General features: G+C 46.5%; 2 protein-coding genes across 6 annotated transcripts in view; one reads left to right on the top strand and one right to left on the bottom strand.

Moving 5' to 3' along the window:
- The window catches only part of POP1 (POP1 homolog, ribonuclease P/MRP subunit), a 26,368-nt gene extending 23,053 nt beyond the window's left edge, over positions 1-3,315 (top strand). The window contains exons 15-17 of one of the 3 annotated variants that reach the window (XM_059672141.1): positions 705-1,043; positions 2,153-2,792; positions 3,145-3,315. In XM_059672141.1, the coding sequence (XP_059528124.1) occupies positions 705-1,043; positions 2,153-2,792; positions 3,145-3,159 (994 nt within the window). In that variant the 3' untranslated portion in view covers positions 3,160-3,315. Of the gene's footprint in view, positions 1-704; positions 1,044-2,152; positions 2,853-3,144 lie in introns of those variants that run through there. The other 2 variants (XM_059672140.1, XM_059672139.1) reach the window with 2 other exon arrangements.
- A 23,192-nt stretch (positions 3,316-26,507) lies between these two features.
- On the bottom strand, positions 26,508-90,626 carry NIPAL2 (NIPA like domain containing 2). 3 transcript variants are annotated; one of them, XM_059672136.1, is made up of 13 exons: positions 90,374-90,398; positions 74,961-75,029; positions 73,943-74,262; positions 72,045-72,216; positions 57,203-57,262; positions 49,821-49,994; positions 46,525-46,646; positions 40,357-40,453; positions 37,600-37,735; positions 35,371-35,459; positions 34,019-34,082; positions 31,052-31,146; positions 26,508-29,267 (listed from the first exon to the last, which is right to left on the bottom strand). In XM_059672136.1, exons 3-13 carry the CDS (start codon positions 73,988-73,990, stop codon positions 29,155-29,157), a joined length of 1,170 nt encoding a protein of 389 aa, XP_059528119.1. In that variant the 5' UTR covers positions 73,991-74,262; positions 74,961-75,029; positions 90,374-90,398; the 3' UTR covers positions 26,508-29,154. The 3 variants fall into 3 exon arrangements, with proteins under 3 accessions (XP_059528119.1, XP_059528121.1, XP_059528120.1); XM_059672138.1 differs by lacking the exon at positions 90,374-90,398 and adding an exon at positions 61,991-62,191; XM_059672137.1 differs by lacking the exons at positions 49,821-49,994; positions 73,943-74,262 and having other exon boundaries at positions 90,374-90,626.
- Between the last annotated feature and the right edge of the window lie 53,553 nt (positions 90,627-144,179).

Below are 144,179 nucleotides of genomic sequence, written 5' to 3'. Positions count from 1 at the left end.
TGCTGTCTCCAGAGGGCAGCTGGTCACTGGGGGTCAAGCGTGAGAGAAAAACCTCACCGCCACCCCTGTGCCCTGAGAGCTGAGAGCCCGTCCATGTGCACGGGCATCATTGCACGGCTCCGGGACGCGCCCTTGTGGTCTCTGGGAACGGCACTCCCTGGGGCTGTGCAGTGGCCACAGGGGCTACTTGGTGGACTCATCTATTAAAATAAAAACCAGAGGAAACAGAAAAGCATGGCTAGTGCAGTTGGTTATTAATCTTTACTAGAGGCCCGGTGCACAAATTCATGCACGGGTGGGGTCCCTCGGCCTGGCCGGAAATCAAGGCCTATTGGGGGGCCGGCTGGCTGGGGGGGAGGAACCCCGGGGAGGTTGGCTGGCTGGGGGTAGGGGCCATGGGAGGCTGCCAGCTGGCAGGGGGGAGGGACGCAGGAGGTTGGCTGTGGGAGCACACTGACCACCAGGGGGCAGCTCTTGCTTTGAGCGTCTGCCCCCGCTGGTCAGTGCACATCATAGCGAATGGTCAACCGGTTGTTCGGTTGTAATGGTTGCTTAGGTTTTTATATATATAGATTATATTTCTTAGAAAACTTTCTTTTCTATGTTTGTTTTCTTAAATAGAGATATAGTACAGTGGCTATAGTTATTTTAATCGCCCCATCCTAAATTATTCAGAATTGGCTCTCCTCTTTGGTTTTCATTAGACGCCCTCCTGCAAAACGGCCCAACTACGTTAAGCTGGGCACTCTGGCGCCATTCTGCCTGCCCTGGGAGCAGTTAACGCGAGACTGGGAATCGAGAGTCCGGGCCCAAGAGGAACTGTCTGGAGCTTCCTCCCCGAGTGGTGGGGAGAGCGACTCGAGAGACCAGGCGCCCTGTGCTCCCACGCCTGGAGAAGCTGCTCAGGGGTTTGGTGGAGGGGGCACAGCCCTGCACGACTCCAGTGAGCCCGAGGGAGCGATGGACACAGAGTGTCCAGCTCAGGCCGGGACTGAGCAGGTACCAGGGCAGGATGCCCGTGGCCAGCTCTTCTGCGTTCTCAGGTGAGTGCACACGACTTCCAGATATGTTCTAGGTCATCTCTTTTAATACCAACCAGGCTACAGGTGTAAACGTAACCACTGTTCCTTGATGCAAGGCCCAAGTCAAGTTTGGACTCAGAGAGACCCCATGGAAACGGCCACATCACATTAGACGCTAACTTACGAACTGATTTGAAAAATTATCATCCATAGACCCAAACCAAGAGTTTTTTTTTACCGACATGTTTCAGTTAGTCTGCTCACAAAGCAGTACTTTCACGAGTGTATGTGAGGTGACGACCGCTGCAAACTCCGAGTGAGCACTGTTTGCTTTGAATCACTGAATTTGATTTCTTGTCATTCCTTTTGGATGACCTGAATTTGTGGCCGATTAGGTACCAATTCATTGTGATATTGTCATATCATAGACGATAAAATGTGTTCTACTCAGTCCTGCTGCAGGCATTAGATTTTGCTTATCAGTTACCCTTTATTCGGATATTTATTTATTTATTTCTCTGATTTTTTATAAGAAGCACTCACCCCTCTTGCCTTATACTTTTTTTCCCATGTAACTTCCTTAGAATTTCTTTTTTCTTTTTTTTTAATATTTTTAATTGATTTCAGAGTGGAAGGGAGATGGAGAGAGGGATAGAAACATCAATGGTGAGAGAGAATCACTGATTGGCTGCCTCCTGCACGCCCCCTACTGGGGATTGAGCCTGCAACCCAGGCATGTGCCCTGACTGGAATCGAAGGCAGGACCCTTCAGTCCGCAGGCTGACACTCTATCCACAGCCAAATCGGCTAGGGCCCTTAGAGTTTCTTTTTAATCAAAATATCAGTTCCTCCTTACTCCTCTCACTGTGATTACAGCCTTAGATTCTACCCCACTGTCTTATTTTTCTCTGCCTTCAACTTCTTAAACCTTTAGTCTTTCTCAGAACAGTAGACACATAAAAAGTAAAATATGAATACAAAAATGCATTCATGTTAATTTTTAATTTCTTAAAAACATTAATGGAGTTTTGATCCTTTCCCACAGAGTATAAAAATTAAATTAACTCTCGCTATGCCTAATCTTCTAATTGCATATTTTCTCCTTGAACAAAATACCCTCAAACGTGTAGGAGTAGAGCATCGCTGAAGCAGCTGTCAGCCTGGTGCCGGCCCAGTTCTGGGGACAGTCGGGCGGCCCGGCGAGCTCCCGGCCGGGGGCAGCAAGAACTGACCGCAGAGGCCCGCCGGTCCCTCCTGGCCCGCTTCCCCAGGGCCCTGGTGTGGGTCAGCCTGTCCCTGCCCGGGAAGGGCAGCCCCGAGCCGCACGCCATGATCTGTGTCCCAGCCCAGGAGGACCTCCTCCGGCTCCGCCGGGACCGGCTGTACCGCGGGCCCCAGGAACCCAAGCACAGCGACCCGTTCAAGAGCCAGACCCGGAAGCAGAAGGAGAGGCAGACCCGCGAGAAGAGGCGGCACCTCGGGCGTGCTGCCTCGGAGGGCCTGGCAGAGGCGGGCCCTGCGGCGGGGCCCCCGGCTCCGACCCTGGGCCTGTGGCCAGGCCCCCTCCCCGACGTGACGGCCCACTGCTCCAGAGTCCTCCTGGGCTTCGTCACCCGGGGAGACTTCTCCATGGCCGTCGGCGGTGGGGACGCCCTGGGCTTCGTTAGCTTGACGGGCCTGCTGGACATGCTGGCCGGCCAGGCCGCCGCCGAGAGGGGCCTGGTGCTGCTGCGGCCCCCCGCCTCCCCGCAGTACCGGCTCGCGAGGATCGTGGTGGAGGTGTGAAGGCGGGCGTGCGTCCTTGCAGGGGACAGACCGTGGAGGTGTGAAGGCGGGCGTGCGTCCTTGCAGGGGACAGACCGTGGAGGTGTGAAGGCGGGCGTGCGTCCTTGCAGGGGACAGACCGTGGAGGTGTGAAGGCGGGCGTGCGTCCTTGCAGGGGACAGACGGTGGAGGTGTGAAGGCGGGCGGGCGTCCTTGCAGGGGACAGACCGTGGAGGTGTGAAGGCGGGCGTGCGTCCTTGCAGGGGACAGACCGTGGAGGTGTGAAGGCGGGCGTGCGTCCTTGCAGGGGACAGACGGTGGAGGTGTGAAGGCGGGCGGGCGTCCTTGCAGGGGACAGACCGTGGAGGTGTGAAGGCGGGCGTGCGTCCTGGCAGGGGACAGACGGTCCCGTCTGCCTGGTCCCACAGCTGGAAAGTTTGGTTTGAGCCATCTTCTGTTTTGAAATGTCATGTGAAACTGCTTGGAAGCGAGAATAAAAAAAAAAGATGCATCATGCACGTGGATGAGATGGATGAGATGTTTACGTCATTCCAGTCACCTCACTGATTTCCATCCTCTGTCCCCGCTGTAGGGCCTTGGAATACGCAGCACATATTTCTATTACGATTTCTTGGTCTGTGTCGTTCTTGCTGGAAACCATTAGCAGCTTTATGTTTCCTCGCCCCCTTTGTCATGGGAAACCACGGGTCTGTTTGGAAACCTTGTCGCCGTGTGGTAGGCAGGGTGGTAGAAGAGCATTTTAAAAATATGTTCTATGAAATGTGTCAAACCCCTGCCTCCCCCCCTCCCCCCGCAAATAGAGTGAGAGATTCCAAGGTCAGATTGATTGGGGAAACGGGTGAACACAGTTAAGCATTTCTTTTTAAAGGACTCCTGGAACCTCCCATGTGATAACGGACATTGTGAATCTCCAGGGTATTGTCCATCGTGTTTTCTAAATCTTTTTGATCCCAAACTCCTTTTGCAAGGAGTAGCACAGGGTAGGACCCGTGTCCTCGGGAACGGGCTTTGTAACCATGGCCTACGGCTCGACGCTCACCTCCAGGGGGCGGCGACCACAGCGATCCGCTGCTGGTACACAGTCGGGCAGCCGCCCGGCCGCCTGACACTGAGCAGGGCAGCGAGGAGGCCTCGTCCTGGCCCACGGGGAGAGGGGGCGTCGCCGCTTGTTTCCACTTGCGAGAAACGAGGTGCTCGTGACCTTCCAGTCGCCACATGTGTCTCTCACCCCCAGTCCCTTACTGCCCTGCCCTGGATTCCCAGGAGAGCTTGAGGGCGATAGTCTTTAAAATCTAAATTGTCCAGTCGGGCGCTATTTCCTGCAAACGGGTTCTTGCTGTAGCATCTGGCACCGGCTCCTGCGGGGTGATGGGCTGGGGAGGGACACAGAAGGGCTGTAGTAGCCGATAGACGCCTGGGTTTCCCCTCTCACCAGGCCTCTCCAGGTATCTGTGTCCAACCCCAATGAGACCGGAAAACAGAGTCTCACTTGGTGTCTGTAAGCAATACATTAAGATGTCACCCGATGTCCAGTTGTGAATATTTACTGGATCGTCCCCCATTTGTCCTCTAGGCTCTCAGCCACGTGGTCTGTGCCTGGCGCCCGTGCCAGCCAGTCTGCTTGTGCTGAGTCATGCAGCCCGCCGCCGGCCCTCCTCACAGGCGGTCAGACTGCGCCGAAAGGCAGACGCGCCCTTCCCAAAGCCTATCCCTGGGAAAAAGGGTTTCACGGCTACATAAATGGGGGAGCTCTCCGCCGCGTCTCCTGTTGCCGATTCACTGACTGTTCGTCTCTGAGGCTCCGCAGGTCCCTGCAGGAAGGAAATGTCTTTCCCAGACACCCCTTCCCGCTTGCTTGCTTTTTTTCTTTCTACCTTTTTGCATCGCTGTTGTCCAGAGGACACTAGTGTCATGGAATGTGTTTCTTTTGATCCCGCGAGATGCCCGCTGAGCGACCGATAAGTACAGCACGGCCCGCCCTCTTGTCGAGGGCGCGATGGCCAAGTTCACGAAGCCAGGAAGCGTCCTGAGGAGCAGGCTAGTGAGCCGAGCTCCCGGAGACCCGCTCCACCCCGAGTTCCCGCCACCTTCCCAACAGTAACAACTTGCGTCACCCGGTAACCGCTGTACCTTTCTGATCCACACCCTTCCAGGCTTGGAGACGCGTGGTTTGTCGTTTCCTTTTAAGAAAAACAGCATCAGCAATCGCCCATATAAACACCTACGCGCACACGTGCAGCCCGAGTGCCTGTGGCCAGTTCCTCACGGAGCTTGATTGGCGGGAGGGACCCTAATGTGCATGCTCCCTCTGTCGGAAACAGGATGTCAGCAGGCGCGTCTGGCACTCCACGTAGCGCTGCTGTCTTGCCTGCTGCGCGCCCAAGGTGAGTGCCTTCTCCCTGGCCAGTGGGAGGCGAGGTGAGGTGGGCAGTGGTGGCCGGATGGACTCCATAGAGCCTTAACGGATACACTGTGGCCAGCCGGTCGGAGGCCCGGGGAGCCCAGAAGCCGGCCCTGCTGGGGGCTGCCCCGCAGATGGTAGAAGGCGACAGACTAGCAGCCTAGCAGCTGCGGTCACTCGGAGCAGCGGTCCTGGTTACGCACTCCCGATCCCGGTCACCCCGGGACCCGGAGGCCCACAGGTGCAGTCTTTCCTTACACAGCCGTGGCTTCCATTCCTGGCTGCACATGGGAATCACCCGATAGCCAAGCTGCCCCTGAGTCTCGGGCTGGGCCAAGCATCAGTATTAGAAGCTCCCAGGCTGTTCTGACGTCTGGGGCCTGCGGCTTGGAGAGGCCCCTGCACTTGGGAAAGCCTGACTGAGGAACGAGGCCAGGGGAACACTGCAACTCTCGTGCGGTTGGGCCGGGCTCACGGGGCCTTTTGTGAAGCAGCCAGGTGGGAACTGCATGAGAGCACGCGGCCGGGGCCGCTGGTCAGAGCAGGGACTTGCACTGGGAAGAGGCCTGGCGTTGCACACGCCCACGGCCTGGCTCAGTACTTGCAGGACCCTGACTGCTGGGGAATATAAAGTGAGGCCTGTCTGTTTGCTCTGGGGGAATGTCCTTCCAGATCGGCTACTGCTAACCTTGGCTGATCACCTGGCCCTTTCCCAGCCTGGAGCCCAGGTGTGGCCCAGACACTGGGATTCCTGAGAGCTCCCAGGTGCTTGCAGCCCGAGCTGAGATCCTCGGCTCTCAGTGTTTAGTCTGAGGTTCCAGTGTCATGAGCCAAGGACAGAGAAACGTGTCGGTCACGGGGAGCCCCGCAGGGCGGAGCAGATGTAGGCTCCTCGAGTGGGCACGTCGCTGTCACTGATGAAAGGGTAGGGTCCTGCGGGTCTGAAAAAACAGCCAAGTTCACGTACCGGCGTCTCCCTTCTCTGTCTTGTTAAAAATTAAAATGTAACCAGGTCCTGTTCTGGAAGAACCCACCCCTGTGCTTTCACGAAAGGAGATGTTTGCAGACGTGGACCCTTCCCATCCCATTGCAACCCTCAGCCTCACCCACCGCTGGGACACGCTGGCCCGGCTTTGGGGCCCCCACCACCTGGCACAGCCTTGCTCTGCCTTCATGGAATGTTCTCGCCCCGCCCCCTGCTTCCTGCACACCTGTCCCCTCCCACCCCTTCCTTCCCAGCTTAACTTTGTTTCCCAGAGAGGCTCCTGCCTACCTTATTTTCTATCACCAGGGGTCTATTTCCTGATGACATCGCAACAGATCACAACGCTTTGGTTGTTATTTGTTTATTGTCCATTCTATTAGGCTGTGAGCTTCTGAAGGGGACACTGTGTCTTATTTGATCACTGTTGTTCCTCAGGTTCTAGCACAGTGCCTGCCCCATAACTGGTGTTTAATGTATGCTTGTTGGTGCATGAATCAAGTTTGTTGGTGTTTGTATGAAAAAACGGTGCAATACGATTTTAAGCACAGGCATATGGTGTAATGCACAAGTTAGCCACTAGGTGGTGCCAAGACCCCATGAGAAAACAGCCTGCTCTGGAAAAATATCAGAACTGAAATACAGTTCATTTGCGTGGGGGGTTTACAGGGTTACCGATCAATTAATATTCCCTCTTTTGAGGCAGACCCATCCTACCAAAACCCTAGTTTGAAAAGGCTCTGTGATTTTTAAAGAGGGGACTAGCGAAGGAACAACCTTTAAAACTCCTACAATGAGTGGTTCCCACCCACATTATCCCCAATAAGTTGGCCCACCCACCATGGGCAGAATGAGGAAGCTCATCGCTTCGCCCGGGGTTGCCGTCTCCCCCGTGGCAGCATCCGATGGGCAAACCGCCGCTGGGTGCCTCCTTCCTTGTATCAGCAAACACGCAGAAGCAGCCTCTGATCCTTAGGAAGCCAGTTACGAGGCCTTTGCTTCCCTCTTCTCCAGGCCAAACAAGCCTCGTTTCTGTAGCTTTTCTTCTCTTGTCCGACATCTCCCCGAGGACAAGTCATACTTTGTTCTCAGAACAGCGTGCACGGCTGCGTGAGCCTGAGCAGGGGCTGCCGGCACAGGGAGGGCCTGGAACGTTCTGGGCCACCGTGGCCCTCTGAGGTCTCCAGCCGCCGGCTCCTTGCTCTGCGGGATACAGCTGCTCCTGCCTGAGGCAGGCGTGAGCGTGGTGTTCCTCAGCAGCAGCGCCTGGGACGGCTGTGTGCAGGTGGCTTATTTTAGGAAGTGGTCTAGGGCAGTGGTTCTCAACCTTGGCTGCACATTAGAGTCACCTGGGAATCTTTTTAAAATCCTGATTTCTGGGCCTCATCCTCCGGAAATTCTGTCTCTTTGTTACTAATGTTGTGGCCCCACCCCATAACAAAGAAACAGAATTTCCGGAGGATGAGGCCCAGAAATCAGGATTTTAAAAAGATTCCCAGGTGACTCTAATGTGCAGCCAAGGTTGAGAACCACTGCTCTAAGGGGACGGGAAAGGGGGTCTGGGCAGAGCGACCTGGGGACAAGCGAAAGCCAAGGCAAGCGTGCGGCATTCGCCTGGTCACCGTGGGGCAAGTGCACCTCCCCACTGCCCAGCGAGGCCCAGAGGAGGGAACCCTGCCTGCACTGGGGTGCACTCCCCTGGCCGGGGGGCGGGGTGCCCCAGGAGCATTTCTTGCCTGGCACCTCCAGGTGTGCACAGGTGCTAGGATGGCCGAGTGCTCTGTGGGGACCCCGCGGGGGGCCAGCTGGGAAGCCCCACGGGTGGAAACGAGGTGCAGCTAAGGCAACGTGCTGCTGGGCTACACCTGTTCCCAGCGGGTTGCTGTGGTTAGGGCTGAACAAAAGTGCGCGGAGGGAATGTGAGGCGGGAGGAAAGACGTCTAGCACAGAGCCCTGGGGACAGGAGAGAGTGAGTGTGTGTGTGTGTGTGTGTGTGTGTGAGTGTGTGTGTGTGTGATGTCAGGGCTGCTTGATGACCTCTGGAGTAAGTGCCAGCAGTTGGCATGTGCACTGTAAAGTCGATCTTGCCGAAGTGGGGAGCAGCTATGTCCCAGCACCCAGCAAGCTCTCAGGCCCGGGCATCCGTCCCTCCCTTTTGTGGGTGCTGCCTGGTGCAGTTGAGAATACTGCCCATTGGGTGCTGCCATCGTCACGCGGAAACGGGTCCCAAGACTGTCGTCTGGTCAGAAAATAACCCCATGGAAATGTTCTGCGGGCTCCCGGCTGGCTTTCCCATCGTTCCTGCCCACCCCGCTCCCGGCTTCCTCCCCGCTCACCCCACCCCATCCTCTCCGCGCCTGCAGCTCAGTCACCTGCTTCCTCAGTGAAGTGGGACAGTCTTTTTAAAAAAATATATATTTTTATTGATTTCAGAGAGAAAGGAGAGAGAGAAACATCAATGATGAGAGAGAATCATTGATCGGCTGCCTCCTGCATGTCCCCTACTGGGGATCGAGCCTGCAACCCGGGCATGTGCCCTTGACCAGAATTGAACCCGGACCCTTCCGTTCGCAGGCCGATGCTCTATCCCCTGAGCCAAACTGGCCAGGGCAGGTGGGGCCATCTCGCCGCTCACAGTGTGGTCCTGGACCAGCAGCATCCGCATGAGAAAAGCGGGGTCCTGGCTGCACCCCAGGCTTCCTGAGAGGGGCGTGCGTTTGAACAAGGTCACGGGGGATTCGTGACCGAGGGCAGCTGCAAGGGCAAGGGGCTGTCGGTGGTTTCTGAGCCTGTTATCAGCGGAAGAGCTTGCGAACGACACGTTTCTGAGCATCTGCGACCCTGAGATCTGTGATTTCTGTCACGCTCCCTCCGTGATTTCAACCCAGGCCATTCATAGGATCACTGAGCATCACCAGGATATGTATCTTTGGTGTTGTTTTTTTTCTACTTCTAAAATTCTGATGTTTTCACCTCTGACTTTTTACAAATTTGGGTGCCACTCTTTTTGGTATTTAGATGTGGGGCCTAAGGTTTTTCTTCTTTTATAAAACGGAGCTAGTTTCTGGTGCTGAGTATTCCAGTCAGGAACTTGAGTCTGAGCTCAGGACACACGCCGTGCTGTTCTTCCCGCCCTTCGTCCAGCCGGGCCACGAGAGGCATGTGGGTTGTTCTGTGGCCGGCCCGGAGGGTCAGAAACAGACTCGAATCGGGCATGCCCTTGTCCTTGAGCAGTTCAAGGTCAACAGCTCGCTGCGTTGGTGCCACGTGAAGAGCGAAGAGGACACGGCCTGTGGCCCGGTGCAGGGCTCCTCCTCCTGCTGCTTTCCCAGGAAACGCGGCCCTGAGCCCCAATAAGATTGATTCCGTTTGCTGTCTTGTCTCAGCGTTGCCCTGATATGCCGCTGTTGTTTACCATTCGAGCACCACCCAAAACCATCTTGCCATCACTGGGCGTTTAGGAAAGCCACGATTACGTCTCCCACTTGGCCCTCTAACGTTTAAGACATCAGCCAAAACCAAAACAATAAGACACACAGACGCCCCTCCACCCAGACGGGAGCGGGCACCCGGCACAGCATCCCCCCTGCACCCTGGCGGCCGACTCGGGGCGTCTTCCAAGCCCCCGCTCATCTCATGCTTTTAATCTTGCCCATAAATCAGCGGCCTGGCTCCCCAGCCTGCGCCACGCTGAGCTCTGGGCACGGGCCTCCCTTCCCGTTGAGGATTAGTGTTAATCTCCTGCTCATGCAATGGAGTCAAGTTATTCTTTCCATCTGCCACCCCTCGGGCAGAGCTCTGGCCTCTCCTCCTACCCAGAGGCCTCTGGGGGCCGGTGGTGACACCCCCTCGCAGGGACGTGTGCAGGGTGACCGCGGGCAGCTCTCCCACCCAGCGTCTGAAAGGTGCAGCCAGGTGAGTGACAGGCTGGGGGCTGGAAGGCCTGAGCCCTCCTCCCTTTGCGGCGGAGGAGGCTGGGCCCCAGAGAAGGGCCTGCGTCCAGCCAGTCCAGCCACGCAGTCACACAGCTGCTTCCTAACAGCGTGGGGCCAGAACCGGGTGCCCTGATGGCCAGGCAGCTCAGGACCAGCTTTCAAAAACGATAACAACAAACAGACAAACACACACACTTTTTCAGAAGAGTCTCAACCCACCAGGAAGAGAGCAGGCTGCCGTGCTGCGAGTTCTGCAGGCAGCTCCCTTCTTCCTCCTTATGTCCCGTCTGTTCTCCGGCGACTCTGCCCTCCGAGTGCTGGCCGAACAGAAGGGCAACTTCGAGCCCTGCCCCTCCCCAGCCGAGCAGCCCTGGGCAGGCCACTGACGCGACCTGACCCATCCAATGGAAATAACTGTGACGTCCACTCAGTATCTTTTTTTTTAAAAAAAATACATTTAAAAAAATATTTACTTTTATTGATTTCAGAGAGGACGGGTGGGAGAGAGAGCTAGGAACATCAATGATGAGAGAGAACCATTGATTGGCTGCGTCCTGCACGCCCCACACCGGGGGGCCGAGCCCACAACCCGGGCATGTGCCCTGACCGGGAATCTAACGGTGAGCTCCTGGTTCAGGGGTTGACGCTCAACCGCGGAGCCACGCGAGCCGGGCAGTCCACTCAGTAGCTTGCAGCAAGACGCAGTGGACTATAGGAGCAAACATGCTTTGCGTTTATACTTGCTGAGCTCTTGCTCTGTGCCCCTAACCGAGCCTTAGCTTATTTTATGTGGATTATGTCTTTTAATCCTCACAACAGCTCTATGAGTTTTATCGTCTGCATTTTAAAGAGAGGGACGCTGAGCCCAGTGAGGTGAGGGCACTGCCCCTGGTCACATAGCTGGCCGGGCCAAGCCCGTAGCTGTCGGCATCCTTAATAACAACCTCCTGGGCGCTCACAGCGCAGATCATAATAACAGGCTCTTGGAAGACAGGGGTCCAACAGCCGTGGGCTAAGCACTCTCAGAGACATCCTAGGGGGAGGAGGAGGGGCTGAGGCTCACCAGCCGGGACCCCTGCTTTGCTTAAAACCCTGGGAAGGAGAGGGAGGCCCGGATGGCCGCAGAGAAGGCATCGGTGCCGCCCGCGACGGTGCCGTTCTCAGACACGCCACGGGGTGGCGCTGTGGACCGACAGGCGCGCCCAGAGGTCTCGGGAAGGAGTCTCCCTTGGGTCCAGCCGGGTGGATGTAGGACTCTCCGGAGACCCAGCAGGAGGCCTCAGGCTGGGGCTCTCGGTTCGTTCGTTCGTTTGCTCAGTGCGGAAGCCGGGGATCCCGATGAGGTTCCCGTCCACAGGTGTGCGTGTGGAGCTCTCGCCGCAGACCAGGCGCTGGGCTTGGGGCAGCCAGGGGCACAGATGGCAGGTCTGTCCCTGAACCCGGGGAGCCCACGGCCCACGTGGGTGGTGTGTTGGAGGTGCCGAGGGGACGCCATTGCTCCCTTTCAAATGAACACAGAAAGCAGGACAGCTTTTCGTGGCCGTAGAAAAGTAACACTTGTGCCCTGGCCTGGTGGCTCAGTGGCTTGGCGTGTCGTCTGGTGCACAGAATGACTGTGGGTTCGAGTCCCAGTCAGGGCACATTAACTAGGTTTCGGGTTGCATCCCGGTAGGGGCACGGGTGGGAGGCAACCAATCAGCGTTTCTCTCTCACATGGATGTTTCTCTCTCTCTCAAATCAATAAAAAGCAACAACATATCCTCAGAAAAGGATTAAAAAAAAAAAAGAGTAAACTTTGTATTTCCTTTCCCAAAAGCAACTTCATGCTTCCTCAGACCCCCACCCATCCCAGGCTGCTCCCTGGCGAACCCATGCCCAGCAGGAAGCAGAGTCTGGGAGTCCTGGGGCTCAGACGAATGCTCTAGATAGAGCCCAGTAAAGGGCCCTCCTTACTAAGCACACCCACCATTCACAACCAGCCCCCCCCCCCGTCCCCTGCTGGGGGAGGCCCCTGCCTCATTCAACCCCGAAAGCTCCAGTTCTTCCTTGTTCCACCCGCTGTGCCTCACTTTTCCTGAACTCTCCAGAATGACCCACACCCTCTCCCATGTTGTGTTCCTCCGATAACTGGACATTTCCCACGATGGGAGGAACCTGTTTACGCGGCTGCCCGGCTGGATGAGGTAGGTCCCTGTGGGCAGTGCCCCGCGGCTTGCACCCAGCACAGTGCCAGGCAGGTGGAAGGGCTCTGGAGGCACGTGTTTAATTTAAATGGGTTACTCACGGGGTTTGTAACGTATTCCCCAGCTTAATCCTAACAACACCCTGTTCACGTGGCATCACCTGCATTATTTTATAGCTGAGGTGATGCGTTGCTCCAAGAGAGAAACCCTGGCATCTCAGAAGCTCTGTCTCACCTCCCTGCAGTCTGCGGGGTGAGGCACAGCCTCTTCCACCAAGAATCGACTTCATCTAGACCCGTGGTTCTCAACCTTCTGGCCCCAATATAACGGCAAGGGGAACTGAGAGGTGTGAGGAGCACACGCATATTTGGGGAGCACTTTCAAGTCTGCCACAGACCACAGCACACCCACACACATGCACATGCATTCACATACATGGGTGTATGGCGCATGTGCCAACACACGTACTAAATCAGGAAAGACCTACATGGACACTGAACCTGCAGAACATCACGTGTCCAAACAGAGAGGACGAGTGTACACCAATCTGTGTGCTGAGGACGGTAAAAAGCTGCATTTCTTAAAGAAGACTCCCCCCTCCCCCCCGCCCCCCCCCCCGCCCCCCGCCATTATATAAAATTATGATGCTCAGGATGGAAAATAATGGTGAGCGGGCAAGGATGACACGGATGAGAGTGCGCTCTCTGTTTCGGAGGATGACAGTGCTGGAGGCGTGCCCCGCCTGGGTGGTTTACAGAGGGAGCAGCGAGACACAATGTTGGCAAGGCTTAGTTTGAGCACAGAGAGAATTGTTTTATTTCTTGTGCCTACTTTGCATATAGAAGGAGACAGGAGAGGAATGGAGGAGGTGGTTACGCCCACTGCCTCTGCTCTGGGCTGTGCCTGCCGCGGGGTGGTGACGGCTGACGGAAGTTAAACGTGACTTTAGGGAGGTCACCCGATGACATTTTGACATTGAGGAGGCTGGAGGCGACACATCTCTGTGGGAATTGAAATATTTGGGCCAATTCTAACAATAAACAGGCCTTAAAAGGAAAAGAAAGGAGAGCAAAGATTGCAAGCCCTCGGTGTTGATGGGTCTCCCCGTTCCCCTCTTGGGGGAGGAGGGGTGAGTGTTTGGGACACAAAGGCCTTCTTTCACGGAGTGCTTGGGGGCTGCTGGGAGAATGCGAGGCCCTGAGTGTGGGTGTCACTGCTTAGAGCCAGAGGTCCCCTGCGCACCCACTGTGAGCCATGCCTTCGCGTCAGGAAAGACAGGGTGGTAGTTGGCTTCTGAGGGAGAGAGCTCCCAGGGAACCTCAGCTCTGGTGCGCACACCTGGGAGCCCTCTGCACGCGGACTCAGGGCTGGCCTGGATGCATGGACCACGGTGGCGGTGATGGTGGGTGACTTCACGGGTGGGTTGATGGCGTTGGTCCCGGTCCCGTGCTCTGGGGGAAACCCCTGCCATGCCGGGAGCAGACAGGGGCAGGGCTGTGGAGGGCCCAGGCCACAGCCAGCACCCGTTTTCCAGTTGGTGTGCGAGCGACTTTGGAAATGGACCCTCCAGCCCCAGCCCCGCCTTCAGAGGATGCGGCCTCACCGGGCACTCGGCCGGCACTTCCCGGGGGGCTCTGTGCCAGAGCTGCCCGCCAAACCACTCCTGCGTCCCTGGCCCTCGGAAATGAGGCGAGGTCATCAGTGATCACCTATGTGTAAGTCTCTTAAATGTTAGAGTGACTTGTTTGGTGGCATTCGCTACCGAATACAGACAGGACTCAAATGGTGGGATGTCAGACATCCAGACCCTTCCTGGAAGAGAGCTGCCCACTTCTGGAGAAAGGCTGGGGCTGGGCGGCCCGGGGGCATTTGAAGATCATCTTGCTGCCACACGTGCTCCATGCTGTGGCTGGCGGTCAGCCCCTGCCCTTCATCAGCCTTGGAGTTGCTCCACATCCCACACCCAGAGTGGCTGGCATTCCTCAGGCCCTGCCCGTCTCTCAGCACCGCCAGGGGTCAGCATCCTGCCTGGGCCCCCGGGCCAGCTGGTGGGGTAAGGACCGCAAAGCAACTGTTGATTCTCCCAGGTCCTTTAGAGCAGTGGTTCTCAACCTTCTGGCCCTTTAAATACAGTTCCTCATGGTGTGACCCAACCATAAAATCATTTTCGTTGCTACTTCATAACTGTCATGTTGCTACTGTTATGAATCGTCATGTAAATATCTGATATGCAGGATGGTCTTAGGCGACCCCTGTGAAAGGGTCCTTCGACCGCCAAAGGGGTTGCGACCCACAGGTTGAGAACCGCTGCTCTAGAGTCTCGGTCGGTCCTGGCCATGCTGTTTTGGAATGAAGGACAGAGGTAGATGTGATTTCCTGTTTAGGAGCGGAGGGCAGGGCTGCAAATGCTGCGACATTTGAAAACATCTTGGAAATGAGCTGTGTTGCTCCTAAGTTCTGAGATGGCAGGGAGCTGAACGCAAGGACAGCGTGGCTTCTCCCTTCTTCCTGCTCGTTCGTTCCTTCCTTCCTTCATGCATCCGCTCCACAATCCGCGTGTAAGAACTAGCTCCCAGGCCTGGTGGCGGAGACAAAGCAGGGGCCAAACAAACAGCAAATCCCTGCCCCCCGAGAGCTCGCTTTCTCGTTGGGCACGTGGACAAGAACCTCAATAAGTAAAATACACTCAATTGCGTGTTTGATAGCAAGACGTACTGTGAGGAGAAAGAAAGACGAGGGAGGGTGGGTGCCAGGCCGTGCTGCAGTTCTCCTGTGAGCAGGTGGCACCTGGGTGAGGCCTGGAGGCAGAGGCGGAGTTCTGCTGTTACAGGATTCCAGGGCAGGAGGAATAGGGGAAACCGAGGCAGGGAAATTAGGACGAGGCCGAACAGCGTGAGTCATTTGCAGCTGGCCTGCACATAACGAACTGCTATCTTCCCCAGCCAAGGACACTCCTGGAGCAAATAAAGACCTCCCTAATGAGCACATGCAGAAGGGAGGGGGAGGGGGAGGAGAAAGCACATTTTACTCCCCAAGCCAGTGGTTCTCAACCTTGGCTGCACATTAGAATCACCTGGGAATCTTGTTAAAATCCTGATTTCTGGGCCTCATCCTCCGGAAATTCTGTTACTTTGTTACTATCGTTGTGGCCCCGCCCCAGAACAAAGACACAGAATATCCGGAGGATGAGGCCCAGAAATCAGGATTTTAACAAGATTCCCAGGTGATTCCAATGTGCAGCCAAGGTTGAGAACCCCTGCCCTAAGCAGAGAAGCCAGCAGCCTCGGGACTCAGCAAGACCGTTGCCAGGATTCGGGGAAGACCACAGCAAGAAAACCTTGAGACTTGATCTGCACCCAGATACTCAGCAAAAGGATCTGTTGAGTATCTGGGGAGTAAGATCTGTATCAGACTCCCCAACTTGCTCCAGACGCTCGCTCTTCCGGACCAGCCGGAAAAGCCCACCTGTGCTCCAGGCCAGGTGGAAGGGATTGCGTTAATGGCGTTAATAAATGGGCTTTCCACAACGAGGAGCGCGGTTGGGCACAGCCCTCTCCCACCGACTGGGGAGAGGTGTCCGGTCGCAGCTCTCCGGTGTTGGGGCGCGTGCCCCGAGCACTGATTCCTGGGGAAGGAAGGCGAGGCAGGGCCCTGAGGCAGGAGCACCCAGGAGTTTTCACCGGTCCCAGCCTGTGTGTGTGGAGCAGTGTGAGCAGCAAAGGGTAGGGGGGGGGGACCAAGGCCCCAGGCAGCGGGTAGGAGGGTGGGGACTGAGGCCCGGGGTGGGGGTGGGTGGAGGGGGACCGAGGTGCTGGGTCAGGTGGAGCAGGAAGCGCTCTGGCTTCTGCTCTGAGTGAGCTGAGGAGCCCTGGCAGGTCTCAGCCTGGAGCCTTTTGTTGCAGCGGACCCCCTGCCGGTGTCTCCGGGCCCCTGATGTCCCCTGGTAGGTGGGGACAGGAACCTAACGTTCCAGCCGCATCTGCTCCTGCAGGGTCTCAGCCCTCCTTCCCCAGGGGGCCTCCGGTGGTGGATTTTTCATTTTTGTTGGCCCTCACCTGCGGATATTTTTTCCACTGATTTTTAGAGAGTGGGAGGGAGGAAGGAAGGGGGAGGGAGGGAAGGAGGGAGAAAGAGAGTGAGAAACATGGGTGTGAAAGAGACACATCGATTGGTTACCTCCTGCATGTGCCCCGACCGGAACTGGGGATTGAACCTGCAACCCAGGTATGTGCCCTTGATCGGGAATCGAGCCCATGCCCCATCGGTGTGCAGGCCACCGCTCTAACCACTGAGCCGCCAGCCGGGGCTCCGGTGGTGCGTTTCTAGGCCCTGCCCTCGGGAAGGGCTGCAGCCAGGCAGGTCTCTGCTGCTCCAGCCCCAGAGACATGCACCCCTGCCTCCGAGAGGAGCCCCTGGGAGCCTCACACGGCTTCGTTGCTGAGCGCCACGCCACGCGGGAGCCCCAGGTGAGTCTCCGCGGCTTTGGGAGCTGGGCAAGGGCAGGTTCTGGGCAGGCGCAGGGACGAGGCCTCGTCCCCCGGCCTTCGAAAACCTGCACAAGCCACAGGGCTGTGGGACCCAGGTCACCGGGACTCTCCACCCAGCAGCCTCCGGGCTTGGCTCTTCCTGTCTGAGCGACCCTCCCCTGCTCAGCTTGTCCTCCTGCCCGACTTGAACAGGTGGGGGTGGGAGGTGATGGAGGGGTGTCGACACCAGTCGTGTTTGCGGGCTGGGCCACCCGGCACGATGCCCTGGGGAGGCTGGCCCTGGCCCTGGCATCACTGCCTCCTGAGAGCCGTCCCTCATTTCTCCTCTGGTCACACTCGTGTCCTGGTGGCAGCTCGGGGACAGTGGCACTGGGTCCTAGTGTCCCCTGTAAGCTTGTCTAGTTTCTTCAGCTCCTAGCGGAGCTTTTGCCCGGGGTGGGCCTGCTGAGTTCTGTGTCTGAGTCAGAGCGGGTGCTTGCTCCCCCCTGAGGTAGCCCGAGATGGTTCTGCCTGGTGCGCTCAGGTGCTCCCGTGTGCCTGTGGGGCGCACGTACACATGCCGTGTGCACGCCCATGGCCAGTGTCTGCGGCCCTGTCCCGAGCAGTTCTCCAGCTGGGCTGTGGTCCTTGCGGCTCTGACATGTCTCCTTGGCATTTCTTTATTCCTGGGACCTCCCCTGACACAGGTCCAGCCTCCCCCCGCGCCCCCACCCCCGAGCTGGTCTGTGACCCTCAGCCCTGCTCCCCGCACCAACAGGCGGCCCTCTCTCCCGCCTCCGCCCTCCGTGACCCGCGCTCTCCCGTGATGCGGACCACAGGCTGGGGATTAGTCCTGGGCTGGCGATGTTATTAAAAACAGGTGTAGGAATTGCTCCGTGCAGGGAGCCCACTGCCCAGTAAGGCAGTGGTTCTCACCTTCCGACCCTTTAAATACAGTTCCTTATGTTGTGACCCAACCATAAAATCATTTTCGTTGCTACTTCATAGCTGTAATGTTGCTACTGTGATGAATCATCATGTAAATATCTGAGATGCAGGATGGTCTTAGGCGACTCCTGTGAAGGGGTCATTCGACTGCCAAAGGGGTCGCGACCCACAGGTTGAGAACCACTGCAGTAGCCGGGCCCTCAGGGGTCAGCTCACCCTGCTGCTAGCCATGGCCACACCCGACGTCATTCCAGAGAGACGGGATTATCTTTTATTTGTTGTCACGTTTTAAAGACCTCCAGCGAGAGCTCAGCCTCCTCGGGAAAGCGCTCTGGTGACGCAGTGTCCCCTAGGCCGCCCCGAGCTGCTGTGTGTGTGACAGGTGCATGTTGCAGGGCCCCTGCGACAATTTCTGCCCCCACCCCCCTCCTCGGACACAGGGACACAGGCCTGAGACCAGGCCGTGGAGAGTGCAGGGGTTGGGGGTGGGGGTCAGGGCGCTGTGGGGGAGGCTGCACGCTCTGATGCCTGGACTCGAACGCACTGACCCAGGCGAAGCCAAGGCTGATCAGTGGTCCCGAGCTCAGCCCCTCGCTGTGACGGGGGTAACCATGGTTACTTTGCGTGTTGTGGGGCTTGGAGATCATCATGTGCAACGTGCCGCCTCCGTCGTACGTGCTGCATAGATGCTATTCTTGGGGACGGGGGGGGGGGGGGGAAACGATGCCTGGGGAGGCAGAGGGGACACGTGGAATCGAGAAGCTCCTGAGAACAGACGTGTCTGCGTGGGCACACGTCAGTCAGGGCAGATCCCCCTGGGAGTCCCCCACTCACAGCAGGAGGCTCCCGGGGAAATCCCACGGCTGCCTGGGTGGGGAGCATGCTGGTCCCAGGGCCACGGCAACCTGGGTACTCTCAGCTGCCTGGCCACGGTGTCGGTCCCCAGGTTGTGGAGGGCGTGGGCACACGCCCCTGTGTTCTGTGGGGGGCGACCCGCGTTGCCTGGCTAGATGAAAGGCCACCTGTCCCTGGGTTGTTGGTTTCCATAGCAACACAGGGACGAGCAGCTAAGCAACCAGGCAGTTAGGTTAAAAAAAAAAAAAAGTAGCATGGCTTGGGAACCTAGTGGTTGTCATAGCTCTGTGTATGCAGAATACAGAAATTCATTTGTGTAGCACGGACTCGCCGATTATCAACCATGCACCAGGCACATGGACTACGTTAGTGAGCGTCAGAGACCCCTGTTCTTGAGGGGCTCAGGTTGTGGCAGGTGGGGGGCGAACAGACAGACAATGAACAGTCACCACCCTAAATACATAAATGATACAGAACGTTAGGAGCCACGGTATGGAGAGAAAGAGGTGATGGGACTAAGAGTGGTGGGCTACAGCATTATATAAAGTGGTCAGTAGGCCTCCCGAGAAGGTAGAATTTGAGCAAAGACGTAGAGACGTTTCAGGAATTAGCCTGGCGGAGAGAACAGCACGTGCCAAGGCCCTGAGGCAGGAGTGTGCCTACAGAACAGGGAGGAGGCCGTGAGGCTGGAGGGGAGGGAGAGAAGGAGGGAGGAGGGGCCTTCAGGGCAGAGAGGTGGTGGAGATCAGACCACGCCGGGTCATTTGACTTGGGCTTTTCTGCTGCATGACCAGCTGGAAGGCCACCGCGATATTCCAGCGAGAGATGATGCTGGTGGCAGCGGAGGTGGAGATGAGACCAGGGAAAATTCTGCCCCACAATGAGTTGCAAGTGGGTCCGTAGCAGGAATCAGATGCATATGCCGATGACTGACTCATTGTACAAGAGTCTAAGAGCTGCGCTGAAAACGAAGTAGAGATTCTGAGGAAGCAGCACATCTCGCTGAGAAATCGCTTAATTGTCAAACGTTAGAGATGGGCTTCGAGGGATGGAGAGTCCACCTGGAGCAGGAGTGGGGAGGGCGGGAGGGCAGGGCTTGCAGCCTGGGTGAAGCAGGATGGTGGGAAAGGTAGGGACGGAGCCAGGCCTTTCTCCATCCTGACTCTCCAACCCCAGCCCACGGTGCACAGGGGACCCTGAGGGGGCAGAGACCCTGGGGCAAAGCAGTGGGAAGCCGGGCAGCATTTCAGGGGGGAGGTTAGGACCTGAAACAAGGCTGTGGCTCTGGGTCTGGGAGGAAGGGAGAGGGCGAGTGGATGCTGGGGAGACCGGTTACAGGTGACTGTTGAGTGGCTGGCTGTCAGCCACGGGAGGAGGTGGAGACGTCCTGAGGCCCAGCCTGGGCCCGGGGAGCACGAGGTGCCGCTAACAGAAGAAGTTTGGTGGCAGGAGGTGAGGGAGGTGGGGGAGGAAAGGGAGAAGAGGGAGGCGAAGGGGCCTCTGAACACACTGAGAGGGCCAGGTCTCAGGGGCGGGGGTCAGGCAGGGTGGGGATGCTGGCCAAGGTGCAGTGGCCATGCTCAGCTTTCTGTTGATCTGCACCCATTAGTTTGTTGGGGCGGGGGGTGGGGGGGAGCTCACAGAACCAGCGGGAAGAGGAGGATTAGGCTTGGAGAGGGGACAGGAACCAAGTGAAACCAAATGGCTGGCCCTGTGGCCACGGGCAGGCCCTGGCACGGGCTGGGAGGAGTCACTGGAGCCGTCAGACTGGATGTGGCATGTGCCACCACTGCTCCTGGCAAAGGATACCCTTGGAACTGCTCCGTGCTCCAGACTTGCGGGGGGGGGGGGGCGGGGGACTGGGAACGGAGGCAGGGGGGTAAGGTCTCGCCTTTCAGCTTTCACGGCAGACGCGTGGAGGCGGGGGGTGGGGGGGGGCTCTGCTGCACGGGGAAGGGTCCCCAGCAGAGCAGGGCCACCTGCTGGGAGCCTGAGACAGAGTCCCTGTTAGGGTGCCAGGGGGGCCGCAGCGAAGTCCCACACACCAGGGGCCATGCCACCGGAAACGCACTGTCTCAGGTTCTGGCGTCAGGAGTCTGAGGTCCAGGTGTGGGCAGGGCTGCCGCGTCCCTCCCCTCCGAGGCTGGGCGGGCCCAGCTACTCGCTGCCCCCCGGCTTCTGGGAGCCGCGGGCGTCCCCTGGCATGTAGCCGGCTGGCTGCTCCCCCATCTCCACATCGTCTCCCCTTTGTGTGTGTCTCTCTACACCCGAATTTCCCATTCGTATGAGGACACCTGTCCTATTGGCTCAGGGCTCACGCTAGCGACCTAGTTTGTCTCTGATTACCTCTGCGAAGCCCGTTTCCAACGAGAGTTCCACTCGGAGGTCGTGGGGGGTCAGGGCCCCCACGTGTATTTGGGGGACACGATTCAGCCCCTCCGTCCCTACGGCCGCACATGCGTCGCTTTGGCTTGAACTTCGTGTGTGTCTTCCTTTCCAGCACAAAATGGTTTTCAAACGGCGTTTATCGAATGGTCAATTTAAAAAAAATATATATTTTATTGATTTTTTACAGAGAGGAAGGGAGAGAGATAGAGAGCTAGAAACATCGATGAGAGAGAAACATCGATCAGCTGCCTCCTGCACATCTCCCACCGGGGATGTGCCCGCAACCCAGGTACATGCCCTTGACCAGAATCGAACCCGGGACCTTTCAGTCCGCAGGCCGACGCTCTATCCCCTGAGCCAAACCGGTCAGGGCAAATGGTCAATTTTTAGATATGGGAATGAAATAAATCGGCGTTGCTGCTTCAGTCACGCATATAGACCAGCTCACGGGCTTCAGCGGCTCCCCGCCCGCCCTGTGGATGGGTGGTGGGTCCGCGGCTCTGCCTGTGCCTGTCCCCGGCCGTGGCATCCGCGCTCGTCTCATTAACTTTATTACGTGGTGCAGCGACCCATCAGGACAGGGAGGCTGTTCTCGCTGCTGCTGGACAGAGAGCACGTGCCCAGCACGTGGGCCGGGTGAGGGGCCAAATACCCATTTGCAGCAAAGACCCATCCCCGGCCCCCCAGGAAGGAGTTCCCTAGTCAGACCTTTGCTCCAAACACACTGCCCCGCGGTTTGCAAAGGGACGTGATGGCACGTGCGTGGCTGGCCTGCTGCCTGGCCCTGCCGCTCAGCCCGCTCGGAGCTGTTTCTGTCTTGCCACCTGTGCCTGTGCCACGACTTTGTGCATGTTGCTCGGAAGGAGCCATGAAGGGGAGGAGGCCGCGGGCCCCTCTTCCCACAGTCAGTTTATGTTCTGTCACCTGCTCTTCCCCGGCACCTTCCTCCGAGGCCAGCGGGCCAGGAAGCAAGCGCCCGCCATCTGTCGCCTCTACCCAGGGCTGGAAGACGGAGGTTTGGAAAGGAACCCAGCAGACGCCCCGATCCAACAAACCTCCACTCAGCAGAAGGGAGGGCAAGAGGAACCCGGGGGAGAAAGTCCCCCTCCAGGGTCCCTGGGAGGCGGCCCCTGTCCAGATGTCAGGGCAGCCCCGCCCGCCTGCGGGGAGCCGCGGGGCTGAGCTGCAGGAGCCGCCAGGAATCTATTTTTATTTGGTGCTGTCTTGACTCTCCCTGCTTTGGGTGGAGAAGGAGTCTGGATTCCGCAGACTCCTCCGTGAACACAAACAGGAGCGGGCGGTGCCAGGGCTGTCACTCCTCCTCCGTGGTTTGGACGGGGCTTCCTGGTGGAGCCTGGCCGGCCAGGAGCAGGTGGTTTGCTTTACAGAGCGGCCCACGGGTGGCCAGGGAGGGGAGCGCCGTGCCCGGGGACAGATGCCTGCCCCCTGCCAACGCTGGCTGTCCCAGCCCCAGCTGAGGACTTGGTGTGTGTGTGTGTGTGTGTGTGTGTGTGTGTGTGTGTGTCCCTACTTGTGTCCTGAAGACCTCCAGGCCAAAGCGAGAAGGTGGCCATGGCACACCCGGACTGGAAGGATGCCCGAACCTTCCTGAGGGCAGAGCCAACTAGCCCTGGGATTCCTGGTTGGGCCTGGGCGTGTGGCAGGAGCCTGGGGGGGCACTGCTAGGAGACGCCGCCCTCAAGTGCCACCAGGTCATTCCTCTGGCGACACCTTCGGCCGCCTGCTCAGGGCTGCCCTCCCTGGAGGGCGCGGCACGGAGCTCGGGGTGCGGAAGGGGCTCTCTTGCTGCTGAGCTCTCTGGTTCCCTGTGGCTCGGTGACTGACCTCTCTCCACATGATGTCTCCTGTCCCCGTCGGCACCTCTTTCTTCCTCCCCCCTGTCCCTCAGCAGCGTCTCGGCCTCCCGATATGACCACATGTCAGCATTCCTGCGCTTCTGAGGATGAACGGGCTGGGGTGCTCATGCGATGAGTCTTGGGATCCACAGGGCCTCCTGGTCCTCTCCGTGGGCCCACCTTCTTCTGTCCCTTGTCGCCAGACTGCCCCGTCGGTGCGAACAGTTCTGCACTGTGATCTGACTTCTCCATAGCGCGTCCCTCCCTTTCTCAAACGGGCTCTGTCTTCCCCTTCGGGGCTCGCAGCCCCACCCAACGTCCTTTGGAAACCCAGTGAGCGCCGTGAAAACGAGGCCCCTTTGGGGGCCGGGCACGGACAGTCTCCCCAGCGCTGGACAAGGGAGGGGTTAGCTACGATTCTCAGCCTGGCCGTGGCCCAGGGGGCTGAGCCTGGCCTGGGCGCCCAGTCGCAGCAGCTCTCCTGGTCGGGGCCGCCCTGAGTCTTTGCTTCTTGTGCCATCTGCCCTCTTCCCCGTCCTCTGCCCAAGGCTCGTAGCTCTTTGCTGCCACGATTCCTTCTTCCTTCTCACTTCAGGTCACTGCTGACGTGGTTGCACCCCTTAGCTGTCCCCTCCCACCCGCAGTTCACTCCCGACTGCGTGCCGCTCTCCACGTGTCCCGGAGAGCGGGGCCCTGGGCGGCCAGCACGTCCTTCTCTGGGCAGAGCTCTCTGCCTGGGCCGTCTCAGCGGTCACTGCCCAGCCTGTGGCCCAGGGGGGATGCTTCTGGTAGGAAGTGATGGGCCAGAAACGCAGAACTCGAACTCAGCCATGATGTGCTGAACGTTTATTACGTATCTAATATCGATAGTGAATGACTCAGAAAGATAGAAGGCAAATGCCATTAGATTCTGACGGGTGAGTTTTGGAAAAGACACGGATTGTGTCCTCAGCCCCGACCCCGAAGTGAAGTCATGCCACCATTTGCCTCCCCAATCCAGCCCAGACTCCGGAGTCTGGATCAGAGCTGGCCACTCAGGGCCTTGCAGCCGCCCTCCTCGTCCCAGCAGCATCTCTCTCTTGCGACACGGACTCAGACTCTCCCTGGGTTTATTGGGGGCTGCCAAGTTCCTCTTTCTCTCCTGGGCTCCCTCCCACATCCAAGTTCTACCTGGGCTTCCGAGACCAGCTCAACCTGTACTCCTGCTGCGGCGAAGCGCTACAAACCTGCTGCCTTAAACCCGCAGAAACCTTCCTCAGTTCTAGGCAACAGAGTGGAAATTAGGGGTCGGCGGGGTCGGCCCCTCCAAAGGCTCTAAGGGAGGCTCGTCCCTCCCCCTCCAGTTCTGATGGCTCCAGGCATCCCGCGGCTTGTGCCTTCATGACTCGGTCTCATGTGGCTTTCTCCTCTGTTTCCTCTTCTGTCTCTTATAAGGACACTCGTCGAGTTTAGGAGTCACTCCGATAACCCAGGATACTAGCTATCTCAAGACCCCTAACTCAGTTACACCTGGAAAGCCCCCTTTTCCAAATAAAGTCATATTTATAGGTTCTGGGGATTCAGCGGTGGACATATCTTGGGGGGGGGGGCGCAAAATTTAATTCACTATAATCCCCAATTCCCTTGAAGGCGCCCCCACAGCCAGAAGTGACCTCTCCCCCCTGTGGGCTTCCGTGCCCTTACTCCGGTCACGTAAGCATCCTTGTGCTTCTACTGTGCAGTGTTGATCTGTTGGGCCTCGTAGTAAGAGTGTGGGTTACAGAGTTAGCAGTTCTGGGTTCAGATCCCAGCTCTGCCACTTGCCAGCTGGATGGCACTGACCAAGTCCCCGAACTCCCCTGCCAGGGCCAGGAGGCAGCGAGGGGCCACTCTCCGGGGCCTGCGACCGCAGGGCCAGCCCCCTCGCCACCCATGCTGAGCTTTCTTACATGTTGTGCCCGAGGTGCCCTTCTTGCCTTTGCCCTGGTTTTTAAATCTGCAAGGAAAGGACCCTTCTCCCGATAAACTGGATTAAGTGAGCGGCACAGCGAAACGAATCGGCACGCCGCCTGGCACGTAGCGAGGTCTCCGTAAGCGAAGCCGCCGTTTCTCTGGCCAGACAGTGAGCTCCCGAAGAGCTGGTCTTCGATTCTCATTCCCTTTTAGGTTCCTAATAACTCCACGCGATCGAGGACGCTGAGCGAATGAATGGACGCGTGCTCAGCGGGAGGCACGCGGTAACCGGGCTAGCGGTTTATAACCAGGCAGATCACTCCAGCGGCGCGTCCCTGGACCAAGAGTCCTTGAGCTGATTCATTGCCTTGTTCGTGTCTGGTGCTCGGAGGGTTTAGGTGAGGTGCTTTGGATGGAAGGAGGGGAGCCCAGACCTCAGCACATTTCTGAGGTTGGTTTTCAAATTAGAACCATGAAGGAAAAGGCTCCCAAAGCGGGGTGCGCGGGCGCTGGAGGATTAGCGCGCGTCTGGAGAGCAGCAGCTCAAATGTGCAAAGCGGCTTCGGTCCACGCAGGCCGGTCCCCCGGGAACAGCCGGTCTCCCTCTCGGTTCCGCGCTTGCCAGCGCCTGGGGAGGAGCTGCTTTCCTAGAGCTCGAAGGAGGCGACCTCGCCTCTGCCTGGAGCGCCATGAAACTCCCGCAGCAGCTGGCCACGGCGGGTGGGCCCCGAAGCATGGGTATTGGAACTGATGTTCCTCTTCGACATGGTGGTTGGGGCTCATTAACTCGCAGTGAGGACCAGCCCGGGGGGAGGAGTTCCCTCCTTTCCAGCAACAAGGAATGCTTCCTTGGACAGGCCACTCGCCCTGTAACTGATTTTCTCTGCTGGCACAGGACAGCCTGCTGTGTGGGACCCCGAGGCTGGTGAGAAAGGGGATGGATTCAGGAATTCCTGGATGGGAAGGCTCTTCCCTTCGTTTACCACGATTGCTAAAACACGAGGTTTAATAGCCCGAGAAGGTCTATAGTTGCGTGGAGACTGTTGATGTGTGGAATTTTACTTTATTTTTGCTTCAAGCTGACCACCAGAGCCAGGCGATTGACTGTAACAATTCTAAATTCCCCACACCGTCCTGTTAGGTTCAGATCTGAGATCACGGCCCTCAAAGCTCAAAGAAGTGTGTGTTTATCTAGCAACCTCACTAAAGCACTCGTTTCCGCCGGTGCCCGACACATGGATCAGGTTTGCAGTCGGTTGCCCAGTTCAAGGGCTGCCTCTCAAACCAGCCACAGGGCTTAAGGGAACCGATCTGGAAGGCTGTTGGGAAAGTTGGTTTTAGTAACGGCCGCGCTGATGTGCCTAAGATCACTATGGAACTGGCAAGCACCGAGCCGCTTTCGGTGGGGCTGAGCGTGCAGTCACCGCTCCTGGATGAGCTGTGCGCTTGGAAGCGGGAAGCACAGAGCGGGGCTCGCGGCTTCAGGCATTTGGCTCACTGTTTCCATCCACTGAGTCATGTCCGCTCTTGCACCTGTTTCTTTTGGAGCAAAACGTGCACATTATCACCATGACTCTTCAATAGCACTAAATTGTACTAATCTAGGAGATCTGTTTCTTTCCTTTTCTTTCTCGGCCATGAAATAGGATCTCCAGGAGTATGTGTGTGTGTGTGGGGGGCGGGGGGGGGGAGGGGAGGATGGGGGTTGAAAAACACCTTCTGAGTCATTGCCTGAGAAGTTTTTTATTGTGTTGTGTTTTTTTTTCCAAACGATTCAAGGTAGCAAAAGCAGTATAGGGCAAGCAGACACTTAAACTGAAAACAACCAGGTGGTAAAGACTTCTGCTTTACTCTGCCACAGGCCAGGTAACTACCAGTCATTTCTGACGCTGTTATCAAGTTGGAGGGTGGGGTTGGGGAGACTTTTCCAGCACAGGTGGTGGTACACACACACACAAGAACCACGGTCTGTAAGAGAGGAACTTCAGCACCAGTAATGGCCTCACAGCTACCATTTGGATCTTGTATAGATAAGCAAGAACATCCTGATGGGAATATCGAGACATGGTTCTACACTCCCCGAGTATTAGCTTGTCATGAACCGTGAAACAGTGCTCTTTTGAGCTCCCGGGTGCCCACGGAACGAGAAAAAGCTGCAGAGCGGTGGCAGAGGAGTCTAGGCCAGGGGTTGGCTAACTCCAGCCCGAGGACCGGCCATCTGCTTGTGGAAATGAGGTTTTACAGGCACACAGCCACGCTCATTCGTTTCCGTATTGTCTGTGGCTGCGTTCATGCTACCACCGCCGAGTGGAGTAGTTGCGACACTTGTATGGCCAGCGCACCCAAAACATCATCTCTCTGGGTCTCTAAAGGAAAAGTGAGCAGACCCCTGGTCTAGACAAATAGTCAGATGAGTCAAGTGTTGGCTAAAAGTCCCTGACTCATGATGCCAGAAGAAGCCTGGGTTGGCTTTGGTTGTTGTCAGGCACTGTGTGATTTTAAAACATCTTTGTAAGCCGGCACAGATGAAATTCTCATTCGCCTTATTTTGGGGCAGCAATATGGAAAGTAAAATTAGATCTGAATATAGTTTATATGTTACCTGGACTTCTAGAGCATTGCTCCATTGCTTATATATATATATACACGCAAGTCAATGTCATTTCTCAAAACTTTAAAAAAGATGCAAATGTTGGTGATCTTTAAAGTACTGGTATTATGCTCGTGTCTCTGTGCAAAATTCTACAATGCTCAAAATCAAGTGCTGAAGCTATAATTTCAGTCCTTCAGGTAAAACTCTTTAGTCTAATGGTTTTCCCCATCTTTGAACCAGTTTTAAGAGTCACCAGAAGTCTGTCGGTTAAGACACCAGACACATTTCCGAGCCGAGCCTTCCAGTGCCAACATGCTGGACCAATTCAGTAAAACATGCCATAAAATTACGACTGTTTTATTCGAGTTAACGGGGCACTTTCCACAACGGCAGGAGTTCAACAGCCAGGCACAGGCTCCAGGTTATTATGCACACGCTGGTGATAGATTTGAATCTTGCCTTGGTGGCCAGGTTTGGTTGGTCTGGTCAGGAGTGCAGGGTCTGACCAAGAACACGATCAAAGACCTGCAGCCATGAAAGCCGGTCTCCATAGGGCTGCGTTAACCAAGCTGCACAAAGGCAAGACAAGTGGCTGGAACCTCGCTGTCCTGACGTGTCAGAGGTGACCTGAAGGTTTAGAAATGTCCTGAAGGATAGGGCTTCTTATTCGATGCTGGTTACAACGAAGGCTAACTCTTTTCTCCTCGTTTAAATGTTAGGTAGATTCATAAGTAACTGATGATGACGGACGCTGCCTGTGTATGTGATCTTAGTTGATTTGTGATTAGTTGCAACAGAAAAGCCCTCCAGGGGACAGGAGCCCTGGCCTTCCTCTCTAGACTCAGATGGACCCCCTGGCTGTGTGCCTTGTCTAGGATTTAAATGGCTGGGATCCTGTTCTGTAACTGTTTCTTTTACCTGGGCGAATTTATAAAGCTTGAAATAATGACGTAGGGGAGAAACGCTGTGTTAGTGCAAACATCACCAGGAATTTAAATATGATTTTTTTGAGACGTGTTAAGAGTTACAACATACAAACCCACATGATAAATTATAACAGCTAAGCAAATGAAGGCATAGAATATGAAGTTTTTTCTTCCATTTCAATTCAAGTGTAATAGGATCTTAATAGCTGAAGGAAACGTCACCGTTCTGTATTGTTATTTAAAAAACTGGTTCTAGTTCTTAGGTTTTTTTCCCTTGCTTAAGAAGCCAGCAAGGTCTTTAGTTTTGGTCTGTCCCATCTCAGAATGCCACTTGTAAATTCGAACTTAAAGGCACCCTTCACGTTTAAAGGAGGCGCACAGTAGGGCTGGTTTTCAGAAAAGATGACTCCTCGTTCTTATTTAGGAACAGAAAGGTGAGACCTTTATGGGGCTTCTAAGAAAAGATTTTAAAAAGTGATTGCTCTCAAACCTGGGTTCCAGGAGTCAGGCTGCGGGGGAAAGTGACTCTTTAAAGCAAAGCAGCCGGCACTCCCAGACGCTGGGAGCAGCGGCCAGAGCACGGGCACGGTTCTGCGTGGCGGTTCTGCTCGGGCAGCCAGGCTCTCATCAAGGTCCGGGCGGTCAGAGGCTCGCTAGGGAGAGGCCCCGGGGGTGGGGGGCACTTCAAGTTACATTCCATGCGAACATTAGGCTGTCAGGGCGCAGGGAGGCCCGAGTGTCCACAGGAGGGAGGTGGGCAGAGACCTGGAACGCACGCGAGCACATGTCAGCGATAACTAGCTGCTGACACAGATGGAACATGTGCAGCTTTTTAAGAAGGTGGGATCGAGTAACAGGCCCACGGCCATTGCTCTCGGCACTTCAGACCGCTTTCTTCTCTCCACTTTGGCTCTTTGTTGAGTCACTTCCATCAGGCAACGTTCCACAGGATAAACCGTTTGAATCTGGTTGTATTTTATCCAACGTCTGTTTCCCTGCGGAGATAGTAATCACACAGAAATCGTTCGAGCTCTTAGAGAAGTCTAAGTCTTAGTAATTTCTCCTCTATCTGGGCCACATTTTATTCCCCATTTTATACTAGGTGGTCACCCTCTAAACCAGTGGTTCTCAACCTTGGCTGCACATTAGAATCACCTGGGAATCTTGTTAAAATCCTGACTTCTGGGCCCCATCCTCCAGAAATTCTGTCTCTTTGTTCTGGGGTGGGGCCACAACATTAGTAACAAAGAGACAGAAATTCCGGAGGGTGAGTCCCAGAAATCAGGATTTTAACAAGATTCCCAGGTGATTCTAATGTGCAGCCAAGGTTGAGAACCCCTGCTCTAAACAGAAGAGGAAAACGCCAGCGGAGGCAAGGCCCTGGGCACTGCATGCCCCTCGCTATGTGGTCAGCGCTGCCCAGGGGAGAGGGCAGTCTCCCTGCCCGCAGGGGCTGCCACGCTGGGCATGGAGACCAGCCCGGGTCGGCCGGGAGGTTGACACATTGCATTCCCTCATCTCCAGAGCTTTCTCTCCGGAGCCCTGTCTCCTTTTATGTTGAGCCTAACGCACATGACTACACAGAAAGGCAGCCTTTCAGAGTGGCTTCTAAAGGCCACCGATCCTATGCACGGGGCTTTGTGAAATGAAAAAGAGTTGAAAATAAGTGAGCTTCATTTCCTACCAAACCTCTAACCATCCAGGTCACCGCCCTAATGCACACCTTGCCACGAACACTAGTTCTTAATTCTTGCACTGAACTCTCTTAGCCGATCAGATGGCTCACGTGGGAAACAGAGCACAGAATTCACGGGGCCGCGTTTTCTCAGTCGTGGGGACGAGGCGTTAATGGTTTGTGCTTCAAAGGGTCGGTCCTAACAGAATGGTGGAGGAACCTGTGAGGACACCACGACTCCTGCCTAGGAACCTATAGGTCACCCTAAACCAGTGATGGCGAACCTCTGACACGCGAACTCATTTTTTTGGTTGATTTTTCTTTGTTAAATGGCATTTAAATATACAAAATAAATATCAAAAATATAAATCTTTGCTTTACTATGGTTGCAAAGATCAAAAAATTTCTATATGTGACACGGCACCAGAGTTAATGCTGACACGCCGAGCTCAAAAGGTTCGCCATCACTGCCCTAAATCTTGTAAAGCTGGAGACTGTTGAGGATGGAGGGGAGGACACAGTGGAGTGTTTCCTTTGTTCTGGACATTGCTTCTGTGGTCTGCATGACTAAAGCGGGTGATTCTCAGTGGAAGTAGGGAACTGCCTGGAAAGATGAGGCATGTTAAAGGGACCAGGATGAATGAGGGAAGGAGGGGAAGAAGCTACTCGTGTTCAGGTGTCTGGGGAGAGCATTATTCTTGGCCTCACAGTGCACAGGCCGCCTTCCCCAGGGACGATGTTCCTCAGCAGCCTGGCCTCTGCCTTTCACTGTCCCTCAAAGGCCCTCTGAGCACCGGGGTGGCTGCTAGGAGCCCTTCCCTGTTCCTCTCCTCCCCTTTTCCAATTTAAGGAAACTCACAGAGGAAATCTGCCATATCACTCAAATCAAGAGAACAGGGTCAGTTCTCTTGTAGCCCGTGTTCTGTGCAAACCTGACATTCAAATAGATGAGTATTAGCACAGTTAAAACATCACCTCTGGGATTATCATTAAGTGCTTATGTTTGAAAATGTTTTCTATGAATTTAACAGCCAAAATAATACCCGCAGCTATTAATTTATGAGGATAACATTTTCTCTTATAAATGAAAGAATATAGTTTTACCGGGAATATTCCCCAAATCAATGTAAGACTGTGGCAGATGTTCCTTCTCTCGGTTTCTTGTGACCAACAACACACCCAGGAATGACAGAAAACACCTGTAAGAGTAACATGAATACAGAATGCTGAGACAACGCATGGTATTAAATAACAGCCCCGTATTCCACATGGTGGCATAAATTCCACTGGTTTTGCTCTTCCTGTTTCCCATGGTAAGCTGCCTAAAACTTAATTGCTGCAGCCAATAATATTTGTCCTCAGAACCAAGCCTTGGAGAGCTTCCAAGACATCTCCGCCCCAGCTTTTTACCATCTGGAGGCTAATTCAGGCTCTAAACCCTTTGGGTAGACATTAAGTCTCATTTTCTATCCATGCATGCCCAGACCCATTACTGGCATGCAAAACGAGCACAAAAAAATAATTTATTCTTTAATTTTCTAAGAAATTTAGTTGTCCTTGGCCATAAGAATAGTCACAGTTTCCAGATCTCAGAAGTTTAGCCTTGCCCAAATATCTTATGAAATTGGATTTTCAAGATAGATGGTTTTCTATGCTGAGAGTAGTCTGGGCTCCAGTTTGCATTACAACGGCCATGCAGAATACCAGATAAAATGTCCATACTACCCAAAGCAACCTATAGATTCAATGCACTCCCCATTAAAATACCAACGGCATATTTCACAGACCTAGAACGAACTCTCCAAAAATTCATCTGGAATAATAAAAAAAAAAAGACCCCAAATAGCTGCAGCAATCCTGAGAAAGAACAACAAAGTACGAGGGATCTCAATACTAGCTATCAAGCTGTATTACAAAGGTACTGGCACAAGAACAGACATATAGACCAATGGAATAGAATAGAGAACCCAGAAATCGACCCAAACCACTATGCTCAATTAATATTTGACAAAGGAGGCAAGAGCATACAATGGAGTCAAGACAATCCCTTCAACAAATGGTGTTGGGAAAATTGGACAGATACAAATGAAACTAGACCACCAACTTACACCATACTCAAAAATGGATAAAGGGCCCTGACTGGTTTGGCTCAGTGGATAGAGCGTCAGCCTGTGGACTGAAGGGTCCTAGGTTCGATTCCGGTCAAGGGCATGTACCTTGGTTGCGGGCACATCCACAGTAGGGAGTGTGCAGGAGGCAGCTGATCAATGTTTCTCCCTCATTGATGTTTCTAACTCTCTATCCCTCTCCCTTCCTCTGTAAAAAATCAATAAAATATATTTAAAAAAATAGATAAAGGACTTAAACGTAAGACGGGAAACATAAAAATCTTAGAGGAATCCACAGGCAGCAAAATCTCAGACGTATGCCGAAGCAATATCTTCACCAATACAGCTCCTAAGGCAATGGAAACTAAAGAGAAAATAAACAAATGGACTACATCAAAACAAAAAGCTTCTGTACAGCAAAGAAACCAACAAAACAACAAGGAAGCTGACTGCATGGGAGAACATATTTGCCAAAGTTATCTCTGATAAGGGTTTAATCTCCAACATTTACAGGGAACTCATACAACTTAACAAAAGGAAGATAACCCAAACCAAAAATGGGCAACGGACCTAAATAGATACTTTTCGAAAGACAACATACAGAAGGCCAAGAGACATACGAAAACATGCTCAAAGTCACTAATCATCTGAGAGATGCAAATCAAAACGACAATGAGGTACCATCTCACACCTGTAAGAATGGCTATCATCAACAAATGACAAATGCTGGTGAGGATGTGGAGAAAACGGGACCCTTTGGCATTGCTGGTGAGCTTGCAGACTGGTGCAGCCACTGTGGAGAACAGTATGGAGTTTCCTCAAAACTAAAAATGGAACTCCCATTTGATCCAGTAATCCCACTTCTAGGAATATATCCCAAGAAACGAGAAGCACCAATCAGAAAGGATATATGCACCCCTATGTTCATAGCAGTACAATTTACAATAGCTAAGATTTAGAAACAGCCTAAGTGCCCATCAGCAGATGAATGGATTAAAAAACTGGTACATCTATGCAATGGAATACTATGCTGCTATAAAAAGGAAGGAACTCCTACCATTTGCAACAGCATGGATGGACCTAGAGAGCATTATGCTAAGCGAAATAAATCAGTCAGAGAAAGATAAATATCACATGATCTCACTCATTCGTGGAATATAATAACATAAACTGATGATCAAAAATAGATCCAGAGACAGAGAAGCATCAATCAGACTGTCAAACCTCAGAGGGAAGGTAGGGGTGAGGGGAAGAGATCACCCAAAGGACTGGTATGCATGCATATAAGCGTAACCAATGGACACAGACACCAGGGGGGTGAGGGCATTAGTGGGGAGGGGGGGGCAAGGACACATATGTAATACCTTAATAAAGAAAAAAAAGAATCATTAGGCATCATTGGATTGCCATTTGGAACCAACGGATGATCCTGTACGTCGGTGATCCTCCGTCAAAGTCCTGTTCTCTGCGAGGATGTTGGCAATGATGCCCAGCAATGAAGGGTTAGAGCTGGGCGCCCAGACCCAGGAAAGGGATGTCACCAATCTGATGGCATTAGGTCCAAAGCTAGATCTGCCCGTCATGGTCTTTTATTCTAGGTGATCCTAGAGGTGTCCACAATTCCCTGATTGAGATCTAACCTAGGCGTCCCCAAGGGTGAGACAGGTCTGCTATAGTATGAAAAGGCATGGAGTAGCTACAAGGAGCCAGCGGATTTAACTTGACTTTAGCTGGAACTGAAAGTCCCCCATGTTTCAGAACCCTCGGACAGATACCTAAATCACAAAGTCAAAAGTCACGGAGCCTTGTGTAGGGTGTTCAATTGAAAAATGTTTCCTTTAGGAGCTCAGGAAACAGTTGTCTCTTCTATAATTTTCCAGTTTTCGATGCCTCACGTACAATGCCAACAATCCTACATACAAGTAATAGCATTTCATATACCTTACCTCAGACATTTACTCACCCAAAAAAATATATAAACATGGCGAGAAAAGCTGCACCAAGGAATTCCTTATAAAATATGATGCCTATAACAGGAATAGAAGACAACATTTTAGGATAAGAATATTTACAATAGCCACACATTGTTTTTCAAATTATGTCAATAGAGGAGGCCCCCTTTAGCCTCGGTTTCGCTTTTGTGGTTTCTGTTACCCAGGGTCAAAAATATTAAGTGAAAAATTCCAGAAGTAAACAATTCCTAAGTTTTAAGTTGCAGGCTGTCCTGAGTTGCATGACGAAATCCCACACCCCCGGGACATGAGGCCTCCCTCTGTCCAGCATATCCGTGCTGTACATACTGAGTCAGCAGCCGTCTTGGTTGTCAGGTTGACTATGTGCCAGTGTAGAGCCTGGGTTCAAGTCACCCTTAATAATGGCTCCAAAGCACAAGAGTAAGTGATGCTGGCAATCTGAACATGCCAAAGAGAACCCAGAAAATGTATTAATTACTTTTTAAAATTACCCACTGGCAGTCACATTGCTTGCCATGAAGTAAAAAAGATGAGCCAATTAGGAAACAGATAATCCCCTACCTACCTCCAAAATACAGACATTTTGCAATAGGAAATGAAATCTCAATATGACACGGTGGTGAATTTATCCAATAAGCCAAAGAACAAGGGGAAATCAGTACCAAACGTAGGAGTGATATACCTGGATCTACTGTATTTGCGTCAGAACCAAGTTTAAATGTCATATTTTTAAAAAACACTATTGTGTCTGACACATTAAAAAACTGTCCATAAAAATAAAAGAATGCAATAGTAGAAAAACAGAGGCCAGAACAACAAAAGCAGTAGTTTCTGTTCTCATCTGTCTGGCCTTCCTGGAACACTGGGTTCTGTTTTGGGCCCCACTCGCTGATCCAGGTGGTGAAGGCCAGAGACGGATGAGTGAATGGACCTGCGGTGTTTGGCCCAAAGACAAGACACAAGAGGACCCTTCCACTGCTCTGATCACCAGCAGAGCTGGCAAGGAGAAGACTCCAGAAAGCAGAATTAAGGTGAGCGTCTAGAATTCACAGGGCGGCTAGTTTCTGTCCAATATAAGGGAACACTTTCTAATAATTAGAGCTCTCGAAATAATTAGAGTAATTTAAAACGGGACTGAGCTGCCTCGGGAGGCGGACGGCCCTGGGGAGCACTCGCACGCAGTAGAAGAGCATGTCCTAGAGGGGTCAAGGAGGAAACTCAGACACTGTGTGAGGCTGGGAGGACATGGGTTGTGCAGATCCTAATAACAGAAGGATTCCTTGCTTTTCTCATATGCGTGTTGTGGGGGTAGAACACCTAAGTACAGAAAGCCAAAACTCACCTGCAATAATGGCACTGGTTGTAAAGAAAATATGGTTAATGGGCACCACCGTCGCCGTACTGTAGAGATTCGTGGCTTGATTCAGGAACCTAGAGCAGAAGGCACTTCCTGAAGCTCTGGCCTTAAGAGATGCTCAGCAATAAGTTAACAATAACATCAAGAAATGCATGTTCTTCAGCTACAACTACAAAGGGAAAGGAAGTGCAGTAGAAGGGCATTTCCAATCAGCAGTCATAGCTTATATGCATCTGATGTATGAGATCAGATGTCAGGTTTTATGGTCTGTTTAAACCAACAACAGTAACAATGAAAAGCAATTAATCATATTCTGAGGCCACAGAAGTTTGAGTTGGAAGCAATTCAAGCTGCTGGACCGGTATCACACTGCGGCTGATTCATTACGATAGACCCCAGAATCTGTTAAATATCATATCGAGGGAATAGTAGAGCTATGCATTGACATGCCACGTGCCAAGAAAGAAGATGGAGAAGTAAAAGGAATGTTTAATGTTTCAAAAACAATGCTTGGGGCTCCAGCTGCAGAGCACATGTGGGAACTCAGCTTCTCACGTTGGCAACCAACCGAATTCAGGTTCCTGCACTGTGCTATGCTGCCCCGTCCGGGACTAGAACAGTGATGGCGAACCTTTTGAGCTCAGCATGTCAGCATTTTGAAAAACCCTAACTTAACTCTGGTGCTATGTCACATATAGAAATTTTTTGATCTTTGCAACCATAGTAAAACAAAGACTTATATTTTTGATATTTATTTTATATATTTAAATGCCATTTAACAAAGAAAAATCAACCAAAAAAATGAGTTTGCGTGTCACCTCTGACACGCGTGTCATAGGTTCGCCATCACTGGACTAGAACCTTCTCTAGAGCAGTGCATTGCACTGACATCACCTGGGTGCTTTCAAAAAGCATGAATGCTTAGGTCCTATTCTTGAGCAATTGGAAAAAAAATTTTTTTTGTGGGCAAAGCCCAGGTGTGCCTGTGCCTGTATATACATGCGTGCATGTACGTATACATATACACACATATATATGTGTAATTAAGTCTCCTCGGGTAATTTTAATGGGCAGCCAGGGCTGAAAGCCACAGTTCTACAGTTCTAGCGTGTTCACCCAGCTCCAGTGTGAAAGATGTAGAGACGGAAACAAGGGTGATAAGAATGCAGTTAACCTTTGACTGTATCTACCTTTTACATTCATAAAGCATAGTTCAAAGATGATGCTAATCGTTACATTCTAAAAGGTAGTAGAGCAGCCCTGATTAATTCAGAAGAAGGGAAGAGACAAAACAGCAAGACTCAAGTATTAGAAACACACTCAGTCTTATAAGGAAATGACTAATGAAACAGTGACAAAACATTGGTTTCTCCGGTAATTGTCCACACTCCTAGTTACAGGGCCTATAGCCAACCCATGACAATGAGACTGGACTTCTAGGACTAAGAAAGGAACCAATCTCTTCCTGAGTTTGGGCTCTGACTTCCTCGCTGGCACTGGGATGGTGGCTTTGCATAGCACTCAGGGGGTAAACAGAAAACTTTCTGGTTGACTCGAGAGTCTCGCAGGCAAAGGCATCCTCCCCATGTGACATGGAGGGGAAGCCGTTGGAGCAGAGGGGTTGGGGGGAGGCGGGGAGAGCAGAAATTAAAAATGTTCCATGTCACCACTATTAGGCCCCAGGAGAAACATAAAACAATCATTCCACAGTCCCTTGGGTACGAAGCAAATTCTGGCCAAAGATACAAAGTTCTGAGGAAAGGATTTCCCTCCCGGCCAAACGTCTGGTTTTGTCCATCTCTGGGCAATTAATGAGCATGAGCTAAGAAGTGAAGGTGAAAGGTTCATGTATTTCCTATACTTAGAAAAGAAATCTGGATGTGGACCTGCCCCTTTGATTTATTGCTAATGACAACCTGTGTACGATGGATATTAATTACAAGCAGAAGAGCATCAGGAAAGTATCAGAGTGCACTTAGCTGGATTATGGCTGCACTTTAGAGCTCACAAGATGTGAAGGCAATGCTCAGTTAAAACTCCTTATTGGATGTGAAGGCTATTGCAAGGCCTGTTAGCTGAGGATAAGCTGTAGACCCTTCACCCTTCTAAGTCAGTTGCATCTAATTGTAACGATCATCTGAAGCCAAGAAAGACGGATGCTCAGAGAAGCGCAGGAATGCTGAAAGACTGGTGAGGACAGGGACGCTAACTTACTTGACTTGGAAAACACAAGATGCTATCATGATGATCAACATTATATAGAAGATGGGATACGTTAGCTGCATTTTATCCGTCACAGAACACGCGATCATGCCTGAGACAGCTTTCACTGAAATAACAGTCAATGAGGCTGAAAAACAAAACAAAGAACACAAATAAAGCACAGACCTGAGACAGAAGGACAAATATCGTCAGTGTACAGGGCGCGGTGGTAAATGCCCCCATGATGCTTTAAGCATGAAGAGTCTAGCGAAGCAGCAGCCCTGGTGTTGACGCTGGGCTGGACTTCAGATTGGCTTCCGTCCGCTAAAGGTCTGCTGTGTGACTGTGCCTTTTATCTTTGGAGCAAGATGCTTATTTTCCAGCCGTAACTGTTGAAAGGACGCTATAGAGGTTATAATTACTGAGAGATGGGAAAGGAGAAAACAACGAAGGGAGGAGATGAGAAAAGTCGGATTGTCCACGTGACGTTAATGGGAAAATAACTATGAAGCTATACTGAAAAAAATGTAAAGCCAAATAGATGAGAAGACTGAAAACTGAAAAGCAACTCACTCTGTGAGTTTACTAAGAGTTGTACTTGGTCTATGCGTGAACCCTTTGTTAATAAATGCCTACAAGTTTCATTAAAATATTTTTTGAAGATGACACTAACAGGAAGCAGGACCTGAGTATTCATTTTTCAGAGTCAGCCATAAGTCTAAGATTTACACAAGCATGTCTACACACTTTCTACGCTAAAGAGGAACCTGTCCCTTATGGGAACACGTCTTTCTTAGTTTCCAAATAGCAATGAAGAAAAAGTGACTTGACAAGGTTCTATCAACGTGAAAGCAACGACGCATTTTCTGGAAACATCATGTTTCTGTAGGAAGAAGACAGGGCTTCCCTTTTGCCCAGGTCTCTTGAAATTATGTTACCTATGATTCCATAAATTAGCTGAAACCTACAGAAAAATAAAAAAGTTTTACATGAAATCAAATATAATTATAAGTCAAAGGCAATGGGAAGGAGAAATACTGTTTTTGTTGCTGTTGATATCTGGTCATAATATATCTGAACTTTACTCCTTTCAGCTTCTAAAAAGAATATATATATATATATGATGTGTTTAAATAGCAGGTGAAGTGTTCCAACTAGGAAAAACCTTCCAGAATCTCCTTTTCCAAAAACTGAAAGTATACTTTAACTTGAAGGGTACTAGGGCACACTTCCAAATTAGGCATTTTCTTTCTGTTATAAGTCACACTTAACAGAGGAGACCGGTAATAAATTCTAAAAGCAAACCCCCAATCCGAACAAAGAGGCCCTTACAACTGAGCATCTCTTCGTTTTAAAATGTCTTTTGACCTGACCTTCTACATATTTTCTACAGAGTACGACAACAGTCATATCTCAGCGAACCTAGGGAATGTCAAGTATCTCTCGAGATGTGTGTTACTCGATGGTTTAAGTTTGTAAAGTTTGCTCTTGAGGGACCTTGATTTCTCCTAAACACGTTGCTTGTAATCAGAGCACAATGTGATTATGGTCCTGTAGTCGAAACAGCTTGGATTCCCAAAGGGATCACTGATGGAGAAACAGCTGAACACACTGTTCCATGAGCCGCAGAACCTCGGACTGCCAACACCCTTAAAGGTCACCCACTTTTAAAAAATCATCGAATTCAACCACCACCTGTTAAATTATACTTAAACACAAGATACAAACAAAACTGAAATTCTTTACTAAGCAGCTAAACCAACTATTAGTTGCTCGAGTTGATCATTGCATTTTCAAAGCATGCACAATCACCAACTGATTAATCACTATTTATTATAACTCTGAAAGTTATTTCTGGACTGGTATCAAGTTCTTCTAAGATTTTTTTTTTTTTGGTGGAGGGAGGGTGGTTGATGAGGACAGATGGAAATACAAAATTGTAATGCATTCTCATTCTAATATCGTATATATAAAAATAGAGAGTACTTTGTATACACAGAAAAAAAGATTAGAAGAACCTACATACTCTAAGTAGTGGGATTATAAATAAATTTTAAACTAATTTTTAAAAACTATACAAATATACATGTTCATTAAAGAAAATTTGGAAGATGCAGAAAAGCTTGAAAAGAAAAATGAAAATCACTTGTAACCTCAACACTCAACTCCAAGTCATTCTTAACATGTGGGAAATATTTTTGTAGTTATTTTTCTATCTTTACATTTTAAAATTATTTCTAAGAAAAAAAAATCCTAAAGTTATTAGAGAGCAAATAAAATGACCAAATAGTAAAAATTGCTATATATATATATATACACATACACACACATATATATAAATATACATATATGTATCTTTTTAAAATATATTTTATTGATTTTTTTACAGAGGAAGGGAGAGGGCTAGAGAGTTAGAAACATCAATCAGCTGCCTCCTGCACACCTCCTACTGGGGATGTGCCCGCAACCAAGGTACATGCCCTTGACCAGAATCGAACCTGGGACCTTTCAGTCCCCAGGCCGACGTTCTATCCACTGAGCCAAACCGGTTAGGGCTAAATATATTTTTTAAAGAATTAAATATATATCAATTTTTGTAATAGACATACAAAGTCTAGTTTGCATAATTGAGACACAGTTTCTTTCTACAAATCAAAGTTGAAAAGTAGAAACAATGAGAAAGGAATAGAATGCTCAAATACTTTCCTTGAAATCTTTTTGACTTAGCATGGCTAGATTAGAAAATTAGGAAACAAAATATATCCTTACCTAGAAGTGCCACCAGGGTTAGCAGAATCACAATGTGCTTCATTCCTTTTCTTTTATAGAAATATAGGAGAATGCAGAAAATCAATATTTCTAAAATCTAGAAATAAAACAAAAAGAATAAAGTATAAATTATTCTATACAAAGTCTTCAGAATGTCGCAATTCTTTGACTTTGCAATTAATGAGAGTTGGTGAGGTGACTAGAGTCCCTAAGGACAATTATAAATATTGGAGAACAATACTTAAAACCTCAGCTGTCCAGGCCCAGAGCTCTAGCATCACCTACATGCCAGTGGTGCCCAGATCTAGATCTCCAGTCCCGACCTCCCTACAACTCCAGTCTCATTTATCCAGCTCTACTAGACATCTCCACATGCACGTTTAATAGCCATATCCCACGAGTATGGGCAACACTTAACCCTGGATTGCCTGCCTTCCCTACCTGTTCTTCCTGGGGTCTTCACCCCCTCAGCAGGTGACAACACCACACTGCTCCCTCCGCCTCACTCCCTTTCACCCTCTGACCTCTGCAACGGCTTCTCATTCACCTCTGATTTTACTCTTGCCCCTCTACAATCCAGCCATTCAGCAGCCAGAGGAATTATTTAAAATCACAATCTGGATAATATTTTATTCCTAGAGCATACATGTGATATACATATAAGATATTTATGGTGATATGACAAGCATTTGTGTGGCCCTAAACTAAGGAACAGAACTGACCAATACTTTGAAGTCTGTTGTATGCCACTCCCCACTTGCACTCCTCTCTCCTATGACCTCCCCAGGAACCACTGTACTGAACTTTGTGTTTACCACTCACTTTCTTGATAGTTTATCACATTTCTATGTATCCCTAAATGACACCCTGCTTATTTTTGCATCTGTTTGGACTTTATACAAGGGGGGTCATACTGCTTTCATTTGCTTTTTTTCACTGTGCATTATGTTTATGAGATTCATCCAGAATGATACATGTAGTAAAAATATGTTAGATCCAGTAATTCCTATGGTTTCCTATCACATTAAGAATAGAATCCAGCCTGGCTGGCATGGCTCAGTGGCTGCGCGTTGATCTAACCAGGAGGTCGCGGTTCAATTCCCAGCCAGGGCACATGTCCAGGTTATGGGCTTGATCCCCAGTGGGGGTCGTGAAGGAGGCAGCCAATTGATGATACTCTCTCATAATTGATGTTTCTCTCTCTCTCTCCCCCTTCCTCTCTGACTTTCTGAAACACACACACACACACACACACACACACACACACACACACACACACACACCTCCTTCTTGGATATAAAAGCCCCAGCCAACTTCTCTCACCTCATCTTGTACAACTCACTCTGGGGATGGTCCAACCTGCGCCAGCCACAAATGGCCTTTTTTCCTCCGTAGTGTTGGCAGTCCTCAGATTGCTCCTGCCTTTGGGCCTCTGCACTAACTGTGCTGCCTGGAGGGGTCTTTCCCTGATCTTTGCACAATGGCCCCTTCTAGTCACTCAGCTCTCAGCTTAACTGTCACCTCCTCTGAGAGGTCTTCCCTGACCACTTTGATCCAACAGAGCCCCCCGGTCATCCTATCATACCCCCGACTTCAGGTGGCCACTGTGAGCATTTTATCATCATCGGTCATACTTCCTGTTCATGCACTTAGGTGTCTCCTGTCTGTCTCCCCACTGGACATCAGCTCTATGAGGACAGGGTCCTTATCCGTATCGGCTGTTTGCCACCCTGTCCCCAGTATTTAGGGAATTAATAAGAAAATTACACCTCAAATTTATGATGAACAACATGCCAAAAAACAGACCTAACTCTAATAAACTGAAGGTTCAATAAATATTGACTAAATGTCTAAATTTTCCTATCCCCAAGAAAACTCTAATGTAAGTCTGAGTTCTCAATTTTATTTTTTTATCATTTTTTTTCTTTTTTGAGGTCCTTAAGATAATCTGAAGCAACTACTTTTTTCCCCCCCCAAAGAGATGATATCCATGGACTGAAATAATAAATATGAATGTTGCCCGAACCGGTTTGGCTCAGTGGATAGAGCGTCGGTCTGTGGACTGAAGGGTCCCAGGTTCGATTCTGATCAAGGGCATGTACCTTGGTTGTGGGCACATCCCTAGTAGGGGGTGTGCAGGAGGCAGCTGATGGATGTTTCTCTCTCATCGATGTTTCTGACTCTTAATCCCTCTCCCTTCCTCTCTGTAAAAAATCAATAAAATATATTAAAAAAATAAATACGAATGTTTACTTTTCTGACATCAGACAAGTAAAAATACCAACAATAGTAGTTGTTTTTTTTCTTAAAAATTACTAGAATTAGGCACTTCACTACTTTTAGGACTGCATTTTACTTATGGAGCTCTAAGTCAACAATCTCTCCTTTTCCATTCAAGGTTTCGCCTGTTGGTTGGTTTTCTCCTTTAATCCTTTGTGGGCATGGAAAGCAGCAAGACCAAACCTTCTTCATTTAAAAACCCTTTCATCTACAATGGAAACTTAGGTCATCCTTTAGTCTTCTTTTCCTGGTAAATTAAACCAATTATTTTAACTCTTCCTTATAAGACTTATTTGCTAGGCCTTTGATTCAACCAAGCAGTGCTACAAAAGCGATTGAACAACTGTCTCTTTGCCTTCCCGAAGGCGGCCATCAAAACACTGGGTGTCCCAGCCTGTGTACGACTCCTCAACTGTTCACAGAAATATCGCTCTTGGCTTACTCTCTGCTCAACCACAGGCTTCCATTTCTCACCTGATACAGGGACCACAGTTCCCCCTGATGGAGAGAAGAAAGCTCTTCCTCACAGCACAGAGCATGTTAGCTAAATGGATGAGCAGGCCGATTATTAACTTTTTGGTGGGGTAGGGGGTGGGGGATGAGGGTAGTTATCAGTTCTAAAAGTCATGTATGACTTTTTGTAAATCCACTTCTGAGGTTTCCGGTAAATAATATACGAGTTCCTATTCATTCATAGAATGACTGCCGTTGCCGTGGGTTTTGTCTTGTGTTACGACGTCATGGCGCTCCCAGGAATAAAATATTTAAACAGCATGAATGAATGTTAATTTTTTTCTAGCAACATTTCCCCCGTCTGTGAAAATATCAATATTAAAGCAGCTGTGATTCCTGCAGGTTGCTGCAACCCACAAAGAGGCTGCTTTGCTGCTATCTGTGAGGTCAGAAATAATAACAGCGCGGTCTGCATGCTCTCCATATGCTTTACTTGTACTAATTCATGGAGTCCTCACAACCACCTTTGGAGTGGCACTCTTATTATCCCCATTTTACAGGCGGGGAAACCAAGGCTCAGAGGGGTTTTGCTGGCCGGGCAAAAGAGCAGTTTTAATTACTGTAGTTATGATCTTTGCAGGCATGGTTTGCAGAAAAAGCACAGAATCTGCCACATCCAAGGATTAAATATTAATTACTTAGGTGTTTAACAGATTTAAACTAAACTTTAGCTCAAGATCTTAGTATATAATTGATAAGTTCTGGTCTTTAGAGATGCAACATCTAACATTAAATTTCAAACTAAGATAATATAGATCTATTGCCCTTAGAGTCTACTGCCAATGTGTTATTCAAACATGACTTTCTTAAAGGTTTATTTTATGCTATCTTATAAATATCTGGAATTATATACATTTTTGGTGGCATTTATTTTCAAATATATTTTTATGGGACTATGGATCTCTCCCAGGACTGTGAAATTTCTGCTACAGAAATTCCTCTCTCTACCCAGGATGACTAATAAATTGAGTTGACTTTGGAAAATGGCAAAATGCAATTAATTTCAGATTTTTTGGGTGGAAACATAAGGTTTAATAAAAAGTTTTATTCTTTTAAAATGTTTTCTCTGGTGTTAAAACAATATAGGATACATCATCATCAAGCAATGCTGTTTATTCCCCTCAAAATAAGTCCTGATGCATCTTTAATCTCCAAAGGATTTAACTTGGGCTATTAATTTTCTGATCATAAACTATGTGAGCCTTTTCTCACTGGAGGAACAATTTGTTTTGCCTATAGACAAAGTATAACATGTGTTGGTAGGACTTCAAGTTTAGACTATCATGAAATACAGAACAAGTCCTTCTAGTTCTTAGATTTGATTGGTGACAGCTGCAGTAGTTGAAGGACTGGGTATGGTGAATAAGTAGGAAGGTACAATGGGGTAGGCAGGCAGGAGGCACAGAGTATGACAGACCTGAGGAAGCCTGACCTGAGTTGGGAAGCCCAGTCCCAAAGGCTGACGGAGGGCAGGGGGAGGGGAGCCTTCCAATGTAAGAGAGGAGGGAGCTGAGGAGAGAAGGCGGTGAGCTCAGTGTTTAAGATGCGACATTTGAAGAACCTCTGGGACTTCCAGGCAGGGAAGAGTAATCAGTGGACAGATGAGAACAGAGATGTGAAGCTCACAAGAGGCCTGGGGAGAAATGTAGGTCTGGATTTGGAAGTCCTTCTAAATGAGGATGGTGGGGTGGGCAATGAGATCACCCTAGAAACCCTGGATGGATATTTAGCATGAATAGGTAAGAGTGGTTGGCAGAAGAGGAGGAGGTGACTATCAAGAGCCTGGGATGGAATAGTTGGAGAAACAGGGAAAAACAAACTGAGGAAGCAGAGAGGCGAGCAGTTCAAGATGATGATGGGTCATGAGTAAACGCTGCTTCAGGTTCAGGAAGAATTAGGTTCCCCGCCCAGCCCAAAAATAAGGCAATTGCATTTGGCAACTTGTGGGGAGGGATCCACTAGATCCGTGGTCAGCAAACTGCAGCTCGCGAGCCACATGCGGCTCTTGGGCCCCTTGAGTGTGGCTCTTCCTAAGCCTTAGGAGTACCCTAATTAAGTTTTAACAATGTACCTACCTATATAATTTAAGTTTAAAAAATTTGGCTCTCAAAAGGAATTTCAATCGTTGTACTGTTGATATTTGGCTCTGTTGACTAATGAGTTTGCCGACCACTGCACTAGATTATAATAAATGGTGAGTGAGTAGGAGCTGAGAAAACAGAGGGGAATAAATGGTGGTGAGTGGAAGAGAAATAAGAGTTTATTGAAGGGTGTGTAGTATATGGAGATTTTTTTAAAACAGAGAAATCTTCGTTGAGTAAGAGAAAGGGGTAGAGTGGATAGAGTGGGTGACTACAAAAAAAAACAAAACACCTATAAACATTTATGCTCCAGTGGTCAGAATTATATATCAAAGACAGTAAAATATACAGAATTCTTGTCACACAGATGAGGAACTGCCAAACAATAATGTAATACCAGGCAGTTCCTGCTGTGATAGCCCAAATTAAACTTGGAACAAAAACTTTTACATAAGAGGTGTATAAAGTAGGATTGTACTGTGTTACCTGTTTTAACGGCAGAGGACTAGAGCAGACAGTTTTTTGGGGTCATGTCTAATCCTAAAATTACATGGTTCTGAGTACTTTGATCCTTTTTACTGAATTCACAATTACTTTACCAATCCAGCTCTTGGTCAAATGCTCAACTATCCCAGTTTTGTTCTTACTACCTGTCTTTCCTATAATGTTCTTAATGTTATTTCCCACCTAAACCGACTCCTGTAAAAAGTTACATACCAACCACTTCAATCATGTCCTCTCTTTACACCCACTGGATATGGCCACTGCAGCAAATAAAGTGTCCCAATTAGTGGCTCCCAATTTCTGTACCAGCTCATTCCATTTCTTCTTTTGCACATCTCTCAGCATTACCCCACTGTGGCCTGCTTCTCCACAGACAGCCTACTGCATTGTTCTCAATGAGAACTTTTTTGAAGAGAATATCTATCTTGAATAAAATTCAAGGAAGAAAAAGGGGTCTTCAGGTACTTCCCTTTGGACTTGGGAGATAGGTTTCTTTGGGGTTTGTTTGTTTTTACTTTTGAGTTGTCCTAAAGTATGATGCTCTGAAATTGGCCAGATCCAATGTTTTGGGAATTGTTCCAGTCACGGGTCACCCTCAAGGAAGGGACACCTGGGAAGCTGGGGATGTCTATTGCTGAGTTAGTGTTTCAGATACTTTCATGTTGGTCAAATATATTTGCATTGTAATGAGATATTAATGCTGAGAAGAGATATTGTGTTAGTTCTCTAACATCTGCATGTACCAGCGGTCTAGATAACACAGCTCTGCTACTGTAAATAGAATGCTTACCACATAGATCAGGAACTGCCAGCCAACAAAGTAATACTGTACTGTTCTTGCAGAGATAGCCTGGGATATGTTTGGAGCAAAGTTCACCAACAAATACGATCCTGCAAATGCCAATGTCATACCTTTAAGTAAAACAGAAAAGACAAGTTGAAAAGAGATATTTTAATCTTTTTGTTGATGTAAACATCACCTATAGACTGAGCATTAGTTGTACAAGTGCTGACAGTCCCGCCCTATTAAAATATAATTCATCAACCATCCCCTAGATAGCGTCACACATTCACCTGATAGCAGCATTACCTTTAAAGAGGGCTAAGGGCCCTGGCCGGTGTTGCTCACTGGTTAGAGCACTGGCCCGCGCATCCAAGCGACACGGGCAGGTTCATTCCCGGTCAAGGGCACATACCTGGGTTGCAGGTTTGTGCCCTCACCCCAGTGAGGGTGTGTGCCGGAGGCAACCGATTGATATGTTTCTCTCACATCGATGTCTCTCTCTCTCTTCTCCTCTCTCCCTCCACACTCTCTAAAAATCAATGGAAAAAATATCCTCAAGTGAGGATTAACAAACAAACAAACAAACAAACAAACAGGGATAAGGGCCAGGGAATGGATGGGGCAGGACATAACTTCTGACTTTTCTCTGTTGTTTCAGATAGATCCTGGCCTAAGCAGAGAAGTGTTCTGCTAAGATGCGAAGATCAGAACATGTGTATATGGAGACAAGAAAACCCAACCAAGCTGGCTGTTTGGGTTCTTATGGGCCAGTCAGTGCAAGATGGACCTGGATTTAGGTCTAGATGGCAGAGCCCAAGAGGGGGGGGAGTCCATCACCTGACCATTTATTCTGCACTTACTCATCTTGGGAGCCTTACACACAGATACACACACACACACACACACACACACACACACACACACGTGATCTTACACTTAGAAACTCTGGTAAATGAGCATCTTAATCACTGCCACTTTTTTGGCGTCCCTTTAGCAGAAATGAAGGTGAACATTGGCTTTGCTCTACGATATTTATAGCCCAATTTAGTATCTAGAATTCCAGGCATAGCCGAGTAAAATATCACATAATAAACCTATGGAAGGAATGTGTTACTGTCATCACTTTAACATTACTTAAAATAATGGAGGAAGGGCATGTGTGGGGGGGAGTGGCCATGGAGGGGTAAAGGAAGGACACTTTCAAATAACAATGAAAGCTACTTATTTGTTAATAATTAGCAGCCCGAGAAAAAGTGACATAGGTAGCATTTTCCAGGTAGCACCCTTGAAAACATAATTCAACTTGCTCCATCACTGAGGTGGTTTTGTTCTGTACATAATTGACAACAAGCATTGACTCCAACCTGAAACAATTTGATTTGTTGATAAAATCTCACACTTTGAAGACACCAATTTCCTATTCTTCTTAGCCAAATGATTTATGACTTTGAACTCTAGTTTCTGAGAACAAAGAGCATTTGATTTTTCACACAGGCTAAATAATAGCTATTCAGGGTACTTTAGAAGCTATAAAATAAGTTTCATCGAAGTAACAATGCATTCTGTAATGCTTTGTGAAGAAAGAGATCATATACACAATTTTAAAAGCTATTTCTAATGAGATTTTAAAAATAAAAAAATATACATTATTAAGCATTGTAATAAAAGGAAAATAATAAACACCATCTATAAGAACTTGGGCAAAATTATTGGTCAGCCTTGTCCTTTCTTTAGGAATAAAAAATTCTCTTATAATTGTTCAATATTAGGTTTCTAGGGAGAAGGGACTAATAAAAACAGTTTTGTAAACTTGGTGTAGTAAAGTAGAATAAAAGCCTTGAATGCAATTTAGAAGTCTCAGAGACTTCCAACTTTCTTCTGTGAAATCCAAATTTCTTGTTTATATCGAGTTCCTCTGCCAGTTATTTATTTACCTCATTTAACTGTATCTAGTGTCCTTTACATTTCTTTCTAAAAATTTACTTTTGAATAGGTAACGTATGTTAGAAAATTCAAAAGCACACAAGGGTGATGCGTGAAAAGTTAAATCTCTCTTCTACCCTGATGGCCTCCTAGTTCCAAGTTCCTGAGGTTTCCTTTTCTGAGATACTTTATGCACGTGTATATGCTGGTGTGTATGACTTTTGGATTTTTTAAAAAATATGTTTTATTGATTTTTTTACAGAGAAGAAGGGAGAGGGATAGAGAGTTAGAAACATCGATGAGAGAGAAACACCGACCAGCTGCCTCCTGCACACTCCCTACTGGGCATGTACCCGCAACTAAGGTACATGCCCTTGACCAGAATCGAACCTGGGACCCTTGAGTCCTCAGGCCGACACTCTATCCACTGAGCCAAACCAGTTAGGGCGACTTTTGGATTTTTTTACACAGACAATATTATATACGCTCTTCTGTGTTTTATTTCTAATCAACAGACCATCTTGGAGAACGTTTCAGTATAGGTATGGCAGCCTCATCCTCTTCAAGTCTGCAGAGTTATACAGAGGTTGTGCTACTTATTTAACTTTCCAATATGGTCCCCATGTCACATCCTGACACAACCCCTCTTCCCCACATCACATCTGCTTCCACATTTGTATACTGTTCCCATTTATACCAATGTAGATCCTCACTGCATTTTAAAACTCCTTAAAAACAAATAAAATAACTAATGATTCCACAATCATACTTTCAAAGTACTTTTTCATATGCATAATTTCACCTGAGCATCACCTCACTGTGAGTCTGGTAAGTAACTTTATGACAGCTCAGTAGGTCATACCATTCTTTTTTGTTTTTTTATTGTCTAAAGTTTTACATAAGTCTCCTTTTCCCCCAGTTGACTCCCTCCCTCCCCCACCCACAGCTCATACCATTCTTAATAATTTTAATCTCAGCTACCCCAGGCACTTACACAGGCAGTCAGGATAGCTGCTACCTGTTATATGCTTGTGTATCTGGTGTTATTCTTTTTCTATGTGATTAACTATCTCCTTCATAAATCATGTGCACATTTTTCAAAAGTGTTGAAGATCGTCATTAGCAGTTCCGTAAGTGGATTTCCTTAAATTTTATTTATATTCCACTTTTTTCTAAAAGTGGCATGAGATGCCAGTTCCTGCGATTTTTATTTCAGTAAAGCCGTGAATATTCCCTTTCGAAAGACACAGATTTCTGACTTAGAAAACTTGCTGTTGACCTCCTGCTGGTCCATTTGCCCAAAGGAGTGTCTGGAAGAATGAGCCACCGAAGGGAGGGAAACAGCACTTAACACACTCTGTGCCCACAGAAACGCTTACATTTCAGGTTACGAACCGGATCGTGGAAGTCTACTCTCAGCTGAAACTGCTCCCACAGAACGGAAAGGTCACTGCTACTTGCTAGCTGGAAGTTATTTATCCCTCTGTGCCTTGGTCTTCTCCTCTCCAGGTACACATCAAATGTCACACCTGCTCGATTCCAGGAATCTGGCTCTGGGAGAGGCCAGTGTGGGGAACTGATATGATGTTTGAAAAGCTCACCTGCAGGCCTGATGTGACCGAGGATCCTGGGACAATGACCTCAGGATGCTGACTGCCAGGAGTCACAGGCCACCTGAGTTAAGCTTAAACATTAATTCAAAATTATGTCTCTATTGTTATAGTCCAGGGATCCAAAGGAAATGACATAACTAACAGATCACAGAGGAGAAACACTAGCAGCCCTATATTTGCTGCCCACTGCTATCCTCAGGCAGCCAATGTGCGCAGCACCAAGATCTGGGTATTGGTGGGGATGGAACTCAGAGCAGCTGTGGGCAAGCTGCAGGTGGGAGTCAACGACTGGACATGACCTCGATACAGGGACATGGCCCCACCCGCCACCCTCATGCTTAGACCTGCAGCAAATACATTTTCCCATCAAATACAGCTCAAGTCACTTAAGAGTCTACAATGACCTGGTGGGAATTTCAGATTTAACGATATAACATACAAGTATTAATAAAATCACTTCCTATAAACTGGCCATATGTGCAAAACAAGTAAACAAGCTCATCCCTGCTGTTTGTAGACCAGGTGTACTGGGGGGAGGGAGGCAGCATATGCCAAAGGAGGGTAATCTTTTTCCTTTTTTAATCCTCACCCAAGGATATTTTTCCATTGATCTTTTAGAGAGAGTGGCAGAGAGAGGGAAAGACAGGAGGAAACATTGATGTGAGAGAAACACATTGATTGGTTGCCTCCTGCACATGCCCTGACCAGGGCCAGGGCCGGAGAGGAGCCTGCAACCAAGGTACGTGCCCTTGACTGGAATTGAACCCAGGATTCTTTGCTACATTGGCCGATGCTCTATCCACTGAGCCAAACCAGCTAGGGTGGCAATAATTTTTTTAAAGTGATGTTCTTAGCACTATTGATTTCATAGACAAGTGTGGTTGACATGAGAGCCACATTGTGATCACCATCATACTGAAGTGTGATCATCGTAACTATAATGGTAATAGCTAATACTTACTAATATAAGCACAATTCTAAATGTTTTATATACAACTTAATCCTTATAATAAACCTGTGAAAAATAATTATACTATTAAGTTATTATACTATTATAAAATATACTATCTGTATATATTATATGTATATACATAATATCTATATATATAAAAGGTTAAGTAACTGACTGTCCATCCGTTCGACCGGCTCATACATATGACGCGCACTGGCAATCTATCTATATATATATAAAAGGCCAAGTGACTGACCATCTGTCCATCCATCTGACTGACTGGCTGGTACATATGATGCACACTGGCAATTTAAAAATAAACGTTGACTCACACATGCACGATACATATACAGCTCTCACTGGCGCCAATTGCACGTGTGTTTTAATTTTATACGATATTATATATACTACTTTGACATATAATTTTTTGCAGTAATGTAATTACTGCATGAATCTTCTAATTAATATCCTTCCAATGTGCACGAATCTGTGCACTGGGCCACTAGTAATATATAATATTGCATAAAACTATTACTGTCCCTATTGGGCATATGAGGAAATTGAGTCAAAGAGGAAATGACGATCTTATCTGGAATTTTCTAACTAAGTGGAGAGTGTGGATTGAAACCCAGATAGTTACTTTCTTAATGATCACACTCTCCTGCCTCCTGTATGCCAGGGCCGATGAATGGACAACTCAGCCCTGACATTGTAGTCTCAGCGAGTGGCACCCAGGAGCTGTGCGGAGCATAACCTGAGGCCTCACACGGCGTCCCACTGGGGACAGAGGAACTGACCCCCATGGCAGGGGGCCTGGCTGGCCCTGGGGTTCCTTCAGACGAGCTCTCCGAACTGGAAGCCGTTTCATTAGATGGACGCTCCACCAAAAGAGGTCCCACGTCAAACTGATTTGGGAGGAGGTGAGTTCAACAAACTTACATGGTTCTCTAACTGAAAGACCCCTCGGACCCTCAATGCCTTAAGTATTCGCTGTGAATGTCCTCAAGGATATTTCTAAACACATCTGACAATTTATATCATCCTGAAGTAGAGCTTTGTGGACTATTTTCTACTTTGGGAAACGTCTGACATTTAACTGGATGCAGCTGTGCGGCCTGTTTCAGGAGGCGCCGCTGCTCTAGCATAAACGTCTCCTGTTGAAACTCTCGGACTGGGAATGCAGTACAAAGTGGCTGGAGGGAAAACAGCCTAGAATCAGAGCGATGCTTCCATTCACTGGCACCTCCAGCTGCTGTGTCCTCCTCTACGCAAGCCCTGGATCTGAGACCTGCAGCCCCGCTCTTCCTCGGCCGACATCCCGTTTCCCAGCCCAACCGTCCTCTTAAGTAAAACCTGAAATCTCTTTTAATTGGTCTCCGCCCCCCAGCTCAAGGCTAGCGGGTATTAACTGTCTATCATCTAGCTTCTGGAATATGACTTGACCTTACTTCTGGCCTTAAGAGTTTTTTTCAGATTCAGCTGAGCCCGACTCCAGTGAAGATGGATGGGGGGCTCTCTTGGTCCTGGCAATATGTCCCCTGATCAACAGGGCTCCAGCCATGACTTTTGTGGGTTACCTGGAGTCACGGAATAAACTGGGCTCCTGAACACCCCGTGGGACATTCTCTCCCCTCGGTACAAACTCCCCCGATTCCCGGGCTATGACAGTGCCATGCTGAAGGAGGCCTGGATTGAGAAGTCTCTAATGCAGGGAATAGAGTCCTGAACCTGCCATCACAAAGCCTGCCCTTCGTGGGGCAGCTTGGAAGCCCGAACAGCCCATCTGTCCTCTCATCCAGAGACAATGGCTTGTTTGGCTAGATTCGTACTCTAGCCACTGGCCCCAAACAAGCTGACCTCTGGTGTGGGAGGAGGAAGCGGGAGATGGTCCTCGTCTCACAATGAATTTCTTGACATTCTGTCCGGGGAAGCCATCACTAGGTGACTTGAAGTCAATACGTTACTAGTCTCTGGAGAGTGCTGATGAATGCGCTGCAATTTTTATTTTTATGATAAGTATCTGGAGTAAATCCGCTAGGATCTCCCAGACGATTAGATTCCGTACTTTCGATGACAAAGGGAGAAGAGAGGGGAACATACTATCATTTTTGGCTGATTAAAGGGGAGAGAAATCTGGTGCTTTTTTTAAAAAAAGGGGAAAAATCATTAAAATAATTTAAAGCTATTAATCCACTGAGAATCAGAACACAGTCCAAAGCTTGTCATTGCGTTAATAATAGTTGGCGATTCCTTTCAGACATAGCTTTTGTGAGGTCATTTTTTGAGGCCAGTGGTGAAAAGCTTCATAGTCACAGAGCAACATTTGGCAATAAATTAGTTCAGCTTGTTCCCACATGGTCCAAAAATCTTCATTTGTTCCATCCTGCAAAACAAACTGCCATTTGCTTCAAGCAGGGAAAAATAAGTGATTTTCTTTTGCACATTTTGACAATTTAATTTTTAGCATGCTTATATGTTAATCTTTTTTTTTTAATGTCACTATTCTTTTCCTTGTTTGGTTTTAGTCTGTGTAAAGGAAAAAAAATGCATTTTTAGCTTCTAACAGAAAGAGCCAAATTTGCTCAAGGCAACAGCAATACAGGACAAAAGAAAAGACACGTGACAACACATGTAGGGCTATATCACCAATAGTGAGGCTGAGGAAAAACCTCTTCCTAAGCATGAGGTGGGTGATGGCACTTCAGATCACGATAATCTTACGATGCCGCTGTTGGAGACGTGGGTATGGAATTGGTGACTACATCCTTCCTCATTCTTATGAGACTAGATTGAAGTTAAGAATTAACCAGTTTTGCTCGGCTGGCATGGCTCAGTGGTTGAGCGTCGACCTATGAACCAGGAGGTTACGGTTCGATTCTGGTTGGGGCACATGTGGGTTCAGTCCCCAGTAGAGCATGTGCAGGAGGCAGCTGATCAATGATTCTCTTTCATCATTGATGTTTCTATCTCTCTCTCTTTCTCCCTTCCTCTTCGGGAAAAAAAAAAAAATATATATATATATATATATATATATATATAGAGAGAGAGAGAGAGAGAGAGAGAGAGAGAGAATTGACCAGTTTTAACTAGAGTATGCAACAGAGGTGCTATCGGTGATATAGCCCTACTAAAAAAGCATCAAGTTAGGAAGGCAAAAAAAGAACCCCAACCAGAGCCACGGGAAATGAAACCTGGATTGCTAACGTGTGCAAAGATGTCCTCCACTGGTGTCCTCTGCTGAGGCAGTGGAGTGCAGTGGTGGCTGGGGTGGTAGAGGAGACAGGATGATGATGATGTGCTAGGCCCCATGCTAAGAGTTTTACACACATAAACTAATTTAACCCTCTGAGGCAGGTAAAGTTATCTTCATTTTAAAGATGAGAAAATTGAGACTTCGAGAGAGGAAGTCACTTTGCAAAGGTCACACAGCTTTCTGACACGGGAGACGCACCGGAGCCTTTGCCCTGTAGTGCTACCCGGCTGCCAGTAGGGGCACTCTGGCTCCCCACTTGCTAGTTATATGACCTTGGGCAAGTTATCCAACCTAAGTACCCATTCTGTAAATGGGTTGGTTCCTGCATTTAAATAAGATAGCTCATTTAGAACATTTATGATACCAGAAAAGAAGAAATATTTAATATAGTGTTCTGTTATTAAAATAGGAGAAATTAGTGAAGAATTAAATAACTAATAGAAGTTTTACTTGGTTTGGTGAGAGAGAGAGAGAGAGAGAGAGAGAGAGAGAGAGAGAGAGAGAGAGAGAGAGAGAGAGAGAACATGTTTCCTATTCCTTTTTAGCATTACCTCTTGGGCATAAAGTTGGCTACACATATGATGACAATGAACAGGGCTTTACATTTTTCAAAGTGCTTAAGTGAATGACCCAATTTGATCCTTAAAACAGTCTCTAATACTTGTCAGCCAACAGGCTTAGAGAAGTGAAGTCATATGCTGGCCACACAGCTGACAGCAGAAGCTGAATCCAGATCTGAACCCACGAGAGTGAGTTCAATTCATATCCTTTGATGTTGAGCCAGTTCATTGCTGTTAGTAATGCTTAGTTGATTTTGGGTTTTCTAAGTATATGATCAAACCACCTGCACCGATTGATGCTGATATTCTTCCCTTTCACAGTTTATGACTAGCATTTATTCTTTCCCTAAACCTTATAGGCAGTGGCTGTAGTGCAGTATTGAACAGAGACTTACCCTTTTGCACCTTTGTTAACACTTCTCGTGTTGTTCCCTCTGTATGCCCACCTCCCAATGCTTGGATGTGGCCCCCTGCCTGTCCTATCCAGCCATCAGAGAGGATTCAAATGTTACCTCTGCTGTCAAAAGTTCTCTCTGAGCTTCCCAGTTAGAGTAAGCTCTCTTTACCTTAAACCAGCGGTTCTCAACTGGGGGGGGGGGCGATTTTACTCCCCTCTCCCCCCGCCCGGGAACATTTGGCAATGTTTGAAGTCATTTTTGGTTGTCATAACTGGTGCAGAGGGTGTACGGGCATCTAATGTGTCAAGGCCAGTAGGGATGCTGCTACATACCCTACGAGGCACAAGACAGCCCCCTACGAAGAGGGAGTATCCAGCCTAAAACATCAGCAGTGCTGAGGTTGAGAAACCCTGTTCTAAACTAAAGCTTAAGGCCTTAATGATACATATTATTTCCTGCTTTTAAAAAACATTCAACTGTATTGTTTGAGGGCAGAGATTCTGTCTTAATTAGTCATCTTTTTACCACGAATGTTCACGATAATTAGGCAAGTCTCCCTTTACATCCGTCTGTATCGCTTCATCAAATATCTTAGATTAATTTAAACATGAATTGACCATTAATGACAAACGATGGTATATTTTAGGTAAAACGATTTAAAGTTTCCTGAAGACATTACATAACTAAGAAAGATGATGTAGGATCTAAGGTTTTTAACTTATAAAACGCGGGCATGGCTCCTTCTTACTTCTGATTCCAGACAACTCCCCCAAATGATTGCACAAACGATCATATATTTAAAAAACATAGAAAAAGAATATAGGTGACAAGATGCAGTTCACGTATGAATAGCATTTGGGAAAACACTTTAACCATGAAAAATGTGACAATGTTGACTACAAACTCTAGTAGCAGAATCCAAGGAAGGAGGAAGAGAAACAGTGCCAGCGCTGCCCCAGCACTGGCTCCCGGGAAACACGATCAGAGACAACAAAGGCTCAACATAGCAATGCTGGTGTCCCAGCTAATGCTCACATTCTAAAAGCAAACGTGATCTCCTCGGAAGCGAGTGGACATTGCTTTATTTCAAGCACCTAAAGGATCATATTCATTATCACACGCCAGCAGCAATTCAGACAGGAGTTTGTCAATGAAAAAAACAGGAATCTCCAAAGTCTTCTTACCAATGACATTTCCAACAAGAGGTGGAAGATAGAATCAATAGCGGATGGCTTTGCTAGTAACAAATCTGTCTTACACCAGGCAGGCTACTGTCATTTCCCACCAACAGCTGTATTTCCCAGTAACATTTTATAAAAGAGCAATGTTCCATGTTATGTTTGGAGAGAACTAACTGCAAACCAGGTAGCTACTGGTACATCTAATTTGTGTGTGTGGTTTTCTTTTGTTTTGTTTTGTTAATCCTCACCCAAGGATATTATTTCCATTGATTTTTAGAGAGAGTGGAAGGAAAGGAGGGAGGGGAGAAACATTGATGTGAGAGAGACACATGGATGGGTTGCCTCCCGCACATGGTCTGACCAGGGCCAGGGATCGAACCTTCAACCCAGGTACGTGCCCTTGACCAGGAATGGAATTTGTGACCCTCCCGGTCCGAGGGCCAACACTCTAACCACTTAACACTGGCCAGGGTGTGTTTTTTCCTTTTTCATGTATACTTTCATAGGACAGTCTAACAAATACATCCTTTGAAATAAAATTTACTGGATTTTATTATGCTCGTAAAAATTTCATAAAATTCATAATCACAATACTATAAAATAATAATTTGCTGTGGTCAATAGTATGGGGAGTGGGTGCAATGAAGATGGAAGTTTTTCCCATGGAAGAGTAAACGGCACTTCCAAGATGATATCATTTCAGTAATTTGTTCCCAGTTTCCAAAGCACATATCTTTTATGGGTAGCATTATTTACTTCCTGATCAAGCAGTGCTGTAATGACATGAATTGAAGAATTACTTACCTAGTACATCGGAGGCTCTCAAATTTTCTTTCAGAAACATAGCAGAAATAAAGGCACTACCTAGAAAGACAATGACCGTTAGTGGTGTTTCCAATATAAAAACATATATTACGCAATGGCATTTGAAAGGAGTTAATCAGTTTGTGTCCTAAGCTGGCTAGCTGTGTCCTGGTCAGAGAAACCCAGCGGCTGTGGCTGTAAAATAACTTCTTTCCTGCTCATGGTTCAGGATACATGGAAAGTAGCCTGGCTCACAATGGCCCTGGGACCGTGATTGGGATGGTGCCCCATGGACAGTGAGGCCTTAATAACTGAATGAATGAATGGAAAGGAAGGGAGGAAAGGAGGGAGGAAAAGAGGGAGGGAGGAACTGTGACACCAGTGTTGCTATGGAAAGGCAGAAAGAGACAGAAGGGAAGGAAAGAAAGGAGGTGGAAAGAAGGAAGTCTTAACTTCATATCCCAAATGGAAACTCATTATTTCCCATCACCTCCTCCTCTAATCCTCACTCCTATGATGCCTCTGTCGAGCACCAGAATCCTAGAACTCCGCCTGGCTGCCCCCTCACACTACACATCCAACAGGCTACTGGGCCTGTTAAAGCTGTGCCTGTCTCTCTCAAATCCACCCTCTCCTCTGCATTTCACTGTCACTGTCCCAGCTCAGGCCAGCTTCACCCTGGCTCAGGCCACTATAATAGTTTTCACTGGGGCCTCCCATCTCACGACCCCTTCCCCTTAACACCACCAGAGTCATCTTCTAAAATGCAAATCTCATGTCAAGCCACAGCTTATCAACCTCTTCAGTAGCTTCTTCTCATTTTCAGGGGAGAGGCAGCCATGCAAAGACAGCCAGCCATGCTTATGCTCCTGCCACTTTCCTTGCCACGTCTGCCCTTGACCTCTTTTATATTCCATACCCACTCTTACGAAAACAGTCCTAATTCCCAGCACCGCCAGCTAGCTTCATGCTGAAGGACTGCTGTTTGTGCCATTCCCCACGCAACTCGGCCTCCATCCTCTCGAGCACCTCGAGACTAAAGCATAACCTCTGCCCTCCCCAGTCCCCACCACCAGGTTGACCACTCCACCCTTAAGGGTGTCACCCCTTGGAATAGAGCTTTTCACCACACCTACTGGTAAGATCTGCGTGTCTCCCCTCAAACTATCCATCCACTTGCCTCTGAGGTACAGCCTATTCTCCTAAGATCTCCAGTGTGTGGTTTGTGCCTAGCACATAAGTAAAGTGTTTGCGGATCTCTCTGTCCAGCACTTGCTGGCCCTGGTGATGTGTAAGACCCTCTTTCCCATTGCCGATGCTACTGAGTCCGCAGCCTCGTAACAGCCACGGCCTCTGCGACGGCTCAGCCATGGGGGCAAGTCGCCTCTTCCCCCATTGTTCCTCCTATGGAGCCATTCCTCCACGAGGAGGGGGCCATGGGAAAAGGCAAACTTGCAATAATACAAAGCACAGACATACAACATGATCTGTATTTTAGATTAAAAAAATTATTAGCCGAGTTGTTGTTTTTTAAAGTAAATATACAGGGAAAAAGTCATTATAAAACAATTTCATCATTTAGAGAAAACTGCAGTTAGTGTGTGTATTTTCCTTTTTTTTTTTTTTAATATATATTTTATTGATTTTTTACAGAGAGGAAGAGAGAGAGATAGAGAGTTAGAAACATCGATGAGAGAGAAACATCGATCAGCTGCCTCCTGCACATCTCCTACTGGGGATGTGCCCGCAACCCAGGTACATGCCCTTGACCGGAATCGAACCTGGGACCTTTCAGTCCGCAGGCCAACGCTCTAGCCACTGAGCCAAACCGGTTTCGGCTGTGTATTTTCCTTAATTGAGATAAACTATAATGCAAATTTTCTTTTCTCGGTTTCCTCAGTTACTATATTACGCACCACTTGCCGTGTCATTAAAAATTCTTCATAGATATCATTTTAATGAGTCTGTATAATAATCCATTAAATCATTTTAATTTGAATATATCTGATATTCTGGCAATTGATTTAAAACAATATAACAATTCTACACCAGAAACACTCATTCAAGGTAAACTGGGATCCTCATGGGTTCTCTCCATCTTTTTCTCACCCTAGCTCTCTCTCATTCAAGTTGAGCTACTTCCTTGAGAACTTTTCCTGTTATAGGAATGAACGATTCACACAGAATAAACAGAGCATGGGGAGTGTCCACCAGGCATGAATTCAATTGTGTGGCATGGCTTTAACACATGAAAGAAACATTTCCTGCACACAAATTAATCTACGGACTACATAGCCCATTACATTAAGAACTGAGTTTGGGGCAGATTGAAAATGTCTGAAAATCTTGTTTCAGGTTTGAACCAGCATAATTCAGGTCAACTAATTTCACATGTTAGAGAATTAGAAAAGGTATAAAAACCAAGACCCCACTTCCACCCCCATCACTGACTTCCTGTGTAATAAGGTAAGGAATGTTCCCAAGCAGAGGGAGACAGATTAACAATAAAAAAAAAAAAAAACAAACAAAAAAAACAGGCAACGTATCCCTATGCTAACACGCACACACAATACATTCCACTGTAACAACAGATGACAATTTCATAGCAAAGAGGCCAGTAAGAAGGGAGACACTGCTGACATGGAACAGGGGAATTCTAGAGCTACTAGGAGACAGAGATATCTACTCCAGGGCCTAGGAGTTATCACTGGGAAACTGAGGCCCAAAAAGAGGTTGTTTATTCATCAATCTGTTCATCTAACAAACATTTATATCACAGCAGGAGTGGAAGCAGCGCCCATGTTTCCTTATCCCAGTCCAGAGCTCTTCCTAGTAAACTACACGCCATTGCTCCCTTGAAGAAAAGCATCATTTCCCTTCTCTTTTTGTTGCTAAGCCGCAGTTTCATAAATACGTTCACTTTCAGAGGAATTGGGGGAAATGTTATATAGGAGATAATTTCATTACAAAACGCAAAAAGGATATGAATGGTAACAATAAGCTTGAACTACACTAATGCATCAAATCATATAGATTGCTGAGAAATAGTTATCAGAGTTTTATGAAATGTAAATATGCTATTTTTACTTTCTGAAAAGAAAATTATGTCTGATGCACTTATATACTCATTTTTCTGTTTTAAGAGAACATGAGATTTTCTATAAAATTTTTACATAAGAGAATAAAAAGATTTTAAATTTTATTTATCTAGCAAAGAAAGCAATAAGAGGAACATTCTACTAAGATACATTTACTTGTAACTCATTTACCCTGAAAAACATTGTTAAAATGAGAGCAGGGCAGAGCAAAAACAGCATCGGAACAACAGCTAATCACGCGACTTCCAAGTAGAGTAGTAAATGTTTAAGATGAGGAAAAAATAAACTAAACGTGCTCCCGTATACATTGGCAATCAGAGATCTGTCAAACTCAACCCTGTCTAGTTGTGGCTATAACCATGACCACTGTGCAATGGACACTTAGAAAGGGGGAAAACCTATTACACTTCTATTCCTCTAGTAAAATCCAATATTCAACAGAAAAAAAATGTCTAGATCAAAAGCATTAAAACAGAAGACACTTGTAAACGAAACAGATTTGTGCTGGGTACAGGTACCTCTGAGCACGCACACTGTTGGGTACATTTTGGACTACATGCACATTTGGGCAGAGGTTCGTTCTGGCTTTCGTAGGACATGGGTTTACACAGAGAACGCTCCCGGCCACTGGTCTCCACAGAGCGCTCACAGACACAGGTCTACATGAGTGTGCATAGACCAGGGGTGGGCAAACTTTTTGACTCGAGGACCACAATGGGTTCTTAAACTGGACCGGAGGGCTGGAACAAAAGCATGGATGGAGTGTTTGTGTGAACTAATATAAATTCAAAGTAAACATCATTACATAAAAGGGTACGGTCTTGGTTTTTTTTTAGTTTTATTCATTTCAAACGGGCCGGATCCGGCCCGTGGGCTGTAGTTTGCCCACGCTGGCATAGACTTTGGGGTTAAATTCATTGCACCGTGTCACACTGTGACTCAGAGATAGACACTGGACTACAAATGACCATAACACATTAAAAAAGGTGAAAAGCAGCATATGAAGTGGTTCTGTAGGAATCACGAGGGGAAAAGATAGCAGGAATATTATCCATAGGGGAAAGGACAAAAAAAAAAAAACACACAAAAAGCTAACGTATTTTCTCTGGCTCAAATAGTGCTCCATGGGGAAGTTTAGTCATATAGTCACTTGGCCTCGACCATAGAGCTTCATGGCCACGAAGAATCTTAGCAATTGTTACAATGGACTGACTCCTATTGATGAGTCATCTATTCTCTCTTCAGCCGTTAAGTGTCACTCAGGTTAGCAATCGGGATGCAGATGTTTACTGTCAAGGCTGACAAAGGAAACTTACACATGGGCATTCTGATTGGGATTTCCAGGTGAAAACAGGTAAAGGCCAAGCAAGATTCTGGTGGCTGCAGCTGAACCAAGTCTAGCTGTGGGGGACCGTTCCAGTCCCAGGTATAGGGATGTGTCCTGGTATTGGGCTCTCTAATACTTCCTGGTATGCTTAGGAACAAACCCTCTATTTGTTCTTCATTCACCTCCTCTCTGACGTCACTTAGACTTGTTCTAAAACCTGGTTGTTATTATGGAAGAGTTACTTAGCTTCATGTGGCCAAGAGTTGGTACTCTATAAGATCCATAGCAGGCCACAAGTGAGAGGAAGAAACCAACAAGCATACATTAATTCGGTGCATGAGAGTTCAGATAGGTTGTACTAACTTTATTTGGATTTTTTCTGTGATAGCTACTAAGGACCAGAAGTTAGGCATCAGTTTTCTGTTACACAGGACAAGGGTCTCAAGGTCATGGGGGTTCTTAATGCTATTCTTGCTATATGTTAAAAAAAATGCACAGTATTTTGCAGCTGCAGCTGCAATGGGATGAGCTTGACCAAAACCATAACTAGGTAAGTTTAGCCAACTGCAAAGAAGAAATTGACAGGCAATCAACCAAACAGTGTACATAAGCAATGGCTAAGCCTCCCTTTGGGAAGGCAGAGCTTTGGATGTGAGTTTTACTTGCTGCCAGAATAAAACTAATGGCAACCGTGTCTTGTTCTTGAATAAGAACATCCCAAGTGGCAAACCCCTTGAGTTCGGTAACATTTCTGTAAGATAGCAATTAAGCCCCAGGGTAGATTTTTACCTAAAAATCATTTTTGACTTTTGGGTCTGTAGAGTGATAGGTAAATGGCACTCCCTTTTTCAATTTGCAACACTGAATTATCTGTGTACATTTTACTTAAATTATCTACCCCTCCAAATAATAATTTTTTAATCAAAGATTTAATAGCACAGGAGAAAGTTCAATAACTATTTAAATGTGTTATAGTATGGCTATTTTAAAAAGATTTTAATCCGAGTGGATTAAAAAACTGTGGTACATCTAGGTACACAATGGAATACTACACTTGTGAAAAAGAAGGAACACCTACCATTCGCAACAGCAGGGATGGACCTGGAGGGCATTATGCTAAGCGAAATAAGCCAGTCAGAGAAAGATAAATATCACATGATCTCACTCATTTGTGGAATACCATGAACAACATAAACCCATGAACAAAAATAGATCCAGCCCTAGCTGGTGTGGCTCAGTGGATAGAGCACTGGCCCGCAGACTGAAGGGTCCCAGGTTTGATTTCGGTCAAGGGCACATACCTGGTTGTGGGCTACGATTCCCAGTAATGGGTGTGCAGGAGGCAGTGATCAATGATTCTCTCTCATCATTGATGTTTCTATTTCTCTCTCCCTCTCCCTTCCTCTCTGAAATCAATAAAAATATATTTAAAAAAAATAGATCCAGAGACAGAGAAGTATCGAACAGACCATCAAACCTCAGAGGGAAGACAGGGGAAGGTGAGGGAAGGGGATAGAGATCAACCAAAGGGCTTGCATGCATGCATATAAGCCCAACCAATGGACACAGACACTAGGGGGGTGAGGGCATGTGCTGGTGGGGAAGTGGGGGGCAATGGGTGACCTGGAGAGCACCATGCTAAGCGAAATAAGCCAGTCGGAGAAAGATAAATATCACATGGTCTCACTCATTTGTGGAATATAATGAACAACATATATAAACTGATGGGGGGAGGAAAGGAGACATATGTAAAACCTTAATCAATAAAGAATAAAAAAAAAAGGTTTTGTTCACATGTACTTCTCATTTTTTACCCTTTTATGACCACTTCTTAAAAGACAAATTTAATCCAAAACTTAAGAATAAAAACAATTACACATTACCTATAGGTAATTATGATATGATATTCTTATTTGATTCAATTGGAAAGAAAAAACCCATTCAGGTCACAAACGCAAATGCCGACAGTGGCCATTTAGCTGATCCCCTGGAGAGGACAGAAGAGTGGGCTGTGGCGACGCGGACTACACAGCCAGTGACAGGTGGCAGCCACCACTCAGCCCTCGCGCACTGCGAGTCCCCTGCTACCAGATCTGATTCTTCTGGACAAAAACCCAGTTCTTGTGTGTCATGGTCCAGTTTCTAAGCATGGGGAAATCATTTGTATCCTTATAAGCACTGTTTGAGCCAAACAAAACACAGCCGAGGCCAGAGCTGGTCAGCAGGCCACCACCAGTGTGTGAGCACTGTCCGAGTCCTCAATTTCCATTTCCTGGACATTCGAGTTATCGTTTCGTGTCTCCCATCTGAGGAGAACTCGGGGTATGTGTTTATCATATAGGAAAGCAGAAGGCAACGTAGTAAAGAAAACTCTTCCTTTATGAAAAAACAAAGTCACCCATGACATGAAAAGAACAGACTGACATCATAATGCTACAAACAGATCCTCGCATGTAAATATCTGGCTTGTGGTTTCTGACAGCTTGGAAGGGCAGCTGTATTGTACGGGGGAAAGCAAACCGCAAAGCACGTTCGTGTCAGTCACAGCCCAGCGTCGAGCACGTGCACACATGGAGCGTGCTCTCAGGCTCAGTCTAGTCTAATCGGACGAGGCACTGACTGCTCCACAATTATCATTCCTTGTTAGTTGTAGAATTACATGTCCGTTACAACGTGCCCCGTGGAGTTAGGATTTGAATCTGAGGACACGTTGAAAGATGTTTCTTTACAGAGAAAAAAGTTAGCCTACCATCCCTAATGGTAGGAATGAAAGTAAGTAATTCATCATACTAAAAAAATTGCTATTGTCATTTATTGAAGATAATAACAAGATAATTCATAGGTTATTTGCATAATTTCAAATGAGGAAATGTACCTGGATTAAGAGCAATAATCCCTTCTTTTCTACATTTTTTTCTTGACACACAGTAGTGATTAAACTTGAAAAGACTCCAAAAAAAAATGAAAATGCTATCATTGGAAAGATTAACTCTGTATTAAAATTTAAATGTGCATTACTTCAACAATAGCAGTTTCTCTAGAAATACATTGTGGTGTTCTCAAATAATAAGGATGGACGCAAATACAGTTTTTAGGTTTTTGGAATGCTTTCAGCTGAGTGCACGAGCGGACAGACGTAAGGTGAGAACCTCAGAGCTTTATTCCACACATATAGGCCCGGTGTATGAATTCATGCACCAGTGGGGTCCCTCAGCCTGGCCTGCAGGATCGGGCTGAAACCAGCTCTCCGACATCCCCCAAGAGGTCCCGGATTGCGAGAGGGCGCAGGTCAGGCCGAGGGACCCCACCGGTGCACAATCGGGGCGATGAGGGATGTGGGAGGTTGGTCAGCCAGGGAGGGACCGCAGGAGGGTTCCAGGGGTGTGTCTGACCCGTCTTGCTCAGTCCTGATTGGCCTGACCCCAGCAGCAAGCTAACCTGCTGGTCAGAGCGTCTGCCCTCTGGTGGTCAGTGCACATGACAGCGACTGGTCGACTGGTTGACTGTCGGCCTCCTGGTGGTCAGTGCACATGACAGTGAGCAGTTGAGTGACCTTAGCATATCACTAGCATATTACGCTTTGATTGGTTGAAGGGATGACCAGACGACCAGACACTTAGCATATTAGGCTTTTATTATATAGGATGTTACTTGGGCTGTTTTTAGGACCATGTGCTGAAGCAGACAGCCCAGCAAGTCACTGAGAAAAGGGGTATCTTATCTTTGCACATGTCCAACATGAAGATAAACATCCATGCGAAGCGCCACTGTCACAGGCAGCTGTGAGGTCTGGAGCCCCAGCGAGTTCACGGGCTGGCACTAAGCACAGGGCTCCATGCGCTGGGACACGCGCAGTATCTAGGCCTGTGGAACGCGATGTCACTCACTCATTGGTCTGTTTATGCTTCCTTTCATTTGTTTCTAATAAAAATCTTGGAGACCCAAGTTTCTGCTTGAGATGACTTCTCTGGAACTCCAAAAGGCCTCGCCCGGGCATCTGGCTACGCTATGCCCCTCATCTAATGGATCACAGACATGTTTCAGTGTAGAGCTTCCTAACAGCACAACAGAAATACACGAAACAACATATATTCCACATCCTGCATTTCATTTTGAGCAAAAGCCAGCATGTTGGGGGAAATTAGAGACGGAAAAGACTTATCAGTCATATGTCTCACTCTCTTCTCCAGTTTTAATCCAAATTAGCCACGCTGAGGGTGACTCCTTCTCTTAGGAAATTATCCCAGGGCCAAGGAGACTGAGCTGCTATTAATTTTTATCGTTCCATTTAATATTCCAAGTGTTTGATCTCGTACAATTCACCTCAAATTTAACCTACTTATGACTCATTTCTATTCATCTGGGAAATAATTAAGGAGAATAAGCGTATGTGGCTCAGATGGTGCCTGGCACAGAGGACGCACATTCAATGTTAGGTCCTTACCTTTCGCTGTTTCTAAAGGACTGCCCGGGTTTAATTGGAGAAAGATGATATCTCCTCTGGGCTCTTTTCTAATTACTTCCAAAAAGTATACTCGGAGGCACAAAGCTGGAGACTGTCCCTCATGTTCCATCTGTTCCACCCTCCTGCCCCTGCAGCAAGCTCCCTTCGTGGCCCGCTCCCGTGCCACCCCTGGTGAATTTTATACTGAGCAAGCTCTGCCCTGAATCTTCGTCACTCTATGTGGCTTCAACTCTTTGGATTGTTGCTGACTTAATGATTTTTTATTTTTTTATATTTTTATTGATTTCAGAGAGGAAGGGAGAGGGAGAGAGGGAGAGAGAGATAGAAACATCAACGATGAGAGAGAATCATTGATTGGCTGCCTCCTACATGCCCCCCTACTGGGGATTGAGCCCACAACCTGGGCATGTGCCCTTGACCAGAATCGAACCCGGGACCCTTCAGTCCGCAGGCTGATGCACTATCCACTGAGCCAAACCAGCTAGGGCTTAACGATTTTAAATCGTCTCTCAATGCATAGATCACAGGCATGGGGATGAACAGAAAAAGGAAAATGTTACACGAAGGACACCCTTTGTAGATGCACAAATAATCCAACTCAACCCCCACAGGACAGTCTTATAAACCTTTGTGCATTTACAAGAGCGAGTACTCACAAGTCCCTTGCAATGAAATGTTGAACCACTGTGCTTCGTCAGGAATGGAAATCTTTGAAACAATGTTCTTCTCTGTTCCAACACCCTAGATCGGAACATCCCATCCTCATTTTATCACAATTCAATTTCAAACCAATTGCCCGAGGCTGTAGTGTGTGATTTCCCTGGGCCCCTCTCCTAGAAAGAGCCAACGGCAGGCAGCCAGACACGCACAGCCAGTCTCCTGGGTCTCTCGGTTGAACGGCCAGGACGGACATTAAACAAGCCACTGAGAGCACGATGGGACCTGCCAAAGGGGAAGGGCGAGGTCGGGACCGGCCGGGGCCGCTGAGCAGGTTGTGCAGGGCACAGCCACTGCAGCTGAGGAGGCACCACCCACATCTCAGATTCTGTTGGTTTGTGTATTTCCCAGGACAACTTTCTGACAGGTGGCACCAGAGTGTCCTGCTTCAATAAAATCAACGTATTCCAATTTGCAGACAAAGTACCACGAGAAAGGCTGCCTTTTGCTAACTCCCAAAAAGGCACTGAGCAGAGACCACGCCTGCTGAATTCAGTCTAGGAGCCAGGAAAGGCAGAAGTTTAAAATTTTAGTACAAGTTCTACAGATATCCAACTTACTTCTTTTCACTAAGTTTTTGGTATAGTAAATAGTTCTTCAGAAGCTATTTTTTTTAAAAAATATATTTTTATTGATTTCAGAGAGGAAGGGAGAGGGAGAGAGGTAGAAACATCAATGATGAGAGAGAATCATTGATGGGCAGCCTCCTGCACGTCCCCTATTGGGGATCGAGCCAAACCGGGGCATGTACCCTGACCGGGAACTGAACCGTGACCTCCTGGTTCATAGGTCAACACTCAACCACTGAGCCACGCCAGCCGGACAGAAAACACATTCTTAAATTGCAGTTAGACCTGAAAAACTCAGCCCTTCATCCTCTTTGAAGTTAGTCAGCAAAGAAAGTGCTGCAAAGTGAGAGTAGCAAGAAGACAGAGTTGCACACACATCTCAGGCTGTTACCACTTGTCCTCTGACAAACTCCTGGGTCTGGTTTCTAGGTGCATTTTGTCGTGGTAGGTTATCTGGAAATCCTAGCATTTTCCAACTTGTTTTGGTAGGGAATGTGAGGAGGAGTCAAAGGGTAATTACTGCTTAATGGCCCCACAGAGGAGCCGGGAAGATCCGACTTCTCAGCGCCCTGAAGATTAACCACTGCGTGGATAAGAACGAAAAGCTTTTCTTGAACTAGTTCGTCCTCTTTGGAAAATGTAACCATTGGCCACCTTCGGGGGCCTGGAGGCAACGCCGTCATAGGGAATTGTGAACTTTGAATTTCGTTTCTACGTGAGAAGGAGGCACAGCAGCGAGAGCCAGTGCTGTCGCCGAGGCAGACACTGTACTTACTGCTCCGCTAGTTCTGTTCTCAGGGTGTTACCCAATTCCTCCTGTGACCACGTCTGAGGTAAGCACTCTTTTTCTTTTCTTAAAACAATTATCTTTATTGTTGAAAGTATTACAGACCCCCCCTCTTCTCCCCCCATTAACTTCCTCCACACAAGCACCCCCCCACCAGGCCTTCACCACACTACTGTCTGTGCCCCTGGATTATACATAGATGCATATAAATCCTTTGGTTAATCTCTCCCCACCCACCCACCCCCGCCTTCCCTCTGAGGTTCCACAGTCTGTTCCATGCTTCCATGTTTCTGGACCTATTTTGTTCATCAGTTTATTTTGTTCATCAGATTCCACCTATGAGTGAGATCACGTGATACTTGTCTCTCTCTGACTGGGGTGAGCACTCTTTTTACTCCCATTTTACAGATTAGAAATCGAGGCATGAACCGGTTTAAACACCTTGCCCAAGGTCACAGAGCTTTCCAGGGGCAGGACTGAGATTGGAGCCTCAGTGTGGCCCGAGAGCTTGTGCTCCTGGCCATTCTACTGCCCTGGCTTATTGGGGAAGCATCCAGCCGAAGCGCTAGATGAAAGTGAAAAAACTACCCATTAAGCTTTCTTAATTATGGAAAATCAAACACAAGTCTAAAATTAACCGCACTGCTGGTATCACCAGCCTTTCCGCAGAACACGCGTTGGGACCTATTCCTCACTGACAAAGGCCTTTAGTGGGAAAAGTAGTGGGAAAGCACAAGGTGCACAAGGATACGAGGGCTCCGACTCTCTCTCTCAAAAAGCAGGACCCAGGCCTGGCCACTCCGATCTGCCTGCTCACCAGGACTGTTTCCCATCATCCAAGCCCACCGCCCGCTCAGGCCGTCGTCTATCCCGGCTGAGTCCCGATGCGGGGACTGCTGTGAGCTCTGCCTTCAGAGGTCCCCGAGGGTCCTCAGCAGAACTGTTGTTTGTAGAGACGCTTCGTAGAAAAGCATCGTGTGATTGTCAGGTTTGGGAAACCTGGCCCACTGCCTCTGCCTATGAAAGACTGACCCTGTGCCTGGACCCACCCCAGGCCCCGGAACGCCACATGGATGACACCTGCGTCACTGGAAGCCTAGTATTTCAGAAACGTGCTTGACTGGGGAATTCTTTGTCCCTTAGAACACCCTCGAAAGCACCGGCAAAAGTCTCCTTGTGAAACGCTGTCTCAGGGTGAACACGTCAGTGGGGTCCAGCAGGACACAGACAGACAGAGGGCCAGAAAGGACAGAAATGAAGATGGTTTGAGGCGGGAACGTGGAGAGAGTGCGAATGGAAATATCCATAACGCTGACCATAGTGCTTCTTCCATACTAGTCCTAATTAAAACAAACAAACAAACAAACAAAAAAACCCTGCTCGATTGCAATGTAGAGAGGGAGCAGGAGTCTGATGACTAAGACAGAGCAGCAGGTCCGACACATGCACACCCGTGTGTGGTGAGACTGCACATGGGGTCAAGGAGCACAGAGGGCTGGAAGGAGCAGACCGGCCGGAGGAAGAGGGAAGGTACCCTTCGCTTGGACTTCAGAGCTAAACTGTCGAGAGTGTCCTAGATTTTAATTTCTTTTTAAAAATTTATAAAGCAGAGGAAGAAAAAGAGGCCAGAACAGAAGATGCAACCTCCATGCAACATTGCAACAGACATTATCCTTTTTTTCTTAATTCAAAGGGAGATTTGATTTCTCTGTTGAGGCTCCCAAGGAATAATAAGGGGGAAAAGTTCTAGCAAAGAAGTGTGGACACTCTTCTGCCTTATCTATAAACACAGCCATAAGATACGTCTGCGTGAAAAAGACTTTCCCCTTCGCTTCAAATTCTCTCGAGTTTCCATAACCTTTATAAAGAATCTCAGGGTGGTCGGGGGTTGTTCTGGGGGAAATTCTCCATCACAGTAGTCCCTATCCCACCCACGACACTTCATTGTAACCTAAATTCAGCTCAGGAGTGCTGTGGGGATATTACTTCTGAGAATATATTATTATTTGCAAAGACTGTAAAGCAGAAAATGATTTGTGCTTGCGGCCATCATTTACTTCTTGGAATCGTTTTCAATGGGCAGAGAGGGAAGTTGCTACAAATGTTCTAAATGTGAACCATTAATTGGGGCTAAGATCACACACACCAAACGGTGAGAAGCATTAAGCCAAGCCCATCGGCCAAGGCAGTGGACTCAGAGTTTGAAGTGGGCAGGCAGGCCCCACAGGGGGCTTGGGGAGGACAGGACAGTGAGGGAAAGGTGGGACCCCTTACGCTTCCTGTGGTTAATGAGAGCAAGTCATGCTGCAATGAGCAGTTTCACGGCAGCTTCACTGAGGATCTGCAATGAGGGCCCTACATTTCCGGCAACTTCTGAATTTCTACCTCAGGTCCCAGGAGGCCTGGCTATATTTCATTTCTGGGAAGTCTCAGGTCTATACAATAAATCCAGCCATATCCCTCTTGCTTTCAGCTGGTTAGAATAGTTCTCTTTTATTTTGTTCCCAGAAAAATGATTTCCCAGGACTGGGTATCTGGCGATCAATGGAGAATTTCAGTATAATCTGGTGCCCTCAGCCTGGCCCCTGGTAACTATTATGCCTGGACACTTTTTTCCTTTAGCTATTTCATGGAAATTGAGGAGAAAGAAGAAAAAGAAACAAAACTAAAGATCGACTCTAAATATACAGTCATTATGAAGAATAATATAACATTTTCAGAACAATTGGGGAATTGGGGGCCTGAAGTCCCACGTTGACAATATAACTAGATCTTTTATGTTATTTCTCAGATTTTGAAAATAAAATCTAGGACGCCCGTGTACATGGTATGTATACTAAATAGAAGATAAGACATACCCAAATTGCTCCCTTTATCAGGATGTTAAAAATGATAAAGAATTACATCAATTGTGAGCCTATTCAGAGTAGTAACAGCATGGCGATTTTAACGGAACAATATCTAGAAATTAAAAAAGTGGTCTTTGCTAAATGTTCTATCATCATAGATCATAAAAGTATTTAAATATTTTGAATGATTAAGAAGAGGAAATTACTTGATAAACAAAATGAAATTCTCTGTGAATACACATTATTTCAGTTCAAACGATGCATTCCTTAAGACTATTTTATACTTCCTAGGAGAAATACTAAAACTGGGATATGTAAGCACATGGTATGCTTGATCTAGTTGTTACCAGACAATAACCGTCCACTTGTTTCTATTTCAATGGTTTCCACATTCACAGAAATTTAGAAACATGCTGTTTCCATAGCAGCAAATAGAGAGTAAAAATAAAAAGATCTTATTGATTTAACGAGGTTTAGAGAATTTGTTCTCCTTTTCAGCAGTGATTTTTGCTCCTTTTTTAGTCTTTTAGCCACATCTCACATTCCCTTTTCTAAATGTACTTAGTAAATCACATAAATTTTAAAAGAAACAAATATTTAATTTTTAATGTAAAAGGGATGCTAACCTATGGCGTCGAGATTAGGCACCAAAGCATCTAAGTACATGCAATGCCAGTTTAACATATGAATAAAATATAAATTGTATTACAAGATGCCTTGAGATGATTCATTAATAATTAACAAGCACAGCATAACATTTGCTGTTACTGTGAATTTAATCAGACGCAGGCTGGGAATTGGGCTTTTATGCACAGTGGTCAAGCTACCAAATGCAAGTTTATTCATGGTTCAGGTGGCAGCATGACAGCGAATAACTGAAATGAGTAGTCTATTGTGTGACGTTAACATGCTAAGAAGACAGGAATAAACCTTCTTCCTTTCTGCATGTGTTTTTTTAAGTTGTATGTTTTTCATCAACTTTCTGGTCTCTTAAAATTTCCATTTGTTAAAACACAGGAAATTGGCTCACCTGTAACAGACATACAGCCTAACGGAGCGATGAGCGTGATGGGGGCAAATCCGTAGGCCGCGAAGTTCCCTGTCTCTCCCAGGGCCATCAGGAGGGCCCCGCCCCACCACAGCAAGCTCCTGAAGAAAGGCCTTGCGTGCCCTTGGTGCGCCAACTGAAGGTGAGAATATTTCTAGAAGTAAATCAGAATGTAAATAAGAAGATATTTAAAACTTGTTTTAAAAATGTTGGCCCTATAAATTTGCATCGTGGCTTTAACATTTATCTGCCAGATCATTGTAGAGCAACGATTATGGTTCTGTGTTTGTGTCCAGCATATGAGCAGCAGAAGTGATTCACACTGACGTAGCATTTTAGAGTTCCCAGGGCCTTCTCACATCTGAATGTTGCTTCATTCCCATAACAACTCTGTAAAATAAGTATCAATACTATCAAAAGTTGAGGTGTATGGGAAGGAGTTAAGTGACTTTTTGGTCCTCGACCAAAACACTTTTTATTATTTTTTGTTCTCATTAAACTTAGTTTTAATGGGTCTCAAAATTCTGTGACAGATTTTTGGTCAAGCTAGTTTTTCCCATTAAAAAATACTGATTTTAAAAACAAATAATTTAAAAATTGCCACACATACAAAAAAAAATCCAAATGGCCCATAACACATTCTCCTTTCCTTCTGAAGGTTTTACGAGGCATGAATCGTTCACCGGTCTTTTACTATTAAACCTAAACGGCCAATGGAGATAAACAGTTCCGAGACTGTCTGATTAAGAAGGGGGTGGCAGGTATGAGGATGACATGCATTTAGCTTCTGAGCTCTCTGGGCAGACTTGGTGGCTTTGCCAACTCCAGCTGCCTTCTTGTCCAATGCTTTGATGACACCCACAGCAACTGTCCGTCTCATGTCACGAACAGCAAAATGGCCCAAACGAGGATAGTTCGAGAAGCTCTCCACACACACGGGCTTGCCAGGAGCCATCCTGACGATGGCAGCGTCACCAAATTTCAAAAACTTAGGGCCGTCTCCTAGCTTTTCCCCAGAATGACAATCAATCTTCTCCTTCGGCTCAGAAAATGGGCAAGCCATGTGAGCTGTGTGACCATCCAGCACCGGTGCATGGCCAGCACTGATCTGGCCTGGATGGTTCAGGATCATCACCTGAGCTGTGAAGCCAGCTGCTTCCACTGGTGGGTCATCTCTGTGCCACCAGCCACAGTGTCATCTTTGACAGGCACGTTCTTGACCCTGAAGCCCTCACTGTCTTCAGGAAGAGCTTCATTCGAAGCTTCATGGTGCATCGCAACAGACCTTGCTCCAGTTGTAACACTGCCTGGAGCACAGGTGGCCATGAAGCTGGATTTGAGAACACCAGTCTCCACTTGGCCCCCGGGGACAGTGCCAATACCACCAATTTTGTAGACATCCTGCAGGGGCAGACTCCAGGGCTTGTCAGTTGGGCCAGTTGGTGGCAGGATCCAATCCGGAGCTTCACGCAGCGTGGTTCCACTGGCACTGCCAGCTTTATGGGTGACTTTCCATCCCTTGAATCAAGGCATGTTATGTTAGCACTTGGCTCCAGCATATTGTCACCATTCCGACCAGAAATTGGCACAAATGCTACTGTGTCAGGGCTGTAGCCAATTCTCTTAATGTAGGTGCCAATTTCTTTAATAATTTTCTCATATCTCTTCTGGCTACAGGGCGGCTTAGTGGAATCCTTTTTGTTAACGTCAACAATTAGTTGGTTCACACCCAAGAGAGTATGCTCAGAGGTCTGCCCGTTCTTGGAGATGCCTGCTTCAAATTCACTTACACCAGGGGCAACAGTCAGGACAGTACAGTTAGCCTTAGATGTGCCTGTAATCATGTTTTTGATGAAGTCTCTGTGTGCCATAATACATACTATTCTCGAATTTCCACAGGGAGATATCAGTAGCGATACCATGTTCATGTTTCAGCTTTCAGCTTTCAGCTTCTCCAAGACCCAGGCATACTTGAAGGAGCCCTTCCCCATCTCAACAGCCTCCTTCTCAAATTTTTGATGGTTCTTCTGTCAGTCCCATCACACCTGATCAGATGGCCAGCGGTGGTAGACTTGCCGCAATCTACATGTCCAATGACCATGATGCTGATATAAGTCTTTTCCTTTCCCGTTTTGGTTTTGATTTAGTGGTGGTTTTCACGACACCTGTGTTCTGGTGGTAAAGCCTTTCCTCCAAAACACTGATTTCAGAATATCGAAAAGTCCAGATGCCGAAATAAACATAATTGAAATGAAGTTAATAAATTAATAAAGAAAAACCTTTTAAAAAGAGATTCAAATTTCTGAGTCAAAGTAGCTATCGCAATGAATACACCATGGTAGAATGCTTTGGGAGCAGAGGGTTAGGTTGGGAGAGTCTTACTTATATCTGGCTTGAGTATTTCTTTGTATTTTAAACATATAAATTCCTGAAAAACTGGCCATTGAATAAAGCCCTATTTCCTTATTGATTTTATGATAACTGAACTTCCTTATTGCAAAGTATGTACAATTCTAGATTACTTAAAAATTTTTTAAAGAAAACAATAAAAGTACTAGAAGAAAACATGGAACATTAAAGAAAATCTTAGCTTATGTCAAGACTATGAGTATCTTTTTAAGTGGGGTACAAACTCATAAGCCACCTACACACCTTGCCTACGGTATATAATACTATCAAGAGGACCACAAAAACATTTAATTTATTTTAAAATCAGAAGAAGAGAAAACATGACTGTAATCCAGTTGGATTATATTTCTCTTTATGTTGGCAAGGTCATAAAATATAATTTTTATATTTTTAATGAAGGAAAAGCCCAAGAAGGCAAAAGTGTCCATGGCCCATTAAAATCGTCATGTGCTAGAAAAATTCAGAATTAGAAAAGTAAGCTCTTCTTACCTGAATATTTAGGGAAATGCTGATTACCAAGTTTCCTAAAACAGCCAGCAAAACTCCAAAAAGGTGAAACTGAAAAAGAAAATGTTTTATTTAAATGGTGCGCTAAATAGCACTTGTACAATATTTACTAAAAAACAAACACCCCAAACAGCAAAACATTTTAGGTTGATACATTCATTCATTTGTTCATTCAGCAAATATTTACTTGGCATCCATTTGGGAGGGTTGTTTGAAACATGAATAATGACTTTATTAGGATTAGTAGCCCATCTTTACTTTCTCAGACTCTAAAGAGTGAGCATCCCTTAGTCCAGGGGTCCTCAAACTACAGACCACAGGCCACATGCAAATACAAATATTGTATTTGTTCCCATTTTGGTTTTTTACTTCAAAATAAGATATGTGCTGTGTGCATAGGAATTTGTTCATAGTTTTTTTTTTTAAACTATAGTCCGGCCCTCCAACGGTCTGAGGGACAGTGAACTGGCCCCCTGTTTAAAAAGTTTGAGGATCCCTGCCTTAGTCCTTTTATATTGTCATGTGTATCATCAGGCTCTATAAATAGATGGCGAACTCTGAGGAAAGAGAACCATGTCTTAGGCTTCTATTGGGTCTTTGATATCATCTACACTACAAAATTAGGGGCTTGGACAAAACTTGCTTGGACATATGTATAGTGGTTTAAAACAAGAACGATATAGGTTAAAAAATTATTCCTTTCACATTGCCCAAGATGTTTACTATAGATAGTGAATCTATTATTTGATGACTTCAAAAGATGCATTAGCAGCTCCTCTCTAAATACAAAGGTAGAATATCTTCTAGCATGATAAATTAGCAATGATTTAAGGGATTTTCCCCCTCTTCTTCTATAGTGCATAACTTCCAGCTTGCTTCAAATTCCAAGGAGTTATTTGAATTTCAAATGAACGTTACAACCACAAGGAACCCTTTTCAGAATGCAAAATGTCTTTGAAGTGTTAGAAGTTTATATGAGCCGAAGTGAAATTCAGTATTAAAAAAAAAAAAAGGAAGCAAAAAAGTTAAAAACCCATTGAATAGTTGATATACAATATCCCTAGTCTTTAATCAGTTAAGAATTTTCTTTTCCTAATAAAGGCAGTTGGCAATAATTTTGATCGCTATTCCTCATGGGGAACAATTGTATCATAAGACAATGTGCTATTTCCATGCTTTTGATTTCCAGTTAAATGCATTTGGCAGCAATCAGGAAAATAAAGACTCAGATGAAGTTTAGGATTGAATGAAAATCTCCCATAATTACAAAAGTAAGATGATAAATAGAAATAACTTCAAAATTCCTTAAACAATTCACTGAGTAGTTTAAATGCCACCAGGGCAAGGGTTTAGAAATTGGTAGCAACATTTGGCAATGATTTCTTGGATATGACACCAAAAGCACGGCAACAAAAGAAAAAAAAACAGATAAATTGGACTTCGTCAAGATTAAAATCTTTTATGCCTCAAAGGACACTCTTAACAGAATGAAGAGGCAACCCACCTACATGAGAAAATATTGACAACTCATATATCTGATAAAGATTGATATCCAGAATATATAAAGAACTCCTATAATTCAACAACAAAATAAACACTCCAATTTAAAAATGGGCAAAGGAATTGAGCAGCTATTTTTCCTAAGACAATATACAAATGGCTCACCGGCACATAAAAAGATGCTCAACAATACTAATCATTAGAGAAATGCTGATCAAAACCACAATGAGCTATCACTTCACACCCATGAGGATGTCTAAAAAAAAAAAGGAAAATAATGAGTGTTGGGAAGGGTGTGGAGAAATTGGAACCCTGTGCTTTGCTGCTGGGGATGTAAAATGATACAGCTGCTGACCTCACACCATGTACAAAAATTAACTCAAAATTAACTAAAAAATTAACTCAAAAGACCTAAATGCAAGAGCCCAAACTACAAAAATCTCAGGAGAAAACACAGGAGTAAATCTTCATGACTATGGACCTGGCCATGGAGTCTTACTGGTAAAACATCAGAAATATAAGCAACAAACGAGAAAATGTTTGGACCTCAGCAATATTGAAAACTATTTGATTTCAAAAACCACTATCAAGAAAGTGAAAAGACAACCCATAAAAGAGTAGAAAATATTTGTAAATCATATATCTAATAAGTGACTCGCATCTAGAACATATAAAGAACTCTTACAACTCAATACTAAAAAGACAACCCAAACAAAAGTGAGCAAAGGGTCTGAATAAACATTTCTCTCAAGAAGACAAACGCCTAATAAGCACATGAAAAGATGTTCGAGATCCTCAGCTATCAGAGAATGCAAATCAAAACCACAGTGATATACCAGCTCGTCACCGAGTAAGATGGCTAACATAAAAAGCCAGATAATAACTAGTGTTCGCGAGAACGTAGATAAATCAGAGCCCCCTCACACTGCTGATGGAAACATAAAATGTAAAAGCACTCTGGAAACAGTCTGGCAGTTCCTCAAAAAGTTAAGTTTCCATTTGACTCAGCAATTCCACTCCTAGGTACATATCCCAGAGAAATGAAAACATATGTCCACACAAAAACCTGTACAACAAGCATTCATAGCGGCATTATTCATAATAGCCCCAAGTGGAAATGGCTCAAGCGTCCATCACCTAACGAGCAAGCAAAATGTAGTGCATTCATACAATGAATATCGTTCAGCAACAGAACGGAAGGAAGCAGGGATGTATGCTATGGCCTAGGTAAGCCTTGAGAAGCTTATGCCAAGTGAAGGAAAGTCTAGTCGCAAAGAGCACATAGCCTATGATTCCATTTGTCTGGAAGGCCCAGAACAGGCACATCTAGAGAGACAGAAAACCGATTTGTGGTTGCCTAGGGTTGGGAAGGATGGGAGGCGTGGGGTTTAAGCTAAAGGGTGGAGGGTTTCCTTCGGAGGTGATGAAAATGTTCTAAAATGACTGTGGTGATGGCTGCACAGCTCTGCGAATATACTAAAACCAGTGAATTGTACACTTTAAACGAGGAATTGTAGGGGATGTGAATTATATTTTAAGAAAGTTATAAAAAATAAAATAATTTTGAAAACAAAAAAACATTTACAGCTTTGTTTTTTGCCCTGAGAACTAAAATGCTACAAATGTACTAGTAGCTATCTGTTCTTCAGTCTCTTCCTGGCTGCAGTGTGGAGGATGGACTGGCAGGGAGCAAGAACAGGGAGCAGGAAGGCCAATTCCAGGAAGCAGGAGATTACTTCCGGAGTTCAGAGAAGAAGCAGGTAAGGGCAGTGAAGAGAATTTATTACACCAGGGCCATGAAGTAACAATATTCACATTCATAGCAGGACAACCTGAAATACGCAATGCTTTTCAGGTTACTGAATGGGTTGGACTATCCTTACTACTAATCTCCTTGCCCTTGTATGTAATTAAGTTGTCTGCAACACTAACCCAAGCTGAGTTAAAACTAAAATCTCGTATGTGGAAAAAGAAGAAAAAAATTCAGTCAGGAACACATTTAAAATATATATGTATATATATTTTTATTGATTTCAGAGAGGAAGAGGGAGAGAGATAAAAAAACATCAATGATGAGAGAGAATCATTGACTGGCTGCCTGCTGCAGGCCCCCAATGGGGATTGAGCCCCCAGTCCGAGCATGTGCCCTGACTAGGAATCAAACTATGTCCTCCTGATCTCCTGGTTCATAGGCCAACTGCTCAACCACTGAGCAACACCGGCCAGGCAAACAGATTTTTAATTTATCTTGCTTATTGTATGCTGCAAGGTTGTTGCCTTTCGTTTTTAATTATTTACTTATGTAAAGTAATTCATCTGTTCATCCATCTATCCATCCACCCACCCACCCATCCATCTAGTCAAGGAATAGTTATTGAGTACCTACTACAACTATGAGTTCCAACTATGGCAGGGGTGGGCAAACTTTATGACTCGAGGGCCACAATGGGTTCTTAAACTGGACCGGAGGGCCGGAACAAAAGCATGGATGGAGTGTTTGTGTGAACTAATATAAATTCAAAGTAAACATCATTACATAAAAGGGTACAGTCTTTTTTTTTTTTTTAGTTTTATTCATTTCAAACGGGCCGGATCCGGCCTGTGGGCCGTAGTTTGCCCACGGCTGAACTATGGGGATACGGCAGAGAACAAGTTTGACAGACTCTGCTCTCAAGTAGTTTACATTCCTTGGAGACAGATCAGCAACAAATGAACAAGAAAATACATCTAGTAAAAACTGGAAGACGAGCATACAGTAATGTCATAGAGGGTGCAAGAAGGCGTCTGTGAAGACAGCATGTAGCTCAGATAGGAGCACCAGGAAGAAGCCACTACGGGAAGAGGGGGGGAGAGCATTCCCAGCACAGGGAACAGCTAGCTCACTGTTTTGCCTGCAGACTCTGGAGTTCGTGCCATAAAATATTCCTCTGGAGATATTCAGGAAGCTGGAATCTAGCCCTTTCTTTTGAGATGCTCAACACAGCATCCATCTATGAATTCCTATGATGGTGCCCGTGTGACATAGTTTTCAAACATTTTTATAGGTGCAAGATTTTAATACTTCTGACAGTTGTGTCTTCCCACTTTGCAGTCAAGTGCTAAGGCATTTTTCTCCTTGATGTTGTTCTCTCTCTGTTGTTGTTTTTGTTGGTTGTTTTGTTGTTTTTTCATTGTCCTTCTTGTGGTTGGCTCCTTTGTTTTATTTTTACTTAATTTATTGGGGTGACATTAGTGAATAAAATTGTGTCGGTTTTAGGTGTACCACTCTATAATACATCATCTGTATGTTGTATTATGTGTCCATCACCCCAAGTCAAGTCTCCTTCCATCACCATTTATTCCCCCCATTTTCACCCTCTTCAACTTCCTTTGCCTTTGGAAATCACAATATGTACTGTTGTCTGTGCCTGAGTTAAACACACACATACCCCCACACACAAATCCATAAACACAGACAACAGTAAGGTTATTGCCTTTCTCTCCTGAGACTGTCTCATGACACTGAATCCAAATCTGGTGATTTAAAGCCAGCAAAGAAGGCCAGGGTTACATAACACAGCATATTGATGCTACTGTTCCATGCCGTTTTTTTATAAACCTTAAAACCTAGGTTTAAAAAAAGCCCAACATATTGCCTTCCAATACAATTAAGAACTATTAGATTTTTTTTTTCTTTTACTCTGGAACACATTTACTTACATAATTGTACATTCATTATTTTTAAAAACTGAACTCCACTGAGGAGAAGCCTTACCGAGCTTTCTAAGAAGCCATTAGGGTTTTGCTCTCGAGAAATTTTGTTTCAGAACAAATTTATGGGAAAAGTAATACCTTTAATAACACATCCTTTGGGGGCTTTAACACTTTGTTAAAAGGAGAGCAACAATAGTCAAGAAAGGTGAGATATCAGTTAAGGAAGTCTTAAACTTGGTTCTATCACAAAACACATCAATCCCATATAATGGAAAGGGGATCTTTGTAACAAGGACAGACATCCTGAACACTGTTGTTTGCATTCAGATCAATATAAGCTCCCCTGACTTTCACATTTTGTAAGAACATAGTCATCATAATAATTTTAAAAATCTGTAAGCTTTTGTTTCCAAAGAAGCAGATGGCGGGCTGCCTGCTGCAGGGCCAGCCCGGGGTTTAGAAGAGGCTTCCTACCCTCAAGCTGGAAACTTGTGAGCTGGCTTAGTTACCAGTCTTTGCCCACACCTGTCTGGGTTTCTGCAGCACATGTCCCCCTTGAAAGCAATGCCTGCCTTGATCTCTGGCTATATTTTGCCAGATCCATCCCCCTGGAGACTGAACTCTATTGTCCATGTCAGGCCCCAGCCGCCGGGAGAGCTTCTGCCTCAGTCTGGGGGAGGGACCATGGCATTGCCACTCACTGATAGACCTCTGCCAGGCTCCCGTGGCCCTCCCCGCCCACCAGACCAGATCTTCCTGACAGCAAGGCCGGGTTCCAGTTCAAGTTGCCTGCACCTCTTGGGCATTGTTACTTGGGCTCTGCGTTGCCTCTAAAGGGCCAGTCTTTATAGCCAAGATGACCCTCCTCTCCCCAAGCCCCCCTTTCCTGGCTAAAGTCTCACATCCTACTGATCCAGCAGCCACATCCCAGCACACTCCAAGGCCAAGCTACATATGACACCCACAGGACTTAGGAGTGGCGGCTGTGACTTGGGTCTGCATGTGTGTTTCACAAGAATAATAAAATGGTCTACATGTGTGGTCACAAAGAACCACACGTTTCTCTGCTGCTGTGACTCGGGCTGCCATATCCAAAGGTAAATGCCAACATTTCCTCCTCTTCTTTGGCTCTCTTCCTTACAATTACAGAACTGTACGGCCATGTCAGGCCTGGGCGCTTACCATAAAGTGCCCATCAGGTCGTATAAGAGGGCAGCTTCACGCCAGTCTTTCAATTGTTTTTCAAGTATTTCTAAAGCATTCTTCCCCCTCCCCCACCCCTCTCTATTTCTCTCTCTCCCACATTATGTAGCTACATTTTGAGGACACAGTCCATGTGTTCTGATTTCTTTGACATCACTTCCCAACACTGCTCTGTGGAGAAGGGCTCTCTGCTTATGATTTGTATCGAGTGGAATGTTGGTTGCATTCAGGTCCTTATTGTCAATGAGCTGATCAAGCTTCATGTGGGCTGTGACAAAAGGGAACACAGTGCATCTATCTTCCAAACAGCCCTGGAACATTCAGAGCTCTGCAAGTCCAGAGCCTAAAGCAGTGGTTCTCAACCTTCCTAATACCGCGACCCCTTAATACAGTTCTTCATGTTGTGGTGACCCCCAATTTCACTGTTACAAATTGAACATAATTAAAGCATAGTGATTAATCACAAAAACAATATGTAATTATGTATGTGTTTTCCGATGGTCTAAGGCGACCCCTGTGAAAGGGTCGTTCGACCCCCAAAGGGGTCGCGACCCACAGGTTGAGAACCGCTGGCCTAAAGTAATAAAGAACCCCCCAGAATTCACAGGTTCTCCTTGGACTTCAATGAGATATTGGCAACGCTAAATGGCTTCTAGGACTCGATACAGCATTGCCCTCACATACCATCCCTTTTTTCCTAAATCCACTATGTCTTAAAAGATTCCTGCCTATTACAGAGGTGGTTGTTGATGGTGAAAAATTGCTAGTCGGGTAGAGGCAAGACAGGGACTGAGGCAGGGACACTGCCTTTGCCAGCCGAATCCCTCTGACTTGGACATCAGTAGGAAAGACAGGCCTTTCTAGAAGTTCTTTTATAAGTCACTGCTTAGAGATGATGCTAGCAAAAATGTTTTAGAACTTGATCCTATATGTTTTGAAGGAGATTATGGCTCACGTCCCCTCACAAGGACAAGGGAGGCTAAACACGGAGCTGCATTTCAGGGGTTGCTCCTGTGAGACAGGATACGGAGGGAAGGTCACAGGTGAGTTGGGAGGGGTGTTCACCTGAGAGTTGCCCGAGAAGACATTCATCCAGGGGAGGAGGAATGCAGCCCACTGGTGGGCTCTGCATTAGGGCCACGTGGTATCGCTTTCTTTTGGTTACAGGACCCTTTCATCAGCCCTTCCCCAGGGTTCCCGTGTTCTTTGGGGCACCAAGCCCAGTAAGTCTAGGTAAGTGTAGCCGTGGTGACTGGTACAGGAAAGGACGTGGACCTAACCTCGTGTAGTCAGGCTAAAGCCCAAGGAGGTTGAGAAAGTTGAGCTTTCTCTTCTGGAAAATGTAGGGTAGAGCAGCAAGCCTCCTAAACACGGGATCCACAACTCCGAGGAACAAAGGTTGAGGAGGAGAATGAGAAACTGTTAAAGCCTCTGAATCAAGGCTTATGTGAACCCGTGTTTCTCCTGGCCTTTTATGTCATCCAAATGGATGAATCTCTTTGATTATTTAAGCCAGTTAATGTTAAATGTTGGGTTTTCTGTGACTTGCAAATTAAGCCTCTTAACTTACAAAGCATTCTTGGTAGGGAAGCCAAGTACAAAGGCCGGAAGAAAGATGGGCTCCCACTGCAAGCTAAAGAAGGAAGGCCGGTGGTCCAAGTTATGGAAAGAAGAAACAATTTGTGAGGTGCAGAGCAGGTGATTTAAGACACCAGTGTGTCTGCAGGCAGGCAGCAGGACGCTCATTTTGGGCAGAGCTCTTTACGGCCTGCCAGGCCAGGGCGGGTCTCTGAGGAGTCATGCCAGGACAAACACAATCGTCAGTGAGGTGCGGAGTGCATAACTAACCATATGTCAGCCGTGCTGGGAGTGACCAAAGTTCCAGGGATGTGACAAGGTGAGGCAAACGCCTCACAGGTGTGCACATGGTGAGAGTTAGGTGGAGGGGCAGTGGAGTGTTAGCTGCCAGTCCCCAGGCAATTACGACACTCTCATGACTCAGGATAGACTGGGTAAAATGTAAGTCTGTCGGACAGAACACAGGGGCGGTGGGGGCGGGTTATAAAAGGTATAAACTGGCCCTGGCCGGTGTGGCTCAGTGGTAGGGCACTGGCCTGTGTACCAAAGGGTTGTGGTTTCCCTTTCAGTCAAGGACACATACCTGGGTGGCAGGCTCATTCCCTGGCCTAGTCAGAGTGTGTGTAGGAGGCAACCAATTGATGTCTCTCTCTCACATAGATCTCTCTCTCTGTCTCTCTTTCTCCTTCCCTTCCTCTCTCTGAAAAAGCAATGGAAAAAAATATCCTCAGGTGAGGATTAACAAAAACAAAACAAACAAAAAAGGTATAAACTGAATAGAGGAATGTTGGACTTTCAGAAAAAAAAAACAAAAAAAACCCCAAGCTAAAATAAATGGCAGCAAAGTCTTAATACTAACACTGTATGAACCTTCCCAGGCTAGGGGTGCTGGTCGTACTGGTGGGCTGAACTACAGTTGGTGTCTGAAGATGCGATCCCACTAATGCCACCAAAATATCTGTCAGCTGTTCTCATATCCCCAACCCAGAGGCCTGGAAAGTGGTAAAAGGCAAGTGGAGAACCCTTGCTTTAGTATTTCAAGACACGTTTTCCAATTAGAAAATTAATTAGGAAGTGTTCTGGAATGTGAATACATCTGAAGAGTGAAGGGGAGGCAAATATCAAAGGGAGTGAGAAAGGTATGAGGTATAGAGAAAGCAGTGATTTTAGATTCAAGAAAGCAACATCTCATCAAATAACGGATACATTTTCTCTTATGTCCACTTGTAATGAGCTAAGACCAATTACTAATTATTAGAAGTACTACACATTTTATGACATTTCTTATAATCTAGGTGGACTGCATTCTATTACTAGTAGCTAGTGCTTATTGAGTGCTCTCTGTGTGCATAGCACTTTGCTAAGTATTTGACATACATCCTCTTATTTTATTCCTACACCATCTCTATAGGTATGTAGTGTTATTATCATTGTAATTTCAGTAGAGAAAGCTACAAGTAGGGGAAATGAAGAAACTTGCTAACACATCCAGTACAAAGACTGAGCTTTGAAAACTGCAGAAGACAAGAACAAAAAGGATATCTTGGGGGAATGTCATCCTTGCCATGGTAAGCTCTCAAATGCCAATTTGAACCATCGCCAACATTTAAAACAGAAATTATTTAAATAATTCTCATAAGCAAATAAAATAAATACGGCATAGCATTTCCCACACGATCTGGATAAAACATGTGAGCTGAACAGTCATAGCAAGGCTAACATTATTGTAGAATAGATACAGACAACTGCAAGGAGAATGATATAGAGGAATTGTTATAAGGCAAACACCCTTATAACACTATCCAGATCAAGAAACAGGAATTGGGCATCCATCCAAGGCCCTCCCTTGGCCCCATCTCATCACATCCTCTCCCTTCCTTAAAGGAACCACTGGCCTGACTTTATGGCCATCGCTCCATTGCTTTTCCTTATAGTTCTATCACCCAAGTCTGCATCCCGAAATACTGCAATTGAAGGTTGTCTTTTTTTCTGATTGAACTGTTAGGTCTATTTTAGTTCATTTGTTTTATTTTTTAATATATTTTTATTTAGTTAGTTATTATTTTTAAATTGAATTTATTGGGGTGACATTGGTTAATAAAATTATATAGGTCTCAGGCGTACAATTCTATACTACATCATCTGTATGTTGTATTGTGTGTTCACCACCAAAAGTCAAGTTTCCTTCCATCACCATTTATCCCTTCTTTACTTCTCCTACCTCTTCCTACCCCTCTTCCCCTCTGGTTAATCACCACACAGTTTTCTGTCTATGAAGTGTTTGTTTGTTGCTTAATCCTTTCCCTTTTATCAGCCAGCCCCCCTACCCACACCCTTCTGACAGCTGTCAGTCTGTTCTCTGTATCTGTGAGTCTGTTCCTATTTTGTTAGTTTATTTTGTTCATTAGATTCCACATATAAGTGAAATCATATGGTACTTGTCTTTCTCTGACTGGCTTACTTCACTTAGCATAATACTCTCCAGGTATTATAATACTCTCACTCATGCAATCATGAAAGGCAAAATGTCCTCTTTTTTTATGGCTAAGTAGTAGTCCAATTTGTAAATGTACAACTTTTTTAACCACTCATTTACTGATGGGCACTTGGGCTGCTTCCAAATCTTGGCTATTGTAAATAATCCACAATGAACGTAGGGGTGGGTATATCCTTTCAAATTAGCGCTTCAGGTTTCTTCGGATTCCAGAAGTGGAATCACTAAGAGAACCCTCGTGCACTGCTGGTGGGAATGCAGATTGCTGCAGCCACCGTGGAAAGCTGTATGGCGGTACCTCAAAAAATTACAAATGGGTCGGTTCGGTCCATTTTAATCTACAGGTTCTCTCTCCATTCATTCTCTCCCTTTGTTTTTCTTGTAAACATGATTTATGAGGAAACTGAGTCTTGTAAACCCATGAACTGGCAAAGTTGCCCCTAGCCTCAATTTTTCTGATTGCATCAATGCCGATATTCACACTAGTTCGTATGAACCAAGCCATAAAGAGGATAGCAGGTCGATTTAAATGCAAACACCTGGTCTGCCAAACCCCACACGCGCATTAAAACTCCATTCCTCTAACAAGAACCACGGGGTTCTCATTATTATTACAAAAGCTCTGACAGAGTTGCTTTGAGGTAATCCGTTTCTTTCTTCCCTCTTCTTGCTGCCTTATACACATATCTCACAGAATATTGGGTAAAGGGGATGTGCACGCTATATACATCAGGAAGGCAAAAAAAATAATAATAATAATCAAAATTAAAAGAAAACCAAAAAAGGGATTTTTCTTGGGAAGGAAATGGAGAGGTTCAGCAACCTGTACCTGGCCCTTCGATTATTTGTAAGTTTTGGCACTTTTCTTTCTTTAAGAGACAGTAAGATGCAGCTACCAGCAGAAAAGAGATAGATGGAGGGAAAGCAAAATCAATAAAGGGGCGATATGAAACTAACACCGTTTTTTTTTTTAGAACATTGTGAAAAGCCATATTCACTCCCCGCCTCCCCCATTTACTCTCACCACCACATTCTTTTCAAGCTGTAGTTTCTAAGCAATGGCCTTCAGGCATGGAATAAAAATAGCTTTGCAGTTAAACCTACTTGCTGTAAGAACTTGAGGCAAGTTATTTAACGCAAGTTTCCTGACATGAGCAGTGAGGATAATATATACCTTACCAGGTTGCTGGGGGCTCCAATGAGATAATAGCTATAAAGGGTCACATAGTAAATGCATAGCAAATGTCAGTCTCTTTGCTCTGCCTCTTCCCTGCCAAGTTGTATCAGTTTTCCTTGAAATATGTTGACTTTAACAATTCAAGACATTGAAAATCAAAAGTTCAAATACAGGACATCAAAAATTCTGAATTTCCATTCACCCTATGCAGCATGAACCTTTTGACAGTGTTCCTGTGAATTTATATATTTAGCAATATGCTATGCATAAACTTAAAGAACCAGTAGCAACACTCCTTCACATTATTTCCCACATTCTTCTATCCGCTCTAAAACCTTGTTGATTTGGCATTTAATTTTTTATTTTATTTTTTAAAATATATTTTTATTGATTTCAGAGAGGAAGGGAGAGGGAGGAAGAGATAGAGATAGAGATAGAGAGAGAGAGAGATAGAGATAGAGATAGAGAGAGAGAGAGAGAGAGAGAGAGAGAGACATCAAGGATGAGAGAGACACATCAACTGGTTGCCTCCTGCATGCACCCTGACCAGGGCTGGAGATCAAGCCTGCAACCAAGGCATGTGCCCTTGACCAGAATCAAGCCCAGGACCCTACAGTCCGCAGGCTGATGCTCTACCCACTGAGCCAAACCAGCTAGGGCGGTTTAGCATTTGGAGCCTGGAGAACTATTTCAAACCTAGTTTTACAGGGAAAGAAAGTGAAGCTCAGAGTGACTTGCCCAAGAACACTCAGCCAGTCAACAGCGAAGAATAGACAACAGTCTCTAACACTGGCTGCAAATTGCCTACAGGGCCAATAGGATGAGAGCAAAGATAGAGGCTTAAATGGGGAGCACAGCTGTTCTAAACTGTCAACTCCAGCTCACAGTTACCACGTGGGAAAGAGGGCCAAGTGTTGCTAAACAGTGGTTCTCAGCCTTGGCTGCACATTGGAATCACCTGGGAATCTTTTTTAAATCCTGATTTCTGGGCCTTATCCTCGGGAAATTCTTTTTCTTTGTTATGGGGTTCTGGAGGGTGAGGCCCAGAAATCAGGATTTTAAAAAGATTCCCAGGTGATTCTAATGTGCAGCCAAAGTTGAGAACCACTGCTCTAGGAAGACTTCAGCAAGGGATTGCCCGAACCTGTGACACCACGCCATTTATTTCAAGTAAGGGGTAGTTACAATAAGATATTTTGAGAAAGTGACCACAATCACATAACTTTTAATGCCAAAGTGTATTGATACAATTGTTCTATTCTGCTATGTTACTGTTTATCTCTGTGTTTAGTTTATAAATTAAACTTTATCACAGGCATGTATGTAGAGGAAAAAACATCGTATATCAAGGATTCGGTACTATCTGTGGTTTGAGGCATTCACTGGGGGTCCTGGAACATAGCCCCACAGGATGGAGGGAGACTACTGTATGCTGAATATCCTTACAGTGCTTTGTACAAAGCAGGGAGTGCAGTAACCATTTTAGAAACACTGTCCTTTTATACTGAAAACTTGTGGCTCAGACATAAATAAAATATCTTTGTAGAACTCTACTGCATCCACACTTTATAGCCAGGCCTCACTTCCCTGGCTCCTCAAAACATCTTCCCCACAACTACTTTTCCCCTACTACTACTTTCTGCTTGCTTTGAGGTTTCCTCCTTTAAGTACTCAAATCATCCCCAGAGACAACACTGATTCTAGGAGGCCACTGTTAACTATTCATCTCTTACAGAAACTTGTTTCAGGGGAGTTGGTCTTTTTCTAGGAGTGAGGTTAATTAATCAGATCTGATGGTTATCACTGGAGAGACGCAGAGAGCGGGGCTATCAGTCAACAGACACTGTCCAAATATTTAAGTTGTGATAAAACTGATTAAACGCTGGCTTTCCAGTAACCAAGGCTAATTTTGAGTGTGGGAGTCCTAAAGTTTTATTTCACATTTTGTTTTTCTTCAGCCACCCTCATTTTCAGCCTTCTATTTTTAGTCAGGTCAAAAAAAAAAGAAAGAAAGAAAAGAAAAATTAAACTTCATTTTACTTTTATTGGCCTGGCCAGCACTAGAGGCATTCAATAAAATGTTGGCCAAATGAATAAAGAAATCAATTTTTACTTTTGCTTAAAAACAAGTGCAATTACTGAAAGGGTAAACTATGACAGTCTTATAAGACAGCCTAAATTTGCACAATAATGGGATATGGTCTTACCTCAAACTAGCTATAGTTTAAATGTCAGCTGAGTCATTTCAATTAGCATACTTTGGATATAGCCTTTCTAACCTGTATAAATATATCGTCAAAGGCAAGTCAAGAGTTGCAAACCAAGCCCTCACATTTATGTCACATGGTCATCTGTAGTCAGGCGTCAGAAAGCCAAGACAGTCTTGAATTCCAGGAAACATTAAATAAAGGAAAACTAATGACAGCCGTTTCCACCGTGAAAACAATGGTGTCTCCTGTTTTGGATGATGCCGTGGTAGCTCACAGGTACTTAACACTCCAATTTCTTTACCAAAAGAGAAAAAGCCATTCCTAAACTCTTACTGGGAGTGCTTCTCGCATAAGCACTTTGTAACACACTCATAACATCTACTAGCTTTAGCATAACATAACATATGCTCAAAGAACTCCCCATAGAAAGCCACTTTCTAACTCCTGTGAGAAGGAGAAAGACAGGGAATAGGTTACATACAGTAATCAAGAGGCGCTGGGGCCCCACATTTTTCCTGTTTGAGTATATTTTGTGGTAAGACTTAAAGCAACGCTCTCCCCTCTGTGGAAAGCTACGGTGCACATGCTTACTTTGTCTTTACATAAATAATCTTGTGTTAAATTTTTGAAAATGACATTTCAACATTTCAAGAAGCCGACATTCAAAACGCTTTTTACGCATAAAAGGATCCTAGACATTTGCTTATTGGTTTTAAAAAACCCTGCTTTTTAGACCAGCAGCAACAAATATTTTGTGACTATATTGTGGTAAAATAAAAGGGCCCACGGATTTGTTAAAGAACCGGAACAAAGTAACACGGAAGCCTGCCATCCACCCTCTCCGATCACTGGTCCCCACTAGAAAGAGGATAAACGCGGCCAGAGCAGGGCCCGCGGAGCCCTTTTCCTGACCTTAAACCGAGCCCCAAGGTACAGGGCAGCTCCAAGCCCGTGGCTGTTGTTAAATGTTTATCTGCAGCGTAAACGGGTGTTGTTTGGGCTGGCAGTGCTCCTAAAGGGCCGGTGAGAAAGCAGGGGGGACCAGGCAAGTGCTTCCCCCCCCCCCCCAGGCACGGTGCTGCGCGCGGACAGGGGGGGCGGCAGAGGCTCTGGGAACCCACGCGCGGGGCACCTGCGCGGGGGCCCTCATGCGTCCCCTGCTTCTGAGCAGGGGCTGTCCCTGTTGTTAACTGTGACACGATCCTGGGGGGTACGGGTGGAGGAGGATTCACCCCGCGCCCCAAGAATCCTTCCGGGAGGAGCGGCGGACTGTTCTGGACCCAGCGGCCCAGGAATGACGTGCGCAGGTCAGAGCGGCGGACCTGCGCCCCCCCCCCCCCCCCGCCAGTGACTGGGGGTGACTGGTGCCCAGGGATGGAAGCCGGGGGTACCCCGCCCCCGCCCGCTCTCCCACCCGAGGGCAGTGACGTCAGCGAGCGCAAACATCGGGGCGGCGGGTCCACGTGGACCGCGGGCTGAGAGCTGGCGGGAGGGCGCCGAGGAGGGGCCGCGCGGGCGCGCACCGGGCGGCGGCCCTTACCTGGTTCCTGCGGTACCAGGCGCCCGACAGGGAGCCGTTGCCGGCGCCCAGCGCCCCGTACGTGAAGTTCCGGGACAGCTCGTCCAGGGCGGCGCCCCCGGGGCCTGCCATCGGGTCTCGCTCCGGCACGGGCTCCCGCCTCCCGGGGCTGCTCCGCGAGGCTCGAGCTGGAGGCGCGCCCGCCGAGGCCGCGCTGCCTCCGCTTCCTGCTGCCGCCGGCCGGGCGGGTGCTCCGGGCCACCTGGCTCCCGCCCCGCCCGCCCCGCCCGCCCCGCAGGTGCGCTGCCGCCCCGCCCGCCCCGCCTCCCCCCTCCCGCGCCGGTGCCCGCGGGGAGCCCCGCCCGCCCCGCATCCTCGCGGGCCGCTCCGCCCGGGCTGGTCACCGCGCGGGCCAGGGGGTCCGGACCTGTCAGGGCGGCGACGAGACCCTCGCCAAAGGCCCGCCCGGCCCTGCTGGTGGCGCTGAGCCAGTGTTTGCTTGCGGGGTGAATGGGGAGGAGGGGAGACACAGGCTGACCAAAGCAGCTGCCTTCGCCAGTCCCACCTGGCAGGTCCAGCTCCCTATCGCTCAGTCGTGCTTCTCACTTGTGTTTTTAAATTGTTTGCATGTGGAAAAGTCGCGAGTTCCCCAAATACTGTAAGCAGCCCGAGGATGAAGGTTGGATGGGTGAAATCTCAGCGCCAGCCCTGGGTAGAGGCTTCCTGCAGTGAAGGAGAGGACCCCCAGTGGGAGCGGGAGGACCCCAACCTGTGCCTGGAACCCGATGGGGCTTCCTTCACAGGGAACCAGGAGGACTTGCTGAGGAGCTGCCTGCAGCTGACGTAAGAGTTCAGGCTGGGAGATCTTGCTGTTAATGGTCTCAAGGAGCCCTAACCAGATGTTCTGGGTTTACCTGTATTCAGCCCGTGCTGTGCTACTGCAAAGGCTTCTCTCTGCAAGGTTTCTCTCACCTGTAGAATTTTGTGATTCTATATCGTTGCACCAAACGCTGGAACTTGCAAATCTTTTGTTGTTTACACCAAGCTGAGATTCTTCTCATACAATGTGCGTTGACCGCCATGACTTCCTTCAAGAGAAGAGGGCGTTTCCAGTGATTTTTAGGGGAAATGTGCAAATGAGAGAAGAAAATGAGGAATAATAATTTCAGATAGAGAAAAGAACAAGACATGTCGTCTCAGAAGTTGTATGGTTTCTTGCTTGAGCACCCAAAATGTTCAGTGAGCAGTTGATATGGTAGATATTTCCAATTTCAAGAGGCTCATTTATTTCAAACTAGAGGCCTGGTCCACAGATTTGTGCATCAGTGGAGTCCCTCGGCCTGGCCCACGGGGATCGGGCCGAAACTGGCTCTCCGCCATCCCCTGAGGGGTCCCGATTGCAAGAGGGCGCAGACCAGGTGGGGGACCCAACCGGTGCACTATTGATTGGGGCCTGGGAGGGATCAGGGGAGGGCTCCAGGGTGTGTCCGGCCAGTCTCGCCCAGTCCTGATCCGCTGAACCCCAGCAGCAAGCTAACCTACCGGTTGGAACGTCTACCCCCTGGTGATCAGTGCACATCATGGTGACTGGTCAAACAGTTGAACGATCGGTCGGACACTTTGCATATTAGGTTTTTATTATATAGGAGGATAAATATCTGGGAGTATCTCTTTTTAATATGTTCTATATACCACACAAATTTGTGGCACCTTTATTCATGGTTCTTTCAGTTGAGATGCTTTAGGATCCAAGGAACCGAATATTCAAATAAAAGTGGCTTCAACAACAAGCACCTGTTATCTCCAGGGGAATGTGGCTATTTATGGCTCTATGAGGTCATCATTTCCATCTTCCTGCTCTGCCATCCCTGAGGGATTGGCCTTGTCCCTTTCCATGGCGGCAGCTCCAGGCATCACATGCAAACCTGACCACATTTAGAAAGGAGGTGGGCATTTCTCCTGATGCACCTTTTTATTAGACAGGAAAACCCTTTTCAGAATCCTCCCGGCCGCCTTCCCTCTCAGGTCCCATGAGCCAGGACGGGGTCACAGATGTATGCTTTACCTGCACGGGAGGCTGGGAAAGTGACGTGGGCATGTTCAGCTGGCAAGGAAGAACCAGGAGGCGGTGGGCAGGAAACCCCAGCAGAGCCTGGCACAACCAGTCTTCCGTATATCCTACGAGCCAGATTGCAACGAGTCATACAGCCTCTAACAAGCAAATAATAAATGGGTCATGTTACTTTTCTGTTTAAAATGCTTCCAAACCTCCCCACTGACGCAATAAAGTTCACACTTCTTAAGCCGGCTTATGAGACCCTTTATGATCTGGCCCCCATCCTCTGCTACACTCAGCTCATTCCCATTTCATTGTTTAATTGAAAAAATCCTTTTCAGTTTTTTGGTATTTGTTTTAAAACCTCTAATTTTAGAGAAAGACATGACTTGGTGCAGAATAGGTGGGATGTGTGTAGCCTGTGACGAGCGGTTCTGCACATTCCAAGGTGCCACTGCAGTTGCCGCGGCTGTCCCAGCGAGGGGGTGGCTGGGACAAAGAATTCGTGACCGGAGTTCCTTCCCACACGGCTCACAAGGAGGCAGCACAGTGCGCTGTGAGCTATTTCAGTCCCAGCGGTGTAGGCGGAGCTGGAGGCAGTTCAGGACTTTGTGATGGCCTCTGCCTCTTGCTGGGGTGTCTTCAGGGGGTAAGCTGCTCACTTTGCAGGATGCCAAGGCCTTTGATTACATCCTGTCCTCAGCGCTGAAAAGGTGGAGCTCTGACTCCCTCAGTTAATTCAAAGAATTCCATTCTGGTGCCACATCATTCAAAACTGGACTTCATGGTGAACTTAGAGAACATTTCGCCCGCCTTGCCTGGGATCACCTCTTAAAAACATTTTTTTGTAATCGATTTCAGAGAGGGAGGGAGAGGGAGAGATAGAAACATCAATGATGAGAGCGAATCATTGATTGGCTGCCTCCTGCTCGCCCCCCACTGGGGATCAAGCCTGCAACTCGGGCATGTGCCTGACCAGGAATTGAAGTTCGACCACCTGGTTCATAGGTCAACGCTCAACCACTGAGCCACACCAGCTGGGCTGGGATCACCTCTTGCAGCATCCACACACTAGGTGGGTGGTTTTTTTTTTTAATTCATCTTTAGCATGAATCAGTCAACACTAGTTTCATTAATGATGAATGTCCAAGGGGAAGGTCGTTATTACAGTAAAGATTAATTCAGGTATCTCACTTCATATATAAAAGGCAACTTCAGATTATATGGTTTAAGGAGAAAGGCAAAACTTTCTAAGCATTTTAGAATAGCATGACACGATCTCTACAACTCTTTTGAGCAGCTGTTAAAATGCAGATGCTAAGGAGAGCCTGTTTGGGTTCAGATCCTGACTCCACTGCTTTCTTGCTGTGTGACCTTGAGCAAGTGGCTTAATTTCTCTGTGCCTTGCACTCATCATCTGTCAAAGGGAGATGATGAAAACGGAAACGTAGAAAGTGCTCTGTAAGTCCTGGCTTTTCCTGTCTATCACCTCAGGATAGGGAAGGATTCCTTAAACAAACAAAACTACAAGCCACAGAGGAGAAGATTGATACCTGCAATTACAATGAAATGAAGGACTTTCATACATCAATAGGCCATAAAGTATGAAAAGAAAAACCACAAATAGGACATTTGTCACACATATGACTGACAAGGGATTCACATCCAGAATGTACAAGTGACTCCTAGGGCTCTTGAAAAGAAGCATTTTGAAGGTGTGTTAACCTAGATGCACAAAAACATTGCACAGGGCTGGCTCAAGGCAAATAGAAACCTTTTACTAAAGAAGTTATATGCCTGGGGCATGACCACCCACCATGACCGGCCACATTAGAAATTTGCGATCAGATCACCCCGTGAGGGTGCTTTGAGTTAGATTTATTATAGCGCCCCGCTTTTGTCCACACTTAGAGCCTCGGTTCGGAAAGGTAAAGGGAGTGTGCCACATTGGGTATGGCTCCCCGGCCTTGATGTCCCCAGTGCACGGGGTTTGGCCGCATGGCTTGCTTCGGAGATGTGGACAGAGCAACAATGGGATAGTTCTGGGCCAAGACCTTCAGCGTAGCTCACGTTTCTGCTTGCTCTGGGCTCCCGGGCTCCATCCTGAGGAGAGTGTGCCCCAACGAGCCCGGGGCCAGAGAGAATGAAGAAACCCGTGAAGCGCACCTGGAGCTAAACCTTGCCGCATTTGGCTCACGGGCCCACAGACAAGAAAATAAATAGGGATCGCTGAGATTGAGAGTATCACACAGCAAAACGGGTTGATTAAGGGGATCCTCCACCAGCTTCGTTGACAAAATCCTGGTGAAAAACTCCGATTGACCTGGTTTGGGACATGTGACCCATTTCTGCACCAATCACTGAGGACAGAGATTGGTACTAGGATTGGCCCTCCTGGGTCATGTGCCCTCTTGATTCAGGGCGGTGGGGGCAGTTGCCAAGGTGAGGAGAAGAAATGCTGAGCAGACAAAAGCAATAGCAATGTAGTGGTGAACCCGCATAGAGTAGTGCCATAGAAACTTAGGCAGGAGATAGGAACAAAAATGAGGTGTGTTGAATAATGCCATCGCTAGCCAAAAGGACACCCGCACAAGACATAACATGTGTTTATTGGCTCCAGCAATAATGACCAATAAAGGTCATTGGTGAGTTTTCCCTGTTTCAGCTGAGTGTTGGGGTGCCTGCCAGATTACGACTAAAGATACTGTTTCAATAAATTAGAAATATTTCAACAAATTAGATATCACTATGATATTTCAATAGATTAGAAGTCACTATAGGAATGTTAGTTATTACTACAAAGGACCTTAGATAAGGAACAGGCTTTAAGGGAGAGCCAGGAGTTTTATTAATTTGCACATCACTCTGAAGCCACAGGAGGCTTTGGGGAAGGGCGTGTTGGGATCACCCACACTAGAGGGAGATGATTCTGGAAGGAGGAGAGAGTCCCTCGAGGGTGGGACTGGGCTAGAAGGTGGAGCACAGTCCTGGTGTGACCCTCAGGGCCTGCGGCGAATTGAGCTGCATCTTTGGGACCCATGTGGAACATGAAGGCAGGGTCCAAGTGATGTGGGCTTCACAACAGTAGGGTTTAGCGAGAGATCACGAGGGAGGTGAGAGAGGCCAAGGGAGGAGAGAGCTGATAAGGATATCTGGTCTCAGGCCTGGAGAAATAAACACAGAGCCAGCTCCAAACACACGTACTCAACTGACAACATGCGACTCTAGTGCAGCCCCTTTCAGGACACTGACCTTTTCTGGACTTCGGTGGAGATCTCTCTCCTTCACCTTACCCAGCCCCTCTCCCTCTACACCCTGTTCCTCCTGCTTTTACTGACCTCTGACGGTGTAGGACTGTCCAGGGCTGTGTCCCATCCAGCCGGGTCCTCCCCAGACAGAATACCAGCATCTCTCCCTCTGCCTCACCTTTAATCGTCCTGTCTTATGTCTCATTCCTTTGCTCTCCACTTTCAAAGAGGCATCTGGGAATGCATCCACCCTAGCACAGCAGATCTGCTTCTGCGTTATTTGTCTTCCAAATGGACTTTTCTGGTAACATGACACTGTGCCCAAAGGAGTAATTTTTGTCCAGGGACTAAGAATTTGGCAGATGGAGGAGGGAGGGCATGCAAACTCTACCCTCAAATTTGACCACACAATAGGTTTGTCACTGACAAGGCTGGTCCTGAACTGTAGAAGGTACTGAAAGAAGTTAGATAAGGATCTTAATTTTAAGAATAAAATATTTACTTTTAGGTGTTGACACAACCGATTTTAAATGTAATTAATTGCTAAACAAAAATGCCCTGAAGTGAGAAATATAGGGTTAGACAAATGGCCACACCTTTCCCTTCCAGTTTATAGTTACAAACACTCTCACATCTGTTATTTCACTTGATTCCTTTAAAAAGCTTTGTGAAGTAGGCAAGCATTTGTGTTTCTTAGAAGCATTTTTAAAAAGCAAAAAATTTCAAATGGAGAGCTAGATTACTGATCTCATGTTCACTGTTTGTGGAGTCAGGATTGCCGCTGCTGCTCAATTTAAGACAGTCTATGTGAGTGGGTGTAAATCAGGGTTCTCCAGAAGAACAGAATCAATAGAGTATATTCATTCTCTCTCTCTCTCTCTCTCTCTCTCTCTCTCTCTCTCTCTCTCTCTCTCTCTCCCCCCCCCTTCCTCTCTCTTTCTCTCAGACTGAGAAGTCCCATGATCTACAGTCAGCACGCTAGATCCAGGGGACCTGATGGTGCAGCCCCAGTCCTAGTCTAAAGTCCTGAGAACCAGAGAACGGATGGCATAACTCCTAGCCCAAAAGTTGGCAAGCTTGAGGCCCAAGAAGAGTTCATTTTTTTTAGTTCAAGTTTGAAGAAAGGAAAAGGTCCATATCTAGCTCAGCCATCAGGCAGTAGACGTTCCCTCCTACTCAGTCTTGTTCTACTTAGACCTTCAGCTGTTTGGATGAGGCCCACCCACAGTAGGGAGGTCAATCTGCTTCACTGGGTGTCCCAATTCAAACGTTAATCTCATCTGGACACACTCACAGACACACCCAGAATAATGTTTGACTAAATACCTGGGCGCCCTGGGGCCCAGTCAAGTTGACCCATAAAATTAACCATCCCGGTGAGCTCCTCCAGGAAGAAAATAAGAGTCCATCTCGTTTTGCGTTTAGTGTTGATGAAATGGCTTATAAATCCGGATGTGACAGATGTGGCAAACGGAAGTTTCAGAGACACAAATGCGACCATTTTCCTTGGGCCTGGAGTTTGATCTCTGCAGTAATCCAACTTGTTCTGCAGGTTTTCGTGACCATTTTAATAGAATTTATTTTCTATCTTTAGCCTCCTCTCCTCGTTTTTTCTCCATCATCATCATGATCATCAACATCGAAGTGTTACTGAAGGCCCAGGACTCACATGGCTCTGTACCAGGAAGGAATGTACAATTCACAGGGGAAACTAGGTCTGTCCCTTGCTTGGAGGGGCTTAATTCCAGTTTAGGAGTCAGAACATGTCCATAAAGAAGTATAAATGAAGTATGAACTGGATAACTAAGTGCTAACTGCAGAAGGATATTAATCTTAGGTGCCAGCAAAAGGGCTGATTGGCAGGCTGAACATAGTCTAGACAGGCTTTGAGAAGTCTGTGATCCTTGGGCTGGGCCCGAGGGAAGAGGGTGACCTAAACAAGTCGGGAAGCAGAGAGGCTGTCGGGAGCAGAGAATTCCCTGAACAAAAGTGAAAGGTACAATGTGTGCGCAGCATCAGGAGGAGGTGCGGTGTGGTGGGCACCTGCACCATCGAACAGGTTGGTGCCCGGAGAGCAGCATCCAGAAACAGATACAGGCCCGGGTTGCCAGGTAAAATTATTTTACGGTGTGTGAACATACCCAAGGTCAGTGTGGCGTGTCATCTCCCAAACGCGACTTCTTAAACCTGCCTAGCCGGTCACTGCTGTTCTACCACGTTACATGGGCGTCCTCTGAAAAGCAACTTCTGGATTTGCACACGATTAAAAGAAAGAAAAGCAGGTGTGTTTTTGTTGTTGTTGGGTTTTTTTTTTTGCCTGTTTTCATCAGAACACAACCCATAACTTCAACATCCATTGCACAATATACACATATGCCACAGAGAATTAATTTTTCACGGCTCTTCTAAACTCGTTATTTAAAATATCAGCTCTCATCAAATCTCAACTATTTGACAGGATCAACTGTCATCCTCTTTTCACAGTCGTCAAAGAGCTTTATCTACTTGAATCTTGCCTCTATGCAACCCTGTCTGAGGACTCATTTGCTCATTCCATTTGCTGAGTGCCTACTATGTGTAATGGGATTACAAATATAAAAGTGAGCAGGAAAGAGGCAATGCCTGTCCTTGGGAACCTTAAACTTGAGATGGACGGGCAGGCGCGTAAGCAGAATCGACTACATAGTGCAATGAGGGAACTAAATACCAAGTATTCTGGAAGTTAGGCAACTAACCTGACGTGTGTGTGTGTGTGTGTGTGTGTGTGTGTGTGTGTGAGAGAGAGAGAGAGAGAGAGAGAGAGAGAGAGAGAGAGAGAGAGAGAGAGAGACAGATAGGGGCAGGGACACCTGAAGTTTGAGTTGAAGTTGGTGTGTGGGGCTGTTGGGGAGTCGAGCTGGGGAAAGGAGAGCATGCCCAGTGAGAAGAGAGGCATGCCATGTCCCAGAAGGTACAGAGGCCTGCAGGGGCCTGCATATCGCCCCTCCCAGCTGGAGTCCAGGAAAAGTACATTCGTGCTGGGATAGATGTAGGGAGGCAAGGTTTAACTGGCCAGTCATTTGGACTTTATTTAAATTTTATGTTAAAGATCCTGGAAACTGGGATAGATGTAGGGAGGCAAGGTTTAACTGGCCAGTCATTAGGACTTTATTTAAATTTTATGTTAAAGATCCTGGAAACTTCGGCTCTGCTTCTGATGTCTCACCTGCCTTCTTATTCTGTGTTTCCTGCTGTTTTACAGGGTATCCCCTTTTTCACTTAAATTCAACATACTCGAATCACTCAACACCTTCCTCCCCTACTAAATAGTCCACGCTGCTGCTCTGTCCGCATTTCTTTGTCATAACGAGATCAGCAAAATTCCAGTCTCTTTCCACAGCTAAGACATCTTTCATCCCTTCCCTATCTTCCCTCCCTCTACCCAAGCTGACACCAGATCTTGCTAATTTTTTGACTGGATATCTGAAGGCTTTTGGTTCAAGCACTTTCTGGCTTCCTTGAAGAGAATTCATCACTCATTTTTCTATAATAGCTCTAAATGTTTGCCAAGGCCATCTAAACTCCAAGTGAGGGGTATAACTTGTACTCCTTTGAGATATCATGTTGGAACGAAACAGCAGTTTTAAAAATCACATCAGATTATAAAGTAGGGAAATAATTTCAGCAGTCCAGAAAAGCCCCAAGTCATTTTTGTTGGAAAAAAAAGACAGTCCTTAATGTTTTATTTATTTATTTATTTTATTCTGTGCTCCTTTATCTTTAAAGAAATTTATCCACCTTCCTCCTAAAATCATCAGGTTTTATTACCTGCACAGAACATCCATGAACAGGGATTTTTACTTGTCGCACCGTGTCCGTCCGTTTCTATACAAGCCCTTCCCGGGATACGTTACCTGCACATTCGCACACACTAAAAAAATGTTCAGCACTGTTTCAACTTGCCCTTGATTACCGAGTGCCTTACTTCATACTGGCCCGGCTATTCATTATGGCCACACCCTGAGAACTGGACATGGAAAATCTAAAACACAAGGACCAGATTGCATTCTGTGTCTCAGGAATAAATGAGAAGAAAAATGATAATGTCTCCCAGTTGTATTTTGTCATATTTTAAACAAAATGTCCACTGGCTGGACATTCCATTTCAATCAGTAAAGTATTTACTGAGATTTAAGGACTGTGTTCAGCATGAAACTACTTACTCGTTCGCGGTCTGGTGACCATATTCTCTACAGTTAAAAAATCAGGACACATGATGTGACGATGGGACAGAGCATTTGAAATCAGTACTTCCCTGGAAAACTTGGGTTATGTGATCGCCACAGTTACAGCACATGCAAGAGAAATATTGTCCCTCAAATTTACAATTGCAATGGGAACACAAGTCCAACCCACATTCACTTACTTGACCACTGAGTAGGTGGTTACTGAACACTTAGTATAGGAGGTACTTTGTTAGCCAGTAAGATTGCAAGGATGAAAACTAGTCACCTTAAATGCCCTCTCAAACAAGGTAGGCCTTTTTTTTTAAAATTTTTTTAAAAAATATATTTTATTGATTTTTTACAGAGAGGAAGGGAGAGAGATAGAGAGTCAGAAACATCGATGACAGAGAAACATCGATCAGCTGCCTCCTGCACATCTCCTACTGGGGATATGCCCACAACCCAGGTACATGCCCTTGACTGGAATTGAACCCGGGACCCCTCAGTCCGCAGGCCGAAGCTCTATCCACTGAGCCAAACCGGTTTCGGCAGACAAGGTAGGCCTTTCTGAGGCTAATCTTCTGTGTCTACTTGGCTGGGCTACGGTGTGTAGTTGTTTGGACAAGCACCAGCGCAGTGCTGCTGTGAAGGTATTTTTTTCTATGTGAATAGCACTTAAGTCAGCAGACCTTGAGTGCAGTAGATTACCCATCATAATGGGATGGACCCCATTCAATCAGTTGAAAGCCTTCAGAGCAAAGGTTTCTCCCAAGAAGAGGGAATTCTGCCTTTGGACTCACCATTGCAACAGCAACTCCTGCTGGAATTTCCAGCCCACCAGCCTACCCTGCAGAATTTGTACTTACCAGTCCCCAATTGTGTGAGACAATTCCTTAGAATAAATCTATCTATACCTATATATCTATATCTAGGTCTCTATCTCTACCTCTATTCATATCCATATCCATAACCATATATCTATCTTTATCTTTGTTTCCTGTTGTTTTTCTGTATTAAGGGTAACCTTAATACAGCTTTCATAAGTATTATCATTTATTTCCCATTCCTGAAATAACCCATACATTTTAAAGCATCTCTACTAATAAAAGGGTACTATGCTAATTAGACCGGGAGACCTTCCAGGAGACCTTCCGGACGTCCAGACAAAGCCATGGTGGCAGGGCCGAGGCAGAGGCGGTTAGGGGTGATCAGGCCAGGAGGGGAGGGCAGTTGGGAGCGAGCAGGCCGGCAGGGGGGTGCAGTTGGGGGTGAGCAGGCTGGCAGTGAGGGGCAGTTGGGGGAGATCAGGCCAGCGGGGGGGGGGGGACAGTTGGGGGCAAGCAGGTCAGCAGGGGGGGCAGTTGGGGGCGATCAGGCTGGCAGGGGAAGTAGGTGGGGGCGAGCAGGATGGCGGGGGCAGGGGGGCCGTTTGGGGAGAGCAGGCCGGCAGGGATGGGGAAGTTGGGGGTGATCAGGCTGGTGGGTGGGGCAGTTGGGGGTGAGCAAGCTGGCGGTGGGGGCAGTTGGGGGCAATCAGGCAGGCAGGCAGGTGAGTGGTTAGGAGCCAGTGGTTCTGGATTGCGAGAGGGATGTCCGACTGCTGGACATCCCTGAGGGGTCCCAGATTGGAGAGGGTGCAGGCTGGGTTGAGGGACACCTCCCCCCCCCCCCCCCGTGCACAAATTTCATGCACCAGGCCACTAGTAATTGTATAATACCTTCTTTTCCACAAATAGTAACGCTCCACTTCACAAATGTATCTTTAGCAATGTTTTAAGCACGTGGCATCTACTTTCAAGACCCACCTTGCTGTGGAAGAGAAGCCCCAGGGACATGATCTGATGGAACAGAGTTGCCCACCTTTGGGTGGAATGAGGGGTGTGGGATTCGGAGAGCTGAGGAGACCAGGATGTGCTCAGATTGGGTGGCAGTCGGCACAAAGTGCAGAGCAGGCGGTGCTGGCCTTCTGGTTACAAACCCCGGAGGAAAGAAACTTCATGGACGATAGGGCCTGTGTCTGTGGGTATCTTTATAGCAGAAAAAGATCCTGTGGGAAGAAAAGAGGAAAATAGTGCAAAATTGCTCAAAGCAATTGGGATAATAATAAAAATTGCTTGGGGTCAAAAAGGAGTAAATGTTGTCCAAGAGCTAGAACTATGAGTTCAGCGCTAGATTAACATTTGGGGGTTTTAGACTTTTTATGAGTTGTTCCAGTGGAAAATGGTACAGGTTGATCTGTTCTAAAAAAAGTGTGACATGTTACATTATATTTAAGATCGTTTTTCTTGAAATATTAAAAAAAATAAAAAAGAAGTGTGGGTGCTTTGTAGCAAGAGAATTCTGGCTGGAATAAGTGATAGTCAATTTTCCACATCTGATTTGAGCATGTAGCAGGCCCACTTCTCTGAACCTGCAATAAAAAATACTTGGAAGGGGAAAATCTTATGAATAATTAGACATAATTAGGTTGTCAGCTCATATATCATTATGTCTTGCCTCTCGGGGATGTTTTGCAGATTAATTAGCTAATGTTTGTAAAATAAGCTCCAAATGCTATGTATCATTGGCATAGAATTTGATTTTCAGTATGATTAATGTAATTAAGTCATGTTGATTTCATGCGAACTTTCATTGCGGAATAATGTCTGTTCGGGGGCACAGATTCTCGCACTGGCATTTCATCAAGGAGAGCTCTTGATGTTGGAAGCACTGTGGCAGGCATTTTGCACCGTGTGTGATGCACGTCTCAGGTAGATGAGGCATTTAAACTGTCAGATTAGAATTGTGGCTTCTAGTCCCGCCAGTGTGGCTCAGTGGTTGAGCCTCGACCCATGAATCAAGAGGTTACTGGTTCAATTCCCGGTCAGGTAACATGCCCTGACTGTGGGCTCAATCCCCAGTAGGGAGTGCGCAGGAGGCAGCCAATCCATGTTGCTCTCTCATCAATATTTCTATCTCTACCCCTTTCCCTTCCTCTCTCTCTAAAATCAATAAAAACATTTTTAAAAAAAGAACTGTGGCTTCTACTGATGAATAAAAGTTATATTCATATATGATGCCCATCTTGACATTACAGTAATTAAAAACAAACACTTTAAAATCAAGATCAATAGGAGAGAAAACATTAAGTTCTTATTTGGTGCCCTATGTCATCGTTGCCTAAATGACATATACATGAAATATTCTTCAGTTAGGGTTCATTTTTTAAACACCAAACGGCTTCAAATATCCTCAATTCATACCCATTAGTAAGCTTTTCTTAAACAGTACAACTAGTTGACTCAGAAGCTCCAATATATATTTACTAGTGCCCTGGTGCATGGATTCATGCACATTGAAAGGAAATTAATTAGAAGGTGGCTGGTAGGGAGGGACTGGGAGAGATGGGCCCGACACCCCCTAGATCCAACCTCCTGTGGTCTCTCCCTGGCCGGCCATGCCTGGGGCAGCACCGCATCTCAAGGGCATCTGTGGAGTGAGCTGGGTCCCTCCGGCACGTGGGGTCCCTTGGCCTGGCCTGGCCTGCGGGGATCGGGCTAAAACCAGCTCTCTGACATCCCCCGAGGGGTCCCAGATTGCAAGAGGGTGGTTCTCGGGTGATGCACCCCAGAATCAGGCTCCCTCCTCTCTGGTTCCGGGGTGTGTCACCCAAGAACTGCCGCTGCCAAGTCACCGCAGCTCCGCAGCTCCTGCATTGAGCATCTGGCCCCTGGTGGTCAGTGCACATCATTACCAGTTGGATGGTCAGAGGGTCGCTTAGCCTTTTATATATATAGATATTTTGGGTTTGGTGATTTTTTCCACAGTGGAATCAAATAAGGTCTAGGACAGTGGTTTTCAAATAGTTTGGTCTCAGGACTCTTTTAACAAAATCTTCAACATCATTGAGAAGCACAAAGAGTTTTTGTTTATGTGTTATATCTACCAATGTTTATTGCATTAGAAATCAAAGCTGAGAAAAAATATTTATTTATTCGCTTAAAATAATAAGCCCATTATGTGATAACATAAATGAGACTTTTTAATGAGGAAAGGTGGGGAGTGGCATCGTCTTACATTTTTATAAATCTCTTCAATGACCAGCTTAAAAGAAAGCAGCTGTAGCTCCATATCTGCTTCTGCATCCAATCTGAGGTGATACATCATTTTGGTTGAAATGGATGAAGAAAATTTGGCTTCACATAAATATGTAACTGGAAAAGGGAGGAGTGTTTTACTAGCCTTTTCAGATCATTCTGGATGTTCCTTTTTGATTTGACACCCAAACTCAACAAGTGGCAGTTTTTTTAAAGGCTGCTTTCTTAAAAGTTGGTGGGTTCTGAAAACACATCAATGACTTTTTTGTACGCCATTGCTTTATAGTGCATGGGCCTGTCTTGGATGATGTGTTGGTCATTTGGAAAATATGGATTCACTGAGCTCTGCAGGTCTTCCAAATGTTGACACACTTCATCATACAGTGTCAAGCAATCACTTTCATTAGGATCACCACTGATTTCATCATCAAATCATTTAAGTATTGGTATACTCTCAAGTTAAAATTGTTTTTTCACTATAAAGCTGGAATTTTATTATTGGCCATAAGTACTTTCAGTTGTTTTCCCTTAAGTGATAATCTCACTTTGTTCCTTTCAGAGGCAACTGTCTGCCAAACACCCACATCTGAACAAGCGTCATTTGTTTTCAAGTGAAACGGCTGTTCCACGATAAAGCAGCTCGCTCAGCTCACAGCACGCGCCATCTTCCTCGAGACAGTCATGGCAGTCAGTATGCATTGAGGCCTCTCTGAGAACGTCCCATTTCCTCACACAGAACAGTAACATGATGTGTGCTCCAGGGTCAACATTTAATAAAACGAATACTTCTTTACTGCTGGATCCAGGTCATTGTAAATGAGACTGTCACTTTAAGAGAAATCTGCACGTGCATGGACTTGGCACCCCCAACGCACATGTCAGCCCCGTGAAAAGGCAAAGAATGTCCTGTCTCACCAGGAAATCGCTGGGATGTGCAGACTCTCTGTGGGGCCTCGGGCACCTTCAGGGGTCCCTGGACAGCACTTTGTGGAACTAGACAAGGCTTGACTGAGGCATGACCTCTGTGGCTAAAAGTGTAGTTAAGCTAGCATAACCTGATTGTCATAGTAACTGTAACCTGATTGCCATAGTAACTGTCAAACATAGATAGATCTAGACAAAGCTTGCCCAGTCTTGCCCAGCCTGTAACAATCTGTTACTTCCCTATGAACAGGCCAGGCCCTAACAGTGATCTATGAAGCATGACCAGCCACAGCTTAGCTATAAAACAGTGTGTGTAAAAAATAAAGTTGCTGGTGCCTTGTGCCAGTCCTCCCAACCCCGTCTCATGGTCTCTTGTATTTCATCCCACGCCACCTCTACCCGTCGGACCCTCTCCAAGGTGCGGGTCACCGCACTTTTTTACTGCTGGATCCAGGTCATTGTAAATGAGACTGTCACTTTAAGAGAAATCTGCACGTGCATGGCCTTGGCACCCCCAACGCCCATGTCAGCCCCGTGAAAAGGCAAAGAATGTCCTGTCTCACCAGGAAATCGCTGGGATGTGCAGACTCTCTGTGGGGCCTCGGGCACCTTCAGGGGTCCGCGGACAGCACTTTGAGAATCACCGGGCACCTTCAGGGGTCCCTGGACAGCACTTGAGAATCACCGGGGTAAGAAATGCACTGAGGGCAGAACACAGGGGAGGGGCGGGTATCATTTTAAAGCAGCCCCGTCAGCAATATGTAGGACAAGTAAAATTTGATGGGATTTCCCGCTGTCACTGTTTTTTGTTGTTTTGTTTTGTTTTACGTAGCAGGAAGCATGTCGTGCTGCCCTAAATCAGTTTTTCAAACTTTGTTGACTGTAACACACAGGAAGATAAATATTTTTTACATTGTAACACGGTGCACACACGCACACAGCTATTATGCTGTATAATAGCCTTACGACTTATGACACAGCCTAACATCTTTATTTAGTCCTTTTCCATTTCTTCTGAAACGATTGGTCGTGACCCACTACACTGACTTCACAGCCCATGAGTGGGTTGGAAACGGTCGTTGGTCAGAATCTGCTCCGAGTAAAGACCCTTTCGTTCTGTAACGCATAAACCTCCCTACAGGCGGGCCACCTCTGGCTGGAGGCCAAACGTGGCCCCGGGCGTTGGAAACGGTTGTTTAATCTGCCATGTCTTGATTCCGTTGCAAATTATTTAAAAGTGTGGCCCAATGAGAAACACTTTCTTTCAAGGGAGCGATGTGTATGTTATTGCATAAAACACCTTTTAAAATTTTATTTTCTCTGATAAAGTCTAAATGTTTAACTGGGGTCCAAAAAAACAAACAAAACCAAAACAAAACACAACACAAATCCCTAACCTTTTTTTCCCTTCAGCATTGGTGGCTAAATATACACAACATAACCTCCTAAAGGAGACTGTATTGACACTGGTGTGGTGGTAATTGTTGCTCCCATAAAAAGAGCCCTTCAGTACAGTCCCAGGATCCGGGTTCATGTTCCAGTCACACTGCTCCTCTTCCTGTTCTGCCAGTGTTTTGAGAATCATTGCTCTGACCGATGCAGTTAATGGTAAAACCCAAATTTAAGTGGCTACCAATTTGGGGTGTTTTGCTTTATGCTAATTGACTTTTTTTTTTTTTTTTTTTTGGTGATATGGTAAAAAGGTACTAACAAAGGGGAATGTATCTGAATGTTCTCTTCAGAATTTGGCCCCTCCCTGCTTCTCTGAGGCTTTCAGGATATCCTTTCAGAATCTCTCTCTCTCTCTCCAAACCCTCTATCTATATTTTTCAATATTTTAGAGATATTGATCTATTGGTCTATTTTACCTTGACCCTTAAATGTTGTTTTTTTCCTCTGTTTAAGGTCAAGGACCCATCGAGTCTTGCCTCCTCTGCTTTGGCATTATTTACTCCCCCGCATCGAGCAGTGTGTAGGAAAGGTTGGGCAGGGAGATCGGAAGTGAGAAAAAAAGTTAGACATCCATTGCAGTTGTTCAGAAGAGAGGGGAAGAGGCACTGAGTTAGGGAGATGCCACTGGAATGGCAAAGGAGGGACAGACCCTTCGTATTTGTCTCGCAGCTGGCGTGGGGATACGGACGAAAAGAGGTTCTCACTTAGGAGGACCTGGTCAAGTAGAAGGAGGAGCTGATACAGGAAAAATGATTGTAAAACACATCGGAGATGTTAAACAGGTGCAAGAGCGTGTCGGAGGGGAACCTGAGAGAGTGCAGGGCTAGAGATCCGAGCTAAGTCATCTACACTTAGCCGTTTTTGAACTCGTGGATGAAGATGAAGTCACTGATGTAGAGAACCACAAAGAATGTGGCTGAGGATAAACTTCAGGAAACCTGGACAGTGGAAAGAGCAAAAAGAGGATGAGGAGCCCTGCCCGGTTTGGCTCAGTGGAGAGAGCGTCAGCCTGCGGACTGAAGGGTCCTGGGTTCGATTCCGGTCAAGGGCATGTACCTTGATTGCGGGCACATCCCCAGTAGGAGGCGTGCAGGAGGCAGCTGATCCATGTTTCTCTCTCATCGATGTTTCTAACTCTCTATCCCTCTCCCTTCCTCTCTGTAAAAAAAAATCAATAAGATATATATATATTTAAAAAGAGGATGAAGAGCCCTGAAGGAGGCAGAGAAAGAGAAATCCAAGGAGTAGAGACCCAGTTAGAAGAGTGTTAACCTGCGGGGGCCAAGTAAATTTGACAGCATGTAAAACACCCAGTTACAGTCCTTTGGGGTAAGGACACCCCGCCCTTCTCCTGAGAAAAGAGTGGCCGAGAGCACTGTGCAAGGGGATGCAGGACGCGCAGAGGAAGAGCCTGCAGCTTGGAGGCGGCAGCCATGGGCTTTGCTGTGTGGACAAGCTGCCGCACAGACGGGAGACCGCGGGAGAACAGCCGGAAGCCGATCTGTGTCCAAAACACAACGCGTGGAAGCGCGCAGCTGTCCGATTTGAGGCAGTTGGAGAGCATGTCCGACTTGAGTAGCGCGTCGGTGGGTAAATGGGGTTTTGTCAGACACAGGAGTGGAGGCAGAATACATGACCTAAACGGTTTTGCGTTGTCATCTGGGGAAGAGAGGATTGAAGGCTTAAATGCCCACAGGAGCGAGTGCTGCGTTTCCCTTTTCCTTGTTCGGGAGCTCAGAAGCCTCATTTATTTGGGACATTGATATGCAACAGTTTGGCACTTGATGGAAGAGGAAAAAGAGTGGATCAGTTCACGTTTATAGGAAGAGCCTTCCATTCCAACGGGTGGGTTGCAGTTGATTCATTTTTGAAATGTACCCCAAAAGTCTTCAATAAGGCGCTTCTTACGTTATTGGAAAGTTAAGCAGCCACGGAAAGACCCCCCACTTTACAAGCAGGAGGTGCACATAAGCGGCTCCTTGTTTACCTTAGCGAGGCAGTGGGCGGCCTGCGGTGGAGGTCTGGAGACACAGATCCCATGTGATGCGAGTGTGCATCTTGGATCACCATATGAGAGAACGGCAGGGGTTGATTTCAAACTGCAGAGAGACACAGGGGGAATACGTTTCAGAGGAATAAATTAAGAGTATTATGACTTTTAAGATAAAATATCAGTTTGGTAGTAAACCAACATTTTTGGGCCATGATGTTGGTTCCTTTGGGGGAAAAAATCCAATCAAGCAAATAGAAAGGCAGCTTATTCCACTATCTTTGGGGAAAAGACAGTCACAAGTTTGACCTCTAAGAATCAGTTCGAGAACACCATGGGCTTTACCGACCATGCACTGGAACAGGACCAGCCGTTCCGTGGCCACACTGGGTCACTGCTGAGAGCTGTCTGCTAGGCGCTGCTGGCGGCTCCAGGAAGCGTCGCCCGCAGGGTGCACCTCGCTCTGAACGAAACCAGTGAGATCACCAGCACTCACGACAGTGAGGACAAGCTGAGGATTAGCAGCTTTTCGAACTAAAAACCAGAGTGCACTAAATGTGTCGTCATTGGGACACACACAGGGATCACTACTATGCTATTCATCATTTATAAGTTAGTTTATATTGGCCAAAGGCAAATATAAAAATAATTTCTTCATAGACACAGAACGGACTGACAGCTCTCAAGAGGGGAGCGAGTAGGGGGGGCTGGGGGGAAAAGGTGAAGGGATTAACAAAATAATTCTCATAAACATGAGATAACAACATGGTGATTAGCAGAGTGAAAGGGGGGTGGGGGGAGGTAGGAGAGGGTAAAGTGGGGATAAATGGTGATGAAAGGAGACTTGGCTTGGGGTGGTGAACACACAATATGCTGTACAGATTATGTGTTATAGGATTGTACCCATGAAACGTATAATTTTATTTACCAGTATCCCCCCCCATACATTCGATTTAAAAACATTAAAAATGACTTCTTAATTATCTAGGCATTAAAGTCTTGCATCATTGGCCACATATTTAGAATAGCTTTGTATCACTTACAAAACCAATGTAAAACATCAGATTATTGAATTTTTCTCTGATCCAATGTCCAACTGTCTTACAGCCAAGATTAACTTATGTATTGCTTTGTAATTACATTAAAAAGCTTTATTCTCTCATTGATCAAAAATGGAAATACAAAGATATGAGGCAATTTATGCATCTCTATCCATCCATCTAGGTTTAAAATTCAAGAATTGAACTCCGGTTTTTAAAAAACCTGGTCTGTATTTGTACAGTATGCCAGGCAGGCAGCATACTGTTAAAAGAAAAGAAGGAAAATAATGAAATAATAATAATAAAAAAAAACCCCATTAGCTTTGAGTTGAATAACAAAGCAGCACCAAATGGAAACTCACCTCCTAGCCAAGGAGGGCTATATGCCCTCCCCCATCTATCACCACCAGCTGCAGATGGGCCCAGGAGGAGCGCAGGCCTCCGAGACGCCAAGTCCTCTGCTTAGGCAGCCGTCGGAGCCTGGCCTGCAGGGTGGAGGACAGGGAGTGGCCGAGCCTGCAGTTCCACGTGGCAGCTCATCCCACTGCAGAGGAGACCCTTGGGGTTAGCCAACAAAAATGGAATTCAAATTTGGAACCAGAGCTCACCTGATACATTTTAATTGATTGCCATGACACGGGCCATCTGTTTAGCATTTGAGTCTCTTTTCTTTATATGAGAAGTGCTTTTGTACAGGGCGGGACCCATGCGCCCCTCAACTTCTATATGGAAAAAGAAAATCTCTTCTATCTTTTCATTGCTTTGCTGAGTAGCTTTCAACAAGCTTTTGGAAAAAGTCTGGATCCAGATTTATAAAGTATCAACTGATGCTAAAACAATGAGGTATTTTATGGGCTGTAAAGCTTTTATTATTGTTATTTTTTTTGGGGGGGGGTTGTGATCATTTTAATAATCACGGTAAAATAACAAACGATTTTAGAGGCTGAAAGATGCTAAAACTTTAAAAATCAGTTGAGATGGTTTAAATTCAATTTACACCTTTAAGGACTAAATCCAAAATATTATTTGGCTAGAACTTTAGTTCTATAATTGATTTGAATATCACCATTTAGATGATTCATAGAAACTGATACTAGCTAGGATGATGGCTCAAAATTACTTGCCCTTAAAACTTCTAGAAATGCAGAAGTTGTTTTATTTTTTCGATTTAAATTATGTTAATCTTCATTGGTCCAACTTTTATTCTTTTATCGTCTTATGAGTCTCTTATCAAAATGTTGGTAGTTAATTTATGACGTTGGGGTTGCATTTCTTAAAGAAAAAGGACACAGGTTCCCAAACTTTGGTTTGGGAATAACCAGAATAACCAGCCCTAACCCCGGCCCAAACTCAAGGAATCAGGATCCGGATGAGGGCATGTCACAGGTGCTCAGTTCATTCTGATGCACACCAGAGTTTGAGAACAAGGCCAGTCCGTAGGCCGAATCTGCCTCCTGTGTGTTTTTCTAAATACCGTTTTATTGGAATACAGCCATGCCCATCACTTTGGTATTGTGGCCCCTGGCTGCATTCACACTACAATGGCCGGGTTGAGTAGTTGTGACAAAGACCCCGTTGCCCACAAACTGGAAAATACTTACTCTCTGGCCCTTTACAGAAAAAGTTTGCTGACTCTAACGAGATGCATGATATAAAAATAGATACATCTCTCCCCCCCCCCCATCTAGTTATTTCAGTTCCCTCCATTCATTCACTTATTTACCTGGACATGTAGGAACTAAAAATCATAGGAACGCTCATGAATCATGGGGTTCAAAGAGGACTGTAGCCAAAACCGGTTTGGCTCAGTGGATAGAGCTTCGGCCTGCGGACTGAAGGGTCTCAGGTTCGATTCCAGTCAAGGGCATGTACCTTGGTTGCGGGCATATCCCCAGTGGGGGGTGTGCAGGAGGCGGCTGATCGATGTTTCTCTCTCATCGATGTTTCTAACTCTCAATCTCTCTCCCTTCCTCTCTGTAAAAGATCAATAAAATATATATTTTTTTTTTAAAAAAAAGAGGACTGTAGATACTGCCTTTTCATTTTCTCCAAACTTCTCAATCATCTCAAGCAGAGAAAGGAAAATTAAGATGGATAGTATGTTTTTAAAAAATAACTATTTGATTAAAATTTTGGATATTTAATGATTCTCCAACTTATTGCTGCAAAATGACTCATTGCTAAGTTAAACTGTGATATCATGAAGTTTAGCAGTGATTAAAGTAACGTTCAAATAGAAGGAAAAGGAAACCTATTCATTTCGAAAGGTGGGTACATATTTAAGAACATGTAGGGCTTAGAAGTGTGTTTGGATTCCGCAAGGCAGTGAAGTGGGGGAAAGGGCTAAGGATCGTCAGAGCTCCCTAGCCAAGGACAGCACATCATAAAACAAGGATGCTTTCTGGTGACACAGTGCAAGAATGCTCTCTACACGGTATGAAGCATCTTGAAATGTGAATAAATTTGATGAGGTTCCAAAAACAATAGATATGCTCAAGTGAATGGGAGGCCCGAGCCGCAGCGAGGCCTTTGATTTACATGGTCTGATTGCTTCAAGGCACACAGCTCCTCCCCAGAGCCAGGCCGGAGTTCCCTCCCAGGGCCTGCGGGAGTGTTGAACTGACATCACAGAACGTTGTCAGCAGAGAAGGGAGACTGATTGCCGGGCTGCAGGAGGGAGTTGGGGAAGGGAATTAGTTTCCTTACACCTTGTTCATCATGTCGTTCACTTGCTCCTTCAAAGATCTTCCATGACTTTTTATTACTTAAAGGATTAAAGTCAAACCCTGGCTGGCATTTCAGGCGTTCTCTGATCTGCCTCGTATGCTGGTATCACAAAGCATTTTCATGCCCATGATGTCATTCGATCTTTACAGTACCCTCAGACGAGTCAGAGGTATTATCTTCATTATATAGATAAGCTAGAGGCCTGGTGCACAGATTCATGCACTGGTGGGGTCCCTCGGCCTGGCCTGTGGGGATTGGGCTGAAATTAGCTCTCCGACATCCCCCGAGGCGTCCCAGATTGTGAGAGGGCGGTTCTCGGGTGACACACCCCAGAATCGGGCTCCCTTCTCTCTGGTTCCAGGTGTGTCACCTGAAAAACCTCAGCTGCCAAGTCACCACAGCTTGGCAGCTCCTGTGTTGAGCGTCTGCCCCCTGGTGGTCAGTGTTCGTGTTAGCTGCTTGTCAAAAGGTCAGCCAGTTGCTTAGGCTTTTGTATATATAGATAAGCTCAGGTTTAGCTGGCGTAATGGACTGGCTAAAGGTCGCACAGCAGCAAGGGTCTGAGTCAGGACTGGAACTCGTGTCTCCTGCACCATGTGGCATGTTCATGAATCTTTTCCTCTAAGTTAGACTTGTTCCCCAAACACACCCAGTGCTCACCTACTTCTCGTTTGCTCTTGCCCTGGGGAATTCCGCTCCCTTCTCCACGTGGAATGCCATCTTTTGAGTTCACTTGCTGTCTCACCTTCCCTCAGCTCTGGCATTTAGAGCTCTCTTTCTCCTCCTCTCAACTCACACACTTTCTGTTGATACCATTCCTTTTCCTTAGAATCCCGTCAGACTTTGTGGCACCTCTCGCCTGATTGGTGCTCGTATTGTGCAGTGAGAGTCTTCAATGGCTCCTTAACCTTGCACGTTGGATGCCCACGTCTCTAATGGAACTGCGTGCTTTCTGAGGGAGCATCTAGGTAGATTTTTCTTTTCTCCTCCGTGACGCCTCGTGCAGTGCATGGAGAAGATGGGGGCCCGGTACATATTTGTTGGACAAATGATTTCATTCCCATGCTATCTTAATCAGGAATATGATTAAGAGAAGTGAGATGAAACTGAAAAAGGGAGACCAGGTTGAATGTCATCAATGTGTTTTTAATAGCAAATTCTTTCCTATTGAATCGAAGCATCCCAAGGACAGCAACGGATGCTCCATGTTCAGCCGGAGCCCAGAATCCTCAGGGCCGATCTCAAACTGGGCATGACATAAGCCAGCCCGTCAGAAATTGCGATTTGGAATAGACACCCATAAGACCTAAGGCCAGCAACTTACAGGCAGCTGGCATCACGGGAGAAAGAGAAAGACAGTGTTTTCTTCCCAAGTGCTGGCCTTGCTAGACCCCCTCCTGAGGCCAGTGCTGTGCTTTGCTGGCCTGAGCTCAGGGGTGCAGCTGCGATGAGGCAACCCCTTCCTTGGAGCTTCGACAAGGTCTTCTCATCGCTCGCTCTCTCTCTTTACTTTTCAATTTTATTTTATTGTTCAATCACAGTTTACATTCAATGTTATTTTGTACTAATTTCCGGTGTGCAGCATAGTGGTTAGACAACCACATGCTTTACCAAGTGTTCTCCCCCAATGTTTCCAGTGCCCACCTGGCACCAGGCCCAGCTCTCCCAATATTATTGACGACCTCCCCTGTGCTGTGCTTTGCGTGCTGGTGACTATTTTGTAACTTCCTTTGGTTGTGGGAGTCAAGCTAAGCAGAGCTGCCTTTGGAAATTCGGAAAAATGGGCAATGAAGTTCACGGAAGTGTTACCTCGCCGGTTTGGTCATAGCAAATTCTTTCCTATTGACTAGCCCTGATGGCCACTTTGGGTCACGCTGTCACAGACAGTGCTCCCTCCCCAGTCGCAGACACCGTCTCCTCCAGGGCTAATCTCACCTCCCGCACTGACCACACCTGTGACCAGTATTCCCTGGGTTCGGAGCCAAGGCAGCGAGGCAGGGAACATCTATACCACGTTTCCCTGTTTCTGGATGAGTGCATGGACCACACTAAACCTCCATGCAAGGTTATACCTGTTTACAGTGATGACTTCCTCTCAACTGGCCCTTCTGTCACAGAAAGTGATTAATCTGAGGGCTACCTGGGAAGTTGAAAACTGATGTGGTTTTTATTACTTCTGCAAGAGCCTTTCAATTACAGGCTACGCACACATTTCTTCACTTAAGAATTAAGCAGAGCTGTGTAAAGTGAGCAGCGTGTTTACAGTAGATCCCTATGGCTTGCTATCAAATTAGTGGCAAATCAGTATTATAGTAAACAGAGGTCAAAGATCAAACCCACAATTTCACATAAAATTCAAAACACGAGACGTAGAGTACAAAATAGAGGGCTCGTGTCATGAGACCATCAACTACTCTTAAAAAATAATCAAAACCAGGAAAAGATGAGAGGAAGCAAAATTTAAACATGATTTTAGTCCAGAATCTGATGCAAAAGTCAGACCTTACAGAGATCTTTTAAACACCATGACAACTGACTACCTGTCACTCATCTTAAATGGAAACACACATCAAAAGGTGGCAAGAACCAAGACTTAGCAACTCCCGGATTCTGTGCATGGACTTGACACTGACTTTGGACCAGTCAAAATCTGTTTTCATTTCTTAGCCTGAAAAGCAGGGTGGAAACTATTGTTTTACCTCTCTCGATGGACAACTCTGGGGAGAGTCACGCTAATAAGGGGACAGTGGTAATGCTCTCCTAGGTGTGATTAGCTATGTTTTTGAGAGGTCAAACGGTTTAGTAGCATGACATGACATACCACAGCCCTCTTTTCCTGTGGGCAGCTTTCCACTCTTGGCTTCTAAGCAAGAAACTAGAAAAATCGCATTTATTTCATGTTAAATTATTCCCTGAAACAAAATGTGAACCCATAAAAATTGATTAACCATTTAGATCTTATTACTAAAGCTGGCGTCCTAAATCAGTGAACAGTTCACACCTCTCATTATGAATCTCGGATTAATTAGTCTTGAGTTAAAATATAAGGTTTTATGGAAGGCTTAATTGAAGGGACTGGGCCGGATGATAAGTATTATAGGGAAAAAGCAAAAAAAAAAAAAAAAAAAGCCTTTTAAAATAGTTTAGAAAAGCTCCGAAGGAATTCTGGATATTGAAAAACAATGCAGTCAGTCATTTTAATTACAGTGCTGCTTATTAATTTGTAAGCATTTGCTTAATCAATGCCACCAGATGTCAGCATATCCTGTGTGATTACCACTGAGTTCTCAGAACCACCCAGTGTTTTCATTCCACTGAATGACAATGATAGAGTGGGCAAATAATTACGGCTCCCCAGAGGATGATAAATCCTGTTCCTCGGCATTTGTTATGTTATGGTCGGGGCCCCGTGCTTTAGATGCAAATTCCCAACTTCCCAATAAATCCTGGCACCGAGGTTCTTGAAAGTAGGGATGCCGTGATCTGAAAGCAATGTCTAGCCTTAGAGCTCCAGTAGCACGTTGAGAAACACACACTGGAGCCCAGCTTCAGGAGGTCCAGCTCCGGCCCTCCCCTGTGTTTTTCTAGCCTATTGACCTGACTTTTCCATTGGAGAAACGTCTTGCAGGCATTTGGTTTTTAAACTAAAGAAGCTGTCGGTGTGATAAAGGGAGTTTTTATTAACAAAGAGGATAACTTTACGGAATGCTTACATATGTGCTAGGATTCTTACCAGCGTTAGCATATTGAGACAAGAAGAAATTGAAAGAGAAACTTCAAAATGCCCTCTAAGCTTAACATGGATCTCTCTCTCTCTCTCTCTCTCTCTTTTTTTTTTTTTTTTTACAATATTAAAGACTTAAACGGAGTTCAAAACTTCCAGAATTTTCATTTCAGTTAACAAAAGTGATATCGTGGCCAAAAGATTAAAGGTCTTTGTCAAATTGGCAAAATTTTGCATTTTTAGGTTATTATTAAGCAACAACTGATCTATTCTTTAACAAGATAAATCAGAGAGGCTTTTAAGTAAGTAGTAGGGATAAAATTTTAAATGCTATTTAGCAATATGCCTTTTAAAAATATTTTTTTAAATTTATTTTTAGAGAGAAAGGAAAGGAAAGGGAGAAAGAAAGGGAAACATCAATGTGAGAGTGGAACATTGATCGATCGGCTGCCTCCTGCGGCCCCCACTGCGGATCCAGCCCACACCCCAGCATGTGCCCTGACTGGGAATCAAACCAGCAACCTAAGACCCCCTCAGTTCAACCAGCTGAGCCACACTGGCCAGGACAATATGTCTTTAATTATTAGATATATGTGCATTTTGGTACCTGTAAACATTAGAAATGTTCAAAGTCCCTTGCACTTTGCTATGTTTTCAGAAAACAGTGAATTTGTATAAACAATGTCCATGTTGGAATTTCACGTTATAAAGTCCAGCAGTACAACTTCTAGCACTAACCAACAATGTCCTAACATTTTATTTTATTTATTTTGTTAATCCTCACCTGAAGATATTTTTCCATTGATTATTTTTAGAGAGAGTGGAAGGGAGGGAGGAAGGGGGGGAGGGGAAGAGAGGGAGAGAGAGAGAGAGAGAGAGAGAGAGAGAGAGAGAGAGAGAGAGAGAGAGAAACATTGATGTGAGAGAGATACATTGATTGGTTGCTTCCTGCACATACCCCTACTGGCCCAGGCATGGAACCTGTAACCCAGATACATGCCCTTGACCAGGAATCAAACCCGAGACCCTTTCAGTGAGCGGGTTGATGCTCTAACCACCAAGCACACCAGCCAGGGCTGTCCTGATATTTTTCCCCTCTCTTTTATTGTTGTCCTGATTTATTCCACATATTCAATATCTTAGCTAATTTATAGGTTTGCTTTCTCTTGAAACCCGTAACCCTCCTGAGGACGGTCCATATATCACCAAGGAAACTAAATGTCAACAATTCCCAGCAAAGAGTGCCATTCAAATGTGCTTTGAAACAGACACTTACCACGGGTATGGTCAGCAGGCTTCTGTGTGCTCACGAATTCGTTTGAATGGGGCATAAAAAGGGCACCTGGATCCAGAACCCTCCTGTTGGCTCAGTGCTCCAATCTCCTGTTTGCACTCCGTAGCTCATCTTCCCCCCATTTCTCATCTCTAAGTTAAAACATCCAAAAGAGAAAGAGAAAGAAGAAAAGCAAGAGTGCATATCGTTATGTACAGTTTATAGTGCATCAACAAGTCTGGGGTCAAAAAAGTTATATATTTAAAAATTCAGACAGCTGATTCTCATAGCCACTTGGCCTGGAGGTCAAACCCTCCCTGGAATTAGCTACAACAATCAAGATTTAACTATAAGACTGCGAACAAAGACCACTTGGGGGTGCACCAAGGAAGCATAACAAAATGCGGAGACAAAGAAACAGGACAAAATTGTCAATGGAAGATATAGAGTTCAGAACCACACTTTTAAGGTCTCTCAAGAACTGTTTAGAAGCCGCCGATAAACTTAATGAGATCTACAAGAAAACTAATAAGACCCTCGATCTTATATTGGGGAACCAACTAGAAATTAAGCATACACGGACTGAAATAACGAATATTATACAGACGCCCGACAGCAGACCAGAGGAGCGCAAGAATCAACTCAATGATTTGAAATGCGAGGAAGCAAAAAACATCCAACCGGAAAAGCAAAATGAAAAAAGAATCCAAAAATGCGAGGATAGTGTAAGGAGCCTCTGGGACAGCTTCAAGCGTACCAACATCAGAATTATAGGGGTGCCAGAAGATGAGAGAGACCAAGATATTGAAAACCTATTTGAAGAAATAATGACAGAAAACTTCCCCCACCTGGTGAAAGAAATGGACTTACAGGTCCAAGAAGCGCGGAGAACCCTAAACAAAAGGAATCCAAAGAGGACCACACCAAGACACATCATAATTAAAATGCCAAGAGCAAAAGATAAAGAGAGAATCTTAAAAACAGCAAGAGAAAGAAATTCAGTTACCTACAAGGGAATACCCATACGACTGTCAGCTGATTTCTCAACAGAAACTTTGCAGGCCAGAAGGGAGTGGCAAGAAATATTCAAAGTGATGAATACCAAGAACCTACAACCAAGATTACTTTATCCAGCAAAGCTATCATTCAGAATTGAAGGTCAGATAAAGAGCTTCACAGATAAGGAAAAGCTAAAGGAGTTCATCACCACCAAACCAGGATTATATGAAATGCTGAAAGGTATCCTTTAAGAAGAGGAAGAGGAAGAAAAAGGTAAAGATACAAATTATGAACAACAAATATGCATCTATCAACAAGTGAATCTAAGAATCAAGTGAATAAATAATCTGATGAACAGAATGAACTGGTGATTATAATAGAATCAGGGACATAGAAAGGGAATGGACTGACTATTCTTGGGGGGGAAAGGGGTGTGGGAGATGTGGGAAGAGACTGGACAAAAATCGTGCACCTATGGATGAGGACAGTGGGTGGGGAGTGAGGGCGGAGGGTGGGGCGGGAACTGGGAGGAGGGGAGTTATGGGGGGGGAAAAAAGAGGAACAAATGTAATAATCTGAACAATAAAGATTTAATTAAAAAAAAAAAATTCAGTCTTGCTAATTCAACTTGGGTCCCCACAGACGTAGGTGGTACTAAGCTTTCAAGCAGGCCTCCATACAGAGGGAGCAACAGGAAATAAGTCTCTGTCCCAACCAGATAGCTCTGTCTGTTTTTAACTGGATGACTGAGGCAGCTGCTAAACGATGGTGTCTAAACGATGATCCTTGGTGTTTTAGGAAAGTAAGAAGATCCTCTGTAGGGCCGGTTTGGAGGCAGCCCTCAAAGGTGGCAGAATATTGAGTCAGACACCAGCACTCGGCCTCATGGCCACCCCTTTGTTCTCAGGTGCATGGAAAACACACGAAACCAGGAGGAGTGGCGCGGAAAGTCATTTCACAGGATTGCACAAGTATCACGTATTACTCTCCGCCAGGGAAATTCACAGCGTTTAAAATACCACTGTGGTCGGTGTTCACTCACCAATGGATCCTTCGAGGGATATTCAGCTCTTCATAAAAATTCCAGCTGTTCTGACACAATGGAAGAGAATCTCTTACTCATGTGTGTTTGCATATTCTGTGCAGGAGATGAGGCCTGACTCTGGCTCGTCCCTTTGCAAGTCCTTTGGCTACGACTGGCCCAAAGCCCAGGTCACAGTCTGCATCCCTCCGGAGGGCCTCGGCTTCTCCATAGCAACGGGCTGTTCCCAGACTGGTGGCAGAGCTGCTCCGGGGTCACCTTGAGCAGAGCCAGGGATTTCAAAGGCTATCCATCATCTGCTTTGCTTTGTTTTTAGGGTAAACACACTTCTGTGTGCAGGTAAAGGGGAAAAAATTAACCAACTGATGTTTCCTTGACCCAAAAAGGCAAGCTCTGAAACCTCCATGTAACAAAAAGAATCTAGGCTAGAAAGAAATAACTGACTTTTGCAACAATTTGCACTGACAATATAGTCTCTGCTTTGACAAGAAAAAAAATAAAAAATAGGATACTCAATATAGGAGTTTGAAACCTATCAAATCATTCCCACCATATGCCTGCTTTTCTTAATCATATCACAATAGTTGAAAGTAAATTGTCTGGTTTTCTTACCTCCAACTGTCATATCGTGAGAAAAGAACCTGTTTCTCTTATGTTTTTTATTTTCGGAAACTTTTAATCAACATCTATGCTCAGCATGACATTTCTGAAATGAATCCCTCCTATGGCTCCCCCATCATCATACTACTAGCTCATAACTTCAACATTAATAATAAAATAATAGAACGAATAGTTATAGCTATTATTTATTTATCCATTTGTATGGATTATCACTTTGCTGAGAATTTTATGTACATTATTTAATTGAATCCTCACAACTGTAAGTAAGCAAATAAGGTTACCACCAAGTGCTTACTGTATGTGATGGTTAATTTTGTGTGTCAGCCTGACTGGCCAGGGGAGGCCCAGATATCTGGCTAAGCATTATTTCTGGATGTGTCTCTGAGAGTGTTCTGGAGGGAATGAGCATTTCACTGTGAATAAGAGTAAAGCAGATGGCCCTCCCCAGTGTGGGTGGGTGTTATCCCAACCACTGAGGGTCTGAATAGGACAAAGAAAGCAGAGGAAAGTTGAATTTGTGAAAGCCAGTCATTTCTTTCTAGCCTAGATTTCTTTTTTTTTTTTTAATATATTTTATTGATTTTTTACAGAGAGTAAGGGAGAGGGATAGAGAGTTAGAAACATTGATGAGAGAGAAACATCGATCAGCTGCTTCCTGCACACTCCCTACTGGGGATGTGCCCACAACCAAGGTACATGCCCTTGACCGGATTCGAACCTGGGACCCTTGAGTCCGCAGGCTGACGCTCTATCCACTGAGCCAAACCGGTTAGGACTCTAGCCTAGATTTCTTTTACTACATGGAATTTTCAAGTTTCTAGGTTTTGCCTTTGGACTATTGCATTAATTTCCAAAAATTAATGACAGTTGCAACTTCAAAGGTATCAGCGTTACCATCTTCCTTTTCTCCAATCCACCAAGGACTTATGTTGCCTCCACAGTGAATTCCAAACTCCTCAGCCTGGCGCTGGAGATCCAGACACTGAGGGCCTTGGTTCCCATTAGTTTCTGCCACTCACTGTAGGTGTGACTGGCGAGTGTGGCATCTCTCAGCCCCACGGCATTCTTTGGTAGCGATAGCGTGAGCATTGCTCCTTGGGCCGCTTCCCCCATCCCTGCCTGCCATTGCCACTCATTCCTAGACGCCTATTTCTCGTGTGAATGACTGCAGCCACTTTCCACTGCTCTTCCTGCCTCTCCCTCTCCCCCCTCCAATGCATTTTGTACTCACTTGGTAGCAGGAGCAATCTTTCTACAATGCAGAGATGAACATGGGTACCCTTCTCAGTTGTGGTGCTCTCTGCTGGGGGGCCCAGCTTGGGGATTAGATCCCAGAGTTCTCAGTGGCAACCCCCCCCCCCCCAGCGGAGATATCTCTCTGGAACTTTAGTTGCTGTCTGTGGGTGCCCAGCCTCGCTCCTCTGCCCCTCCTACCAGTCTCTATGCGGTCTCCACTTTCAGTCCTCAGGTATCAGGGTTCTGTTCTGCGAGTCTTCCATTGATTATTCAGGAAGTTTTTCTGTATTTTGCTTGTAATTCCAGTTTGTTCCGGGAGCATGTCCATGCAGCATCCACTTATCCTGCCGCCATTTTTAATCTCCAGAGCTGAGCATGGCATGGCCACGCTGAAGGCCTCTCAATAATTTCCCGTCGCCAGAGGAATAAAGTCCAAATTCCTTCCAAGGGCCCTTCACGGCCTTGTCCCAGCTTACCCTCCAGCCCTCATCCCTCACTGTCCTACTTGGGCCCTTCCACCCCTGGGCCTTTGCACAGAGAGGCCCTTTTGCCCAGAATATGCTGCTTCAGTCCTCACCTGGCCAATACCTACTCAACCTGCAGGGCTCAGCTGGGATGTCGTCCCCTAAGGCACACGATCCTGGACTCCTGTCGCCACCTGATGTCTTCAGGCCGGAAGCATGCTGTGCCACTCAGGGTGCCACAGTGCCCTGTGCTAACTACTCGCTGTTGTCCTTGTTCCAATGTCCCAGCCTGGTTCTTGTCAGCTCCTAACCTTCAGCTGCGCACTCCCTAACTGGCAGGGCTGTCCTTTTATTCACGATGTCTGTCGCAGAACCGGAACTCTGTAAATGTCCCGCAAAGGAAGTGCACAGACGAATGAACATCTGGAATGCCTGCCCCGGGCTCGCATCTTGTTGAAATACCTGCTTTGCTTCAAAAACGGGCTCTGACCCCAGTTCTCCTCTAGCGCTGTCCCCGCCCTGGCCCCTCTGTGGAGGGAGCATAGCTTCCTGGGTGGAGAGCCCCTTCATAACTGCCCCACCGTAAAGCAAGGAAGCTTCTCAGTGCATTCCTGCACCTCAGCGGCAAAGGGATGCTGCTGGGCATTAACTCCCTGGCACCTTTGCCCACTTCCTGGGAGGATGACCTGCTCCTTTGGGCAGAGAAAGCTCTCAGAATATCATCAAAGGCTGCTTGAGAAATAAAGCCACAGGCACGGGCAGGAATTGTCTATGGCAGCGGTTCTCAACCTTCCTAAGGCCGCGACCCTTTAATACAGTTCCTCATGTTGTGGTGACCCCCAATTTCATTGTTACAAATGGAACATAATTAAAGCATTGTGATTAATCACAAAAACAATATGCAATTATATATGTGTTTTCCGATGGACTTAGGCGACCCCTTGAAAGGGTCGTTCGACCCCCAAAGGGGTCGCGACCCACAGGTTGAGAACCGGTGGTCTATGGGATCTCCAGGTGGCTTCCAGAGTAGTCCCAGGGCATGAGTGAGGCACCCACAACACCTGCTACAGGGACGCAGAAACACGTGAGGATGTGAAGGGAGGGTATTGAAGGTCACAAAAATCTCCGTAGAGGTACTGTCTCCCCAAGGTCTTGAAGGTGGAAGCTTCTCCAGATGGACAAGTAGGGCAGACACTGTGCATGAGGGTTTGGAGATGCCACCTAGCATGCTAAAGGGATATCTGGGTACAGATGAGTCAGGGCGATGGTGGGAGGCAAGAGGTAAGGTGAGACTGGAGACGTTTAATAGCATTGCGTCTTTTCAATGCCACAAGGAAAAAACTCCACAACATAATTGGATTTTGTCAGGGTTGGCCACGTGACATGGTTGTGGGCTGCAGGAGTAATTTGATGGACAGCCAAGGAGGTCCGATCATAGATCTAGGATAGCCTCCAGATTTATGGAACATATTGAAACCCTCTACACATTTTAGCTTCTGGCGTCTTGTTTTCTTTTGGTTTGTTTACTCCCTTTGATGGAGGGAGAGATTTCCTTTTCCTGAACTTCTCAATTTTACCCCAGTCATTAGTAACGTCATGTGGAATAAAGATCTCAAGAAAAATACGGAATTTCATCCCTTATGAGGAAGTGTAATTTGGGGCTCAAGGGGGAACTGAGCCTGTGTTATTGACAGAAGAAATACGACCCTCGCAGGGAAAATAGAACAATATGGATTGGAATACTCATACTTCAAACATCTACCACTGTGTTTAAACAAATAAATAATCCAGAAATCTCTACCGTGGGGAAAGCACAATGAACAAATTATGGTGATCACATCCCACCTGTGCATCTGCCTGCCTCTGAGGTGTTCGACCCTCAAAGGAGTTCCCAGAAGCAAGGCTTTGCTGTGCTCCGTGAGCTACCACTAAGCTACAGCAGCAGTCTTTGACGATATTTTCTCCAATAAATTGTGTTTTACTTCATTGGCAAAGAAAAAAGTCAATGACATAAACAAGGGGTATTTGGGGACTTGTTCTTGTTTATTTAATTTCCTTAAAAAAAAGCAGCTGGTGTTGGAGAAGGGGAAAAGGAGGGTGACAGTATTTAAAAACTAATTATAGCACAAAATCATCCTAGAGTTCTGTTTCGGCCCCTGTCTAAGTCCCAGCTCCGTGCTGATGGATGAGTCAGAGCCACCCCAGGGTCAAGCTTGTGACTACCAAGAACCATTTTTGTGTTCAGTTGTTTATGGGGAATATTGGAATGCAGTTAGTGCCCATCCCAGCCCATAATATATAGGACAGGTTTCTCAATCTTGGCCCTACTGACATTTGGGGCCAGATAATTCTGTTGCGGTGCTTTGTCCTTGCATTGTAGGATGTTTAGCAGCATCCCTGGCTCTATCTGATACATAGATGCCAGTAGCCAACCCCTCTCCCAAAATGTGACAACCCAAAGTGTCTTCAGACATTGCCAAACATCCCCCCCTGAGGGGTAAACTGCCCATTTGAGAACCGCTGACATAGGGCCACACAACCACTGCTATGGCACAAACTTATCCCACAAAATCTCTCTAAGTGGGTCATTCTGATTTATTCTCCCAGAAGAAAAAAAAAAAAAAAAGAAACAGGTTTTCACCTTTCTCATCTTCGGTCTACAGTTAGTTGCTTTTCTAATTTCTGGAGTCTTTTTATTGCCTGAAATACACCTTCCCTTATAATACTTTGATTTTCTCAGTTCTCTCAGGCAGACCATGGCTGCCAATCAAAACCCAGAACCCATGGCTTGGGGAACCTTAGCTAATAATCAAACATTTGCAGACCCTAAAGGGGCAAAGAGAATTTTCTGATGTCCTTTCTATTCATAATACTCTATTGTAAATGATATTTTAATTTCCAGAAAAATTGTCAAGGTTGTAATCTCCTTGAAGTCAGGGATGATGTTTTGTTCCTCTGAGTATAATTGTGTAATTCTCCACGATGCTTGGTGCATGGTAGGTGCCCAATAAATGTCTGACAAACTGACTAAGATTGACCAACTAGTAGTTAGACTCCTAGCAGCCTCAGTCATAGGGAACCCAGAAACAAGCAAACAGAACTCTAGGTAGGCATCTTTTTTTGAGTGATTCACTAGTGAGGGCGCATCCCCCAAATCCACATACTCGTCTCAGTTTGGATCTGTTTAGTGAACTTTTATTGAGTCTTAGTGTGGAGGGACTGAGACACAGAGGTGAAAAAGATGCAGTCCCGACGTTTGAGGCACTTAAAGTCATTTAAAGGCACATCAGTGGATAATTTCAATACAATGTGGTATATTCGAAGATACAGGGGCTTAACCAGGAGGTACTGTGGGAGTCTGGTAGAGAGACGCCAACCCAGCCTTTGCTAGGAGGTCTGAGCAAGGTTGGAAGATGTGATGCCTGAGCTGAGCGTCGAGAACAACCAGAAGTTGGTCCCGTGAATGGGCAGTGAAGGAGTAAGGGAGTAGAAAGGGTCCTCTGGGAAGAGGAACAACATAAAGTAACCTATAGAAGCAAGCCTTGGCAAGATGTGGGAGGGGAATTAGGTATGATCTGATGTTGCTGGGACTGGGAATGATGGGAGGGGAGGCTGGAGAGATGAGAGGCCAAGTCATGGGGGACCTGGCACTGCTGCCAGGAGTAGGGGACTCTGCATGGGGAGGGCCCTGAAGGGTAAGGCAGCCTAATTTGTGTCTTGCTGCAGCGTGAAGTGTGCATTTAAAGAACAGAGGCCAGATGAGAGACTAGCTTCACACTGAAGGGAAGAGGTGCTCGTGATAAGGGAAGGAGGAAAGGCACAGAGGCAAGAAATGGAGCAGGATGTCCCAGAACAGACTGAACTACAAATGGAAACCCTCTGAGCAAGGGAGAGCCCACGGGTGGTTGGGTGCCTTTGAAACATCCTAGAATAAAGCACATTTGGCAAGAATAGAAACGGAGGTGCCGCCCTTCTCTTCCCAACTGCAGCCCTGTTCCATTCTGAGGTGGGGAGGGGCTTGCTCTCATGCCTGTGTGACCTCAGCCAGCACATTCAAGATCCACCACACCCCTCGACCAGAAGGAAGCTGGCTGGAGAAGGGCCAGAGCAGGGTCCTCTAAAAGAAATCCTGGTGGGCTCGGTCTGAAGGTAGTAATGTCAGGGATTGGGATGGAGAGAAAGGCTGTGAGTCAGGGCCTTGATCTTCAACGTGTGTGTGTGTGTGTGTGTGTATGTGTGTGTGTGTGTGTGTGTGTGTGTGTGTGTGAAGGAGGCTGGCAGCAATAGCAAAAGGGTAAAGAGGAAGACCCATCCTTGGTCCAACTCTATTGTCCTGGGATGTATGGATACGGCACTAGCAGATTGGTTTTCTCAGTTTTCCCTTGTAATCTTTAGTTCCTGCAGAGTTTAAAGACAAGCAAGCGGAGTGGGAAACGTTGGGAGGTGACACATGAAGAAGTGGTAGCTGGCAGCAGGAAAAAAAAAGACAAAAGCGTCCCCGAATGGAAAAAACACAGTAGTCGGGGGTCATTTAGTGCCAGCGCAGATAGCCCTACATGCCTCAAAGGCTCCTGGGACAACGATGGATGTGCTTTCAGAAGTTTCCATTTTTGGGAAAAAGCATTTGCTTTCAGTTGTCTAAAAAAAAAAATCATTAATTTAGAGCTCCTCCTTCTCCAACAATTCAGAATAAGTTGGGTACCACAGCCCGAGTTCCCATTTAATCTGAGGCTTCCTGCTGCTTCTCCTCTACATCTGAACGACCTGATCAAGTTTCACTGTTGCTCTCCCTCCTCCTCTCCCTCCTGATCTGCCTGCCCCTGCAGAGCTGCCCTGCAGGGCCCATTGCCTGGTCAGGCAGCATAAAGTCAGCTCCATAATGGAAGCCTGGAAATGACGTGACAATTCTGCTGTTATGCCCTAATTCACAGCCACATAATTAAATTGTTCATTATAACCTCCAATGGGACTTTTAATTCTCTCACAACAGCTGGCAAACGGGAGGAACAGATGTGCCCAGCCCTGGAGCTGCTTCAGCAGGAGCAGGGAAGGAGGAGAGGAAAATGGAGTCGATAAATAAGGTCCAGTCGTCCTCCTTCTCCCCAGCTCTCAACCCCGGGGAGACTTGGTGCAACTCGCCAAGAGGGCCTGGATCTCTGGGCTTTCCTCTGAACAAAGAGGCGTGGGTGGATCCTCCTGGCAATCCAGCCGCTGTTCATGGTGCAGCTCTTCTGGATGGTGGTTTTCAGTGGCAAACAGCTGCCTTACAATCATGAACAAGTTGGGGCCATCTTGTGTGTGTGCATTTTGTGCTTACATCTCCCCGGCACTCATCCGCAGAATCAGCAGCCCAATCTCTGGGCCAGTCCTGTTCTGAATAGGTGGGTGAGATGCGATGATGAAGGAGAAGGAGAAGGAGAGGGAGAAGGAGAAGGAGGAGGAGGAGGAGGAGGAGAAGGAGAAGGAGAAGGAGAGGGAGAAGGAGGAGGAGGAGGAGGAGGAGGAGGAGGAGGAGGAGGAGGAGGAGGAGGAGGAGGAGAAGGAGAAGGAGGAGGAGGAGGAGGAGGAGGAGGAGGAGGAGGAGGAGGAGGAGGAGGAGGAGGAGGAGAAGGAGAAGGAGGAGGAGGAGGAGGAGGAGGAGAAGGAGAAGGAGAAGGAGAAGAGGAGGAGAAGGAGAAGGAGGAGGAGGAGGAGAAGGAGAAGGAAGAAGAAGAAGACAGTGGTGGTGGTGGTGGTAGGAGGAGAGCTAACATGCTTCACAACCCTGCTGCTCTGTAATTCCAGTGCCTGAAAATAATCATGCCATGTCATGGCCATGACTATTCTGTGAGGTAGGAATTACTAAACCCAGTTAGAGATAGGAAGCTGGACTGGGATTATCTCACCTTCCTAAAATCACAATAATGAGGGGTCATGGAGCACACCTCCATCATTTGCTGGACCAAGTCCTCTCACCCAGGGGTGGGGATCCATGGCCGCTGCTGCTGCTGCTGCTATGGGTGGAGGGGGTGTCCCCAGAGCCGCACTGGGAGGCTGGGCTAGAGGTGGCAGTCCTCCACTCCAAGCTGTCTGAGCTGGTACTTGGCCTTCTGCCCTGACACCTGGTTCTCGGGTTGCTGATGTGCCCGCCAGAACCTAGAAACCTCTGGGTGAACCTCCTGAGTTGGGAAGGGACTATGGCTATTGGGGTCAGGATGAGCTATGTGACCATCACTCAGTCATACTTGCTGTGTGCTAAGGAGTCCTGAATCTGGTCCCCCTGAAACCCCGGGGTCATCAGCTCATTGGAAGCCTGAGCTCCTCTCTTGACCCATGTTTAGCCATGAGCCCCCCATGAATTATTTTAAACTTCCTAACACCCAGGAATAAACCTCCATCTGCTCAAACCAGAAAGAGTGGATTCTGTCACCTACAACTAAGCACTGGGACTATTACAAACTCAGATTCTGAAATCACCTCCATTGTCTTCCTTGTGTGGAGAAATAAGAAAAACACATAAAAATGATCTGTAATCCCACAAGATGGAGGTAACCGCTGTAATATGTTTGCATGTTTGCTTCTGGGCTTTGAATTCTACCTACTTTGGATATAGTCAGAATGACACTTTATAATATTCTGTGCCCGTTTTGCTCACTTAACATGGATTATAAACATGTCCCAGAGGCTTTGTCCATGAAACCTTTCGTTCTCCAGCTCAAATCAAGTTTTTCTCTATCTACTCTTTTTTTTAAACCACATCCACTATTTTTTAAACCACATTATCATAATCAACATACAGAAAGCATTTAATTTCTACAGCTCGATGACTTTTGAGATAAGCATATATCTGTGAAACCATCACCACACTCTATGCCATACACACATCCATTATCTCCAAAAGATTCATCCACACTATTTATTTCTCCTCCTCCTCCACCTCCTCCTCCTCCTCCTCCTCCTCCTCCTCCTCCTCCTCCTCCTCCTCCTCCTCTTCCTCTTCCTCTTCCTCCTCCACCTCCTCCTCCATATTATTTTATAAGAACACTTACTATAAGATCCATCATCTTATCCAAGTTCTAGGAAAACAGCAAGGCATTATTAATTCTAGGCACTAAATCTATAGGATTTACTCATCTTGAATAAGATGCTATACCTTTTGTCTAATATCTCCCATTTCCCCTTATCCCAGGCCCTGGCAACCACCATTCCATTCTCTTCTTCTATGAGTTTGACTGTTTTAGATTCCTCATCTAAATGGTATTATGTAGTATTTGTCCTCCCAGGTATGACTTATTTCACTTAGCAATATGTCCTCCTGGTTCATTCATGTTGTTGCAAATGGCAGATTTTTATTCTTTTTAAAACAGAGTAACATTCAATTGTGTGTATGTACCACATTTTCTTTATCTATTTATTCACATTTAGGCAGCTTTCATGACTTGACTATTGCAAGCAATACTTCAATGAACATGAGAGTGCAGATATCTCTTTGAGATACTGATTTCAATTCCTTTTAATATGTGCCCAGAAGTGGAATTGCTGGGTCAAATGGTAGCTCTATTTTTAATTTTTTGTTTGTCTTTGGAATCAGGGCAATGGCCTCATAAATAAGTTCAAAAGCGTTCCTTCTTTTATTTATTTTTAAACAGCTTTAGAAGGATTGGTATTAATTCTTCTTTAAATGTTTGGTAGAATTCACTTGTGAAGATAACTGGTCCTGGGCACACATTTTATGTTGCTGATGTCACACTTTACATCTTTTCTATTGTGCATCCACTCATTAACACATTTTTGTAGTTATAGTTATTCACAGATTTTTTGGCATAATAGTTATTCTTAATAATTCATTCTTTTAACTTTTACACCATGTTTAATAGTGATTCATGTACCACTAATTCAGTATTACATTATTCTGTATCTGTCTATATATTTACCTTATCCAGTGAGATTTATACTTTCATATGCTTTTGTATCCATGCATTTCCATTTGAAGCACTACTTGTAAAGTTAGGGGTCACAAACTCTCTCAGTGTTTGTTTGTCTGGGAAAGTCTTTATCTCTCTCTTTTTTTAAAAGTACAGCTTTTCCAGGTATAGCATTCTGGGTTGGTAGGGCTTTTTTCAAGCATTTTATATCATCCTACTATCTCCTGACCTTTAAGGTTTCAGCTGAAAAATCTGCTGAATATTATATGGGGTTCACTTGTATGTGATATGTCACTTTCCTATTGCTATTTTCAAAGTTCTCTCTTTGTTTTTGACTTTTGACAATTTCATTGTAATGTGTCTCACCATAGATACATTTTCATCCTATTTTGGGTCTTTTGGGCTTCACAAACCTTGGAAGTCTTCAGCTGTTTCTTTAAATAAGCTTTTATTCCTTTTCTCTTCTCTTTCTGGAACTCCCATTATGTCATATTGCTTTTCTTGACGATGTCTCCTTGTTGCAGAATTTACCGGGCAACTGGAAAACACACAACGGGTATTCAGAAGATTCAGGAAAAACCCTTTATTCACAGCAGCGCTGCTGCCTCAGGGGATTCAAAGATCCAAAGCCTGAACACCTAACGCAATGACATTACTCCTTATATATTCCTCAGTGCTTTGTTTCCTAGCTTCCGGGCTTTTGTGGCAGGCTTTCACAGCCCTACCTAAGTCAGTTAGAATGGGGAAGTAAGATTATATCTAAAGGCCTGGCCTGGGTGGCGCCAGTGATCTCCCCTCTGGCTAAGCTGTTAATTCTTGGTTTATGGCCCTTGTACACTGGGAGTATTTAGGAAAACAGATTATTCCCTAAGAAAGGGACAGTGGCTTGGAGACATGCATTTCTGTGAAAGCAGCTCTCCAGATACCAACACCATTTCTTTTTTTCCTTTTTTTAAAAATATATTTTATTGATTTTTACAGAGAGGAAGGGAGAAGGATAGAGAGTTAGAAACATCAATGAGAGAGAAACATTGATCAGCTGCCTCCTGCACACTCCCTACTGGGTATGTGCCCGCAACCAAGGTACATGCCCTTGACCGGAATCGAACCTGGGACCCTTGAGTCCGCAGGCTAACGCTCTATCCACTGAGCCAAACCAGTTAGGGCCCAACACCATTTCTTTACACTGAAGGTACCGAGTAACTATCTAATGCTTTTCGCCATTTCATACCAGTAGGAATTCTGTCTCTCACTTGTCTTTCCTGGTTTGGGTCTGTCTAGAGCTTTGCTAATAAAGAAGAAGCTTTTCCAAAATATTGGACACCGGATAATAGAACTTTCCGAAAATCATGGCAGCACGATTTTCAATCTGTCTGAATCTTCTAAACATATATACACCGCCCCCCCCCCCCAAAAAAAACAACAATGCAGCTAGACTAGATAGAAAGACTGAAAACTCATGGGCAACATTTAAATAAAACTAGGTGACAAGGTAACCCCACCCACCTCAAAATCAAGCAGATCCAGACAAATCACCACTGGTCACCAAACCGGCCTGCTGGGAGGGTCTGATAGGAGAAAGAAGAAAGCAGCAGCTGGGAGGGTATGATAAATCCAATAATAAGTAGCCAACAGACACACACTGGAAAGCACACTGGGCCAACGTGAGATGGTAGCTGAAACTGGGAGGGTGTGGACTTTTCCTATACCAGGTCAATGAAAGCAGCCCGTGTTATGAATGACTGAAGAGGCTGGATCCTCCTAGCCCTTTGAACTCTCAAATCTAATTCAGAGCTCCCTTCTAGGACAGAGTCACACAGTTAGAAGAAACTTATGGGAACAGAGGCCAATTAATCAGGACATAGACAATAAAAAAAGGATGGCAGAAAAAGTCCAGTCCAATGTGGAAAGAACAGAGCCAGCAGTGCCAGAAAACGAGCTCATGGATTCATTAGCACTACACAACAACAGAAGAGGGAGCTCTGAGCAGTTGCAAAAGCTTTCCTGAATCTATTTCCTGCCTCCGTCCACATGCCTAGGAAAACTGAAGTCACATAAAAGCAAGCACCAGCCAAAGACCATACAAAGTTACTACTTAAAAATAGGATCCAATGAGAATCACATCCCTACAAATAACAAAAACACCAGAAAGATGTGTCCACAAAAACAGTTCAAAATTGTAACTTATTACTTCAAAACGAACCAAAAGACATGAAGGAAATAATTTAAGACTTGAAAGAACAACAAAAGTCAGAAATAGAAAAACTCAGAAATAAGCTGACAGAACTCAGGAAAAATGTAAAAATAAAAGAAAAATATATTTCAAAAACAAAGACTAAACCATAAGGAACAATGAGTAAAAATACAATAGATAATGTCTTAAAAATAGAAGTAACAAGAGGAAAATTTTAAAAACAAAAAAGGAAGAATGAGATAAAAAGAATTCAGAAGAAAGAATAAATCCTGAAGCTAGGCAAAGAAAATTCAACGTATGCATAGAAATTCCTAAAGATGAAAATTAAAGCAGGAGAACAGAAAAAAATACTAACATGTCTAATTCAATAAAACATTCCTGACAAAACACTGAAATCACGTATTGAAAGAGCACAGCACTCCTCTGTGTTCAGGCCATAGTACAGTAATAGAGACTGGATTTACTCTCCAATATGAAACAACCCCCCAAAATGGGAAAATATAAGAAATAATGGAGGACAATGAGTGATCCCTGAGACCTGGGAAACTACTGAGGTGAGACTTATGATTGGCCCCACTTGTCTGGTGAGCGTTTCCAGGTTGCGGTGCAGGAAAGTGAAACCCAGGAGGTTCCTAACAGGTCCTTCAAGTCAAGGAGACAAAGCTATGAGTCCAGGAAGACCAAAAGGAGCTAGAGTTAACACGACAGATTCCTGGGAAGAGAGCTGCATGGACAAAGAACTCCAGAAATCTGAAGAGGGTCCTCTTAGGATATTCAGCAGAGCACTGATCAGTACTCCCCAAGGCTGGAGAAAGAATTATTAAAAAGGATTAGAGGGAATAGTACATGATGCTCACAGAGGCCTGGGAATAATCCACAAGGAGAGTAATCAGTCAGCAGACACCAACCCAGAACTGACAGAGATGAAAGAATTAACAAAGACATTAAAATAGTTTTTTAAATGTGTTCTATATAGTCAAAAAGTTCAAGAAAATAATAGAGATTTCTATTGAATTTCTAGAGATGAAAATTATAATGTTCAAGACTATAGAAACTATCTAAAATGAAATAGAGAGAAAAAAACACGTATTAAAAGTTAACAAAGCATCAGCAAGCTCTGGGACTATTGCAATAGCCCTTAATAAACATGGAATTGGAATCCATGAAGGAAAGAAGGGGGAGAGGGTCTGAAAAAATATTTGAAAAAGTAATGCCTAATTGTTCCCCAAATTTAATGAAAACTATAAAGTCACAGATCCAAAAGCTCATTGAACCCCAAGTACAAGAAACATAAAAAATTACATGAATGCACACAAAAATCAAATTGCTCAAAACCACTGATAGAAAATCATAAAATCACCCAGAGATAAAAGATACTTAACATAGAGGAACAAGATAAGAATGACAGCAGATTTCTATTTGGGAGCAATGCAAGTGAGAAGGTCATGTCAATTTAGAATTCTATATTCACCAAAAAATATATTTTTTTAAAGAGTGTGAAATAAAAACTTTTTCAGACATAAAAAGTTGAAAGAATTCATCGCCAGCAGACCTGTATTATAAGAAATATTATAAAAAATCTGGAGTGGCTCAGTTGGTTGAGCATGATCTTGTTCACTGAAAGGTCACTGGGTTTGATTCCTGGTCAGGGCACATATCCAGGTTACAGGTAATATCCCCTGTCAGGGTGTGTGCAGGAGGAAACTGATCAATATTTCTCTCTCACATCAATGTTTCTCTCTCTCTCTCTCTCTCTCTCTCTCTCTCTCTCTCTCTCTCTCTCTCTCTCCACCCTCTCTCTCCTCTCCTTCTCTCTCAAATCAATTGAAATATATTAAAAAAAGAAAATCTTAGGCAGAAGAAAAAAGATACCAGATAGAAATATGGCTCCACACAAAAGAATAAAGAACACTGAAAATGGTAAGTACACATGTATATGTATAAACTTTTTATTATTATTTAAATATCTTTAAAGTATAATAGCCTGTTTAAACAAAATAATATGTCAACAATAGGACAAAGGCCAGAAAGGGAGGATAGAAATAAGGGTTTTATAATATGCATAAAATGCTATATAAACCTAAAAGCAACAACCAAATAATGGAGTTATAGTTAATAAGTCAATAAGAGAGTAAAATAGAATCATAAAAATATTCAATTAATCTAAAAGAAGGCAGAAGTAGAGAAAAATGGAATAAAATACAGATGGGACAAATAGAAAACAAAATGATGGATTTAAACTTACTCATATCCATAATCACATTAAATTTAAATGGTTTAAATGCCTCAATTAAAAGGCAGAGATTATCAGAATGGATAAAAAGGCAAATAGGTTAAAAGTAAAGGATGGAAAAAATATATCATACTAATAGTAATAATAAAAAAAGTTGGACTTCTGTGTATTGAAGGACACAAATAATAGAGTGAAGAGGCAACCTACAGAATAGGGGGAGATATTTGAAAATCATATATCTGATAAGGGGTTAACACAGAATATATAATGATTTCCCACAATTCAAACTCCTACAACTCAAACAAACAAAAAACAAACTATATGATTAAAAAAATGAATAAAGGACTTGAATAGACATTTCTCCAAAGAATATATACAACTGGCAGATAAATACATGAAGAGATACTCAACATTACTAATAATTAGGAAATGCAAATCAAAATCATGAGATACCATCTTAGATGGCTAATCCTATATAATAAAAGGCTAATATGCAAATTGATCAGGAGTTAGACATGCACTGACAACCAGAAGGAGGGGCAGAACGTGGTGGACATCGGTGATGTGGTGCTGGCAGCAGCAGCAGTGGAGGCGTTGCCAGCCCCTACGGGCCCCAACAAGAGCAGGACTGCGGTGTGATGGTGGAACAGATGAGCAGCTGGTGCCAGGCCAAGGCAGGTGTGAGCAGGGGCCCTGATCACCCCACCAGTCACCCCAAAGACATCAACCAGCGGTGGTGGCAGGGGGCAAGGCCGGTGAGCGGGTGGCGCCAGGCCAAGGCGAGTGTGAGCGGGGGGACCCTGATTGCTCTGCTGGTCACCCCACAGATCAGCCCTGATCACCAGCCAAGCCTAGCGACCCTACCCGTACACAAATTTCGTGCACCGGGCCTCTAGTATTAAAACAACAAAAAAATAACATGTTGGCAAAGATGTGGAAAAACTAGAACCCTTCCTTGTACACTTCTGGTGGGAGTGTAAAATGGTGCAGAGACTATGGAAAACTAGTATGGCAGTTCCTCAAAAAATTAAACATAGAATTACCATGTGATTCAGTAAATCCATGTTTATAACAGAGTTATTTACAATAGCCAGAAGATGGAAGCAACCCATGTGTCCACTGGTGGATTAACAGATAAAATCTTTTGTATAAACACAGCTTTAAGTAGGAAGGACATCCTTACACATGACACAACATGGATGAACATTGAGGATATTATGATAAAAAAAATGAGACAGTCATAAAAAGACAAATATGGTGCGATTCCACTTATCTGAGTATCTAGAGCAGTTAAATTAATAGAGAAAGAAAGTAGAATGGTAGTTGCCAAGTTCACGGGGAAGGGAAGAATGGGGAGTTTGTTTAATGGGAATAAAGTTTCAGTTTTGCAAGATGAAAAGAGCTTTGGTTGCATAACAATGTGTACGTACTTAACACTGCCGAACTGTACAATCAAACACGGCGAAGGTGGTAAATTTCATATTATATATATTTTACCACAATGAAATATAACAAAAAGAAAGCTAGAAGTGGTATATTAATGTCACACAAAGTAGATTCCAAGGCAAACAATATTACCAGAAACGAAAAGGCTATTTTAGAATATGAATAAAGTAGTCAATTCAGCAGGAGAAACAAGTGCACCATGCACTTGGGACTATAGGCCTGAATGACCAACTCCACAATATGTTTTAATAAAGTCACAGGATTTTCAGAAAAAGGCAAGTTGTATTCTGGGCATCTAGAAAAAAACAGCATGTGGCATAGAAGAGAAAAAAATAAATTAGCATCAGACTCTGACAGTGACATTTTATGCCAGGAGAAAGTGAAGTCACATGTTTAAGATACTCAAGGAAAGAAGATGCAAGCCAAAGATTTGTATTCAGCAAAACCGACTTTCAAGTGTAAGGGGTACAGGCATACTCTTATCAACATGCAACAACTTAGGGAAACTGGTCCCATATGCCCTCCCTAAGAAGCTCACTAGAGAATAAACTTTGAACAATCAAAATGGCTAGAGAGGCATTGTGGGGAGCACTAAATATATCATTACTTGTCACACTAAGACTAAATGAAGGCTACTGGGGAGAGCCAAGTATCTAATAGTTCTGTGCTCTAAAAATCTAGACGTAGCACAACTATTTTTTAAAGGGAGGAGGGATGAAGAGATCATCTACAGATTCTTTTAATGCTATTGGTCATCATAATGATGATAGAACTGGTATTGCTATTCTGAGACTGCTGTGTATGCAATGTGGGGTAAAACAAATGAGTAGTTGTGGGACATTCTAAGTCTATCATCCCCTGTGCCCTTGAGAATAGGCCTCAGCATGGATAAAAGAAGCTACAGATTTGAGAGGTCAATAAAAGCTCTGTGATCCTAAGGACATTACCAAAGGGCTACCCAGCTTGCTAAACATATCCCTCATAAGGTGGCTGTGGCTGGATTGTGTCAGGTGTTCTCTTTTCCATGAGCTGTAGTATTTGAACAGGAAACTTTCAGACACTTGGTGCCCTTGACCTAGTGATTATCTTCTGTGGTGGATGCTCATACTTTTCCGTACAACATTCGTCCCTTGCCACCCAAGTGCTGATTTTATGCTAGTGGAATCAAGTGCCTAGCCTTCTCTCTCTTTCCCTCCCACCCCACCTGTGTTATTTTTTTGCATTTATTTATCTCTATGTCTGACACATTTTTTTTTTTGCCCTGCATTTCAACTTTGTAAGTTTCTCCACGCATATGGCAGAAAATGTCTTTGTGAGAGCTTCCAAAATGACATGCACCGTAGCAAGACTAGCTATTTCTGAGCTACAATTCTGAATTTCTGGGACAGAGAATCCTATTGGCTCAGCTTTGGGTAGGTGCATTTCTTTGATCCAATCAATTGGATCTAGGGGGAGCTGTATAGTACCAACATGACAGCAACTGCTGGAGCCACCCCTACACCCCTGTGAGTAGGTAGTTGGGTGTAGCACTCAGAAAAGAAGGGCAGGGACTTTGCCAGGTACTGCAAGAGGGTATCACTACAAGCCTAACTGCAGCGGATCCATTCTGGCTTTCCAAAGCTACCCTCCCAGGACTGTGATCTTGTTGCAGCCAGGGCCAAGAAGGGTAGCAAATTAGTATAGACACTGCAGCAGGACCTGCACAGTTAGGTAGGCATGCCGGATGGAATAGCCATCAAAGCCACTCACCAAGTCATTCCAGCTCCCTGTCTTCTGGGCAGGTAGGATTTCACACCTGGCATTCCCTGGGGTTGGATGGCACCGTGTGACAAATTCTGGCCAATGCGCTATGAGCATTTAATTACCTGTGAAAGGTTTTCCAAGGTGGTCCTTTCCCTCTGCCACAAGCACTGACAATGTGCCAGATAGTGGTTGTTACATTAGTTGTATGTAAATATTACAATTCAATGGTCGTGTGACGGGCATGTAATATAAGCAGAAATAAGTCGTGGGGATTCCGGGCTGTTTGTTAGTGCAGCACACCTACACTGCCATGGCTGGTACCACGTGAGCTGGGCTGGAATCAGCATCATTTCTGGAAAAAGGCACTTGAAGTCTCTAACTCACAGCATTGAGTCTGCCACACAGACCCTTCTCCCCTCCTCTGTTCTGGGGATCCCTTATCCTTACCTCAGAAGGAAAAGTGCTGTTTCCTAGTACTTAGTGATACCACCAAGAAATAATACCACAGAGGGCTTCTTGCTTGGAAGGGGTGGTGCCCAGAGGTGTGCATACATGGTTAGGGGAGGTTGGCACTCACTTCAAGCCTCGAAAAGAGCTGCCCCTTGGTTGAAACTCAACGCAGCCTGGTTTGTAGGACAGGGCCCCAGGCAGGGGACGCAGCGTGATCTCATGCTCTCAGGTAAGGCTCCTGGTGCCGCCCTCCTTCCTGCAGAATCCTGGGAGAGAGGCTGAGGAGTCTGGGCAGCCAGGCTGAGCGCCATGGGTGCTCCAGCACACATGCAGATCCCGAATGTGGGAATGCGATGTGATGATTTTATGAAATATAAAAGTCAAATGAATTTTTTATGAAGAAGTTATCTTCCCAAGATGCAATAATGGAAAATTCCTTTCAAGAACTGGTGTTTAGACCTCACAAAAATGCGCAGCAAATTGCATTGTGATTTATTTGTCAATGTTTTTATAGGTTAGGCGTTACTTTCTACCCCACAGCTGGAGTCAATTTTTAATATTTAAAAGTGGAAAGAAAGCAAAACCTAAACACATGCAGAGCTGTCTGTTTTAGATTGAGCTTTTCCCAAACAGTGCTGTTTAGAACTGAACCCTGAGCATGGTCGGTCAGCGGCCAGCTGGCACTCACTTCCCTGCAACATAGAATTAAAATATCTGGGACTGGGCAGATTACATATAAGACCTCCTAAATTGTAGTTGGTGGGTCTGGTATTTATAATCGCTTTCAAATGCATGTAGCCTGTCTGCCCTCTCGATTGAAGAAGGAAAAGTCTTTGTGCTTTTTATCCTGGGCTTCCCCTCATGCTCCAAGCTAAAGGTGCCGCGAACATAATTTTCAAGGCCAGTGGTTTCTGGCCCCTTCGATGGCTGGGTTAGCAGGGATCCCACAAGACGGTCCCTGGGTGAGTTCTAGCGCACCGACCAATTGTAGCGAGGCAGCCAGCCCCCTCTAGACTTCGACTTCCTTGGAGTCTAGTCTGGGAACTACCCAGGACCCATCTTCCTGGGGCTCCAGGTAAAACCACCCTGCTGGCCTTGAAGGTGGGCTTTCATGGCCAGGATTCAGATCACACAAGGGCTCTCTCTATCTAGCCTTGAAGCTGAATTCCATTCATCATCCCCTCAGGCCACATCTCAAATGGGAGCCGCATTATATCTGGTGACAAAGGGTTCACAATGCAAAACTGGGCCTGTGCCTTTGGGAGCACCTCCGTACCTCAGTGCCTGGCACATCCTACTTCAGGCTCAGTCGCAGCCCCCATGGTTGAAGCCCTCAGGCTGGCACCGGCTGCCGCTCTGGCTGCCATGTGTGTGCTTCCCAACAAAGGATCTTGTAACACACAACATCTGGAGGCAGGAAAAACAGCCCCAAGTGTGACAGGCGCAGTCCCTCTGGGAAGGGTGGCTGCCCTTCCGATGGAGGGGGTGGTCCTCTTTGCCCTCTCTTTCCTGCTCCCTCCTGATCGTCCTGCAGCCAAGGCCCACAGGAGGGGTTGACCCATTTCCAAATGTGCGCATCGGTCCAGCTGAATCAACCAGAGGGGGGCCCTGAGGCTGCTGACAGCACCCCCGGTCGGGCTGTGAGAAGCATCAACCGCCTCACAGCGACGAGCTTGGGGTCACAAGGAGCCACAGCAACCATGGAAAGGTCAGAGGTGCAAGCATTTCGGGCTCGGCGTCAGCTCCAGGGCCTTTCCCCAGAACCATGCTCAGGGGCTTCAGCAGGACACCAGCATCAAGAGAACCCCTTCAACAAGCCCCCCGACTCACAGCATCAACAAATGAAGGGGTGAGGGAGGGTAATGAGGATTACCCATCTAAAAGGATTTCTCGCTTCACAAATAGCATTCTCCCTGGGTTTCCTTTTAAAAGTTCACCCCCCAGGAACACTCACCATGTGATTTGATTTAATGCACAAATCTCCAGAACGCACCCAAGGCATCCAGGGAGATACACGGGCTGCTAGGGCTCAGGCACAGCAGCGCAGCCGGCCAGGAGGGGGAGCTCTTCCCCTGGTTCAGACAGCCATCGCAAGTCTCCAAAATCACCCCCACTTTACCCACTGAAAATATGCGGGGCTGAAAGAGTGAGGAGTCAGGGCTGAACCCCACTGTCCAAAAGGGCACAGACAAACCATGGGTTGGTGTGTTATCCTGAGAGCAGAGGTGGCCGCTGAAGGCTCCTCAGAGATGATGGGGTTGTACTGAGTCATTCTGTCTTTTCTGCCCCATGCATGTCTCTGATGGCTTTGGGGAGCCCATCTTCAGGGATGGCGTCCCTGCACTTTCAACCACTCTGAAAATGCATTACAGCGACGACCTAGAAACCAAATCGTTTTTAGGGACCAGGGCTGGTTCAGGGTCGGGGTGTTTTCTCAGGAAGTGTACAGCTTTGTTTTGTTGGGGGCCAGGGGACAGAGAGGCAAAGTTTAGGGGAATGGGAGGGAGGCGGAGTTAGAAGTGTTACTGTTTTATGCTCCAGTAAAGCTCCAAACCTTGAGGCAGGCAACTTGGCACCAAAAACGGTTCTGTTTGAAAGCTGATGGGCGAGGCATTCTGAGAGTGGGCTGTGGAGATAAGCATCAGGAGGAAACCGCCCGTTTGAAGTTCGCCTGCAACCGGGAAACCAAGGAGGCGGGCCGTCTATGAGCTGGACTGCAGTGCGCACACGCATGTGCTGGGAACCCAAGCCCCATCCAGGGACAAACATCTCCGAAGTAAATGAAGGGTGACGTTTCTGGGGGGAAAAAAAGAAAGAAAGAAAGAAAAGGAGCTGGGGAGATGTTATTTCCTTCCTGTGCTGGGGACCAAGTCACGGTGTTCTTGGGAAGAGAGGTGAGCTCCCAGGGCAGAGACTGGCACCATCCCTGTACTCCTGCTGAAGACTGATAGGAAGAGCAAATGCCTTGACCTCAGAGAGCTCCGAGGGGCCGAGGAGCCCAAGGGGAAGTGACGAAAATGAGAAGCGAATGTTGTCTTGAATGAATACTTGACAGCAGCGGCAGGCCATTGTGATGTCCCTCCAGAGCGACTGTACCGGGTTTCCTCCCTCTGGTCTTAACGCCGCCCGTCTCTCCTCCCCGACCTCCTTTACCCGCCACAGAGCTGCCCCAGGAGCTTTCTAAGTTTGATCTGCCTAGAATCCTTCAGTGGCTTCCCACTCTTCCCAGGATAAAGCCCCGACTCTTTGATACAAGTGATGAGGCCCCCATGCCCTCTTCTCTGAGAATATCTCTGAACCCCATCTCTTGCCCTTTCTGCTCTGGGCATTAGGCGCCATGTTTGGAGCGACTCGGGAAAGGTAGGTCTGGGGCTTTGTAATGTGCCTGGGTCCTTTCCCCTTAATGTTGCCTAGACATTGCCCATACTCCCGTGGTTGTGAGGCCCCTATGGATTGGGACCTAGGCCATCTGCCCCCCACCCCCACCCCTTGCTCCACCCCTGTATGGCTTTCACTCTCCCTCTGGACCTCTGAACATACCCAGGGCTCTCTTTGCACCCCTCCACTTCTGTTTTGTCCTCCAGAAGTTGGCTTAGACATGATTTCATCAGGGAAGCTTTGCCTGAGCTCCAAGACTAGGAGGGGCACCCCGATGTCTCCTTCCATGTCACCCTGGGCTTATTCCTACTGTGCCATCTGCACACTGTGCCTCACCACCTGCTGACCTGCCCATTGAACCCTCTTGACGGTGAACTCCACAGAGGCGGGACTTTTCCTGCTGTGTCCCCATCCTAGACCAGTGCCTGTCATACTGGAGCAGCCCAGGCAGGCCCTGCCTCCTGCCCACACTGATAGGGCAGTGGCTTCGGAGATGCAGCATTTCCTTTTTAAACTAAGCGTGATAGGCCTGCCCGGTGTAGCTCAGAGGTTGAACGTCTACCTATGAACCAGGAAGTCATGGTTTGATTCCTGGTCAGGGCACATGCCTAGGTTGTAGACTCAATCCCTGCAGGAGGCAGCCACTCAATGATTCCGTCTCATCATTGATGTTTCTATTTTTCTCTCCCTTTCCCTTCCTCTCTGAAAAAACAAACAAAACAAACAACAAAAACTTACTGACTTTGTGGACCTCTGGGGACTTCTCTGTGCCCCAGTCTGCTCATCTCAGGGTTGTTGAGAGGTTAATTTAACTAATGAGGTGCTTAGAACAGTGCCTGCCAAAGGTAAGCATCCCAGTAAAGGTGAGCTATAACTATGACCTTCGTAGGAAGAGTGGACAGACTTTAATATATGTTGGGTTACCTCAAAGTCATGAGAGTTCAAAATGCCCCCCTCCAGCTGCCCTGCTGTGGTGACGCTGATGAGCAACACGGCAGCGTATCTTGTGTAAATGGCAACTACTTCACTGGAACATTAGAAGTGTTGCCTGGCATGCTGGCTTCAGAAGAAACTAGAAATGAAGTCGTTTTGCTGGTGTGGTCAGGCTGGAGTGAGCTGTGGGGACAGGCTTTCCAAATGTGGCCCTGGGGGTTCAGGAAAAGGAGCCATAGGGGAGTTTTGTTGCTTCTCAGCTCAAGCCAGTCCCAAGTCTGGGTGACCTCAGCGTGGCCAGTCCCCACGGCGGGTGACCTCAGCGTAGCCAGTCCCCACGGCGGGTGACCTCAGCGTAACCAGTCCCCACGGCGGGTGACCTCAGCATAGCCAGTCCCCACAGCGGGTGACCTCAGTGTGGCCAGTCCCCAAGGCTGGTGACCTCAGTGTGGCCAGTCCCCATGGCTGGTGACCTCAGTGTGGCCAGTCCCCACGGCTGGTGACCTCAGTGTAGCAAGTCCCCGTGGTGGGTGACCTCAGTGTGGCCAGTCCCCATGGCTGGTGACCTCAGTGTGGCCAGTCCCCACGGCGGGTGACCTCAGCGTCGTCCCTGCTGCTGGCCCGAGTGCTCTGTAAACTGGAGCTGGCTTTGACAGGCTGCACGAGCTCCTCAGTGGAGCCAGTTGGGTTGGATTCTGGGTAGCAAATGGCCCCCTGGGGAGGTTTGTGCACACGTGTTCTTTTCTGCGGGGTGTTTGGAGGTTGGCTGACCCAGGAGGAGATGTACTTAGAAGACAGTGGAGGAATGTGGTTTGGAGGGAATCCACAGCCCATTCAACAGTCCACGGGCACGTTCTGGGAGAACACTGACGTGGATGAAGGTATCCCAGTGGGAAGGTGGGAGGGAAAGCACCAGATTGGGATTGGCACTGGGACGGGCACTGACAAGACTGCTGACAGACTGGATGGGGTCAAGGGGAGAGAATGGCTCCAAGGCTTTTTTTTTTTGCAGCAAATGGGTGGCTTCGCAGGCTGAGCTGGGTGGCTGTGATAGCCCCACAGGTTCCTCCTCCCATCATCCTACTCATCAAAGCTCCTCTCCCCACAGCTCAGCACAGACTCACTGTCCTTTAGAGCAGCGGTCACCAACCTTTTGGACCTCATGGACCACCAGTGTCCCGCGGACCACCGGTTGGCGACTGCTGCTTTAGAGAGTCCAGGGCAGTGGTTCTCAACCTGTGGGTCGCGACCCCTTTGGCGGTCGACCGACCCTTTCACAGGGGTCGCCTAACACCATCCTGCATATCAGATATTTACAATACGATTCATCACAGTAGCAACATTACAGTTATGAAGTAGCAACGAAAATAATTTTATGGTTGGGTCACAACATGAGGAACTGTATTTAAAGGGCCAGAAGGTTGAGAACCACTGGTCCAGGGTGAAGGGGCAAGCACTTGGGGGCACCTTTCCCTGGAGTTGACGGTGATGAACAACAGAGCAGCATCTCTTGGGCATCTAGCTGACCGGCGGGTGGGCTGACGGGAAGACGTCCATCTCTCCCTATCTGGGGCAGAGGGCCCTCCCGGCACGAGCACCGTTCCCGCCTCCCGCCTGTGGAGGAAAGAGCGTGGTGCTTCCCCGGAATCACCATCACAGAGTCACGGCCCAGCGCAGGGCTGCACGGAGGGGATGCCCCCTTCACGTTCTCAGCTGCACTTCCGTCCTGTCTGCTCCCTCGGCCGGCGCCTCGACAACCAAGAAGGAGACGCTGCAGGTCTAATTTGCAAAAGAATCTTTTCAGATGTTAAGACCTAGCTATCTGTTTCTAGAAAGCTCCTACATGATCATTATGTCTCTCTCTCTCCCTCTCTCTCTCTCTCTCTCTCTCTCTCTCTCTCTCTCTCACACACACCATTTTATTTACAGCCCAGGAAACGTCCATACGTTCTGAATAGATACTCCACCCTCCCCACAAACCACTGCAACATTCTAAAAAAAAATACCCCTGCTTGTAAATAGATCCCCCTTAAACGGAGCAGGATCTCCGAATACCCCATGAGTCATGCAGCTAAAATGTTCCCCGGGGAGCCCGACTTGGCAGCACACATTTTCCTATTAAAAAAAAAAGAGTGCAAAGCTTTCCATGGCACCCAGCTCCATGCCAGGATGCCAGGAAGAGACCATCTGTGTTTGGTGGGGAACCAGCAGTCAGAAACCTGTGAGGCTCACGGCCCTTCAGCTGGAGGAAACACTCCCCCTAGGAAGGCCCTTAGCCCAATAATTGAGCAGAAAGAGCAGTAGACTAGGAATGGGGGTGGGGGGCGAGGGTTCTACTACAGGCCCTGTGTTCCCCTGGGAAACAGGGACCAGATTAAATCCAACAATCACGGAGAGCCAGGTATATGCTGTGGGAAAGGAACTATTTTAAAAGCCAAAATTCAGCGTGGGCCCTCAAGGAGCATGCAG

Source organism: Myotis daubentonii, chromosome 17, assembly GCF_963259705.1.
Source record: "Myotis daubentonii chromosome 17, mMyoDau2.1, whole genome shotgun sequence".
Lineage (NCBI taxonomy): Eukaryota > Metazoa > Chordata > Mammalia > Chiroptera > Vespertilionidae > Myotis > Myotis daubentonii.
The sequence above is the reverse complement of the archived record's forward strand: the minus strand, read 5'-3'. Positions and strand labels throughout refer to the sequence as shown.

Coding starts and splice junctions, on each gene's coding strand:
- NIPAL2 (XM_059672136.1), bottom strand. CDS start 73,990: ATGAACATGGTATCGCTACTGATATCTCCCTGTGGAAATTCGAGAATA. Junction 72,217..73,942: donor CCTGTGGAAATTCGAGAATA/GTATGTATTATG, acceptor ATTTACTTCTAG/AAATATTCTCACCTTCAGTT. Junction 35,460..37,599: donor TCTTGTGTTTTCCAAGTCAA/GTAAGTTAGCGT, acceptor CTTCTGCTCTAG/GTTCCTGAATCAAGCCACGA.